The 105,671-nt window shown below is 40.4% G+C and overlaps 3 protein-coding genes across 3 annotated transcripts; 1 reads left to right on the forward strand and 2 right to left on the reverse strand.

Moving 5' to 3' along the window:
• Window positions 1-2,147: 2,147 nt before the first annotated feature.
• On the forward strand, window positions 2,148-4,090 carry LOC110498583 (antimicrobial peptide NK-lysin). Its single transcript, XM_021575236.3, has 5 exons — window positions 2,148-2,361; window positions 2,530-2,609; window positions 3,073-3,156; window positions 3,259-3,416; window positions 3,598-4,090. The coding sequence occupies exons 1-5, from the start codon at window positions 2,313-2,315 to the stop codon at window positions 3,626-3,628; spliced, it is 402 nt and encodes a 133-aa protein (XP_021430911.3). The 5' UTR covers window positions 2,148-2,312; the 3' UTR covers window positions 3,629-4,090.
• Window positions 4,091-37,877: 33,787 nt separating this feature from the next.
• LOC110498135 (antimicrobial peptide NK-lysin) lies at window positions 37,878-56,523 on the reverse strand. The gene is made up of 4 exons (XM_036955107.2): window positions 56,226-56,523; window positions 48,929-49,026; window positions 44,733-44,819; window positions 37,878-38,444 (listed from the first exon to the last, which is right to left on the reverse strand). Exons 1-4 carry the CDS (start codon window positions 56,263-56,265, stop codon window positions 38,283-38,285), a joined length of 387 nt encoding a protein of 128 aa, XP_036811002.1. The 5' UTR covers window positions 56,266-56,523; the 3' UTR covers window positions 37,878-38,282.
• A 19,493-nt stretch (window positions 56,524-76,016) lies between these two features.
• Window positions 76,017-84,302, reverse strand: LOC110498134 (saposin-C). The gene is made up of 4 exons (XM_021574736.3): window positions 83,724-84,302; window positions 82,222-82,322; window positions 78,353-78,439; window positions 76,017-76,372 (listed from the first exon to the last, which is right to left on the reverse strand). Exons 1-4 carry the CDS (start codon window positions 83,761-83,763, stop codon window positions 76,211-76,213), a joined length of 390 nt encoding a protein of 129 aa, XP_021430411.3. The 5' UTR covers window positions 83,764-84,302; the 3' UTR covers window positions 76,017-76,210.
• Window positions 84,303-105,671: the final 21,369 nt, after the last annotated feature.

Here is a 105,671-nt window from a genome sequence, read left to right on the forward strand (position 1 = left end):
AGTCTCCCTCCTGTCCGGAGCTGCCAGAGTCTCCCTCCTGTCCGGAGCTGCCAGAGTCTCCCTCCTGTCCGGAGCTGCCAGAGTCTCCCTCCTGTCCGGAGCTGCCAGAGTCCGCCTCCAAATCACTATGTCCAGAGATGCTTACCCGCATACACTCCAATCACGTTGGAGGTGACGCATGCTACCGCCAGGCTCGTGAAACATTATACTGGCCAAACATGCAAGCAGAAATTAAAGACTTTGGCAGCAACTGTACCACATGCAAAAAGTACGCTCATGAACAGCAAAAGGAAACCATGATGTGTCACGAACTGCCCACAAGGGCCTGGCAAATCGTCAGCATGGACTTATTCAGCCACAGACAAAAGGACTATCTTCTCATCGTTGATCACTACTCTGACTTTTGGGAAATTGAACTGCTCCCTGACTTGTCTGCAGAGACAGTCATAAAGCGCTGCAAGGCACAGTTTGCAAGGCAAGGTCAGCTTGACAAGGTAATCACGGACAATGGCCCACAATTCACTGCACAGTTCAAGCGTTTCGCCGCAGAATGGGAGTTTGACCACGTGACCTCCTCTCCAAGACACTCAAAAGCAAATGGCAAGGCAGAATCAGCTGTCAAGATTGCAAAAAACCTGTTAAGCAGGGCCTTGCATGACAGCAACGACCCATGGAAAGCGATCTTACAGTGTAGGAACACACCCACCGAAAACATGGACAGCAGCCCAGCACAACGCCTTCTGTCCAGACGTCTGAAGACTACCATCCCCGTAGCTAACAAACTACTTGAGCCCTGCATCATGGTTGGCGTCACGGACAAACTGCGTCACAGAAAGCAGCTTGCTAAGTGCTTCTACGACCGGACTGCTCGAGACCTACCAGAGCTGGAGATGGGTGAAACGATAAGGATGAAATCGCTGCCGGGGGACCACACAGGACTTTGGAGGCTGAGCACATGCCTACAGAGAGTTGCACCACGTTCTTACCTGGTGGATGTTGGTGGCTCCCTCTATCGTCGCAATCGGATGATCTGCGCGTAGCAGAGCAGACAAACCAGAACACGCCATACACTCACCTAGATGAGCTGGATCAAAGTCCAGGCCTAAGGGTAAGGGGCTCAGAATTGAGACATGAGCCAACTGAAAGTGAGGCTTCTACCCCACCAAGCTCTCCAGCTCGTGGCCCTAATCCTACCCCTGTCAGAGACAATACTTACTCACGGGTTGGTCGTTTGTGCAAGCCACCGGACAGGCTTACTGTAAGCAAGAGACTGTTAACTTGCCCTCGGTTAATTAAAATATGTATTTTTCTTAAATAATAAAATGTCATCTTCCTTTTAAAATGTTAACTGAAGTAAAAAGAAAATGTCATGCTTTTTCTATTGTTATGACCTGACTGTTAAGAACTTAATGTTATGCCTTTATGTTTGCACTTTCTATTGAAAAGGATGATGTTACAGAGTCTAGTTGATAGGTATTCGACTTGCCGGACTGTTCCCCGACTCCATATGTGGGGATTTGTACAATGCACAAACAAGGCTATTGAACTTGACATTGGTGTCCGCCTTTATTCCTTTATCCAACATATCATACTGAAACATTAACCACAAACACTGATATAACATTTGTTTTGTCCCTGATGTTATCCTGAGCTCTCCAATATCTCAGATGCATTTCAGACACTTCAAAACTGTTATAAAATGGGTTTCTCTAGCAGTAGGGGCAAAAACTTCATCAAATAATTGTTATATATATACCTACAGGTGTCCTAAAATGCAAATTAAAATAGCTAAATGGTCCATGTTTTTATTATCTTAAAAGAACTCCATATGTTAGCTTAGTAAATATAGTCCTAAATGTATCACTTGTAAGCTAGCTGAACAAGTTTTAATCCATATGTCAGTGTGGTGCTGGAAACATACACTGATTATACAAAAAATTAAGAACACCTGCTCTTTCCAACACAGAACACATTTCTTAATCGGTAATTGACTAACTAATATTAAATTACAATGAAAATCAGACTGTGTAGAGATGGAAAAAGGTGATTATGAAGATTACTCCTCATCAGTATGTAATGTAGGTCTAAACCACAAGAAAATGTTAAGTACTTCCACGTGATATCCTGTTGACTTGTAAGGTTTGTGTCTTGTGGTTAATGTGAGATGTACTATCAATAGATCGTAGGTGGGGTTTGTACAGGGAGCTGTGGATAGAGGGGCTTCTATATAAAAAGGGGCTTGTCTGATTCCTAAGGCACTTTACCAGACCCCAACACGACTTTTACTCTTCACATCTCTACCAGCACAAATCATGAAGACATCTCTGGTCCTCCTTGCCCTCAGTCTGCTGGCTTGTTCAGGTGAGATTCTATTTATTAACTCAAGTAGTAACTACTGTATATTCAGCACATACATTGGGATAGGGTGCAAGGGGAACTGTGGGTGGGAGGCCTAAGTTCACCTTTGGTTTCAGAACCATACAAGTGAAGTACCCATCACTTGAGTGACGTATAAGTTTTTCTTCACAGTTTGGGAAATGCATGGGCAATGCCACGAGGTTGACCTTGATGACCAGGAAGTAGTGGAAGCACAGCCGGAGAAGCGCGTGGTAATATTATGCTATGGTCAAAATGTTATGAACTAGCAGAAAGTGTAGACATTTCTGCAACTTCCTATTAGAATACTCAACCTGCTATTGTGTAACAGAACTTAACCATAGATGTAAATATAACTAAAAACATACATTGACTGAAGAAACTATTGTCCAACCTGACATTACATATTCACATGTACTTACACCATAACACTGAATACATCACACCAAAATTTAATTCAATAATAATTTGGGGGGGTGCTTATATTTGTTTTGTTGCACAAATGTGTGTAATGGACATGTCTTTATTTTAGCATATCCCAACTCCCCCTGAGACACCAACAGGGAGAGGGGCCACGGCCATGGTCGCCATTGTACAGAGCCCCTGAAGCAATTATGTTTCAGTCCCTTGCTCAGGGCACAGCGACCGATTATTACAAAAAAATATATATATATTGTCTGTTTGTGCTTTCCAAAGGAGCAACAGCTACAGGGAACCTGCTGGGTGTGTGAGTGGGCACTGAACAAAGTGAAGAAATCCATCTCCTCTTCCTCTAGCCCGGTAGCTACCATAGCATTACAATTGATAAGTGTCCTTTCATGAAATTGCACTACTAACTATTTACTGTGATATTTCCCTGAAAATGTAAACTTTCATCAATAGGAGGAGATAAAGCAGAAGCTATTGTCCATTTGCGATAAAATCCCTTTCGTAAAATCTATGTGTAAACGCCTGGTGAAAAAACACTTGTGGGTGCTGATTGAGGAGCTTAGCACAAGCGATGACGTGAGGACCATCTGTGTTAACATTAAGGCCTGCAAGTGAGTACAAGAAACCTTTCAACATACTCTTTAGTCACTCTTCAGATAACTAAAGAGTATAACGATGATCACTTGTGCTTGATAATTTAAACACTATTGAATAGAATGTATTCATTGATATGAAAATATGTGGTTATGTATTCCGATCTTCCACTCATGTAATCTTTTTGTGCATCTTTAGACCAAAGGAAGTTTTGGACCTGAGCTACTGACCAAGCAGCCAGTATCCAGATTCCAAAGTGAGAAGATGGATGTTCAGGTGTCAAGACAATGCTATGCTGCCAGCCTCTTGCTCTTTCTTTTTCAAACTAGTCACAACACAAACATATAAATGGATGATGAAGTTATTGGAATGAATAGGTTCTGAAATAATGTTTGGGAACATGTATTATAATTAAGCAATAAGGCCAGAGGGGGTGTGGTATATGGCCAATTTACCATGGCTATGGGCTGTTCTTATTCACACGTATTCATATACCATGGCTTTCAGCCAAACAACATCCAGGGCTCAAATGATCCGGTTTATAATAGTGTAGGAATCAGTCTAAAACTGCAGTACATTTTGTATCATCTACAAATGTAAATCTTTTACTATTTTAGTCCAAAATGTTGAACATTTTTAATGTTTGTTTGAACTTTTTGTCTGGGCAAAAAATAAACCTCAATTGATAGTACAACTACAACTCTTATTTGACACCTCTGACATTACTCTAGAAATGTAGCTAATTAGAGCTTTTACTGATTAACATATCATGATAAAGCATTTAATTACAATGTCTAGGAACTCATGTTGGCACACTACCTTTTTTTATTTGATTCTCAGTTTTCCGTAAAAACAATCTTCATTGTTTGGTACATGGCTAGAAGTAACTTATACAACAAATAACTGTCCAGTGTTTTCAGATTTCTATGAAATAAGACTTACAATTAATAACAATATGAGTGAAATAGTTTTCCTTCCAAAAATGTTTTATTAAGTATGTTAATTAAAAAGCAGCTTTTCTGTGAAGGGTGTGGGCGTACCCCAACAACAGAATGGTGTGGGCGTATACTGGTCATTACACATTTTAATGCGAGTAGACCACTGATTGGCCAGCTCATCCTCCTCAGGGAGATGATATCATGTTTTATGAGGAAATAGCAAGCGTTTTTTGAAAGGTCTGTTTGAGATACAAGTTTGAGACTGGGTTTTTGAAGAGTTTTTTTTCTCCAAATATGAGTATGGGTTGAGACAACAACATTATTTGAGTATGAGTTAACCTCTCCCGGATCAGTGTCCCCCCCACGAGATGGTTGAGCTAACATTGGCTAATGTGATTAGCATGAGGGTGTAAGTAACAAGAACATTTCCCAGAACATAGAGATATCTGATATGGGCAAAAAGCTTAAATTCTTGATATTGGCAAAAAGCTTAAATTCTTGTTAATGCTGAAGGCCAGCATCCCAGAGTCGCCTCTTCAGTGTTGACATTGAGACTGGTGTTTTGCAGGTACTATTTAATGAAGCTGCCAGTTGAGGACTTGTGAGGTGTCTGTTACTCAAACTTGACACTCTAATGTACCTGTCCTTTTGCTCAGTCGTGCACCGGGGCCTCCCACTCCTCTTTCTATTCTGGTTAGAGCCAGTTTGCGCTGTTCTATGAAGGGAGTAGTACACAGCGTTGTACGAGATCTTCAGTTTCATGGCAATTTCTCGCATGGAATAGCCTTAATTTCTCAGAACAATAATAGTCTGATGAGTTTCAGAAGAAAGGTCTTTGTTTCTGGCCATTTTGAGCCTGTAATCAAACCCACAAATGCTGATGCTCCCGATACTCAACTATTCTAAATGAATGGCGATAGAGCAAATATATATACACTACTGTTCAAACGTTTCTCAAAAATGTCTCTCATTGATGCAAGGGCAAGGCTCAGAGTGACCAGAGTTTTTTAATAAAGTTAATTGTGGAGAAGGTTGATTCACAGCAGTATGTGGAGCCAGTATGTGTATAGTGCCAGTATCTTGAGAACAGGGACATCAGCTGCAGGCACCATCTTTCCCCAGAAAGTAACAGGGTCACAATCACCAGCCTGCTCCTTCAAATACACAATTTTTGCAGCTCAATCAACTCCATTTCATCTACCCATCTGAAGATCTGACAACTTTGTCACATTTGTGACCAATAAGGGGTTCTGGATGAGCAGCAGCAGTTCTCTGCCAACAGTGAAGTCATCAAAGCGTGCCTTGAATTGGCACATTTCAAACTGTCCTTTTGTGAGGCGTAGGCGGGAACTAGTTCAGTTGGAATTGACCCCAACCCTGCTGTATATTCAATGTGTCACATTTAGTTTTACTGATGTTTATATCTGGTACATGTGGATACATCATCTCACTCACACACCTTTTGTGAGGCCTTTAATCAGCTTAATTTCCAGAAAAAATGCATCTGCCACAATATACTTCTGTTGCTGTAAGGACATTAACTATTCTACTGTGTAGTTAATGTTTTTACACCCCATTTCAGTGCTGCTCATGGCTCCTTCACCGCTCTGCCGGACAGTCGGCTCTTTCATACAGAGAACTCAGAGCGTCTGAACCCCACCGGAGGGCGGTATTTATCCACCAGGAGATTGCAGCAGCACCTCACCTCACACTGAGGCTCTCTAATGGCACAGAGCGGCTCCCAAAACGCCACAGACACAGAGGGACAGAGGCCTCCATCGTCTTTTGGGTACTAGTTGAATTACAACATTGGGAATGAGATTAATATAATTGGTTTAAAATCAAACCAATTCTCAATGACTCAACACTTTCAGACTATAACAGAATCTGTGAGAAAGTACTAAGACAAGAGAAGCAGGTCTGGATGTGTTTTACTCCTTGTTGAAGTAATAAACAAATCAAATCAAAATTTATTGGTCACATACACATGGATAGCACCTGTTATTGCGAGTGTAGCAAAATGCTTGTGCTTCTAGTTTTGCAATAATATCTAACAAGTAATCTAACAATTCCACAAAAACTACCTAATACACACAAATCTATGGAAAGGGATGGAATAAGAACATATACATACAAATATATCGATGAGCGATGACCGAGCGGCAAAGGCAACATGCAATAGATGGCATAAAATACAGTATATACATATGAGATGAGTAATGCAAGATATGTAAACATTATTAAAGTGACATTATTAAAGTGACTAGTGATCCATTTATTAAAGTGGCCAATGATTTCAGTCCGCATGTAGGTAGCAGCCTCTCTGTGTTAGTGATGTCTGTTTAACAGTCTGATGACCTTGAGATAGAAGCTGTTTTTCAGTCTCTCGGCCCCAGCTTTGATACACTTGTACTGACCTCGCCTTCAGGATGGTAGCGGGGTGAACAGGCAGTGGCTGTTGTCCATGATGATCTTTTTGGCCTTCCTGTGACATCGGGTGCTGTCGGTGTCCTGGAGGGCAGGTAGTTTGCCCCCTGTGATGCGTTGTGCAGACCGCACCACCCTCAGGAGAGCCTTGCATTTGTGGGCGGTGCAGTTGTTGTACCAGGCGGTGATACAGCCCAACAGGATGCTCACAATTGTGCATCTGTAAAAGTTTGTGAGAGTTTTAGGTGTCAAGCTAAATTTCTTCAGCCTCTTGCTGTTGCGCCATCTTCACCACACTGTCTGTGTGGGTGGACCATTTCAGTTTGTCCGTGATGTGTAAGCCGAGGAACTTTCCACCTTCTCCACTGCTGTCCCGTCGATGTGGATAGGGGCGTGCTTCCTCTGCTGTTTCCTGAAGTCCACAATCATCTCCTTTGTTTTATTGACATTGAGTGAGAAGTTGTTAACCTGACACCTTTCTCCGAGTGCCCTCAACTCCCAGTAGGCTGTCTCGTCATTGTTGGTAATCAAGAACACTACTGTTGTGTCGTCTGCAAACTTGATGATTGAGTTGGAGGAGTGCATGGCCACGCAGTCATGGGTGAACAAAGAGTACAGGAGGGGTCTGAGCATGCACCCTTGTGGGGCCCGAGTGTTGAGGATCAGCAAAGTAGAGATGTTGTTTCCTACCTTCCCCACCTGGGGGCGGCCCGTCAGGAAGTCCAGGATTCAATTGCACAGGGCCGGGTTGAGACCCAGGGCCTCAAGCTTGATGATGAGCTTAATGATGAGCTTGGAGGGTACTATGGTGTTGAATACTGAGCTGTAGTCAATGAACAGCATTCTTACATAGGTAATCCTCTTGTCCAGATGGGATAGGGCAGTGTGCAGTGAGCAGTGTGATGGCGATTGCATCGTCTGTAGACCTATTGGGGGCTGTATGCAAATGGAAGTGGGTCTAGGGTGGCAGGTAAGGTGCAGGTGATATGATCCTTGACTAGTCTCTCAAAGCACTTCATGATGACTGAAGTGAGTGCTACAGGGCGATAATCATTTAGTTCAGTTACCTTTGTCTTCTTGGGTACAGGAACAATAATGGTGGCCATCTTGAAGCATGTGGGGACAGCAGACTGGGAAAGGGAGAGATTGAATATGTCCATAAACACACAAGCCAGCTGTTCTGCGCATGCTCTGAGGATGCGGCTATGGATGCCGTCTGGGCCTGCAGCCTTGCGAGGGTTAATCACGTCAGCTGCAGCGAAGGAGAGTCTGCAGGTTTTGGTAGTGGGCCATGTCAGTGGCACTGTATTGTCCTCAAAGCGAGCAAAGAAGTTGATTAGTCTGTCTGGGAGCAAGACATCCTGGTCCTCGACGGGGCTGGTTTTCTTTTTGTAATCCGTGATTGACTGTAGACCCTGCCACATACCTCTTGTGTCTGAGCCGTTGAATTGCGACTCTACTTTGTCTCTATACTGACGCTTAGCTTGTTTGATTTCTCTTGCGGAGGGAATAGCTACACTGTTTGTATTTGGTCATGTTTCCGGTCACCTTGCCCTGGTTAAAAGCAGTGATTCGCACTTTCAGTTTTGCCCAAATGCTGCCATCAATCCACAATTTCTGGTTTGGGAATGTTTTAATAGTTGCTGTGGGTACGACATCGCCGATGCACTTGCTAATGAACTCGCTTACCGAATCAGCGTATTCATCTATGTTGTTGTTTGACGCAATGCGGAACATATCCCAGTCCACGTGATCGAAGCAATCTTGAAGCAGATTGTTCGGACCAGCGTTGAACAGACCTCAGCGGGGGGGGGGGGCTTCCTGTTTTAGTTTCTGTCTATAGGCAGGGAGCAACAAAATGGAGTCGTGGTCAGCTTTTCCGAAAGGAGGACGGGGGAGGGCCTTATATGCGTCGCGGAAGTTAGAATAACAATGATCCAGGGTTTTACCAGCCCTGGTAGCACAATCGATATGCTGATAGAATTTAGGGAGTCTTGTTTTCAGATTAGCCTTGTAAAAATCTCCAGATACAATGAATGCAGCCTCAGGATATGTGGTTTCCAGTTTCCAGTGTCAAATAAAGTTAATTCAGGGCCATCGATGTGTCTGCTTGGGGGGGAATATATGCGGCTGTGATTATAATCGAAGAGAATTCTCTTGGTAGATAATGAGGTCGACATTTGATTGTGAGGAATTATAAATCAGGTGAAAAGAAGGACTTGAGTTCCTATATGTTGTTATGATCACACCACGTCTCGTTAATTATAAAGCATACCACCCCGCTCCTCTTCTTACCAGAAAGATGCTTGTTTCTGTCGACGCGATGCTTGAAGAAACCAGCTGGCTGTACCGACTCCCACAGCGTGTCTCGAGTGAGCCATGTTTCCGTGAAGCAAAGAACATTACAGTCTCTTATGTCTCTCTGGAATGCTACCCTTGCTCGGATTTCATCAACCTTGTTGTCAAGAGACTGGACATTGGCGAGTAGTATGCTCCGGAGCGGTGCGCAATGTTCCCGTCTCCGGAGCCTGTCCAGAAGACCGCTTCGTCTGCCTCTTTTACGTACTCATTGTTTTGGTTCGCCGGCTGGGATCCGATCCATTGTCCTGGGTGGTGGGCAAAACAGAGGATCCACTTCGGGAAAGTCGTATTCCTGGTCGTAATGATGGTGAGTTGACGTTGCTCTTATATTCAGTAGTTCCTCCCGACTGTATGTAATTAAACCTAAGATTACCTGGGGTACCAATGTAAGATATAACACGTTAAAAAAACATAATACTGCATAGTTTCCTAGGAACGCAAAGCGAGGCCGCCATCTCTGTCGGCACCAGATCATATGTCGTTAATCATGAAGCATACAACCACGCCCTTCTTCTTCCCAGAGAGATGTTTATTTCTGTCTCCGCGACGCATAAAGAATCCCAGTGACTGTACCAACTCGGACAACAAATCCAGAGAGAGCCATGTTTCATTGAAACAGAGTATGTTACAATCGCTGATGTCTCTCTGGAAAGCAACCCTTGCCCTAATTTCATCTACCTTGTTATCTAGAGACTGGAAATTGGCGAGTAATATACTCGAAAGAGGTGGGTGGTGTGCACACCTCCGAAGTCTGACCAGGAGGACGCTCGGTATACCTCTTCTGCGACGTTGTTGTTTTGGGTCGGCCTCTGGAATCAGATCAAATGCCCTGGGTGGTGGTGTGAACAAAGGATCAGTTTCGGGAAAGTCGTATTACTGGGTGTAATGTTGGTAAGTTGACGTCGCTCTGATATCCAATAGTTCTTCCTGGCGGTATGTAATAACACTTAAAATTTTCTGTGCTAACAATGTAAGAAATAGTACATTAAAAAACAAAATACGGCATAGTTTCCTAAGGACTAGAAGCGAGGCTACCCTCCCTGTCGGCACCATCTTGCCTACGTTTCCCAGCAGCCCCACTCCATAGGAACTGCCACCTGTCAGGAAACAATCTCTTCTGTTCCTGAAGCGAGAGAGGCTGCGGCACCCCTACTTTTCACAATTTCACAGTATTATTCCAAATCATAGTGTGGAAATATATTTAAAATATAGAAAAATCAAGATTTTAACTGCACTGGGCTTCAAACTAATTAACATAATAAAATAATCCCTATTCAAATCTGTCTGTTTAAGCTAGAGATATACTTGTTTTGTTGTATAGCCTTTGTTGTATAGTTTTGCGACTGCACTTGAAGTTCTTAACATTTTCCGGATTGACTGACCTTCATGTCTTAAAGCAATGATGGACTTTCATTTCTCTTTGGTTATTAGAGCTGTTCTTGGTGTTTTACCAGCTAGGGCTAACTTCTGTATACCACCCCTAATCTTGTCAAACACAACTGATTGGCTCAAATGCATTAAGAAGGAAAGAAATTCCACAAATTAACTTTTAACAAGGCACACCTGTTAATTGAAATCCATTCCAGGTAACTACCTCATGATGATGGTTGAGAGAATGCCAAGAGTGTGCAAAAATGTCATCAAGGCAAATGGTGGTTACTTCGCAAAATATCATATCATATATATATATATATATATATATATATATATATATATATATATATATATATATATATATATTGTATTCATTTGACAATAAATTAGATGATGTACGATTACAAATACCCTACCAACATAACATAAAAAACTGTAATATCTTGTGTTTCACCGAATCGCGGTTGAATGACGACATGGAAAACATTAAACTGGCGGGAAATACCCTGTACCAACTAGATAGAACGGCACACTTTGGTAAGACAAGGGAGGATGTCTGTGTGTATTTGTAAACAACAGCTGGTGCATGAAATCTAAGGAAGTCTCTAGATTTTGCTCGCCTGAAGTAGAGTATCTCATGATAAGCTGCAGACCTCATTCCTTTGCCAAGAGAGTTTTTATCTATTTTTTTGTGGCTGTTTATTTACCACCACAGACGGATGCTGGCACTAAGACCTTACTCGGTCAGCTATATGAGGAAATAAGCAAATAGGAAACCGCTCACCCAGAGGTGGCGCTCCTAGTGGCTGGGGACTTTAATGCAGGGGAAACTTAAATCAGTTTTACCTCATTTCTATCAGCATTTTAAATGCGCAACACTCCATTTGACAAATCTGACCATAATTATATCCTCCTGATTCCTGCTTACATGAAAAAATTAAAACAGGAAGCACCAGTGACTCGGTCTATAAAAAAGTGATCAGATGAAGGAGATGCTAAACTACAGGACTGTTTTGCTAGCACAGACTGGAATATGTTCCGGGATTCTTCCGATGGCATTGAGGAGTACACCACATCAGTCACTGGCTTTATCAATAGTGTATCGAGGATGTCGTCCCCACACTGACTGTACATACATGCTAGAGGTTGACCGATTATGATTTTTCAACGCCGATACCGATACTGATTATTGGAGGACCAAAAAAAGCCGATACCGATTAATCGGTCAATTTTTTTTGTTATTTGTAATAATGACAATTACAACAACTGAATTAACACTTATTTTAACATAATATAATACATCAATAAAAATCAATTTAGCCTCAAATAAATAATGAAACATGTTCAATTTGGTTTAAATAATGCAAAAACAAAGTGTTGGAGAAGAAAGTAAAAGTGCAATATGTGCCATATAAAAAAGCTAACGTTTAGCTAGCTAGCTAAAGTTCCTTGCTCAGAACATGAGAACATATGAAAGCTGGTGGTTCTGTTTGACATGAGACTTCAATATTCCAAGGTAAGAGGTTTTAGGTTGTAGTTAGTATTTATAGGACTATTTATCTCTATACCCTATTCCATATTCCTTTGACTATTGGATGTTCTTACAGGCACTTTAGTATTGCCAGTGTAACAGTATAGCTTCCATCCCTCTCCTCGCTCCTACCTGGGCTCGAACGAGGAACACATCGACAACAGCCATCCTCGAAGCAGCGTTACCCATGCAGAGCAAGGGGAACAACTACTCCAAGTCTCAGAGCGAGCAATGACAGTCTTTTTCCGCGAATGCGCACCGCATTGATTATATGTAACACAGGACACGCTAGATAAACTAGTAATATCATCAACTATGTGTAGTTAACTAGTGATTATGATTGATTGATTGTTTTTTATAAGAAGTTTAATGCTAGCTAGCAACTTACCTTGGCTTCTTACTGCATTCACGTAACAGGTAGGCTCCTCGTGGAGTGCAATGAGAGGCAGGTGGTTAGAGCGTTGGACTAGTTAACTGTAAGGTTGCAATATTGAATCCCCGAGCTGTCGTTCTGCCCCTGAACAAGGCAGTTAACCCACCATTCCTAGGCCGTCATTGAAAATAAGAACGTGTTCTTAACTGACTTGCCTAGTCAGGTGTAAAAAAAATATATTAAAAAAACAAAGAAGAAATCGGCCAAATCGGTGTCCAAAAATACCGATTTCCGACCATAGCGCCACAGTCAAATAATATTACTTATTGCTTAGCCTTTTGTTAATCCACCTGTCGTCTCAGATTTTGAAATGATGCTTTACAGCGAAAGCAATCCAAGCGTTTGTGTAAGTTTATCGATAGCATAGAAAAACATTATGCACTAAGCATTAAGTAGCTAGGTCACGAAAACTTTAGAGTGTTTTCTATCCTAAGCTGTCAAATATATGCATATTCTAGCATCTGGTCCTGAGAAAAGGGCCGTTAACTTTGGGAATGTTATTTTTCCAAACATAAAAATAGTGCCCCCTAGCTTCAAGAGGTTATTAAGCACATTTTTATCCTGGACTTATTTAAGCTTGCCATAACAAAGGGGTTAAATACATATTGACTCAAGACATTTCAGATTTTCATTTTTAGATGGGGTATTGATTCATCCAGTATTGTGTGTAGGCCAGAGATAAAAAGCTCAATTTATTTAATTTTAAATTCAGGATGTAACACAACAAAATGTGGAAAAAGTCAAAGGGTGTGAATACTTTCTGAAGGCATTGTATGATACTGAAAGTCTCTGTGCTATGTCCCTGTATGGGCTTGTAGGGGCACATGATTCAGTACCCTCTGTTCAGTGATGGTCACAGCCCCGCCACACTTTCTGCAGTAGCCTGACAGGCAGCAGTGGGTGTGCAGGACAGGCCAGGCTAGGTGTTTGTGGTTGGAAAATGGTCTGACATATGAGGCTGTCTTTTACACAAAATCTTGTCTCTCCCCCGCCCCCGCCCTCGTAGTGTCTGGAGAAGTTGGACTGGAGTGTGAACCCGCTGGGTGACGGACCCTGTCCTGGCTGCTGTCAGCCTGCCCCCTAATGGCCAGCTTCCCCCTGCTGGCCTGCATCTTCAAACCCTGCTGCTTGTAGCCACACAGCCTCCTACGGGCCAGCGCCTTTGCAGGAATACAGCAACACCGCCTCTTACTGGCCAGCACACTGGCAGGTAAACAGGTTCATTGATACACTTTTTACATTGATATGACACATATTATTAGCATTAGAACATTTATATAAATGGTGAAATGGATACATTGCTATCTGTTTGTTAGGTGGTTCTTGAAATGTGATCTAAGAATCAGCCATATCATCGTCCTACAGGAACGGGGCACCTAAAGTTGGTGAATCTGTCCCATAATGCCCTGTGCTCTATGGGCTTTGAGCTGTTCCTGAAGACTCTGCCTCTCCAATGTCTCACTCAACTCGATCTGTTTGCCATCCGCTGTGGAACCGCTGACCACCCTCCTTCAAAACATCTGACGTTAGTACTCCTTTCCCAGATGAACACACACACACACACACACACACACACACACACACACACACACACACACACGTACAACTGCACAAATACAAATGCACACACACACACACACACAAATTAAAATAAAATAATATTCTATTGTGTACTTTCACATGAATTTAACATTGTTTGTCTAAATAACTGCATAAACTTTCACAGTCTCATCAGTAAATATTTACTTAGTTGAGGAAATTTGTCCAGGAAGGGACATGATAAAGACTGCAAATACAATAAATAAATCAGTAAAATGATAAAGAAGCTTTCAAGAGAATTTGTCGAAACAATTGGTTGGGTTTCTGGTAATGGAACTTTTGTTTCTCTGTAAAGTGTTTGTTATCTGTGGTCTGCTAACCAGTAAACCTAAACCACGTGTCTGAGGCAGGCACCTCATGTTGAAAAGGAAGTATGTCATCCACTTATCTGCTGCACAACTTTGCCTTTGGTATTCAAGCTAAGAAGCAGGTGCTGATATAGTAGTTAGGATACATTGGTTGTATATTAAAGTGTGTACACCATTTGACTTAATGGAGAGCTATGGCAAGATGGTCTTCAATAGAGGAACAGATGTAGTGATGGTAAGTAGGATTCATGTCAACTAGTAATGTTTAAGCTGGAGACTGAACTCAACACTGACATAATGGGTGATAGACATAGTACTAACTGCCTGGTCAATGGCATACCATGATATCTGGGATTTGATTGGTCCCTTGCTGGAAATGGAAAAGGAGTCACAGAGAACATGGTTCTGATTGGTTCTTTGTGTGTTCCACAGGATGACTGCTCCCTGACCCACCTGAGTCTTGCAGGAAATCAACTGATGGACGGCAGAGTGGCCACCCTCGCCAGGTGTGTGTTTGTGGTTTATCTCAATGTATATCACCCATGTCCTTCTATATTTAGCTGCCTGGGTCTTTTCCAAGTGTCTGCCCTGTACACTACCTCTGGATCATGTGACCTGACTGTCCAGTACTGAGATCTGTAAGTTCAGTGTGTCCTGCTGTCCAGGTGTTGGCCTATCTGTCTCTCCGTGGTGTATGTGGACCTGTCAGGGAAACAGGCAGGGACCTCAGCGGGACTCCACAGCCTCCTCTCCACCCAGCGACCTTTGACTTATCCGAACCTCCATGCAACCTCCCAACATTTGCTGACTGACTGACTGAAGAAATGGTCAAGCTGAGAAATGATTAAATCGCTTTGATCTGTCATGTTCCCCCCAGTTTCTTCCCACAGCCACTGTATCTCTGACACAACACTGGGGGTGGAGCGTCATGAGTCTTGCAAGTGAAACAATGTTCACACCCAACTGGTTGTGAGTTTTAAAGAAACACAGCTTCACACTTTGGTTTCCTGACAGGCCTTCTTCTCACTGTTTAATATTTCTACAAAGGAGGGTGTTGGGTGAGCTTCAAGATACTGTGGTAAAGTTCCTAGTCGCACATCAGTGTTATCACCTTAATGTTTCACTATATCACTCAGAGATTGGGCCAAGCCAATTATGGTTAGGATAACTAATTTCATCACCATTTATTGTAATTTCCAATTTCTAAAAAGCAATTACTAAATGGTTTCTGTTAGTGCAACTTGTGGATGGTGCTACTGTGACCTTGTTAACTATTTAAGCATACCCATTGTGCTGCTAACCACACTATTACACTATTACGGTTGGGGACATTTTTTTTAAACATGCACAAACCTTTTCACAGTTTGAATCATGATGCATGCGTTCATACTGAAATACTTTATAGAGAGTGCAGCATGAGCAAATCATTGGACACGTAGTCTCTTCCCACAGCTGCTGTGTCTAACCTTTTAGTGTGAGGCAAGCCAGACTAAGACATGCATGTGGTTATACTCAAGTCTAGCTAGAATCCTCTCAGAAGCAGATATATAAACATTACACTACATAAACCTATGTATGTTTAATTTGAGTCTTCCTAAAACTGCAACCCTTCCCAGTTGGCTTTACAGCATTTTGGTATTTTATTTGACTAGTAGACCTGTATTCTTTTAGGAACTCAGTCATGGTCCTACTGTTGTATAAGGCAGTTGTTGTGAAATTGTTAGATTACTTGTTAGATATTACTGCACGGTCGGAACTAGAATCACAAGCATTTCGCTACACTCGTATTAACATCTGCTAACCATGTGTATGTGACCAATAAGATTTGATTTGATTTGTTGAGAGTTAGAAAAGTGGAATTCACAAGGTGTATCTTTTGGTGACAGGTTGCAGATTGATCTCAGGCATTTATATTATGTTATATTAATATTATGCATTATGTAGATATATCTACTTCAGTGTGTCTTTGTGGGTGCGGTTATACAGTTCATTTGGAAAGTATTCAGACCGCTTCACTTTCTCCACATTTTTACGTTACAGCCTTATTCTAAATTGAATAAGTCGTTTTTTGTCCTCATCAATCTACACACAGTACCCCATAATAACAAAGAAAAAACAGGTTTTAGGATTTTTTTTTTGCAAATGCATAAAAAAATTAATAAAAATAAATGTCAAATTTGCATAAGTATTCAGCTTCTTTGGCAGCGATTACAGCCTTGAGTCTTGGGTATGCCTATACGAGCTCGGCACACCTGTATTTGGGGAGTTTCTCCTATTATTCTCTGCAGATCCTCTCAAGCTCTTTTAGGTTGGTTGGGGAGCATCGCTGCACAGCTTTTTTCAGGTCTCTCCAGAGATGTTCAATCGGGTTCAAGTCTGGGGTCTGGCTGGGCCACTCAAGGACATTCAGAGACTTGTCCCGAAGCCACTCCTGCATTGTGTTGACTGTGTGCTTAGGGTTGTTGTCCTGTTGGAAAGTGAAACGTTCACCCCATTCTGAGGTCCTGAGCACTCTGGAGCAGGTTTTCATCAAGGATCTCTGTACTTTGCTACATTCATCTTTCCCTCGATCCTGACCAGTCTCCCAGTCCCTGCCGCTGATAAACATCCCCACAGCATGATGCTGCCATCAGCATGCTTCACCGTAGGGATGGTGCCAGGTTTCCTCCAGATGTGACGCTTGACATTCAGGCCAAAGTATTCAATCTTGGTTTCATCAGACCAGAAAATCATGTTTCTCATGTTCTGAGAGTCCTTTAGGTATTTTTTTGTCAAACTCCAAGCGGGCTGTTGTGTGCTTTTTACTGAGTAGTGGGTTCTGTCTGGCTACTCTACAATAAAGGCCTGATTTGTGAAGTTCTTGGTCACCTCCCTGACCAATGCCCTTATCCCCCGATTGCTCAGTTTGGCTGGGTAACCAGCTCTAGGAAGAGTCTTGGTGGTTCCTCGACACAATCCTGTCTCGGGGCTCTACAGACAATTCCTTTGACCTCATGGCTTGAGTTTTGCTCTGACATGTACTGTCAACTTTTGGACCTTATATAGACAGGTGTTTGCCTTTCTAAATCATGTCCAATCAATGTAATTTACCACAGGTGGACTCCAATCAAGTTGTAGAGACATCTCAAGGATGATCAATGGAATCCAGATGCACCTGAGCTCAATTTTGAGTCTCATAGCAAAGGGTCTGAATAATTATGTATGGTATTTCTGTTTTTTTTTTTTAGTTAAAAAAATTAAACATTTTTCGCTTTGTCATTGTGTGTAGATTGATGAGGGGAAAACAATTATTTAATCAATTTTAGGATAAGTCTGTAACTTTCACGCCTTGACCTTAAAGATGCTTTTTATGTCTCTGTTTTGGTTTGGTCAGGGCGTGAGTTGCGGTGGGAATTTTATGTTTTGTGTTCTATGTTTTCTATTTCTTTGTGTTTGGCCGGGTATGGTTCTCAATCAGGGACAGCTGTCTATCATTGTCTCTCATTGGGAACCATACTTAGGTACGCGTGTGCCGGGCTAGAGTGGGCATTCAGCCTGGAAGAGTGGTGCCAAGGCTACGCACCAGATCTCCAGTGCTCCCCCACATCCCGTTCTGTCCTATGCCTCCTCCACGGACCAGGCCTCCAGTAGGTCTCCCCAGCCTAGTGAGTCCTGTGCCAGATTCTCCCTCCTGTAAGGAGCTGCCAGAGTCTCCCTCCTGTCCGGAGCTGCCAGAGTCCCCCTCCTTTCCGGAGCTGCCAGAGTCCCCCTCCAAATCACTACGTCCAGAGATGCTTACCCGCATACACTCCAGTCACGTTGGAGGTGACGCATGCTACCGCCAGGCTCGTGAAACATTATACTGGCCAAACATGCAAGCAGAAATTAAAGACTTTGTCAGCAACTGTACCACATGCAACAAGTACGCTCATGAACAGCAAAAGGAAACCATGATGTGTCACGAACTGCCCACAAGGGCCTGGCAAATCATCAGCATGGACTTAGTCCTTTTGTCTGTGGCTGAATATCTTCTCATCGTTGATCACTACTCTGACGTTTGGGAAATTGAACTGCTCCCTGACTTGTCTGCAGAGACAGTCATAAAGCGCTGCAAGGCGCAGTTAGCAAGGCAAGGTCAGCCTGACAAGGTAATCACGGACAATGACCCAAAATTCACTGCACAGTTCAAGCGTTTCGCCGCAGAATGGAAGTTTGACCACGTGACCTCCTCTCCAAGACACCCAAAAGCAAATGGCAAGGCAGAATCAGCTTTCAAGATTGCAAAAAACCTGTTAAGCAGGGCCTTGCACGACAGCAACGACCCATGGAAAGCGATCTTACAGTGGAGGAACACACCCACCGAAAACATGGACAGCAGCCCAGCACAACGCCTTCTGTCCAGACGTCTGAAGACTGCATCATGGTTGGCGTCACGGACAAACTGCGTCACAGAAAGCATCTTGCTAAGTGCTTCTACGACCGGACTGCTCGAGACCTACCAGAGCAGAAGATGGGTGAAACGATAAGGATGAAACCGCTGCCGGGAGACCACACAGGACTTTGGAGACTGGGCACATGCCTGCAGAGAGTTGCACCACGTTCTTACCTGGTGGATGTTGTTGGCTCCCTCTATCGTCGCAATCGGATGATCTGCGCGTAGCAGAGCAGACAAACCAGAACACGCCATACACTCACCTAGATGAGCTGGATCACAGTCCAGGCCTCAAGGTAAGGGGCTCAGAATTGAGACATGAGCCAACTGAAGGTGAGGCTTCTACCCCACCAAGCTCTGCAGCTCGTGGCCCTAATCCTACCCCTGTCAGAGCCAATACTTACTCACGGGTTGGTCGTTTGTGCAAGCCACCGGACAGGCTTACTGTAAGCAAGAGACTGTTAACTTGCCCTCGGTTAATTAAAATATATATTTTTCTTAAATAATAAAATATAATTTTAAAAGGAAGATGACAACTGAAGTAAAAAGAAAATGTCATGCTTTTTCTGTTGTTATGACCTGACTGTTAAGAACTTAATGTTATGCCTTTATGTTTGCACTTTCATACCTTAAGGGAACATTTCGGCATTTCGTGTATGATCAGTGAGAAAGTCCATATTGCAAATGTACGGTCCCTTACCGGACGTCCGAAATCGTTTGTAAAATTTGCGGTCGGCGTCGGGCCGTGCGGTAGGGCCGGACCTACCGGGAAGTCATCGAATTAACTTTGTCGGACGTTCGGTTTCCGTTTTTAAAAAAAAACAAGTTTCGGACCGTTTTTCCGCCGTCCCGGACACTCCCACCAGATGGCATACGGAATCATATGGCAATTTCGCAAAACATCACGAATCGCGACGGGGCCTTATCTCAAAAACTGAAAATATTTCGAAGCCGAAACTTGGCGAGCGTAGGTTTGGCGTAAGGGGCAGTTGGCCCCGAACGGGATGGCGTCTAGGCCTCGACGGTTTTTGAGTTACGGCCATTTTTCTGGGATTAAAGGCTTAAAATGGAAGTAGAGAAATTATTTTTCCACTTCAGGTCAAAGCCAAGGAGCCTCCGGTGTCAATAAAAAAAGAACCAGCCATTTATCTATCGTCATTTAAGAGAAACGGAACAATGACAAATTGGTGATGGTCACAAATAGGCGTTTTTTTTTTTTCAACGGTTACAGATCCAGTTGCAGGGTGTTCATACAAATCTTTTTAAAGTGTGTTGCGGAGCTCTGCGACATTTCTGTGATTTTCTATGATTTTCTGAAATAACACAATAACCGACCATTAGAATAGTAGGCCGAAAATGAAGCCTGCCCCACAATGTCATTTGCTTTTGAGTGACAGTGAGAGAACCATTAGGGTGAGAAGAAAAATTTCACCACATGAATGTTCCTAAGGTCCTCCCGATCTCAACAAGCCTAACCTTGACCGTGTGGCATTAACCCTTAACAGTAAAACAGTGTTTTTTGATCTCACAGATTACAGTGTCATCTCTCCCCATAGGAATACATTGCCTGCACCCCTAATTTCAACCTGAGGCCTATGTGGGTTATGAATGCCGTATGAACCTGTCTTCGGTACCAGTCCATCAGGCCACTATGAGGTCTACCTGTGTCGATTCTAAGCTTCCTGGACCAACCGGAAGTGGTTAAAATGCCCCTAAAAGTGTTTACCCATACACTGCATGCAGTTTGATAGACATAGTGCATTCAACCCTGTGTAGATCAGTCAATTCTTAACGTAAGGACTTAAAACTCAGGATTCTGTAACAGCATACCCCAATGAGGATATGTGTTGATTTATAACTTCCTGTGCCAACCGGAAGTGCCATAATTGGTGTCTCAGGGGCTGTTTCGAAGGGTTAAAAAATTCAGATCTGTCCAAAACTTCATATATGTGATTAGGCAACCCCCATGAACTGTAAATCAGTCATTTTTCCCAAAAAAAATCAAAGGAAAAAAAAATCGCACTAAAACACAACTTGGATGGAGGGACGTATTGGGGTGCGTAGAGACAGACAGTGGCTGCAATAGTTAGCTTTGTTGGAGCTAAAAAAGAACGGTCGGACCTAGAGTTCCAAAACTTTAGAAACCTGTTCTAGACCTCCGGGCCATGGTGCGTGGCGAGTTACGTGGCTCTAGACGGTTCTCGGACCGAGAAACAGCCTCGTACATTTGCAATAACTTCAATTCATTTTTGCATCACGAAAATGACGACGTTTAGAAAAGTCTCAGAGACGCAAGGCTAGGTGCGTTGAAACCGGCTCGGCCCATAGAGACGGACCCCAACGTTTCTGTCCGATAGCTCGTTCAAGGACCCCGTAGCAAGGCATGGAAATAAGTGGATTTTCAGCACCAATTAGGGTTTTTCTCGGACACCAAATGACCTATCGAGCCGAAACTCGGGATTCGGGGTCGCCTCACATAGGACTTCACATAATGTCCGAACTGGACCCGCAGCTAGAACGTAACTATGTGTTTTACCTTTTTATTATGTTTTAAACTAGAGGCGTTGTGAATTATGGGACTGCTCTGACATATATGATAGTTGGCATCTAAATGAGTAGGAAAAAGTGGGTTTGGTGTCAATTGATATGCATTTGGTGTCATAATGACATCTAATTGACTGATGGACACTGACTTGCTAGTTGACTTTTGTACATTTGCAATATGTTTAAACGGAGAGGGACCATCACCAAAATGGCATTCTGAAATCAACACAAAAAATGGCATCACCATAGTCTCCAGACTGTGCCGAGTTCAAGGAGACGCCCCGCTTGACCGTAGCTCGTTCTGAGTGCAGCAAACTTGAAAAAAAGAAGGCCCAAAATGAAGCCTGCACCACAATGTCATTTGATTTTGGGTGGCAGTGAGAGAACCGTTAGGGTGAGAAGCACAATTCCACCACATGAATGTTGCTAAGGTCCTCCCGATCTGAACAAGCCTAACCTTGACCGTGTGGCATTAACCCTTCACAGTAAAACAGGGTTTTTTGATCTCACAGATTACAGTGACATCTCTCCCCATAGGAATACATAGCCTGCACCACAAAATTCAACCTGAAGCCTATATGGGTTATGAATGCCGTATGAACCTGTCTTCGGTACCAGTCCATCAGGCCACTATGAGGTCTACCTGTGTCGAATCTAAGCTTCCTGGAGCAACCGGAAGTGGTTAAAATGCCCCTAAAAGTGTTTACCCATACACTGCCTGCAGTTTGATAGACATAGTGCATTCAACCCTGTGTAGATCAGTCAATTCTTAACGTAAAGACTTAAAACTCGGGATTCTGTAAGTGGCTATGTAAATCAAGACATGTGTTTACTTATAGCTTCCTGTGCCAACCGGAAGTGCCTTTAATTGGGTCACACTCTCTGTTTCGAAGGGTTAAAAAAGTCACATCTCTCCAAAACTTCATATGTGTGACTAGGTAACCCTTCTGAACTGTAAATCAGTCATTAATCCCAACAGATGTCAAAGAAAAGCTCCCTCACACACACACAGGAAGGATGGAGTGATAAAGTGCGGTGCTTAAAGACACAGAGAGCAGGAAATGGCATTACCATAATCCCTAGGCCGTACCGAGTTCAGCGAGATATCCCGCTTGACCGTAGCTCGCTCGGTCTAGGCGCAGCGACCATTAGAATAGTAGGCCCAAAATGAAGCCTGCACCACAATGTAATTTGCTTTTGGGTGACAGTGAGAGAACCGTTAGAGTGAGAAGAAAAATTCCACCACATGAATGTTCCTAAGGTCCTCCCGATCTGAACAAGCCTAACCTTGACCGTGTGGCATTAACCCTTAACAGTAAAACAGTGTTTTTTGATCTCACAGATTACAGTGTCATCTCTCCCCATAGGAATACATTGCCTGCACCCCTAATTTCAACCTGAGGCCTATGTGGGTTATGAATGCCGTATGAACCTGTCTTCGGTACCAGTCCATCAGGCCACTATGAGGTCTACCTGTGTCGATTCTAAGCTTCCTGGACCAACCGGAAGTGGTTAAAATGCCCCTAAAAGTGTTTACCCATACACTGCATGCAGTTTGATAGACATAGTGCATTCAACCCTGTGTAGATCAGTCAATTCTTAACGTAAGGACTTAAAACTCAGGATTCTGTAACAGCATACCCCAATGAGGATATGTGTTGATTTATAACTTCCTGTGCCAACCGGAAGTGCCATAATTGGTGTCTCAGGGGCTGTTCGAAGGGTTAAAAAAGTCTGATCTTTCCAAAACTTCATATGTGTGATTAGGCAACCCCCATGAACTGTAAATCAGTCATTTTTCCCAAAAAAATTCTAAGGAAAAAAAAATCACACTAAAACACAACTTGGAAGGAGGGACGTATTGGGGTGCGTAGAGACAGACAGTGGCTGCAATAGTTAGCTTTGTTGGAGCTAAAAAAGAACCGTCGGACCTAGAGTTCCGAAACTTTAGAAACCTGTTCTAGACCTCCCGTCGATGGTGCGTGGTGAGTTACGTGGCTCTAGAAGGTTCTCGGACCGAGAAACAGCCTCGTACATTTGCAATAACTTCAATTCATTTTTGCATCACGAAAATGACGACATTTAGAAATGTCCCAGAATCGCAAGACTAGGTGCATTGCGAACGCCTCGGCCCATATAGACAGACCCCAACGTTTCTGTCCGATAGCTCATTCAAGGACCCCGTAGCAAGTCATGGAAAATAGTGGCTTTTCAGCACCAATTAGGGTTTTTCTCGGACACCAAATGACCTATCGAGCCGAAACTTGGGATTCGGGGTCGCCTCAGCTAGGCCAACACATAACATAAGAAATGGACCCGCAGCTAGAACGTAACTACGTGTTTTATGGTTTTTTTATGGTTTGAACCGAAGGCGTTGTGAATTTTGGGCCAGCTCTGAAGTATGTAATAGTTGGCTACTAAACGAGTTGGAAAAAGTGGGTTTGGTGTCAGTTTGTATCAGTTTGGTGGTCAGAATGATATCTAATTCACTGATGGACTCTTGTCCACTTGACTCTTGTACATTTGCAATATGATTCTATAGTGAAAAAACATCACCAAAAGCGACATTCTGAAATCAACCCAAACGAGCGATTGAGATGACCCAGAATCACTGCAAAGCCATCCCGAGTTCATCGGGCCAGTCAATTTCACATTCCTGCAGGATTTTTATAGCATGACAAATTCGTGATGGTACCTGCCCATTAAAACATATTGCAAATGCACAGTGACTTTGAAAAAGTAAGGAAACAAAAAAAAATACATCTAAAAAATTTTGAGCATGACAAATTCGTGATGGTACCTGCCCATTGAAACATATTGCAAATGCACAGTGACTTTGAAAAAGTAAGGAAACATAAACAAAAAAACATCAACAAATGTTTTGGTTAACCAATTGCATATTTTAGATCACAAGATGACAAAGGTATAGTTTGAGCAAAGTAAAGCTTGAATTTTGAGCATGACAAATTCGTGATGGTACCTGCCCATTAAAACATATTGCAAATGCACAGTGACTTTGAAAAAGTAAGAAACAAAAAAAAATACATCTAAAAATTTTTGAGCATGACAAATTCGTGATGGTACCTGCCCATTGAAACATATTGCGAATGCACAGTGACTTTGAAAAAGTAAGGAAACATAAACAAAAAAACATCAACACATTTTTTGGGTAACCAGTTGCATGTTTTAGATCACAAGATGACAAAGGTATAGTTTGAGCAAAGTAAAGCTTGAATTTTGAGCATGACAAATTCGTGATGGTACCTGCCCATTAAAACATATTGCAAATGCACAGTGACTTTGAAAAAGTAAGGAAACAAAAAAAAATACATCTAAAAAATTTTGAGCATGACAAATTCGTGATGGTACCTGCCCATTGAAACATATTGCAAATGCACAGTGACTTTGAAAAAGTAAGGAAACATAAACAAATTCGTGATGGTACCTGCCCATTAAAACATATTGCAAATGCACAGTGACTTTGAAAAAGTAAGGAAACAAAAAAAAATACATCTAAAAAATTTTGAGCATGACAAATTCGTGATGGTACCTGCCCATTGAAACATATTGCAAATGCACAGTGACTTTGAAAAAGTAAGGAAACATAAACAAAAAAACATCAAAAAACATTTTGGGTAACCAGCTGCATATTTTAGATCACAAGCTTGAATTTTGAGCATGACAAATTCGTGATGGTACCTGCCCATTAAAACATATTGCAAATGCACAGTGACTTTGAAAAAGTAAGGAAACAAAAAAAAATACATCTAAAAAATTTTGAGCATGACAAATTTGTGATGGTACCAGCCCATTGAAACATATTGCAAATGCACAGTGACTTTGAAAAAGTAAGGAAACATAAACAAATTCGTGATGGTACCTGCCCATTAAAACATATTGCAAATGCACAGTGACTTTGAAAAAGTAAGGAAACAAAAAAATATATATCTAAAAATTTTTGAGCATGACAAATTCGTGATGGTACCTGCCCATTGAAACATATTGCAAATGCACAGTGACTTTGAAAAAGTAAGGAAACAAAAAAAAATACATCTAAAAATTTTTGAGCATGACAAATTCGTGATGGTACCTGCCCATTGAAACATATTGCAAATGCACAGTGACTTTGAAAAAGTAAGGAAACATAAACAACAAAAACATCCCAAAAAATGTTGGGTAACCAGCTGCATATTTTAGATCACAAGCTTGAATTTTGAGCATGACAAATTCGTGATGGTACCTGCCCATTGAAACATATTGCAAATGCACAGTGACTTTGAAAAAGTAAGGAAACATAAACAAAAAAACATCAACACATTTTTTGGGTAACCAGTTGCATATTTTAGATCACAAGATAACAAAGGTATAGTTTGAGCAAAGTAAAGCTTGAATTTTGAGCATGACAAATTCGTGATGGTACCTGCCCATTAAAACATATTGCAAATGCACAGTGACTTTGAAAAAGTAAGGAAACATAAACAAAAAAACATCCCAATTTTTTGGGGGGGGGTTACCAGTTGCATATTTTAGATCACCAGGTGCACATTTCAGGTCACCAGGTGCACATTTCAGATCACCAGGTGCACGGAGGAAAATATTTACTTTTGACTTTGACTTTTGACTTCCTATGACATCATATTGCAAATGGAGAAAACATATGCCTTATGCACAAGTAAAACAAAAAGAAATATGATAATACAAGTTGACAAAGGTATAGTTTGAGCAAAGTAAAGTTTGAATTTTGAGCATGACAAATTCGTGATGGTACCTGCCCATTGAAACATATTGCAAATGCACAGTGACTTTGAAAAAGTAAGGAAACATAAACAAAAAAACATCCCAAAAAATGTTGGGTAACCAGCTGCATATTTTAGATCACAAGCTTGAATTTTGAGCATGACAAATTCGTGATGGTACCTGCCTATTAAAACATATTGCAAATGCACAGTGACTTTGAAAAAGTAAGAAACCAAAAAAAATACATCTAAAATTTTTTGAGCATGACAAATTCGTGATGGTACCTGCCCATTGAAACATATTGCAAATGCACAGTGACTTTGAAAAAGTAAGGAAACATAAACAAAAAAACATCCAAAAACATTTTGGGTAACCAGCTGCATATTTTAGATCACAAGCTTGAATTTTGAGCATGACAAATTCGTGATGGTACCTGCCCATTAAAACATATTGCAAATGCACAGTGACTTTGAAAAAGTAAGGAAACAAAAAAAAATACATCTAAAAAATTTTGAGCATGACAAATTTGTGATGGTACCAGCCCATTGAAACATATTGCAAATGCACAGTGACTTTGAAAAAGTAAGGAAACATAAACAAATTCGTGATGGTACCTGCCCATTAAAACATATTGCAAATGCACAGTGACTTTGAAAAAGTAAGGAAACAAAAAAATATATATCTAAAAATTTTTGAGCATGACAAATTCGTGATGGTACCTGCCCATTGAAACATATTGCAAATGCACAGTGACTTTGAAAAAGTAAGGAAACAAAAAAAAAATATATCTAAAAATTTTTGAGCATGACAAATTCGTGATGGTACCTGCCCATTGAAACATATTGCAAATGCACAGTGACTTTGAAAAAGTAAGGAAACATAAACAAAAAAACATCCCAAAAAATGTTGGGTAACCAGCTGCATATTTTAGATCACAAGCTTGAATTTTGAGCATGACAAATTCGTGATGGTACCTGCCCATTGAAACATATTGCAAATGCACAGTGACTTTGAAAAAGTAAGGAAACATAAACAAAAAAACATCAACACATTTTTTGGGTAACCAGTTGCATATTTTAGATCACAAGATAACAAAGGTATAGTTTGAGCAAAGTAAAGCTTGAATTTTGAGCATGACAAATTCGTGATGGTACCTGCCCATTAAAACATATTGCAAATGCACAGTGACTTTGAAAAAGTAAGGAAACATAAACAAAAAAACATCCCAAAAATTTTTTTGGGGGTTACCAGTTGCATATTTTAGATCACCAGGTGCACATTTCAGGTCACCAGGTGCACATTTCAGATCACCAGGTGCACGGAGGAAAATATTTACTTTTGACTTTGACTTTTGACTTCCTATGACATCATATTGCAAATGGAGAAAACATATGCCTTATGCACAAGTAAAACAAAAAGAAATATGATAATACAAGTTGACAAAGGTATAGTTTGAGCAAAGTAAAGTTTGAATTTTGAGCATGACAAATTCGTGATGGTACCTGCCCATTGAAACATATTGCAAATGCACAGTGACTTTGAAAAAGTAAGGAAACATAAACAAAAAAACATCCCAAAAAATGTTGGGTAACCAGCTGCATATTTTAGATCACAAGCTTGAATTTTGAGCATGACAAATTCGTGATGGTACCTGCCCATTGAAACATATTGCAAATGCACAGTGACTTTGAAAAAGTAAGGAAACATAAACAAAAAAACATCAACACATTTTTTGGGTAACCAGTTGCATATTTTAGATCACAAGATGACAAAGGTATAGTTTGAGCAAAGTAAAGCTTGAATTTTGAGCATGACAAATTCGTGATGGTACCTGCCCATTAAAACATATTGCAAATGCACAGTGACTTTGAAAAAGTAAGAAACAAAAAAAAATACATCTAAAAAATTTTGAGCATGACAAATTCGTGATGGTACCTGCCCATTAAAACATATTGCAAATGCACAGTGACTTTGAAAAAGTAAGGAAACATAAACAAAAAAACATCCCAATTTTTTTTGGGGGGGGTTACCAGTTGCATATTTTAGATCACCAGGTGCACATTTCAGGTCACCAGGTGCACATTTCAGATCACCAGGTGCACGGAGGAAAATATTTACTTTTGACTTTGACTTTTGACTTCCTATGACATCATATTGCAAATGGAGAAAACATATGCCTTATGCACAAGTAAAACAAAAATAAATATGATAATACAAGTTGACAAAGGTATAGTTTGAGCAAAGTAAAGTTTGAATTTTGAGCATGACAAATTCGTGATGGTACCTGCCCATTGAAACATATTGCAAATGCACAGTGACTTTGAAAAAGTAAGGAAACATAAACAAAAAAACATCCCAAAAAATGTTGGGTAACCAGCTGCATATTTTAGATCACAAGCTTGAATTTTGAGCATGACAAATTCGTGATGGTACCTGCCCATTGAAACATATTGCAAATGCACAGTGACTTTGAAAAAGTAAGGAAACATAAACAAAAAAACATCAACAATTTTTTTGGGTAACCAGTTGCATATTTTAGATCACAAGATGACAAAGGTATAGTTTGAGCAAAGTAAAGCTTGAATTTTGAGCATGACAAATTCGTGATGGTACCTGCCCATTAAAACATATTGCAAATGCACAGTGACTTTGAAAAAGTAAGAAACCCAAAAAAATACATCAAAAAATTTTTGAGCATGACAAATTCGTGATGGTACCTGCCCATTGAAACATATTGCAAATGCACAGTGACTTTGAAAAAGTAAGGAAACATAAACAAAAAAACATCAACACATTTTTTGGGTAACCAGTTGCATATTTTAGATCACAAGATAACAAAGGTATAGTTTGAGCAAAGTAAAGCTTGAATTTTGAGCATGACAAATTCGTGATGGTACCTGCCCATTAAAACATATTGCAAATGCACAGTGACTTTGAAAAAGTAAGGAAACATAAACAAAAAAACATCCCAAAAAATGTTGGGTAACCAGCTGCATATTTTAGATCACAAGCTTGAATTTTGAGCATGACAAATTCGTGATGGTACCTGCCCATTGAAACATATTGCAAATGCACAGTGACTTTGAAAAAGTAAGGAAACATAAACAAAAAAACATCAACACATTTTTTGGGTAACCAGTTGCATATTTTAGATCACAAGATAACAAAGGTATAGTTTGAGCAAAGTAAAGCTTGAATTTTGAGCATGACAAATTCGTGATGGTACCTGCCCATTAAAACATATTGCAAATGCACAGTGACTTTGAAAAAGTAAGGAAACATAAACAAAAAAACATCCCAAAATTTTTTTTGGGGGTTACCAGTTGCATATTTTAGATCACCAGGTGCACATTTCAGGTCACCAGGTGCACATTTCAGATCACCAGGTGCACGGAGGAAAATATTTACTTTTGACTTTGACTTTTGACTTCCTATGACATCATATTGCAAATGGAGAAAACATATGCCTTATGCACAAGTAAAACAAAAAGAAATATGATAATACAAGTTGACAAAGGTATAGTTTGAGCAAAGTAAAGTTTGAATTTTGAGCATGACAAATTCGTGATGGTACCTGCCCATTGAAACATATTGCAAATGCACAGTGACTTTGAAAAAGTAAGGAAACATAAACAAAAAAACATCCCAAAAAATGTTGGGTAACCAGCTGCATATTTTAGATCACAAGCTTGAATTTTGAGCATGACAAATTCGTGATGGTACCTGCCCATTGAAACATATTGCAAATGCACAGTGACTTTGAAAAAGTAAGGAAACATAAACAAAAAAACATCAACAAATTTTTTGGGTAACCAGTTGCATATTTTAGATCACAAGATGACAAAGGTATAGTTTGAGCAAAGTAAAGCTTGAATTTTGAGCATGACAAATTCGTGATGGTACCTGCCCATTAAAACATATTGCAAATGCACAGTGACTTTGAAAAAGTAAGAAACAAAAAAAAATACATCTAAAAAATTTTGAGCATGACAAATTCGTGATGGTACCTGCCCATTGAAACATATTGCAAATGCACAGTGACTTTGAAAAAGTAAGGAAACATAAACAAAAAAACATCAACACATTTTTTGGGTAACCAGTTGCATATTTTAGATCACAAGATAACAAAGGTATAGTTTGAGCAAAGTAAAGCTTGAATTTTGAGCATGACAAATTCGTGATGGTACCTGCCCATTAAAACATATTGCAAATGCACAGTGACTTTGAAAAAGTAAGGAAACATAAACAAAAAAACATCCCAATTTTTTGGGGGGGGGTTACCAGTTGCATATTTTAGATCACCAGGTGCACATTTCAGGTCACCAGGTGCACATTTCAGATCACCAGGTGCACGGAGGAAAATATTTACTTTTGACTTTGACTTTTGACTTCCTATGACATCATATTGCAAATGGAGAAAACATATGCCTTATGCACAAGTAAAACAAAAAGAAATATGATAATACAAGTTGACAAAGGTATAGTTTGAGCAAAGTAAAGTTTGAATTTTGAGCATGACAAATTCGTGATGGTACCTGCCCATTGAAACATATTGCAAATGCACAGTGACTTTGAAAAAGTAAGGAAACATAAACAAAAAAACATCCCAAAAAATGTTGGGTAACCAGCTGCATATTTTAGATCACAAGCTTGAATTTTGAGCATGACAAATTCGTGATGGTACCTGCCCATTGAAACATATTGCAAATGCACAGTGACTTTGAAAAAGTAAGGAAACATAAACAAAAAAACATCAACAATTTTTTTGGGTAACCAGTTGCATATTTTAGATCACAAGATGACAAAGGTATAGTTTGAGCAAAGTAAAGCTTGAATTTTGAGCATGACAAATTCGTGATGGTACCTGCCCATTAAAACATATTGCAAATGCACAGTGACTTTGAAAAAGTAAGAAACCAAAAAAAATACATCAAAAAAATTTTGAGCATGACAAATTCGTGATGGTACCTGCCCATTGAAACATATTGCAAATGCACAGTGACTTTGAAAAAGTAAGGAAACATAAACAAAAAAACATCAACACATTTTTTGGGTAACCAGTTGCATATTTTAGATCACAAGATAACAAAGGTATAGTTTGAGCAAAGTAAAGCTTGAATTTTGAGCATGACAAATTCGTGATGGTACCTGCCCATTAAAACATATTGCAAATGCACAGTGACTTTGAAAAAGTAAGGAAACATAAACAAAAAAACATCCCAAAATTTTTTTGGGGGGTTACCAGTTGCATATTTTAGATCACCAGGTGCACATTTCAGGTCAGCAGGTGCACATTTCAGATCACCAGGTGCACGGAGGAAAATATTTACTTTTGACTTTGACTTTTGACTTCCTATGACATCATATTGCAAATGGAGAAAACATATGCCTTATGCACAAGTAAAACAAAAAGAAATATGATAATACAAGTTGACAAAGGTATAGTTTGAGCAAAGTAAAGTTTGAATTTTGAGCATGACAAATTCGTGATGGTACCTGCCCATTAAAACATATTGCAAATGCACAGTGACTTTGAAAAAGTAAGGAAACATAAACAAAAAAACATCCCAAACATTTTTTTTGGGGTTACCAGTTGCATATTTTAGATCACCAGGTGCACATTTCAGGTCACCAGGTGCACATTTCAGATCACCAGGTGCACGGAGGAAAATATTTACTTTTGACTTTGACTTTTGACTTCCTATGACATCATATTGCAAATGGAGAAAACATATGCCTTATGCACAAGTAAAACAAAAAGAAATATGTAATACAAGTTGACAAAGGTATAGTTTGAGCAAAGTAAAGTTTGAATTTTGAGCATGACAAATTCGTGATGGTACCTGCCCATTAAAACATATTGCAAATGCACAGTGACTTTGAAAAAGTAAGGAAACATAAACAAAAAAAATCAAAAAAATGTTGTTGCACATTTTAGATCATCAGTTGCACGGAGGAAAATCGTTACTTTTGACTTTGACTTTTGACTTCCTATGACATCATATTGCAAATGGAGAAAACATATGCCTTATGCACAAGTAAAACAAAAAGAAATATGATAATACAAGTTGACAAAGGTATAGTTTGAGCAAAGTAAAGTTTGAATTTTGAGCATGACAAATTCGTGATGGTACCTGCCCATTGAAACATATTGCAAATGCACAGTGACTTTGAAAAAGTAAGGAAACATAAACAAAAAAACATCCCAAAAAATGTTGGGTAACCAGCTGCATATTTTAGATCACAAGCTTGAATTTTGAGCATGACAAATTCGTGATGGTACCTGCCCATTGAAACATATTGCAAATGCACAGTGACTTTGAAAAAGTAAGGAAACATAAACAAAAAAACATCAACAATTTTTTTGGGTAACCAGTTGCATATTTTAGATCACAAGATGACAAAGGTATAGTTTGAGCAAAGTAAAGCTTGAATTTTGAGCATGACAAATTCGTGATGGTACCTGCCCATTAAAACATATTGCAAATGCACAGTGACTTTGAAAAAGTAAGAAACCAAAAAAAATACATCAAAAAAATTTTGAGCATGACAAATTCGTGATGGTACCTGCCCATTGAAACATATTGCAAATGCACAGTGACTTTGAAAAAGTAAGGAAACATAAACAAAAAAACATCAACACATTTTTTGGGTAACCAGTTGCATATTTTAGATCACAAGATAACAAAGGTATAGTTTGAGCAAAGTAAAGCTTGAATTTTGAGCATGACAAATTCGTGATGGTACCTGCCCATTAAAACATATTGCAAATGCACAGTGACTTTGAAAAAGTAAGGAAACATAAACAAAAAAACATCCCAAAATTTTTTTGGGGGGTTACCAGTTGCATATTTTAGATCACCAGGTGCACATTTCAGGTCAGCAGGTGCACATTTCAGATCACCAGGTGCACGGAGGAAAATATTTACTTTTGACTTTGACTTTTGACTTCCTATGACATCATATTGCAAATGGAGAAAACATATGCCTTATGCACAAGTAAAACAAAAAGAAATATGATAATACAAGTTGACAAAGGTATAGTTTGAGCAAAGTAAAGTTTGAATTTTGAGCATGACAAATTCGTGATGGTACCTGCCCATTAAAACATATTGCAAATGCACAGTGACTTTGAAAAAGTAAGGAAACATAAACAAAAAAACATCCCAAACATTTTTTTTGGGGTTACCAGTTGCATATTTTAGATCACCAGGTGCACATTTCAGGTCACCAGGTGCACATTTCAGATCACCAGGTGCACGGAGGAAAATATTTACTTTTGACTTTGACTTTTGACTTCCTATGACATCATATTGCAAATGGAGAAAACATATGCCTTATGCACAAGTAAAACAAAAAGAAATATGTAATACAAGTTGACAAAGGTATAGTTTGAGCAAAGTAAAGTTTGAATTTTGAGCATGACAAATTCGTGATGGTACCTGCCCATTAAAACATATTGCAAATGCACAGTGACTTTGAAAAAGTAAGGAAACATAAACAAAAAAAATCAAAAAAATGTTGTTGCACATTTTAGATCATCAGTTGCACGGAGGAAAATCGTTACTTTTGACTTTGACTTTTGACTTCCTATGACATCATATTGCAAATGGAGAAAACATATGCCTTATGCACAAGTAAAAAAAATATGATAATAAAGTATGACTAAAGTATGTTGATAAAGTTCTTATACATGTGTTATTGACACAAAAATCGAAAGAATTTTGAAAAAAGGTCCAGAAAGCACTTTTTTAAGGATGTATGAAGTTTTTTACCAAATTTTGACATTTTTGACTTTTGACTTTTGACTTCCTATGAAATCATATTCCAAATGGAGAAAACATCTGCCTTATGCACAAGTAAAAAAAATATATATATATGATAATAAAGTATGACTAAGGTATGTTGATAAAGTTCTTATACATGTGTAATTGACACAAAAATCGAAAGAATTTTGAAAAACGGTCCAGAAAGCACTTTTTTAAGGATGTGTGAAGTTTTTTACCAAATTTTGACATTTTTGACTTTTGACTTTTGACTTCCTATGAAATCATATTGCAAATGGACAAAACATATGCCTTATGCCATGTACTTAAAAAATATATATATATGATGACAAAAGTATACTCATACAGTTCTTACACATGTGTAATTGATAAAAACTCGAAAGAATTTCGAAAAAAGGTCCAGAAAGCACTTTTTTAAGGGTTTTTAAGTTTTTTTTTAAAAAATTCTTTTTTCAAATTTTGGCTTTTGGATGTTGACTTGGGTGCCATTTGCAATATGAAAAGCCCCGGTGGAACGCACACGCCCCCTATTGGAATTTTGAAGTGTTACAATTGGCAATTGCCATATGGCATTTGCAATATACTTTGCATGAATCAACGCCAAATTGGGTGGTATTGGCCATCGTGTATATGGTTTGTCCAATGCCAATATTCCGCCATTTGTTTTTGTCCAAATCAGGGGGGTATTCCCTATTCGACTTGCCGGACTGTTCCCCGACTCCATATGTGGGGATTTGTACAATGCAAAAACAAGGCTATTGAACTTGACATTGGTGTCCGCCTTTATTCCTTTATCCAACATATCATACTGAAACATTAACCACAAACACTGATATAACATTTGTTTTGTCCCTGATGTTATCCTGAGCTCTCCAATATCTCAGATGCATTTCAGACACTTCAAAACTGTTATAAAATGGGTTTCTCTAGCAGTAGGGGCAAAATCTTCATCAAATAATTGTTATATATATACCTACAGGTGTCCTAAAATGCAAATTAAAATAGCTAAATGGTCCATGTTTTTATTATCTTAAAACAACTCCATATGTTAGCTTAGTAAATATAGTCCTAAATGTATCACTTGTAAGCTAGCTGAACAAGTTTTAATCCATATGTCAGTGTGGTGTATTCTGCTGGAAACATACACTGATTATACAAAAAATTAAGAACACCTGCTCTTTCCAACACAGAACACATTTCTTAATCGGTAATTAACTAACTAATATTAAATTACAATGAAAATCAGACTGTGTCGAGATGGAAAAAGGTGATTATGAAGATTACTCCTCATCAGTATGTAATGTAGGTCTAAACCACAAGAAAATGTTAAGTACTTCCACGTAATATCCTGTTGACTTGTAAGGTTTGTGTCTTGTGGTTAATGTGAGATGTACTATCAATAGATCGTAGGTGGGGTTTGTACAGGGAGCTGTGGTAGACATTTCTGCAACTTCCTATTAGAATACTCAACCTGCTAATGAGTAACAGTAACTGAACAATCGTTATCGGCTTTTTTGGTCCTCCAATAATCGGTATTGGCGTTGAAAAATCATGATCGGTCGACCTCTATTGGAAACCCTTATGTCCGTTACCCAAATTGCAATTCCTATAGCTTCCACTAGATGTCAACAGTCTTTATTCAAGGTTTCAGGCTTCTTTTTTGAAAAAATGAATAAGTATTTGGAGTTTCTGTTGGGAGAGCACATGGACCAAATCAGTCTTTCAGTGCGCGAGGGAGAAGGCGCGTGCTTACGAATTTTCCTCTCCTATAGAACATAGTACTTTCCGTGTGAAATATTATAGTTTATTTACATTTTAGACTACCTGAGGATTGATTGGAAACGTTGTTTTACTTGTTTGGATCAAGTTTACCGGTAGCTTTTTGGACTCCTTTGTCTACATGTTGAATGAGTGGATTAGTGAAATAAATGGCGCCAACTAAACAGACCTTTTGGGATATAAAGAAGGATTTTTTTGAACAAAACGACCATTCATGTTGTAGCTGGGACCCTTGGGATTGCAAACAGAGGAAGATGTTCAAAGGTAAATGATTTATTTTATCGTTATTTGTGATTTTGTGAAGCCTGTCCTTGTTGAAAAAATATGTTGATGTGGGGCGCTGTCCTCAGATAATCGCATGGTATGCTTTCGCTTTCAATCCCGCTAGCGGGACACCCAGCCCCAAGATTTAAGTATCAAAAGTATAAATCATTTCAAATTCCTTATATTAAGCAAACCAGACTGCACAATTTTTAAAATATTTTTTTATATTGACGGATAGCCAGGGGCACAGTCCAACACTCAGACATAATTTACAAATGAAGCATTTGTGTTTAGTGAGTTTGCCAGATCAGATGCAGTAGGGATGACCAGAGATGTTCTCTTGTAAAGTGTGTGAATTGGACAATTTTCCTGTTAAAATGTAACGAGTACTTTTGGGTGTCAGGGAAAATGTATATGGAGTAAAAAGTACATTTATTTTCTTTTGGATGTAGTGAAGTAAAAGTTGCCAAAAATATAATTAAGAAAGTAAAGTACAGATCCCCCCCCCCAAAAAAATATTTAAGTAGTACTTTACACCACTGCTTTGCAGTAATTCGACCATGAAGGCCTGATTTACACAGTCTCCTCTGAACAGTTGATGTTAAAATGTGTCTGTTACTTGAACTCTGAAGCATTTATTTGGGATGTAATTTCTAAGGCTTGTAACTCTAATGAACTTATCCTCTGCAGCAGAGGTAACTCTGGGTCTTCCTTTCTTCTGGCGGTCCTCATGAGAGCCAGTTTCATTTAGAAGGCAAAAATCATATTTAATCTTCTCACAAATAGTTTCATATTAAATCATATATGTTCCACAAAATGTAGCTGTAAATCTGATAATTTGGACGTATACATTTGTAGAGTTACCGTTATTTGGTTATACCGTCCTTAATAAGATCACAAAACAACAACTGATTTGACATGATTGTTCTTTAAGTCCCTCCCGACCCTCATTATTTACGTAAGAAATATTTGTTTAATGTCTAACCTTTTGATGTTACAGTACTGCAAAACCTCTCTCTGTTGTAACAAAGGGATTTTTAACTTCCATTTCTGCAGAGTGGGAGAGAGAGTTCCTGCAAGGTTTTTACTGCCTCCATAAAACTGGCTGACTCCCCCAGGAGAAGGGGGGTCTTGAAACCTTTGGTTTGCCAGAACCTTTGATCTCCAACCAGCAGGGTGAGTCATGACAAGACCTATTTAGTTACATTTCATTGGGCCTATTTAGTTGCTATCTATATGCCTTACATTTTACCTCACAAAAGAAGGTCCACATATTTACCTGCACAAACCAGAAGAAGACCAATACTGATGATAAGAGAGGTGGTCCTCATATTCTCCTCAGTCACAAGATACTGAATGTTTTGGGCCAGTGTTGTCGCAAAATACATTTTAGACATGGACCACTTACACCCTTGAAATCATTAGCACAACCCTTTCTCGTTAGCAGTTATCACGACTAACATTGTGTACTACAGCGTGACTTGTGTTTACATTTATAGTGGTACTCTGAAAGCAGTGAAAATACCTTTGTCAGTTGAGGGGGGAATTCGATCTGTATTGCGGAAGATCTGCGTTAAAATGCAGGGTGGGGCCGGCAGCGTAGCCTAGTGGTTAGAGCGTTGGACTAGTAACCTAAAGGTTGCAAGATCAAATTTCCAAGCTGACAAGGTATACATCTGTCATTCTCCCCCTGAACAAGGCAGTTAACCCACTGTTCCTAGGCCATCATTGAAAATAAGAATTTGTTCTTAACTGACTTGCCTAGTTATATAAAGGTAAAAATGAATGTCATTTCGCCTTTAAATTTAATTCGAGCTATAACTTGGATCTTCCACGATACAATCAAATTGAGCCCTAATTCACAGGATGATTTTTCCAATGTAAAATATCCAAAAGGGAGAGACCAAGCCCCTCATTCTAGAATGCATTCCAGGGAGATAGTATACATTAATAGCAAGGGTTTTATAGTGAAATGAAGGAGACTGTTTTGAATAACCTTCAGTATTTAATTAAATAAAAATTGCAGTTGTAATCAATCAATCAATCAAATATATTTATGAAGCCTGTTTTACACCACCCGATGTCACAAAGTGCTATACAGAAACCCAGCCAAAAACCCCAAACAGCAAGCAATGCAGATATAGAAGCATGGTGACTAGGAAAAACTCTCTAGAAAGGCAGGAACCTGGGAAGAAACCTAGAGAGGAACCAGGCTCTGATGGGTGGCCAGTCCTCTGTCTCTTCTGTCTGGATGGAATGTCAGTCTTTAGCAATGTTAAGTGACTTTAAAGACTGCCATTCCATCCATGAAAATAATGTAAAGCTAAGCTATGACAGCGTGTTCATCTGAAAGAAACGTGTGCCCAGGGCAATCATGGGTAAATGGTATTTTATTTGCATAGCTTCAATTTCTTACAGGCATCCTTTGCGTCCTCATCATTGACAAGTTCGTCAATCAGTTTTTCTTTGTATTTATTGACAAGCTTCTTGCAGATGGCTTTGAGCATCCCCATGCTGCCACAAATAGAGTCCAGTTTAGCAGATATGTTATCCTGCAAGTAAAAATATAGAGAGATAGATCACTTACAGAATATGTTTTTTTTTGTGTCATTGGTGACACAAATGAATTTGCTTACATAACATTGTGAGAATTGCAGAGATATAGCAGTATGAAGGGGTTTCTCAATCATTTCAATATGAACCTGACTAGGATTTATTATGGCTATAAAATACTGTATATTTATGAGACTGTTGTGGTTACACTGTTAGCTTCACATTTTCAGAGTAATAACTCAACGGACACTATGACAGCTCAAACCAAGTTTATTCTTCCCAGAGGGTCAATACAATTGCATTAGACAAAGACATGTTTAAAATAGTTGTGGTATACAGTATGTACCCGACTTTGGGTGGAGTCTCCCTCCTTCTCGCTAAACATTTGCATCTTTATTGAATCTAAGATGGCGCTGCAGTTGGACGTGTGTATCTGTCTTTGTCTTATCCCGTGTCTTATCCCATGTAAATAGCCAGTCTTTTTCGTATATATCTTAATTTCACTTTCTATCTACAAATAAAATATAGTTTCCTGCATCACGCCTCGCCCAGTGTGGTACGTATCTGCTATTTTTATACCTCATAGCTAGAACTTCCATCAGGAGCTAGCCAGCTAACTAGCTACTAGTCTTTGTTAGCCACGGCTAGCGGTCCTCGCCTTTTTTCCCCGTCATCAGCCAGTCTTAGCTCGGACAATACCTGCCTGTCTGCACAGCGCAATATCAACCCAGAGCATATCGGACTGCTTCTCTACATCATATCATCGGATTCCTGCCGCTCTGGATCATTACACCGGATCATTACTCCGGATCATTGCAGCTTGCTAGCTGCTAATGAGTGGCTACTGTTAGCTAACACCTCTGTCCCGAAGCAAGCACCAGCTAGCCTTGAGCTAGCCTCAAGCTAGGCTGTCATTGAAAATAAGAATTTGTTCTTAACTTACTTGCCTAGTTAAATTAAGGTAATAAAATATATATATATATATACCAGCTAATGCTAGGGCTACAATACCTCCTTTGCTAATTTGCCTGAACCCTTTATTGTCAACATGGAGCCCAGTCAATCCATCACGACTGGACTGCCGACATGATCGTCCGATGTGGTCTCAACAAGCTATTATGTTACGATGATGCCGAAAAACCATTTACTAGCGCCAGCCTGCTAGTTTTTCTAAATGCTGTGTCCAGTGCTCGCCTAGCGTAGTAGTGACTACCGAACAGCACCTTGACTCACCTATTGCTGCTCTTTTGACCCTATGACCACTCGGGTACACAGCTGATGCACCCGGGACTGTTTCAATAACACGGTACCTACTTTTGTTTCACTGTCGGCCCCAGCCTCGAACCCAGGTCCTGCATGTACCTAACTTACCCACTCTGCCCATTCATCTCCATTTACCCGTTGTTGCCTTAGCTCTCCTGATCAACACCTGTGATTTCTTCATGCCTCTCTCTAATGTCAATAATCCTTGTCTACTGCTGTCTTAGCTAGTTTTTACTGTTTTATTTCATTGTAGAGACCACAGTCCCGCTCAAAATGCCTTAGATAGCTATTTCGTCCCACCCCACAGTGTCATGTACTGTCATGTTGTGTCTTGTCTCTGTCCTTTCCCTTCACCCTGTCTCCCTCTGCTGGTCGTTGTTAGGTTACCTTTTCTCCCCCTCTTTCCCCCAGCTGTGCCTTGTCTCCTCCTAACCACCTCGTCACCCCTTTTCCCACCTGTTCCCTTTTTCCCTCTGATTAGGTCCCTATATCTCTCTCTGTTTCTGCTCCTGTCTTTGTCGGATTCTTGTTTGTTGTGTTTCATGCCTGAACCAGACTGTCGTCATGTTTGCTGTAACCTTGTCTTGTCCTGTCGGAATCTGCCGGTCCGTCTGAGCCTACCTATGTTTGGTAATTAAAGAAGCTCTGTTTAAGTTAATTCGCTTTTGGGTCCTCATTCACGCACCGTAACACACAGACATGTGGAGACCTCACATGCTTTAACTTGTCCCACCAGAGACGAAACCTCTCTCATCGTCACTCAACACCTAGGTTTACCACCACTGTACTCACATCCTACCATACTCTTGTCTGTACATTATGCCTTGAATCTATTCTACCATGCCCAGAAATCTGCTCCTTTTATTCTCTGTTCTCAACACACTAGATGACCAGTTCTTATAGCCTGTAGCCATACTGGCCTAGTAGTTAGAGCGTTGGACTAGTAACTGGAAGGTTGCAAGTTCAAATCCCTGAGCTGACAAGGTACAAATCTGCCCCTGAATAGGCAGTTAACCCACTGTTCCTAGGCTGTAATTGAAAATAAGAATTTGTTCTTAACTGACTTGCCTAGTTAAATAAAGCTACGCTTATCCTACTGTTCCTCTGATGATGTAGAGGTTAATTCAGGCCCTGTAGCCCAAAATTCAACTCCCATTCCCAGGTGCTATCATTTGTTGACTTCTGTAACCGTAAAAGCCTTGGTTTCATGCATGTTAACATCAGAAGCCTCCTCCCTAAATTTGTTTTATTCACTGCTTTAGCAGTGTCTGAATCCTGGCTTAGGAAGGCCACCAAAAATCAGAAATGTCCATCCCCAACTACAAAAATGTTTGCCAAGATAGAACTTCCACAGGGGGTGGAGTTAGCCTGCAGAGTTCTGTCATGCTATCCCGGTCTATGCCCAAACAGTTTGAGCTTCTACTTTTAAAAATCCACCTTTCCAGAAACAACTCTCTCACCGTTCTTTCTCCGTTGCCGCTTGTTATAGACCACCTTCCGCCCCCAGCTGTGCCCTGGACGCCATATGGAATTGATTGCCACACATCTATCTTCAGAGCTCGTACTGTTAGGTGACCTAACTGAGACATGCTTAACACCCCAGCCGTCCTACAATATAAACTAGATGCCCTGAATCTCACACAAATTATCATGAAGCCTACCAGGTACAACCCTAAATCCGTAAACACGGGCACCCTCATAGATATCATCCTGACCAACATGCCCTCTAAATACACCTCTGCTGTCTTCAGCCAGGATCTCAGCGTTCACTGTCTCATTGCCTGCGTCCGTAATGGATCCGCGGTCAAACGACCACCCCTCATCATTGTCAAACGCTACCTAAAACAATTTCAGCAAGCAGGCCTTTCTAATCGACCTAGCCCGGGTATCTTGGAAGGATATTGACCTCATTCCGTCAGTAGTGGATGCCTGGTTATTCTTTAAAAGTGCTTTCCTCACCATCTTAAACAAGCATGCCCCATTTAAAAAAATAGAACAAAGAGCAGATATAGAAGCCCTTGGTTCACTCCAGATCTGACTGGCCTTGACCAGCACAAAAACATCCTGTGGCGTACGGCAATAGCATCAAATAGCCCCCGTGATATGCAACTTTTCAGGGAAATAGGAACCAATAGGCAGTTAGACAGGCAGTTAGGACAGCAAAGGCTAGCTTTTTCAAACAGAAATGTGCATCCTATAGCACAAACTCCAACAAGTTCTGGGACACTGTAAAGTCCATGGAGAATAAGAGCACCTCCTCCCAGCTGCCCACTGCACTGGGGCTAGGAAACACTGTCACCACCGATAAATCCACGATAATTGAGAATTTCAATAAGCATTTTTCTACGGCTGGCCATGCTTTCCACCTGGCTACCCCTACCCCGGTCAACAGCCCTGCACCCCCCCACAGCAACTTGCCCAAGCCTCCCCCATTTGTCCTTCACCCAAATCCAGATAGCTGGTGTTATGAAAGCTGACAAAATCTGGACCCCTACAAATCAGCCGGCCTAGACAATCTGGATCCTCTCTTTCTAAAATGATCCACTGTAATTGTTGCAACCCCTATTACTAGCCTGTTCAACCTCTCTTTAGTTTTGTCTGAGATCCCTAAATACTGAAAAGCTGCCGTAGTCATCCCCCTCTTCAAAGGCGGTGACACTCTAGACCCAAACTGTTATAGACCTATATCTATCCTACCCTGCCTTTCTAAAGTCTTCGAAAGCCAAGTTAACAAACAGATTCCAGACCATTTCGAATCCCACCGTACCTTCTCCGCTATGCCATCTGGTTTCCGAGCTGGTCATGGGTGCACCTCAGCCACTCTCAAGGTCCTAAACGATATCATAACCGCCATTGATAAAACACAATACTTTGCAGCCGTATTCATCGGACTGGCCAAGGCTTTCTACTCTGTCAATCACCGCATTCTTATCGGCAGACTCAACAGCCTTGGTTTCTCAAATGACTGCTTGCCTGGTTCACAAACTACTTCTCAGAGTTCAGTGTGTCAAATCGGAGAGCCTGTTGTCCGGACCTCTGGCAGTCTATGGGGGTGCTACAGGGTTCAATTCTCGGGCCGACTCTTTTCTCTGTATACATCAATGATGTCGCTGCTGGTGATTCTCTGATCCACCTCAACACCATTCTGTATACTTCTGGCCATTATTTTGACACTGTGTTAACAAACCTCCAGACGAGCTTCAATGCTATACAACACTCCTTCCATGGCCTCCAACCGCTCTTAAATGCAATTAAAACTAAATGCATGCTCTTCAACCGACCGCTGCCCTCACCAGCCCGCCCTTCTAGCGTCACTACTCTGGACACCTACAAATACCTAGGTGTCTGGTTCGACTGTAAGCTCTCCTTCCAGACTCACATTAAGCATCTCCAATCCAAAATTAAATCTAGAATTGGCTTTCTATTTCGCAACAAAGCATCCTTCTCTCATGCTGCCCAACATACCATCGTAAAACAAACTATCCTACCGATCCTTGACTTTAGCGATGTCCTTTACAAAATAGCCTCCGTGTCAGGCCCTGGCCTTAGTATTCTGTGTTTTCTTTATTATGTTGGTTAGGCCAGGGTGTGGCATGGGTGATTTATGTATCTTGTTTTGTCTATGGGGTTGTGTTCAGTTGAGTGTTCTAGGTAAGTCTATGGTTGCCTGGAGTGGTTCTCAATCAGAGGCAGGTGTTTATTGTTGTCTCTGATTGGGAACCATATTTAGGCAGCCATATTCTTTAGGTATTTTGTGGGTGATTGTTCCTGTCTCTGTGTTTTGCACCAGTTAGGACTGTTTCGGTTTTTCCACGGTTTCTTATTTTGTATAGTGTTCACGTTTTCATCTTTCATTTTAGATGTTTATAAATAACCACACTGCATTTTGGTCCTCTTCTCCTTCACAGAAAGAAAATCGTTACACTCCGACACACTACTCAGCAAATTGGATGTAGTCTATCACAGTGCATTCCGTTTTGTCACCAAAGCCCCATATACTACCCACCACTGCGACATGTATGCTCTAGGTATAGCCACGCCTTATCTCATCTCACTGGTCACCATAGCAGCACCCACCCGTAGCACACGTACCAGCAGGTATATTTCACTGGTTACCCACAAAGCAATCTCCTCTTTGGCCGCCTTTCCTTCCAGTTCTCTGCTGCCAATGACTGAAACTAATTGCAAAAATCACTGAAGCTGGAGACTTATATCTCTCTCACTAACTTTAAGCATCAGCTGTCAGAGCAGCTTACCGATCATTGTACCTTTTCATAGCCTATCTGTAAATAGCCCACCCAACTACCTCATCCCCATATATTTGTTTTGCGCCTTTACACCCCAGTATTTCTACTTGCACATCTATCACTCCAGTGTTTAATTGCTAAATTGTAATTATTTCGCCACTAAAGCCTGTTTATTGCCTTACCTCCCTAATCTTATTACATTTGCCCACACTGTATATAGACTTTTCTATTTTGTTATTGACTGTAAGTTTGTTTATCCCATGTGTAACTCTGTGTTATTTGTGTCGCACTGCTTTGTTATATCTTGGCCAGGTAGCAGTTGTAAATGAGAACTTGTTCTCAACTGGCCTACCTGGTTAAATAAAGGTGAATATTGCTAGGCAGGAAACTAAGTGATACGGGCAATAAACTTTTTTTTCTCTTAACGTGACCAGACATACCTCAACCCCCTTCATCACTAATCCATGGCTATCTCCCCTCTCCCCTCACGTGATCGTTTTCCCTGCACTCAGCACATTTCAAGCTTAATTGCACACACCATATACCTTCCTCCTACAGATAACCATTAACTTCTGGCGTAGACCCTCTAAATCTAAGCACTCAATAGTTCAATATGATACCTGAAAATTAACCCTATCCCAAGTTTAGAAGTTAGCACCCAGAATACATCAACACTACAACTAAAAAGTGTATTTGCATTATATTTATTAAAGAGTGTAAAGCTAACGTGAGTTTGTTCTGTGACTGTAAAATGGAAGGTGAGCAATCTGTCATTACCTTGTTATTATCACCATCCAGCTGGGCCTTGACCTTGTTGATGATGCGCTTACACGCAAAGCAGGTACCTGGAAGGACAGCTTTGATCTGAGGGAGAGGGAGACATTTTAGGTTACAAAAATTATCAGGTATTTACTTAAATATGACATGGTAAAATGGTATTGCCAAATAATGACATTAACCTAGATTCATGTTTCTTTCTTGCTTTGGGATTAATTAAAACAATCACCACTGGGCTTAGTCTGTTTCTGCTCTCTTCACATGTTTGTCATGACAATGGGTGACAAGGAGTTGGGATGGTAGCACAAACAGACTGGCACTGGTGCTATCATTTTTTCATGCATCCTCATGCAAACCCCAATTTCTTTAGGCTTCCCAGCTAGCACATACCGTTCTGAGAACCATGTGTCTTAGAGCTTGGTGAGAGCCTATAACCTATGGTTATTTTGCAAACAAACTTCCCGCAACTTTCTGGGAAAGTTGCTTCCCACAGACGTCAAATCGATGTCTATTCCACATTGGTTCAGCGTAATTTCATTTGAAATGACATGGATACATCGTTGATTCAAAATGTGTGTGCCCAGTGGGTTGGCTTTGGAACATTCTCAGCACATTTAAGGAACTTCACATAAAACAATTTTATAAAATTACTTTAATATAAGCTTTCCTAAAAGTTCAAACATGGTTACATTTACATTTTGGTAATGTTCTCTGAACGTTCTCAACTGTTTTGACATCGGGAATGTTCTCAAATAGTTCAGTGAATGTTAAGAAACACCGTACTTCTATGGGAATTTCATCACTTTAGCATAATGTTTCCTCATGGTTCTATTTAAAGTCATGTTCTCAAATTGTTCCATGAATGTTCAGAAGCAACGTTGTTCTGTGGGAATTTCTGTACTTAAGCATTAAGTTGTTTTCATGGTTCTGTTCATTCATGTTCTCAAATCTTTCTGAGAAAGTTAAAACCTTTCTGGCGTAGGCGTTCCGCTAGCGACCCACCTCGACAACATCCGGTTAAATTGCAGAGCGCCAAATTCAAAATACAGAAATAGTCATAATAAAAAATACAAGTGTTATACATCGGTTTAAAGATTAACATCTTGTTAAAACTTATTCGGGATAGGGGGCAGCATTTCAACTTTTGGATAAATAGCATGCCCAAATTCAACTTCCTGCTACTCATCACCAGAATATAAGATACACTCACACATATTATTAGTAGATATGGATAGAAAACACTCTGAAGTTTCTAAAACGGTTTGAATTATGTATGTGAGTATAACAGAACTTATGTAGCAGGCAAAACCCCGAGGACAAACCATTCAGTTTTTTTTTAGGTCACTGTCTATTCAACAAATTTTCATTGGGAAATTGGATTTCTAAGGGACTTGTTTGCAGTACCTACTTGTTTGCAGTTTCCAAAGACTGTCACCAGTCTTTGGAAATTAGTTGAGGTTATTCCTTTGTGTAATGAAGAAGTACGGCCATCTTGAATCAGTGTAATCATGTGTACTGTTTGAGAGTTGCGCAAGACTAGAAAGCCTGCTTGAGTTTGTTGTCGTCCTGTATTGAAAACAGATAGACCCGTCTTCAATTTGATCGATTATTAACGTTTAAAAATACCTAAAGTTGTATTACAAAAGTAGTTTGAAATGTTTTGGCAAAGTTTACAGGTAACTTTTGAGATATTTTGTAGTGACGTTGCGCAAATTGGAAGCATTTTTTTCTGGATCAATCGTGCCAAATAAATGGACATTTTGGATATAAATGGATGGAATTAATCGAACAAAATGACCATTTGTGATGTTTATGGGACAAATGGAGTGCCAACAAAAGAAGCTTGTCAAAGGTAAGGAATGATTTACATTTTATTTCTGCGTTTTGTGTTGCGCCTGCAGGGTTGAAATATGCTACTCTCTCTTTTACTGTTGTGCTATCATCAGATAATAGCATCTTATGCTTTTGCCGAAAAGCCTTTTTGAAATCTGACATTGGCTGGATTCACAACGAGTGTAGCTTTAATTTGGTATCTTACATGTGTGATTTAATGAAAGTTAGATTTTTAGATAATTTTATTTGAATTTGTCGCTCTGCATTTTACCTGAAAATTGGCGAAGTGGGACACAAGCGTCCCCCCTATCCCAGAGAGGTTTTTAATCCAGCCGCATTGTCAGATTTCAAAAAAGCTTTACGGCAAAAGCATAACATGCGATTATCTGCGGACAGCTCTAAAATTAATCACTTACCTTTGAAGATCTTCATATGGTTGCAGTCACAAGAGTCCCAGCTACACTATAATGTTTGTTTTGTTCGATAAAGTCCCTCTTTGTATCCCAAAAACTCAGTTTTGTTGGCGCGTTTTGTTCATTAATCCACACGCTCCAAGGCAGTCAACATGCAGACGAATTCATCCTAATAGTACCGGTAAAGTTCGTCGAAACATGTCAAACAATGTTTACAATTAATCCTCAGGTTGTCAATTGTCTAAATAATCAATAATATTTAAACCGGACAATAGCGTATTCAATAGAAAGGAAAGACAACGAAGGGTGCGTAATCGGTCACGAGCGCAAACCAGCTCTGAATTCTTCCTCAGTCCACTGACAAAAAGGTCTCATTCTTCTTCATTTTTCAGAAGACAAGCCTGAAACAAGGTCTAAAGACTGTTGACATCTAGTGGAAGCCATAGGAACTGCAATCTGGATCCTAACCCATTAGATACTGTATAGGCATTCAATTGAAAATACCCACATAAAAAAAATTGATTGAAAATTGAAAAAATTGAAAAAACTGATTAACAGGCAGTTTACTTAGGGCACGCTTCTCATCCAGATGTCGAAATACTGCCCCAAGCCATAAGAAGTTTGAAGTATGTTCACTGGGGACAAATTCCCTGCCATCCAGGACCTCTATATCAGGAGGTGTCAGAGAAAGGCCCTAAAAATTGTGAAAGACTGCAGCCACCCAAGTCATAAACTATTCTCTATGCTACCCCACGGCAAGCAGTACCGGAGTGCCAAGTCTTTGTCCAAAAGGCACCTAAACAGCTTCTACCCTCGGGCAATAAGACTGCTGAACAGTTAATCAAATGGCTAACCGCACAATTTAAATGTAACCCCTTTGTTATTTGTTTCTTGATCAAAATTGACTTCCTTGCACACTCACTAGACTCAATCTACACACTCACACATACTACACTGACACTCCAACACACTCATACGCTCACACACACACACCACATACATATTGACGACACTCACACATAGACACACTCCCACATACACTGCTGCTATTCTGTTTATGATATATCTTGATTGCCTAGACACTTTTACCCCTACCCACATGTACATACTAAATTTCCTCAACTGCCTCGTACCCCTGCACATTGACTTGGTACTGGTGCTCCTTGTAAATAGCCTCATTATTGTTTTTATTGAGTTACAATTTCTTTTTTTATTTAGCAAATATGTGTGTTACTTTTTTAACTCTACACTGTTGAGAGTGGGGATGTAAGTAAGCATTTCACTGTAAAGTTGTGTTGGCCGTGCCCACTAATTGACCACACCTGATCTTAATGAGTGCTTGTTTCCTTTGAAATGGCATGCTAGTTTCATTCTGGTGGCTCAGTGGACTAATTCTGTGTTACAATACAAAATACATGTTTTTGCATAATTAATGAATAAGGAATTGCCATGTGTCCTATCTGTGCTTGGAGTTCAAAGAAATAAGCTAGCAGTGTTATTAAAAGTCTTATTGAAACATTTAGTGGAAGTTATTCAAAAACCTCAAAATAACCTATAATTTCCCTTCTCAAAGCATTAATAGGAACCAAAATAAAACGTTCTCAGAACCTCTCTGCAACAGACAAAATGTTCCTTTCTGTTCTCAGAATGTAAAACAAAAGAGTCCAGTTTTACTGGTCAGAAAAAAATATATCTTCTTTCCCACAGCCAATGTTAAACCAAAAACATACGTTCCCACACCTTCCAAGGAACCAAATGTGCTAGCTGGGTATTGTGTTGGGCAGTGTTTCTCAACTAGAGTCCATGAGTATCCCCAACAGTACAAATTATTTGGTAGACCCGGACAAGCATACCAGATTCAACTTATTAACTAGTTATCAAACTGAATCAGGTGTTTTTGTCCGGGGCAGTACTCACTAATACAATACAATGAAAAGCCTCCAACACTACCTCGGCATGGTTGTCATCTCTGTCCATTAGGTAGTCCCCCCACATGTCCTCCTCTTTCAGATTCCCCCCACCTTGAGACTTGAAGGACTGAGCAAAGGCTACAAAAAAAAGATTCTATTAGCATTGTCATTTTATGACAGAAACGGTAACACCTTTCCAATAGGTAAATGGTCAATCCATTTGGATTCAATCACTTTTTGACAGCACCCCTTTCAATTTGAATGATTCCGTCCATATATGGCCATTGTAGGAGTGCTACAGAATGCCAAGATATTAAAGAGAGAAAAGTGTTCAATGTTTACATATTTTGCATAACCCACCATACTATGAGACATCCATGTCTTCATCACTGGGAAATATTCAATGGTTGAGATTAATATAATTTAAGAGCTTACAAATGGGGTTGTCAAATATTTTATAATTTCTGGGGGGGGGGGGGGGAAGGTTTAAAATAAAAAGTTTATATTTTTTACCTTTAAAGAAAATCAATGATCTAAAAACGTGAACATTTCTATTTTTTTCCTGTTGACAGATGTTGTAGTTTAGACCCTATTCTACATCATCATCTAAGTTGTGTTGTGCCCGCCATCGGTTGAGACACAACATGCTCTTGAAGACAGGGTGGATATCATGTTTTGGCTGATAAATGTACTAACATGTGAATCTAATGGTTGGAGGTCCACACATCAGAGAATGTTGACTTGAATGGGAATATCTGTTGTTAAAGATTATATTGTCAATCCTCCATAGGAAACCTATTGAAATCATAAAAGATACCGGAATAGACATGACCATTTAAGTTGACATTTGGCAGCGGGTGGGTCATCTTTGTGGGAGTAATTAGAAGTAAAAATTACTATTAATTTAAAATGTAAATGGTTTACCATCTAAGTTGCAGTGGTCTTGAAGGGATAGGTACCATCTATTCATTATTTTTTCTATGATTTGAAATGACATGCATGTTGTCTCAACCGATGGCAGAAACAACACAAAAAGCTCAGATTTGAAATAGGGTTTAAGCTTCAAAATAATCGGAGTTGAAGCGTTTTTAGATGCATTCTTTTTTTTAAATAAAATAAAACGTGAAGTAAGGGGGTGGATCAGCTTTAACATTGCAGATTGTTGCTTCCATCAATGTAATCGTCTGCATAATTTTCAATCTCCCATATATTTTTGGGGTAAATATATATATATATATATCTATATACATTTGAAGTCTGAAGTTTACATACACTTAGGTTGGAGTCATTAAAACTCGTTTTTCAACCACTCCATACATTTCTTGTTAACAAAGTATAGTTTAGGAAAGTCGGTTAGGACATCTACTTTGTGCATGACGCAATTAATTGTTCCACCAATTGTGTACAGACAGATTATTTCACTTATAATTCACTGTATCACAATTCCAGTGGGTCAGAAGTTTACATACACTAAGTTGAATGTGCCTTTTAAACAGCTTGGAAAATTCCAGAAAATTATATCATGGCTTCAGAAGCTTCTGATAGGCTAATTGACTTCATTTGAGTCAATTGGAGGTGTACCTGTGGATGTATTTCAAGGCCAACCTTCAAACTCAGTGCCTCTTTGCTTGACATCATGGGAAAATTAAAATAAATTAGCCAAGACCTCAAAAAAGGAAATTGTAGACCTCCACACGTCTGATTCATCCTTGGGAGCAATTACCAAATGCCTGAAGGTACCACATTCATCTGTACAACCAATAGTACGCAAGTATAAACACCATGGGACGACGCAGCTGTCACACCGCTCAGGAAGGAAACGCCTTTTGTCTCCTAGAGATGAACGTACTTTGGTGCGAAAAGTGCAAATCAATCCCAGAACAACAGCAAAGGACCTTGTGAAGATGCTGGAGGAAACAGTTACAAAAGCATCTATATCCACAGTAAAACTAGTCCAATATCGACATAACCTGAAAGGCACCATAAAAAAGCCAGACTACGGTTTGCAACTGCACATGGGGACAAAGATCGTACTTTTTGGAGAAATGTCCCCTGGTCTGATGAAATAAAAATAGAACTGTTTGGCCATAATGACCATTGTTATGTTTGAAGGAAAAAGGGGGATGCTTGCAAGCTGATGAACACCATCCCAACCGTGAAGCACAGGGGTGGCAGCATCATGTTGTGGGGGGGCTTTGCTGCAGGAGGGCCTGTTGCACTTCTCAAAATAGATGGCATAATGAGGTAGGAAAATTATGTGGCTATATTGACGCAACATTTCAAGACATCGGTCAGGAAGTTAAAGCTTGGTCACAAATGGGTCTTCCTAATGGACAATGACCCCAAGCATTTTTCCAAAGTTGTAGCAAAATGAAGTTAAGGACAACAAAGTCAAGGTATTGGAGTGGCCATCACAAAGCCCTGACCTCAATCCCATAAAATGTGTGGGAAGAACTGAAAAGTGTGTGCGAGCAAGGAGGCCTAACAAACTGACCTCGGTTACACAAGCTCTGTCAGGAGGAATGGGCCAAAATTCACCCAACTTATTGTGGGAAGATTGTGGAAGGATACCCAAAATGTTTGACCCAAGTTAAAAAATTGTTATTGTGAAAAACTGAGTTTAAATATATTTGGCGGAAGTTTACATACACCTTAACCAAATACTTTTAAACTCAGTTTTTCACAATTCCTGACATTTAATCCTAGTAAAATTTCCCTGGATTTCTATTTGACATATATATTGTCAATTGTGCTGTGATGCTTCACAAAAGTACTGAACCTTTCTATTCTCATAGATTCTATAGTTTGTAAATTAAAGATTAAAAAAATGATTATGATAAAATTATTATTATTTTTTTGGTCGATTGACTATGACATTTAAAATCACCCAGTATTGCTATCTGCAGCATTAGTACTAGGTAAATGTTGCTATTCTTCAATTCTTCAGCCATTCCTGGACCTGTGACCAAAAACAAACTACATATGGACAGTAACATTATAAATTGTATAATGCCTCTGCTTTCCTTGCAGCAATATCTTCAGAGCTGGGAAGATTGTATCCCCCATGTATATAACATTCTATTGGTTGCAAGAATTTTGTATAGACATTTTAATTTAACATTTTGAAGTTTTGAATCCGGCGTTGTTTTGCGTTTCAGTTCATAAACCATGTGCCATTGTATCAGTACATCGAAAAATCTCTTCCTAACTATTTTGCAACTTATATGGCACAGCTGTCACTTTTTTGGTCCTTCAATGAAATTTATATCTATTTTGATTTATCACAATTTTCTTTAACCATTTTTTGGTATTTAAGGACCAAGTTTCTTACTTTTTCCTCCTACATTGTTGTGATAATGCTGCAATTAGTTGGTTGTAATTTCAGGTAGAGAATACATTTCCGTATGTCTATGTTAGCTACATGTGTGACAACTCCACCAGTCCTATTTATGATCTAATTTACAAATATTTTTTTTTATTATTAAAAACTTTGTTTTTTTAATCAATTAGTATATTTCAGTTTAACCACAATGTTTGTTGTATTATTTGTTCTGTCTTTTCAGGTGGATTAAAATGAATTTGCAACCAAATTTCGAAGGCTTGTTTAAAAAATAACAAGATTTTGGAGATGATTTCGTTTTCAAATAAACAAAAGTGAGCAGTTGTAATCTGAATAAAGAACATTTTCTTTAATTTAACTAGGCAAGTCAGTTAAGAACAAATTCTTCTTTACAATGACGGCCAAGGAACAGTGGGTTAACTGCCTTGTTCAGGGGCAGAACAACAGATTTTTATCTTGTCAGCTCAGGGATTTGATCGAGCAACTTTTCAGTTACTGGCCCAAAGCTCTAAACACTAAGCTACCTGCCACCCCAACACGGGGTCAGACATTCTTACTAATTTACTAGAGAACCATTTTGGATTTAAGTATAACTTTTGTATGACTGATGCTTTTAGTGACAGGGCTAATGCTTTCATGCTAAATCATTTCTGCCCTCCGAATTCATGTTCGTTAAATAAATCGGACCTTATATTTATTTATATTTATTTATTTATTCTTCATATAATTTAGAAAGCAAGTCAATAGGTGTAGGCAAAACCATAAGCAAATAGTGTGATATGACTAAATAATTAATCAGGGTGATTTTTCCACCGGTATTTTCCTTTCCATGGTAGCAAGATCTTACTGATTTTTGCTAACTTTATATAAAAGTGTATTGGATTGAGATCATTTCTTTATTTTGGGAGAAATATACTGAGTATGTCCATATCCCCGTCAGACCATTTTATTGGAAAACTACACGGTAATGTAAAAGTTTAATTTAATTTCTAATAATTTCTCATAATTTCTCATAATTTGTTTTTAATCCAGAGAGTTTAGAAAAAGTATCTAGATCCTCTGAGGCTGTGCAGGGATTCAAATGGTGGTTTTGAAAGAAAACATGAATTATCAGCGTACAATGACACCTTTTTTTTAAACCACGGATTTCTAATCCCTTTAATATTATTGTTGGATCTAATTTTAACACCTAATATTTCAATGGCAATCATAAATATATATGCCGATAATGGATAACCTTGTTTTACTCCAGTAAAACAAGTTTAAAACTTTCAAACTTTCTTAGATGTAGTCATTATTTACTATTTCACAGCTAGGGTGACTATATATAATGTTAACACATTTTATAAGAGATTCTCCAAAATTGAAATATTCCAGGCATTTATATATAAACTCCAGTCGTACTTTTCAGAAACACCTATGAAAACCAGGCCTGTTTTCCCCGATAATTTCATAGTATTCTATTGTTTCCAGTACTTGTCTTATTTTATCTCCAATGTATCGTCATTGTAAAAAACCTGTGTGATTAGGATGAATAATATCTGACAATACCTTTTTAATTCTATGCACCAAGCATTCAGCTAGAATTTTTGCATCACAACACTGAAGTGTAAGAGGCCTCCAATTGTTTAAATGGACTGGATCTTTATATATACCACTTGGATCCTGTTTCAGTAATAATGAAATTAGACCTTTTTGATTGTCTGATAATCTACCGTTTATATAGGAGTGGTTAAAACATGCTACTAATGGTCCTCTGAGTATATATATTTTTTAAAATTGCTATACTTCCATCCAGCCCTGGAGTTTTCCCGGACTTAAAAGGCTTTAATTGCATCAAGAAGTTCCTCCTCTGTAATTTGGCCTTCACAGGAGTCTTTCTGTTTAGATGTTAATTTGACATATTAACAGGTTAAAAATCCATCCAATTAGCTTCACTTAGTGGAGATGGAGGAGACAAACGAAAACCTATTCTTAAAGTACTTTACTTCCTATTTCAAAACATTGTTCGGTGAATTGTGCGTGACTCCATCATTTGTCACAAGTTTCAATAAAAAAATGTTGTTTGCATTTCTATGTTGAAGATTGAAAAATAATTTGGTGCATTTTTCCGGTATTCCATCCATTTCGCTTTATTTTTATACTATATTACACTGGATCTTTCTTGAATAAGTTCCTCCATTTCTTTTTGTTTTTTCCTCTAACGTATTCTGTCTCTCTATGGTACAGTTTTATTGCTATTTAACTGTACTGTTAGTCCTTCAGTTTCCTTTGTTAATACGGACTCTTTTGACCAAAATTGCTTTTGTTTAATAGATGATTGCATGGCCTCTAAAGGTACATTTAAAAGTGCCCCATACAATAAGGGAATCTGCTGCACCTATGGTATATCGGAAAAAGTCCGTTATAAATGATTCTGTCCTAGTTTAAAACAAGTAGGCTTTGATTCAATTTCTAATATCCTCGCCACATGGAAATTCTGTAAGAGTTTTATATATATGCCATTATGTGATTATCCGACCGCATTCTGTCCCCTATCAACACTTTTTAAAGTTTTGGTGCCAGAGAGAATGACATAAGAAAGTAATCAAGACGACTAGCTTGATTAAGCCTCCGCCATGTATATCTCTCTAGGTCATATATCCATATCCACTAATTCCAATATATCCATGACATTCATGATTTCCTGAAGTGCCTGAGGGTGATAGTTTGTACTGTGATTTCCTTTACGGTCCATAGAGGTATTCAAAACCGTATTAAAAGCTCCCACCATAATAATAAGAGTCTAGTGTTGCTTGTAGAGTTGATACATTCTTATATATATTCAAAGAAGCTTGGATCATCATTATTTGGACCATATGGGTTAATAAGCCATATTTGTTTATTGTCCAATAACATATTTAAAATAATCCATCTATCTTGATGATGTGTTTGGACAATTAGCACAATTAGATCAAAATTACTATTAATTAATATCACCACCCCTTTTGAATTTCTTTGCCCATGGGAAAAATATATCCCCCCCCCCCCCCCCAGTCCTTTTTCCACAAAACTTCATCTAAAATTGTTGAATGAGTTTCCTGTAAACAATAGATATTATATTCCTTCTCTTTAGCCAGGTAAACACTGAGTCTTTTCTTATTATCTTTCTTATGATCTGCCATATAAACATTACAATTATAACTGGCTATACTTATTTCACCAATTACCATAATGAAACACAAGTTTCTATTCTATTTATCATAATATAAGGTTTGTAAACGTACCATTAAAATATAACATGATGATTGAATGTCTAAAGCTGATGATATTTGATATTTGCATTGCTACTGAGTAAACCTCCAATTGGTCCCCACTATTCCACCCACTAAAAGCCCTCCTCATCCCGAGTTGGGTTGTCATCCCAATGCCCGGCAGACCGCCAAAAGGCGGTCTGCCGGGCAGATCCCATGGACCCGAGAGACTGGGACCCATCCTTCGCAAAGAGCACCCAGTGTCACCCACAAAACAGAAGCAGATACTGTCAAATGCATTTCCATCGCCCTTACCTCGATTTGTATTATATATTATATGTATTATATAATATATGTATTATATATAGCCATTCAAAAATATATACTTTAAAAATCCTGTTTATCTTATTTTGGGCAGAAATGGGGAGATTTGATTAAAAATTGTCATGTTAACAGTTTTCAAAATGACAATTCTTTATAAAAGAAAAATATTCAAGACATAATAAAATACTGTAGATTGACAACACTTGTAAGCATTTAAATGATGTCAAATTCGACTGTTTATCTTTTCCAGTGATGAAGACATGGATGTCTCATGGTATGGTGGGGTATGCAAAATTATTCAACTTTGAGCACCTTTTGTCTCCTGAATGTTAATCAGGTCCAAAATGTTACTTTCTGACCAGTTCTTCCATGGGCAAACATGTATTGAATTAAAATGGACTTACCCTAAAGCTGGATTTCAATATGACCCATATATTTACCTGCACAAACCAGCAGAAGACCGATATTGATGACCCTCATCTTCTTCTCAGTCAAAAGGTAGAAATGGATAATAAAGCAACTGTTGTAAGCCAGTGTAGTTAGCTTGGTCCTGGTTGGAGAGCACAGAACGTCTGCTCTTTTCTACCCATTGCCTCTGGCTTGATTGGTTGCCGTTGTGGAGGGGAAGGCGCGTGGTTGGCAAGGTTGAGGGATTGGATCTGAGCCCGGGTGGGGGGGCAATATTGTCGTTTAAGGTATTTTATAAATGGGCATTGAAACACTATCATTCTTCAAAGCGAAGATCAGAAAGCTGACTTCCTTTTTCACTAGCTGTACCACAAATACAGATAACTGCCCAAATAAAGGAAACACCAACAGTGTCTTAATTGGGTGTTGGGCATCCACGAGCCAGAACAGCTTCAATTCAACCTTGGCATAGATTCTACAAGTTTCTGAAACATCACTGGAGGGATGCAACTCCTTTCTTCCACAATAATTCCATAATTTGGTGTCATGTTGATGGTGGTGGAAAACGCTGTCTCAGGCACCACTCCAGAATCACCCATAAGTGTTCAATTGGGTTGAGATCTGGTGACTGAGATGACCATGGCATATGGTTTACATTATTTTCATGCTCATCAAACCATTCAGTGACCACTTGTGCCCTGTGGATAGGGGCATTGACATCCTATGGGGGCGTAACCATGTTAGCTTAAAAAATGGCCTGCCCAGCATTGTTATACATGACCCTAAGCATGAAGGGATGTTAGTTGCTTAATTAACTCAGGAACCATGTGTGGAAGCACCTGCTTTCAATATACTTGTATCTATCCCTCATCTACTCAAGTGTTTCCATTATTTTGGCAGTTATATGTAAATGCTACATCCTGACTTGTGGCAACTCAGTGTGCGACCTAAAACTTTCACAACCTAGAGCCAACACATTTTCTAAATGTGTACACAATTGACAAGCTCATTTACATTTTATATGATAGAAGTGCTCTCCTAACCATGCAATTGTATGACATTGAAATTAAGTGGAATGCTGCAGGGATTTGAATCTGATTTCACCTGACAACAACGCCTCTCCCTATCTGTAGTCTGCTGATAATGAGAGTGAACTTTAAAATGTATCAGCTATGTAGTAACAGGTTTAATGACCAAATAAATGCAGTAAAGCCAAATGTAAAAGGTTGCTGTTTGTGTGAGACTCGATTTAAATGTTTGTGCACTGCCTTCGGAATGTATTCAGACTCATTTTTTACACATTTGGTACCTTAAAGCCTTATTCTAAAATATTTTGTTTTTATCCTCAGCAATCTACACACAATACCCCATAATGACAAGGGCCTTGGTCAGGGAGGTGACCAAGTACCCGATGGTCACTCTGACAGAGCTCTTCCTCTTTGGAGATGGGAGAAACTTCTAGAAGGACAACCATCTCTGCAGCGCTCCACCAATCAGCCCTTTATGGTAGAGTGGCCAGACGGAAGCCACTCCTCAGTAAAAGGCACATGACAGCCCGCTTGTAGTTTGACAAAAGTCACCTAAAGACTCTCAGACCTTGAGAAACAAGATTCTCTGGTCTGATGAAACCAAGTTTAAACTCTTCGGTTTAAATGCCAATAGTCACGCCTGGCATCATCCGTACGGTGAAGCATGGTGGTGGCATGTTTTTTAGCGGCAGGTACTGGGAGACTAGTCAGGATCGAGGAAAAGATGAATGGAGCAAAGTACAGAGAGATCCTTGATGAAAACCTGCTCCAGAGCTCTCAATCAAATGTTTTTCTAAAGCCCTTTTTACATCAGCAGATGTCACAAAGTGCTATACAGAAACCCAGCCTACAATCCCAAACAGAAAGCAATGCAAATGTAGAAGCACGGTGGCTCAAGACCTCAGACTGGGGAAAGCTTCACCTTCCAATAGGACATTGACCCTAACACAGCCAAGACAACGCATGAGTGGCTTCGGGACATGTTTCTGAATGTCCTTGTGTGGCCCAGCCAGAGCCCGGACTTAAACCTGATCGAACATCGCTGGAGAGACCTGAAAATAGCTGTGCAGCAACACTCCCCATCCAACCTGACAGAGCTTGAGAAGAACTGCAGAGAAGAATGGGAGAAACCAAATACAGGTGTGCCAAGCTTGTAGCGTTACTCACTGCCAAAGGTGCTTAAACTAAGTTATGAGTAAAGGGTCTGAATACTTATGTAAATGTGTTATGCAATATTTTTTTAAATTATAAATTAGCTAAAAAAATATGCTTTGTAATTATGGGGTATAGTGTGTAGATTGATGAGGAAAAAAACTATTAAATCAATTTTAGAATAAGGCTGTAACCTAACAAAATGTGGGAAAAGTCCAGGGGTCTGAATACTTTACGAAGGCACTGTATATCTGCTTCTGAGAGGATTATAGCTAGACTAGAGCATAATCACATGCTTGTCTTAGTCTGGCTTGCCTCAAACTGATAAGACACAGCAGCCGTGGAAAGACAATATGTGACCACTGATATGTACTTGTTACACTCTCTGTAAAGTATTTCAGTTTTCATGCATACTACAGTACAGATTTCAAACTGTGAAAAAGTTTGTGTATTTTTGTACCACTGTCCTCAACCGTAATAGTGTGGTTAGCAGCACTTCACACACATGGGTATGCTTAAATAGTTAACAAGGTCGCAGTAGCATCATCCACAAGTTGCACTAACAGAAACCAGTTAGTAATTGCTTTTTATACATCTGAAATTACAATAACAGGTGATGAAATTAGTTATCCTAACCATAATCGCCTTGGCCCAATCTCTGCGTGATATAGTGATGAACTGAGGTGACAACACTGTGTGACTAGGACCTTTCCCACAGTATCCTGAAGACCACCCAACACCCTTCTTTGTGGAAATGTTACAGTGAGAAGAAGGCCCTCAGTGGGTTAACAAACAGGAAACTACAGTGTGAAGCTGTGTGTCTTTACAAACTCACACCAAGTTGGGGGTGTAACATCGTTTCACTTGCAAGACTTATGGCACTCCACCCCCAGAGTTGTGTCGGGGATACAGTGGCTGTGGGAAGAGACTAGGTGGGAACATGACAGAACTAAGCGATTTAATAATTTCTCAGTTTGACCATTTCTTCAGTCAGTCAGCAAATGTTGGGAGATTGATGGAAAAAAGCACCGTGGCAATAAGCAGTCCAAAAATAATGATAATTATGTTCAATTTATTTATGTTTTCCATTTAATACTTACAAAACATAGACACAATACAAATACAGACACAGTTCACATGTTTAAAGGCATACACCCCCTTGTAATATGTATAGCTACATAATGCATACAACATATTGGTGCTGAGATCTCTCTGCAGCCTGTGTCACCAAAAGATGTCCCAAATATGAGGACCAAGGAGGGTAGATCATCTCAAGTATATGTAACCGATGTGAAATGGCTAGCTAGCGGTGGTGCGCGCTAATAGCGTTTCAATCGGTGACATCACTCGCTCTGAGGACTTGAAGGAATTGTTCCCCTTGATCTGCAAGGGCCGTGGCTTTTGTAACGCGATGGGTAACGATGCTTCGTGGGTGACTGTTGTTGATGTGTGCAGAGGGTCCCTGGTTCGAGCCCGGGTCGGGCGAAGGGACGGAAGCTATACTGTTACATGTACACACTGGATTCCAAGCGACACCAGTCTTTAGCGGTGTGAGAACTGAGTTCTCCTCACAGTTAGAGGGCAGTAGCGAGCAGGCATATATTGATAAAAGCCACCTTGTCCTTGAGAGAGATTTACACGGTTATCAAAATGTCACGCCACGAATCACAGCCCTTATTTTAAGTGTTTCTAAAATGAATGGTGGAAAAACGATTGGAACCTTTTCCCTTTTTGCCCGCTAGGTTTTACGAGTATTTTGAATCCTCCACTGTGGGGCTCTATTGCTGGAATAATTGTCTTGATCCAAGCCCATGCATGCTTCCTATTATTATGTATTCTAGTTTATTTGTTTACAGCAGATAGTTTATTTTGATTGTACAAATGCGTCAAATGCGTGTGTGGGGGAGGGGGGGACATTCTATAAATAATGGGTCCAATGTGTGACATTGGCATCAACATTTCCAAATGGTTTGAAAAAAACGTAAATTGGATTTTCATACAGTTCCACATGTATACTTAGAAGAATAATCTCCACCCGGCACAGCCAGAAGAGGACTGGCCACCCCACATAGCCTGGTTCCTCTCTAGGTTTCTTCCTAGGTGTTGGCCTTTCTAGGGAGTTTTTCCTAGCCACCGTGCTTCTACACCTGCATTGCTTGCTGTTTGGGGTTTTAGGCTGGGTTTCTGTACAGCACTTTGAGATATCAGCTGATGTACGAAGGGCTACATAAATACATTTGATTTGATTTGATTTAAAAGTGAATATATGCAAATTACCCATTACTCAACATGTAGGTCTACCCACCTATAGGCCTAGGACTATACATCCATTAAGCAGGGCTCATACAGACATTTGCAAGTCAAATACAAGGACTTTCAGGTACTTTTTCAGGCACTTAATTGTAGGACCTCAATGTTATAATATTGTATCCTTTATATAATTTTAAGCATAGGGCCTAATATAGAACCCCCCACCTAAACTAAAAGCATGCAAAAAGTGTCACAAGTAGGTCATTAGCACTTTAAGAGTAATGCATTTTTTAAGCTTTGATATTAAAATTATTATTACATAATAAAATATGAGAATAATGTGGATATTGCCTGACTAAATATATTGGATGCACGCATGGAGGTTCAGACACATAATGCCACGAATAGTGGTACCGTTAATCTCACCATTTGAATCTCACCATTGCTGTATTTATAACGAGAAAGTAAACTAAATTCAGATTTTTAAAAATGTAATGGAAGGATTTGTATGGAAAGACATTGAAGGTAACATTAGATGTTGTCGGCTAAGTAACCGCACTTGGTTTTATCTCAACAGAGTAGCGCAACACCCTTCAATTAAAGCAGTAGACTACGTGAATTACTCAGCTCCACATTCAAGTTCAAGTAGGCTACTTCAAGCCCCTTGTATTGTTTAAATTTGCAGATCTAACATGGAAAACAAATCTATTCATCATGTTCTTTCATTACAAGATGACATTGGGAATAAGCCACTAGGGTTATGTAATTTGTTGTCATGACATCCAGAATAATGCATTAGGAATAAGGTTGGGTGTGCGCAATAATATATTCTACGCAATTGTGCACACTAGACTCGGTGTCCAACCCGAGGCACAAAAACATATGAAAACATTAACTCGTTATCGTTATGCTTTCTCTGTTAAATGTAACGAGACCCTACTGTAAATCTAGCAGACAACAACAGATGATCAACATCCATTCGCTAGGGATATTAGATCCAAGGTGGCTCCAGACTCTTTACAGGTGTAATGAATGAGACATCAAAACATTCTGGACATTCCTGGCAAACACATTTTTTTCCAGTACTGCATGTAATCCGGGTAGCCATTTGATTAACCATTCAGCAGTCTTATGGCTTGAGGGTAGAAACTGTTCAGGAGCCTTTGGTCCCAGACTTGGCTCTCCAGTACCACTTACCATTCAGTAGCAAAGTGAACAGTCTATGACTTGGGTGGCTGGAGTCTTTGACAATTTTTAGAGCCTTACTCTGACACTGCCTGGTATAGAGGTCCTGGATGGCAGGGAGCTTGGCCCAGTGATGTACTGGGCCACACGCACTACCCTCTGTAGCGCCTTGCGGTTGGGTGCCAAGTAGTTTCCGTACCAAGCAGTGATGCAGCCATTCAAGAGGCTTTCAATGGGGCAGTTTGGCACTTTTTGAGGATCTAAGGGCCCATGCCAAATATTTTCAGCCTCCTGAGGGGGAAGAGGCGTTGTCGTGCCCTCTTCACGTATGTGTTGGTGTGTTTTGTCCGTGATAGGTAAATCATGGTCCAAATCACTTAGTAAGTAAATCATGTGCATTTTCATCAGTAGTTTACCTTTGAACAGTGTGTGAATAAACATACCAACCAATGCGCTCTGAGTGATAGGAATAGGCTTTACAGGCAATTAAAGCGTACTTCTAGGTTGTTCCGATCACAAGTAAATCCATTTACGAGTATCAAGCGTGATAAAATGGATCCGATCACGAATAGGAGTATGACCAGATCGCCACAGCCCGTGGCGTATTCTTACCAAACATTCCTCACTAACCAGAATGAATACATACAACAAAGATTCAACAATAAATGCCTTCTTGGTGAAATCTGAGCTGAAAAAAACATTTCAGTCTATTCCGGTAAAATATCTAGAGCCTATGTGCAAGTTGTAATCTTATTTGGCACATTTCAAACTGTCCTTTTGTGAGGCGCAGGCGGGAACCAGTTCTGTATGATAGCAGGTGGTGTGGACGATAAACCAGGTGGGTCCTCCATTGTCATTTAAAATCTCCAGTTAGGGAATATTTAGTCTTCCCAGTAGTTTACAACGGTGATGGACAGAGAGTTGTGGATACATTTTTTACATTATGTCTCCACTGCTCAACAAGAATAGCCAATGCAGCTGCCAACACCTTAAACATGTTGACAGATTTACACTAAAATCACCTGTGTTCATACCACCGGAGCAAGACTGAAACACAAAGAAACAACAACACAACTTTGTCTCCTTCTGCATTCAAGGATACGTGCGCATTCTCGCAGGATTGTGAAGAGGAGGTTTCAGCACGTGCTCAAGCTATGTTATGAACTTCCCTCTCACCCGTTTCAGCAAACAGGTAGTTAGTACCTGCGCTATATAAGCAATCCATAGATCAAGTTATCAAGGAATGGCCGATGTACCCTATGTTGTGCTTACTACAGATGTATGGACCTCCAGGGCGACAGAGAGCTACTTAATTAACATACTTCTTCTGCCCAGTGTAGGCCTACAACACAAGAAGACTAGAACAGTGCAAAATGGTGTATATAATGAATGTGGGTGTAAAGCGTAGCCTAGTGGTTAGAGCGTTGGACTAGTAACCGGAAGGTTGCGAGTTCAAACCCCCGAGCTGACAAGGTACAAATCTGTCGTTCTGCCCCTGAACAGGCAGTTAACCCACTGTTCCCAGGCCGTCATTGAAAATAAGAATTTGTTCTTAACTGACTTGCCTGGTTAAATAAAGGTAAAAAAAAAAAATATCAGGGTTGGGGTCAAATCCATTTAATTCCAGTCAATTCAGAAAGTTAACCAAGTTCAAAATTCTCCACAGTGTAAAGCATTGCAGATAATTTCAATTTCAGTGTACTTCCTGAATTGACTGGAATTTAAATGGAATTGACCCCAACCCTGCTGTATATTCAATGTGTCACATTTAGTTTAACTGATGTTTATACCAAGTATATGTGGAGTCATCTCACTCACACACGCCTTTAATCATCTTAATTTCCAGAAAATAATGCATCTCCCACAATATACTTCTGTTGCTGTAAGAACATTAACTATTCTACTGTGTAGTTAATGTTAATGCTCCCATGCCTTTCGAGGCTCTGCAGGACAGTCAGTTATTTTATTCAGAGAACTCAGAGCCTCTGATCCCCACTGGAGGGCACTATCTATCCACCAACGGCCAGCCCAGAACCAGGAGCCCCCAGGAGATTGCAGTATCACCGCACCCCACACGGAGGCACTCTAATGGCACAGCGCGGCCCCCACAACGCCACAGACACAGAGGGACAGAGGACTCCATCCTCTTTGGGGTTGTAGGAATGAGATGAATATAATTGGTTTCAAATCAAACCAATTATAAATGACACAACACTTTCAGACTAATGTAATCTGTCAGGATGTACTAAGACAAGAGCAGCAGGTCTGGAGGTGTTTTATTCCTTGTTGAATTCATAAACAGTCAGTTGTTGTGAGACAGTTTTAGAAGTGAGGCACTGTACCTATTGACAAATAATCTATCTGTCTGCTCTGTCTCTGTCTCTCTGTTTGTCTTCCTCAGGATGAAAGCAGCTCCTCTGACCACAGTGACTTGGATAGCTCTGTCAGCCCTCTGCCGGCTGTCTGCCCACGCCTACCTGCAGCCCCCAATCCACAGAGTGTATCCACAGTCAGGAAACAAGCTCTTCTCTTCCTGAAACCAGTAATGCTGTGGCGCCCTCTGTCTTCGGCAAGGAGGAGTACAACAGTGCCAAGGCCGGTCTCACTCAACTAAGACTGAGATGGTTAGCAGAGGTGTGTAGCAGCTGCACTGATGACACACACATACACACAGCCGTCCCTGTAATTCCCTATAGAACCCATATGGAAGCTAACAACAAGAGCCCAAGAAGTTCCTCCCTTTAATTTCCTTCTCTTATCATTTTGCTGAGTGACTTAAGTCTCCGTTTTGCTTGCCATGTAGTGTCCTTGGGAGTCTTGAATGTCACTTGAAAATTAGTCACTAATGTTTAATGTAACTATGAACTATAAGGGGCATTATTAGCCAGTGGAACCACAACCTTTGTTTTTTCTCTCTCGTTCTGCAGTGTCGTTGTCCTCCAGTAGGGGTTTCTCTCTGAGGAAGACTGACGACGACCCCCGACCTTCCATGCCGCCCCAGAACCACCACAGCACTCAGCAGGTCAGATAGATCGACTGAGAGCTGACCTGGGTTCAAATACTATTTAAAAATGTTCAATACTTTGAGCATTTCCTTTAGCCTGCCTGCAGTTCCAGGTGTGCAGGGTTGGGATAGTATGAAGCCGTTTTTATCTCTATATCAAATCATTTCTGGTTAACAATTAAGTACCTTACCTGTGATTGTTTTACATTAAAATGGTCAAAAAGAAACAAAAATAGCTTCTTAGCAAAGAGCAATTTCTTAATCAATAATTTTTCTAGGACTGTCTGGGAGTGGTCTGAGGAGGGGAAAATGTAAAACTACCTGTTATTGGCCGTGATGTGTGGAACTCTCTTTCTTATTGGTCTATTAACTAATTTACCGCCTGATGACGTCACCATCCAGATCAAAACTCCCACACAAGATAGCTTGAAATTTCAGGCAGTCTATTCAAACAGCTCTTAAACTAAAAGGGCGTTATAATAATTTTCACAATTTCACAGTATTATTCCAACCACATAGTGTGGAAATATATATAAAACAGAGGAAAATAAAGATTTTGACTGCACTGGGCGTCAAATTAATTAACATAATAAAAATATCCCTATCAAAATCCATCTGTTTAAGCTAGATATATATATATTTTTTGTATAGCCTCAGTCCACCTCATCCGCCTGTCGGCCTTCCGTATCTGCGGTGAAAAGTGGCAGGGATACAGCACTATTTGTCAGACCAGGAGACATCCTGAAAATCGATTTTTGTCACAAACGTCTGGTTTGGCCTACTAACTAACATGCCTCTTCATGGAAAGATGAGAGTGCCACGAAAACGATGGTGTTTTCCGTTTTGGTCTACGACCCCGACAAACCCCACCGGACTCTTCTGAAGTAGGTACCGTCGATGTGCCAACTTTTGTCTGTAGTGTCCGAACCATTTGTGCTAAAAAATCATATGGTATTTGGTGACACCATTTTGCCATGTCATATTTAAGTAAATACCTGATCATTTTTGTAACCTAAAATGTCTCCCTCTCCCTCAGATCAAAGCTGTCCTTCCAGGTACCTGCTCTGTGTGTAAGTTCATCATCAAAAATATCAAGACCAAGCTGAATGGTGATAAGAGCAAGGTAATGATGATAGATTGCTCACCTTCCCTTTTACAATCACAGAATAATCTCACGTTAGGTTTTACACTCTCTAATAAATATCATACAAATATTAACTTTGTAGTTTTAACACACCAATCTCATCACTGTGCAGTACATTATAGTAATAATAAAGCCTAGTCAGCGTCATATTGAAATGATTGAGAAACCACTTTATACAGCAACAGTTGAAGTCGGAAGTTTACATACACTTAGGTTGGAGTCATTAAACCTCGCTATTCAACCACTCCACAAATGTCTTGTTAACAAACTATAGTTTTGGCAAGTCGGTTAGGACATCTACTTTGTGCATGACACAAGTCATTTTTCCACCAATTGTGTACAGACAGATTATTTCACTTATAATTCACTGTATCACAATTCCAGTGGGTCAGACATTTACAGTACATACACTAAGTTGACTGTGCCTTTAAACAGCTTGGGAAATTCCAGAAAATGATGTCATGGCTTTAGAAGCTTCTGAAAGGCAAATTGACATAATTTGAGTCAATTGGAGGTGTACCTGTGGATGTATTTCAAGGCCTACCTTCAAACTCAGTGCCTCTTTGCCAAGACCTGAGAAAAAATTGTAGATCTCCACAAGTCTGGTTCATCCTTGGCAACAATTTCCAAACGCCTGAATGTACCACGTTCATCTGTACAAACAATAGTACACAAGAATAAACAGCATGGGACCACACAGCCCTCATACCGCTCGGGAAGGAGATGCGTTCTGTCCCCTAGAGATGAACGTACTTTGGTGCAAAAAGTGCAAATCAATCCCAGAACAACAGCAAAGGACCTTGTGAAGATGCTGGAGGAAACGGGTACAAAGCATCTATATCCACAGTAAAACGAGTCCTATATTGACATAACCTGAAAGGCCGCTCAGCAAGGAAGAAGCCACTGCGCCAAAACTGCCATAAAAAAGTCAGACTATGGTTTGCACCTGCACATGGGGACAAAGTTTGTACTTTTTGGAGAAATGTCCTCTGGTCTGATGAAACAAAAATAGAACTGTTTGGCCATAATGACCATTGTTATGTTTGGAGGAAAAAGGGGGAGACTTGCATGCCGAAGAACACCATCCCAACCGTGAAGCACGGGGGTGGCAGCAACATGTTGTGGGGTGCTTTGCTGCAGGAGGGACTGGTGCACTTCACAAAATAGATGACATAATGAGGATGGAAAATGATGTGGATATATTGAAGCAACATCGCAAGACCTCAGTCAGGAAGTTAAAGCTTGGTCACAAATTGGTCTTCCAAATGAACAATGACCCCAAACATAAGTCCTGAGTTGTGGCAAAATGGCTTAAGGACAACAAAGTCAAAGTATTGGAGTGGCCATCACAAAGCCCTGACATCAATCCTATAGAAAATGTGTGGGCAGAACTGAAAAAGCGTGTGCGAGCAAGGAGGCCTACAAACCTGACTCAGTTACACCAGCTGTGTCAGGAGGAATGGGCCTAAATTCACCCAACTTATTGTGGGTAGCTTGTGGAAGGCTACCCGAAATGTTTGACCTAAGTTAAACAATTTATAGGCAATTCTACCAAATACTAATTGAGTGTATGTAAACATCTGACCCACTGGGAATGTGATGAAAGAAATAAAAGCTGAAATAAATCATTCTCACTATTATTCTGACATTTCACATTCTTAAAATAAAGTGGTTATCCTAACTGACCTAAGACAGGGAATTTTTACTTGGATTAAATGTCAGGAATTGTGAAAAACTGAGTTTAAATGTAGTCGGCTAAGGTGCATGTCAACTTCTGACTTCATCTGTATATTACTCTGACATAATTTCCATGAAGGTGAGGATTTATTGGAAGTTTTGAATATAACATACAGTACCAGTCATGGTAAATAATAGTGACGATATCAAAACTATGAAATAACACATGTAGTAAACAAAAAAGTGTTTACAAATTAAAATTCTAAATCAAATAGACAAATGATCCATGGTATGACCATCTTAAAACAATTCCATATGTTAGCTTGGACTTTTAGTGGCTCTAAGTTTCTGTTTTGTTTGCCATGTAATGTCCCTGTGTCTTGAATGGCATTTGACTAATGTACTAACTGATGGAGACTGATCAATACAAAGTTCTGTCCTCCTATTATTTTTGGTTGAAGTTTGGTTTAACAGTATAAAGCAACCAGAATGGAGAAAGCATATTAAAACCACTTAGAATATATTTGTTACCATCCTATACCCATAATGCATATTTAGAACTTTTATTATAAAAAAAAAATCAAACTGTCAAAATTGAATAAAGTACCATGATATTATAATTTTGTCCATATCACCCAGCTTTACAGAGAGAGCAGCAGGTCATAGAGCCCCACAGTAGCCGACGCGATGACCCCCGACCTTCCACACCACCCCAGACCCACCACAGCACTCAGCAGGTCAGATAGATCGACTGAGAGCCGATCTGGGTTCAAATACTATTTCAAATCTTTCAAATACGTTGAGCATTTGCTTTAGTCAGCCTGGAGTGCCAGATGGGCTGGATTTGTACTTTTGGTGCCTTGAGCCATTTTGTATTTTGCATCACTGGATATGTAGTGTATGTGAATGACTGGGAGTTACTGGTTTCTAACATAGAAATATAATTACTAGACTGGTTCACCCATCACAGGTCATTGACTTGAATGGGGGTTTCTGTTCTAGTAGCTCTGTTTCTATGGTTTCTAAAATACATTCCTCTGCCTCTCAACTTGAGGTCCCACACCAGATAGTGGCTGCACCAATGCCTATGTCAATGCCTGCAATCAGAATGCGGGTCAGGGTTCAGGATAACGTGTGTTTGATCCCAGTACCACATACAGTGGGGAGAACAAGTATTTGACACAGTGCCGATTTTGCAGGTTTTCCTACTTACAAAGCATGTAGAGATCTGTAATTTTTAGCATAGGTACACTTCAACTGTGAGAGACGGAATCTAAAACAAAAATCCAGAAACTCACATTGTATGACTTTTAAGTAATTAATTAGCATTTTATTGCATGACATAAGTATTTGATCACCTATCAACCAGTAAGAATTCCGGCTCTCACAGACATGTTAGTTTTTCTTTAAGAATCCCTCCTGTTCTCCACTCATTACCTGTATTAACTGCACATCAGCTGTGGAACCGCTGACCACCCTCCTTCAAAACATCTGACGTTAGAACTCCTTTCCCAGGTAAACAAACACACACACACACACACACACACACACACACACACACACACACACACACACACACACACACACACACACACACACACACACACACACACACACACACACACACACACACAAATTCAAATAAAGTTATTATATAATGTACTTTCACTTTAAGCATTGTTTGTCCAAAGAAATGCATAAACTATCACAGAATCTACAGTAAGTATTTACTTAGTAGAGGAAATTTGTCCAGGAAAGTACACGATAAAGACAGCAAATCTAAGAAATGGATCAGTAAATTATGAGGAGCTTTTAATATAATTTGTTGAAACAATTGGTTGCGTTTCTGGTCTGAGGCAGGCGCCTTGCAAGTTGAGAAAACATTTCACAGTTTGAAAAAGAAGTTTGTCATCCGCTTATCTGCTGCACAGCTTTGCCTTTGGTATTCAAGCTAAGAAATGTGTTGATATGGTAATTAGGATACAATGGTTGTATCGTAATTGTATATTTGACTTAATGGGGAGCTATGGCAAGATGATATTTAGAGGAGCAAATGTAGTTGTCACACCCTGATCTGTTTCACCTGTCTTTGTGATTGTCTCCATTATCCCCTGTGTGTTTGTCTGTTGCCAGTTCGTCTTGTTTGTCAAGTCAACCAATGTTTTTTGTCTCATGTCCTGCTTTTCCCATCTCTTTTTCTCGCCCTCCTGGTTTTGACCCTTGCCTGTCCTGACTCTGAGCCCTCCTGCCTGACCACTCCACTTGCGGTCCACCCTGCTTGCCGTCCTGTACCTTTGCCCCACCTCTGAATTATTGACCTCTGCCTGCCCTGACCCTGAGCCTGCCTGCCTGCCGTCCAGTACCTTTGCCCCTCCTCTGGTTTACTGACCCCTGCCTGCCTTGACCTGTCTATTGCCTGCCCCTGTTGGATTATTAAACCATTGTTAATTCGGCATTGTCTGCATCTGGGTCTTACCTTCATACCTGATAGTAGTGATGGCTCCTCTGTAAGTAAAATTCATGTCAACTAGTAATGTTTAAACTGAGAACTCAACACTGACATATTGGGTGATAGTACTATGTCTAACTGCCTGGTTAAGGGCATACCATGAGATCTGGGATTTGATTGGTCCCTTGCTGAAAATGGAAAAGGAGTCACAGAGAACATGGTTCTGATTGGTTATTTGTGTGTTCCACAGGATGACTGCTCCCTGACCCACCTGAATCTGGCGGGAAATGGACTGATGGACAGCAGCATTTCCACCCTCGCCAGGTGTGTGTGGTTTCTCTCAACGTACACTGCTGTTCAAAAGTTTGGAGTCACTTAGAAAAGTCCATTAAAATAACATCAAATTGATCAGAAATACAGTGTAAATGACTGTTGTAGCTGGAAACGGCCTGATTTAAAAAAAAAAAAAGGGATATATACATAGTTGAACAGAGGCGCATTATCAGCAACCATCACTCCTGTGTTCCAATGGCATGTCGTGTTAGCTAATCCAAGTTTATAATTTTAAAAGGCTAATTGATCATTAGAAAACCCTCTTGCAATTAGGTTAGCAATTCTGAAAACTATTGTCTGATTAAAGAAGGAATAAAACTGGCCTTCTTTAGACTAGTTGAGTACCTGGAGCATCAGCATTTGTGGGTTCGATTACAGGCTCAAAATGGCCAGAAACAAAGAACTTTGTTCTTGTTCTGAGAAATGAAGACTATTCCATGCGTGAAATTGCCAAGAAACTGAAGATCTCGTACAACGCTGTGTACTACTCCCTTCACAGAACAGTGCAAACTGGCTCTAACCAGAATAGAAAGAAGAGTGGGAGGCCCCAGTGAACAACTGAGCAAGAGAACAAGTACATTTGTGTCTAGTTTGAGAAACAGACATGTCCTCAACTGGCAGCTTCATTAAATAGTACCCGCAAAACACCAGTCTCAATGTCAACAATGAATAGGCGACTCCGGGATGTTGGCCTTCTAGGCAGAGTTCCTCTGTCCAGTGTCTGTGTTCTTTTGCCCATCTTAATCTTCTATTTTCATTGGCCAGTCTGAGATATGGCTTTTTCTTTGCAACTCTGCCTAGAAGGACAATGTCCCGGAGTCGCCTCTTTACTGTTGACTTTGTATTTAGCTAGTTGAGCTGCCTGGGTTTTTTCCAAGTGTCTGCCCTGTATATTACCTCTAGTTCATGTGACCTGACTGTCCAGTACTGAGATCTGTATGTTCTGTGTGTCCTGTTGTCCAGGTGTCTGCCTCTCTGTCCCTCCATGGTGTCTGTGGACCTGGCATGGAACCCAGCGGTGACCTCAACGGGACTCCACAGCATCCTCTCCAACCGGCGACCTTTGACCTATCTCAACCTCCAAGGTACAGTAGGCACATAGTAAGTAGTCTGTTGGTTCTCAGTCTGATTCTGTCGCTTTCTTAGTCCTAATTTGTTACCTCTCTCTCTCTTTATTCAGGTTGTCAGGTAGCCGGACCCTGGGACAGCTCTAGTTTGGACGACTTGTCAGACCAGGTCCAGGACCTGTGGCTGTGCTCCCAGGTGCTCAACAAACTGGACTGCAAGGCGCTGCAGCAGATCTGGGGCCAGAGGAGGCCCGGGGGCTGCTTCCTCTCCAGGGATGCCAAGTGCCTGCTCACTACTGCCCCTTTACTGTGAGGAAGACTCCTTGAGTTTTCACACCTTTAAAGACTGGTGTCGCTTCGATTCCAATGTGTACACTTGAGATGATTTACACTCCTTGGTCCTCATATTTGAGGCATCTTTTGGTGACACAGGCTGCAGAGGGATCTCGGCACCAATATTTTGAATGCATTATGTAGGTATAATTATTACAGGGTGTGTGTGGGAACTCTTTCAAGACTGTTGGAAAAGTTTTCCTCAAGAAGCTGGTTGAGAGAATGTCAAGAGTGAAAAGCTGTCATCAAGGCAAAGGGTAGCTAGCTACCTTGAAGAACCTCAAATATACCATTTGTTTAACACTGTTTTGGTTACTACATGATTCCATATGTGTTATTTCATAGTTTTGATGTCTTCACTATTATTCTACAATGTAGAAAATAGTTTTAAAAAATTAAGAAAAACCATTGAATGAGTAGGTGTGTCCAAACTTTTGACTGGTACTGTACGTGTAAATTGAGTCTGTATTTGTATTTTGTCTAAGTTTTGTGAGTATTCAATGGAAAACACAAATATCAAGTGAACATAATCATCATTATTTAACTCTATTTGCCATGGTGCTTTTTTCCATGCAACCCCCCCAACAGTTGCTGACTGACTGAAGAAATGGTCAAGCTGAGAAATTATTAAATTGCTGCATTCTGTCAAGTTCCCCCTAGTCTCTTCCCACAGCCGCTGTATCTCCAACACCAACACTGGAGCGTCATGAGTCTTGCAAATGAAACCGTTTTCACACCCAACTTGGTGTGAGTTTCTAAAGACACACAGCTTCACACTGTGGTTTCATTCCTTTTTAGTTAACCCACTGACTGGCCTTCTTCTCACTGTTTAATGTTTCTACAGAGGAGGGTTTTGGGTGAGCGTCAAGATACTGTGGGAAAGTGCCTAGTCACACATCAGTGTTGTCACCTCAGTGTATCACTATATCACTCAGAGATTGGGCCAAAGCGATTATGGTTAGGATAACTAATTTCATCACCTGTTATTGTAATTTCCAATTTCTAAAAAGCAAATACTAAATGGTTTCTGTTAGTTCAACTTGTGGATGGTGCTACTGCCACCTTGATAACTATTTAAGCATACCTATGTGTGTAAAGGGCTGCTAACCACTTATGGTTGGGACATTTTTGAAAACATGCACAAACCTTTTCACAGTTTGAAATATGTAGTATGCATGCATACTGAAATACTTTCTAGAAAGTGCAGCAAGTACATATTAGTGGTCACAGTGTCTTCCGACAGCTGCTGTGTCTTACCTATTAGTTTGAGGGAAAAAAGACTATGGCATGCATGTGGTTATGTTCTAGTCTAGCTAGAATCCTCTCAGAAGAAGATATATAAAAATTACACTATATAAACCTATGTTTTTTTTATTTGAGTCTCCCAAAAATTGCAACCCTTCCCATTTGGCTTTACAGCATTTTATTTAACCAGTAGACCTGTATTTTTTTTAGGAACTCAGTTGTGACTTATTGTTGAGAGTTATTCAAGTAGAATACACAAGGTGTATCTTTTGATGACAGGCTGCAGATGGATCTCAGGCATTTATATTATGTTATATTAATATTATGCATTATGTAGATACAGTGGGGCAAAAAAGTATTTAGTCAGCCACCAATTGTGCAAGTTCTCCCACTTAAAAAGATGAGAGAGGCCTGTAATTTTCATCATAGGTACACTTCAACTATGACAGACAAAATGAGAAGAAAAAAAAATCCAGAAAATCACATTGTAGGATTTTTAATGAATTTATTTGCAAATTATGGTGGAAAATAAGTATTTGGTCAATAACAAAAGTTTATCTCAATACTTTGTTATATACCCTTTGTTGGCAATGACAGAGGTCAAACATTTTCTGTAAGTCTTCACAAGGTTTTCACACACTGTTGCTTGTATTTTGGCCCATTCCTCCATGCAGATCTCCTCTAGAGCAGTGATGTTTTGTGGCTGTTGCTGGGCAACACAGACTTTCAACTCCCTCCAAAGATTTTCTATGGGGTTGAAATCTGGAGACTGGCTAGGCCACTCCAGGACCTTGAAATGCTTCTTACGAAGCCACTCCTTCGTTGCCCGGGCGGTGTGTTTGGGATCATTGACATGCTGAAAGACCCAGCCACGTTTCATCTTCAATGCCGTTGCTGATGGAAGGAGGTTTTCACTCAAAATCTCATGATACATGGCCCCATGCATTCTTTCCTTTACACGGATCAGTCGTCCTGGTCCCTTTGCAGAAAAACAGCCCCAAAGCATGATGTTTCCACCCCCATGTTTCACAGTAGGTATGGTGTTATTTGGATGCAACTCAGCATTATTTGTCCTCCAAACACGACAAGTTGAGTTTTTACCAAAAAGTTATATTTTGGTTTCATCTGACCATATGACATTCTCCCAATCTTCTTCTGGATCATCCAAATGCTCCTGGACATGTACTGGCTTAAGCAGGGGGACACGTCTGGCACTGCAGGATTTGAGTCCCTGGCGGCGTAGTGTGTTACTGATGGTAGGCTTTGTTACTTTGGTCCCAGCTCTCTGCAGGTCATTCACTAGGCCCCGTGTGGTTCTGGGATTTTTGCTCACCATTCTTGTGATCATTTTGACCCCACGGGGTGAGATCTTGCGTGGAGCCCCAGATCGAGGGAGATTATCAGTGGTCTTGTATGTCTTCCATTTCCTAATAATTGCTCCCACAGTTGATTTCTTCAAACCAAGCTGCTTACCTATTGCAGATTCAGTATTCTCAGCCTGGTGCAGGTCTACAATTTTGTTTCTGGTGTTCTTTGACAGCTCTTTGGTCTTGGCCATAGTGGAGTTTGGAGTGTGACTGTTTGAGGTTGTGGACAGGAGTCTTTTATACTGATAACAAGTTCAAACAGGTGCCATTAATACAGGTAACGAGTGGAGGACAGAGGAGCCTCTTAAAGAAGAAGTTACAGGTCTGTGAGAGCCAGAAATCTTGCTTGTTTGTAGGTGACCAAATACTTATTTTCCACCATCATTTGCAAATAAATTCATTAAAAATCCTACAATGTGATTTTCTGGATTTTTTTTCTCATTTTGTCTGTCATAGTTGAAGTGTACCTATGATGAAAATTACAGGCCTCTCTCATCTTTTTAAGTGGGAGAACTTGCACAATTGGTGGCTGACTAAATACTTTTTTGCCCCACTGTAAGCACTGAAGTCAGTCGGTTGCTTCACTCGCCTGTCATCTCTAGTTGGCAGTTTTTGCTCGTTTTTTTAATACTAGTTGTTCCTGCCGACGCCCAGCACCTGGATCTAAATGCACTGCTGTGCACAGGGTTTCTCTTTCTTTTTTGTCTCCAACTCTCCCTTGGTATGGTTGTCATCTCTGTCTATGATGTAGTCCCCCCACGTGTTGTCCTACTCTTTCAGATACCCCCAACCTTGAAGATTAAAGAATTGAGCAAAGGCTAGCCAAAAAACAAACAATCTAATTAGCGTTTGACATTTTTTTCACATACAGTTAATGTTACATCAGCTAATTCCATTAGACCTATTTAGTTACATTACATTAGGCCTATTTAGTTACACTTCATTAGGCCTATTTAGTTACCAAGTATATGCCTTACATTTTACCTCAAAAAAGACTGGGCACATATTTACCTGCACAAACCAGCAGAAGACTAATACTGATTATGGGAGAACTGGACCTCAGTCACAAGATACTGAATGTTTTAGGCCAGCGTTGTTGCAAACTACATGTTATGCATATACTACTAACACCCTTGAAATCATTAGTAGTTACCACAACCCTTTCTCGTTAGCAGTTACCGCTACTAATGTTATGTACTACAGTGTTACTTGCGGTTACATTTGTAGTGATATTCTGATAGCACTGAATATACCATTTGTCAGTTGAGGGCTAGATTCAATCCGTATCGCGGAAGTATTGAGGGAGATCCATGTTAAAATGTGAAGGTAATTTCTGATTGAGCCGACATATGCATAGTTTATTGATAAATGCAGTCTCCACGGACGCGGGAACATTGCCTTTAAATTTCAATCGAGCTATAACTTGAATCTTCCACAATACAAATTGATCCCTATTTCACAGGTTGATTTTTCCAATGTAAAGTGTCCAAAAGGGAGACACCAAGACCCTTTTTCTCGACTGCATTCCAGTGAGATAGTATACATAAATAGCAAGGGTTTTATTGTGAAACTAAGGAGACCGTTTTGAATCAGTTTCAGTATTTAATTCAATAAAAAATTGCAGTAGCAATGCAAGTGACTTTAAAGACTGCCATTCCATCCAGACAGTTGTGCATGAAAATAATGTAAAGCTAAGCTATGACAGTGTGTTCATCTGAAAAAAAAACAGACAGAACATGTATGCTCAGACCTGAGCCCAGGGCAGTCATGGGTAAATGGTATCTCATTTGCATAGCTTCAATTTTTTACAGGCATTTACTGCATCCACATCACTGGCAAGTGCATCAATCAGTTGTTCTTTGTATTTATTGACCAGTTTGTTGCAGACACCTTTCAGCTTCCACAAGCTGCGACAAATAGAGTCCAGTATAGCAGTGATGTTATCCTGCAAGCAAAAATATAGAGCTATATCACAAACAGAATGCGTTAGTTTGTGTCACTGGTGACACAAATGAACTTGCTTACATAACATTGTGAGAATTGCAGAGAAATACAGTTGAAGTCGGAAGACTACATACACCTTAGCCTATATTTTAACTCCGTTTTTCATAATTCCTGACATTTAATCCTAGTTAATTCCCTGTCTTAGGTCAGTTAGGATCAACACTTTATTTTAAGAATGTGAAATGTCAGAATAATAGTAGAGAGAATTATTTATTTCAGCTTTTATTTCTTTTATCACATTCCCAGTGGGTCAGAAGTTTACATACACTCAATTAGTATTTGGTAGAATTGCCTATAAATTGTTTAACTTAGGTCAAACATTTTGGGTAGCCTTCCACAAGCTACCCACAATAAGTTGGGTGAATTTTGGCCCATTCCTCCTGACACAGCTGGTGTAACTCAGTCAGGTTTGTAGGCCTCCTTGCTCGCACACGCTTTTTCAGTTCTGCCCACACATGCTTTTTCAGTTCTGCCCACACATGCTTTTTCAGTTCTACCCACACATTTTCTATAGTATTGAGGTCAGGGCTTTGTGATGGCCACTCCAATACCTTGACTTTGTTGTCCTTAAGCCATTTTGCCACAACTCAGGACTTATGCTTGGGGTCATTGTTCATTTGGAAGACCAATTTGTGACCAAGCTTTAACTTCCTGACTGAGGTCTTGAGATGTTGCTTCAATATATCCACATAATTTTCCATCCTCATTATGTCATCTATTTTGTGAAGTGCACCAGTCCCTCCTGCAGCAAAGCACCCCCACAACATGTTGCTGCCACCCCCGTGCTTCACGGTTGGGATGGTGTTCTTCGGCATGCAAGTCTCCCCCTTTTTCCTCCAAACATAACAATGGTCATTATGGCCAAACAGTTATATTTTTGTTTCATCAGAGAGAGGACATTTCTCCAAAAAGTACAATCGTTGTCCCCATGTGCAGTTGCAAACCGTAGTCTGGCTTTTTTATGGCGGTTTTGGAGCAGTGGCTTCTTCCTTGCTGAGCGGCATTTCAGGTTATGTCAATATAGGACTTGTTTTACTTTGGCTATAAATACTTTTGTACCCGTTTCCTCTAGCATCTTCACAAGGTCCTTTGCTGTTGTTCTGGGATTGATTTGCACTTTTTGCACCAAAGTACGTTTATCTCTAGGAGACAGAACGCATCTCCTTCCTGAGCGGTACGATGGCTGCATGGTCCCATGGTGTTTATACTTGCATACTATTGTTTGTACAGATGAACGTTGTACCTTCAGGCGTTTGGAAATTGCTCCCAGGGATAAACCAGACTTCTGGAGGTCTACAATATTTTTCTGAGGTCTTGGCTGATTTCCCCATGATGTCAAGCAAAGAGACTCTGAGTTTGAAAGTAGGCTTGAAATACATCCACAGGTACACCTTCAATTGACTCAAATGATGTCAATTACCCCATCAGAAGCTTCTAAAGCCATGACATCATTTTCTAGACTTTTCCAAGCTGTTACATGGCACAGTTAACTTAGTGTATGTACATTTCTGACCCACTGAAATTGTTATACAGTGAATTATAAGTGAAATAATCTGTCTGTAAACAATTGTTGGAAAAATGACTTGTGTCATGCACAAAGTAGATGTCCTAACCGACATGACAAAACTATAGTTTGTTAACAAAACATTTGTGGAGTGGTTGAAAAGCTAGTTTTAATGACTCCATCCTAAGTGCATGTCAACTTCCGACTTCAACTGTTGCTGTATAAAGTGGTTTCTCAATCATTTCAATATGACGCTGACTAGGCTTTATTATTACTATAATGTACTGCACAGTGATGAGATTGGTGTGTTAAAACTACAAAGTTAATATTTGTATGATATTTATTAGAGAGTGTAAAACCTAACGTGAGATTATTCTGTGATTGTAAAAGGGAAGGTGAGCAATCTATCATCATTACCTTGCTCTTATCACCATTCAGCTTGGTCTTGATATTTTTGATGATGAACTTACACAAAAAGCAGGTACCTGGAAGGACAGCTTTGATCTGAGGGAGAGGGAGACATTTTAGGCAACAAAAATGACCAGGTATTTACTTAAATATGACATGGCAAAATGGTATCACCAAATAACGGCATAAACCTTGATGTACGTTTCTTTCTTTCTTTGGGATTAATTAAAACAAGCATCGCAAGTCTTAGTCTGTTTCTTCTCTCTTGACATGTTTGGCATGACAATGGGTTACAAGGAGTTGGGATTTTTTTCATCTTTATGTTACCACATGCAAACCGCAATTTCTTTAGGCTACCGATCTAGCACATACCATTCTGAAAACCATATATTTCATAGAGCTTGGTGAGAGTGTTATTGTCTGGTGGTTATTTTGCAAACAACCTTCCCACAACTTTCTGGGAAAGGTGCAGGATATTTGCTTCCCACAGACGTCAAATTGATGTCTATTCCACGTTGGTTCAAAGTGATTTCATTGAAATGACATGGCTACAACATTAATTCAATCAGTGTGTGCCCAGTGGTTTGGCTTTGGAACATTCTCAGCACAACCTCGAGTGTAGGGGGCAGTATTTAGATGTTTGGATGAAAAACGTACCCAAATTAAACTGCCTATTTCTCAGGCCCAGAATCTAGAATATGCATATAATTGTCAGATTAGGATAGAAAACACTCTAAAGTTTCCAAAACTGTCAAAAAATATTGTCTGTGAGTATAACAGAACTGATATTGCAGGCGAAAACCTGAGGAAAATCCAACCCGGAAGTGGCTTCTATTTTGAAAGTTATGCTATGTTCCATAGCCAGCCTTCGCTCCATTTAAAGGAATATCAACCAGATTCCCTTTCCTATGGCTTCCGCATGGTGTGAACAGCCTTTAGACATAGTTTCAGGCTTTTATTTTGAAAAATGAGTGAGAAAGATCACATCGCGTCATTGTATGGCTGGGTGCCAGCAGTGTTATGTATGCGCAACAGCTTGGAGCAGCCATTTTCTCTCTCTCTCCTATTGACGAAGCTACAGTCCCGGTTGATATTTTATCGATTATATATTGTAAAAACAACCTGAGGATTGATTATAAAAAACTTTTGAAATGTTTCTACGAACATTACGCATACTATTTAGATTTTTTGTCTGCGATGTCGTGACCGCTCGAGCCTGTGGATTTCTGGACATAACGCGCCAACCAAATGGAGGTATTTTGGATATAAAAATAAACTTTATGGAACAAAAGGAGCATTTATTGTGTAACTGGGAGTCTCGTGAGTGCAAACATTCGAAGATCATCAAAGGTAAGCGATTTAATGTATTGCTTTTCTGACTTCCGTGACCAATCTACTTGGCTGCTAGCTGTTTGTAATATTTTGTCTACTGAGAGAGATGTCCTTACATAAACGCTTGGTATGCTTTCGCCGAAAAGCTTTATTGAAATCTGACACGCCAGGTGGATTAACAACAAGCTAAGCTGTGCTTTGCTATATTGCACTTGTGATATCACGAAAATTTAATATTTTTTGTAATTTCATTTGAATTTGGCGCTCTGCAATTCAGCGGTGGTTGACGAAAATGATCCTGCTAACGGGATGGGTGCATCAAGAAGTTTAAGGAACTTCTCAAAAAAATCATTTTCTTGGCATTTCGTTACTTTATCATACGGTTTCCTAAAAGTTCAAACATGGTTATATTTACATTTTGGTAATGTTCTAGGAACGTTCTCCAACTGGTTTGACATCATGAATGTTCTGAAATAGTTCTGAGAAAGTTAAGAAACGGTTCCTCTGTGGCAATTTCATTTCTTCAGCATAACATTTCCTAAAGTTGTTTTCATGGGTCTATTTAGTCATGTTCTTAAATATTTCGGAGAATGTTTAGAAAACCATTAAAAAAAATCTACTTTACTAACATTCAGAGAACGTTTCTAAGAAGTCTATCACAGTGCCATCCGTTTTGTCACTAAAGCACCTTATACCACCCACCACTGCGACTTGTATGCTCTAGTCGGCTGGCCCTCGCTACATATTCGTCGCCAGACCCACTGGCTCCAGGTCATCTACAAGTCCATGCTAGGTAAAGCTCCGCCTTATCTCAGCTCACTGGTCACGATGGCAACACCCATCCGTAGCACGCGCTCCAGCAGGTGTATCTCACTGATCATCCCTAAAGCCAACACCTCATTTGGCCGCCTTTCGTTCCAGTACTCTGCTGCCTGTGACTGGAACGAATTGCAAAAATTGCTGAAGTTGGAGACTTTTATCTCCCTCACCAACTTCAAACATCAGCTATCTGAGCAGCTAACCGATCGCTGCAGCTGTACATAGTCTATTGGTAAATAGCCCACCCATTTTCACCTACCTCATCCCCATACTGTTTTTATTTATTTACTTTTCTGCTCTTTTGCACACCAATATCTCTACCTGTACATGACCATCTGATCATTTATCACTCCAGTGTTAATCTGCAAAATTGTAATTATTCGCCTACCTCATGCCTTTTGCACACATTGTATATAGACTCCCCCTTTGTTTTCTACTGTGTTATTGACTTGTTAATTGTTTACTCCATGTGTAACTCTGTGTTGTCTGCTCATACTGCTATGCTTTATCTTGGCCAGGTCGCAGTTGCAAATGAGAACTTGTTCTCAACTAGCCTACCTGGTTAAATAAAGGTGAAATAAAAAAATAAAATAAAATAAAAAAGAATGTTATTTAATAAAAACATACATGCCGTGCTCAGCATGAACAAAACTCTCTCTATCCTCTGTCTTGTTATGCATGTTCACTGAGGCCAAACTCCCTGCCATCCAGGACCTCTTTACCAGGCGGTGTCAGAAGAAGGCCCTAAAAATTGTGAAAGACTGCAGCAATCCAAGTCATAAACTATTCATTATGCTACCCCACTGCAAGCAGTACCGTAGTGCCAAGTCTTTGTCCAAAAGGCACCTAAACAGCTTCTACCCTCAGGCAATAAGACTGCTGAACAGTCTTAATCAAATGGCTACAAGGACAATTTAAATTGAACCCCTTTGTTATTTTGTTATTTATCCAAATTGACTCCCTTGCACTGGCTCTATGCACACTCACTAGACTCAATCTACACACTCACACATACTACACTGACACTCCAACACACTCATACGCTCACACACACACACACACACACACACATGCATATTGACGACACTCACACATAGACACACTCCCACATACACTGCTGCTACTCTGTTCATTAAATATCCTGATTGCCTAGTCACGTTTACCCCTACCCACATGCTATATTACCTCAACTACCCCGTACCCCTGCACATTGACTTGGTTCTGGTACTTAGTACCTTGTAACTAGCCTCGTTATTGTTTTTGTTGAGTTACAATTTCATTTTGTATTCAGCAAATATCTGTTACTTTTGAACTCTGCACTGTTGGGAATGGGCTTGTAAGTAAACATTTCACTGTAAAGTATTCGGCACATGTGACGAAAATAAACATTCACAGAACAGACAATGTTCTGTTTTACTGGTCAGGAAAAATATGGCTTCTTTCCTACATCCAATGTTAAACCAAAAACATACGTTCCCACACCTTCCAACATAACAAATGTGCTAGCTGGGTATTGTGTAGGGCAGTGTTTCACAACTACAGTCCTTGAGTATCCCCAATAGTACAAATTATTTTGTAGACCTGGACAAGCATACCTGATTCAACTGAACTAGTCTTCAAGCCCTCAGTGAGTTGAATCAGGTGTTTTTGTCCGGGCCTACAAATAAAATGTTTGCTGTTGTTAAGGTACTCACTAATACAATACAATGAAAAGTCCCCCACAGTACCTCGGCATGGTTGTCATCTCTGTCCATTAGGTAGTTCCCCCACATGTCCTCATCCTCTCTCAGACTCACCCCACCTTGAGACTTGAAGGACTGAGCAAAGGCTACCCCCCCCCCCCCACACACACACACACACACACACAAAAAAGACTATTAGCATTGTCATTTTAATATATTTTTGCAAAGCAGGGAATTATTTACAACAGCTAAATGGTCACTCCATTGGGATTCAATCACTTTTTGACAGCACCACTTTTTGATTTGAACAATTCCATATTTGTCCATTGTAGAATTGCTCAGGAAGTGACCTTTTAGACCTGAATGCCCAAACATTAAAGAGATAAAGGTGCTCAAAGTTCTCCCATTTTACATCCCCCTCCGTACCACGAGACATCCATGTCTTCATCACTGGGAAATATTCAATGGTTGAGATTATCATAATTTAAAAGCTTACAAACAGGGCAGTCAAATATTTTATCATTTCTGGGGATAAATATATATATACATATATATATATTATATTTTAATATGAATGATCTAAAACGCATAAACATGTTCACAGACCCTATTTGACATAATCTATAGTATTTGTGTTGTGCCCACCATCGGTTGAGATACATCATGCTCTTGTGGATACAGTGGATATCATGTTTTGTCTGATAAATGCACTAAAATATGAATCAAATTGAAATGTTCAAATGGTACCACAAAGATGGTTGGAGGTCCACACATCAGAGAATGTTGACTTGAATGGGAATATCTGTTGTTATAAATTATACTGTCAATCCTCCATAGGAAACCTATTGAAATCATAAAAGATACCAGAATAGACATGACCATATAAATTGAAATTAGGCGGCGGGTGGACCGGTGGTCATCTTTATGGTAGGAATTAGAAGTAAAAATTTCAATTCAATTAAAATGTCAATGGTTTACCTTCTAAATTGCAGTGGTCTGAAGGGATAGATCCATTCTATGAATTACTTTCTATGATTGAAAGGACACCTATACTATATTCAGAAGCATGTTGTGTCTCAACCGATGGTGGTCACAACACAAATAGCTCAGATAATAGAAAGGGTCTAAGCTACAACATATGTCAACATGAAAACAATCGGAGTTTAAGCGTTTTTAGATAATTGACGTTAACGGATTTCAAAATGACAATTCTTTATAAAAAAAATAATATTCAAGACATAATAAAATACTGTAGTTTGACAACACTTTGTAAGCTTTTGAATTATATCAAACTCAACTGTTTATCTTTTCCAGTGATGAAGACATGGATGTCTCATGGTATGGTGGGGTATGCAAAATAGGTCAACTTTGAGCACCTTTGTCTCCTGAATATTTTGGCACTCGGGGCCAAAATGTTACTTTCTAAACACTTCTTCCATGGGCAAACATATATTGAATTAAAATGGATTTACCCTAAATCTGGATTTTGATATGTAATTTTCCTGACTTTTCACCCATATTTCACAAAAGAAGACCCATATATTTACCTGCACAAACCAGCAGAAGAACGATATTAATGACCCTCATCTTCTTCTCAGTCAAAATGTAGAATGGATAATAAAGCAACTGTTGTAAGACAGTGTAGTTAACTTGGTCCTGGTTGGATAGCACAGAACGTCTGCTCTTTTTTACCCATTGCCTCTGGCTTGATTGGTTGCCATTGTGGAGGGGAAGGAGCGTGGTTGGCAAGGTTGAGGGATTGGATCTGAGCCCGGGTGGGGGGGGCAATATTGTCGTTTAAGGTATTTTATAAATGGGCATTGAAACACTATCATTTTTCAAAGCAAAGATCAGAATGCTGACTTCCTTTTTCACTAGCTGTACCACAAATACAGATAACTGCCCAAATAAAGGAAACACCAACATCCGCGAGCCAGAACAGCTTCAATTCACCTTGGCATAGATTCTACAAGTTTCTGAAACTCCACTGGAGGGATGCAACTCCTTTCTTCCACAATAATTCCATCATTTGGTGTCATGTTGATGGTGGTGGAAAACGCTGTCTCAGGCACCACTCCAGAATCACCCATAAGTGTTCAATTGGGTTGAGATCTGGTGACTGAGATGACCATGGCATATGGTTTACATTATTTTCATGCTCATCAAACCATTCAGTGACGACTCGTGCCCTGTGGATAAGGGCATTGTCATCCTATGGGGGCGTAGCCGTGTTAGCCAAAATATTGGCCTGCCCAGCATTGTTATTCATGACCCTAAGCATGATGGGATGTTAATTTCTTAATTAACTCAGGAACCATGTGTGGAAGCACCTACTTTCATATAATTGTGTCTATCCCTCATTTAGTCAAGTGTTTCCATTATTTTGGCAGTTACCTGTAAATGCAACATCCTGACTTGTGGCAACTCAGTGTGCGGCCTAAAACGTTCACAACCTAGAGCCAACACATTTTCTAAATGTGTACACAATTGTCAAGCCCATTTACATTTTATATGATATAAGTGCTCTCCTAACCATGCTAATGCATGCCATTGAAATTAAATTGAAATCTGCAGGGATTTTAATCTGAAATTAGCTGACCACAATGCCTCTCCCCAATGTTTCAACATTTAATGTCACGTATACAAGTACAACAGTGAAATGCCTTTTTTGCTACTGTAGCTTAACCGCAACAATGCAGTAGTCAATAACAATGTAATACTAAAAATAACAAGGTAGAACAAAAACACACAAGATATAAAAATAAGAAATAAGAAGAACACGATAAAGTAAGTATACAGAGTCAGTTCTAGTACCATAATTATAATGTGCAGGGAAACTGGAGTGACAGAGAGAGTGAAAATATGTATTGGGGTAAGGTGACTAGGCATCAAGTTATATAATAAACAGAGCAGCAGCAGCATATATGATGATTGTATGTGACTGGGTGTAAGTGTGTGTAGAGTCAGTATAAATGTATATGCATAATATGTGTGTGTGAGCAAATGATGGAGTGTGTGTGTGTGTAGGGCCTTGTGAGTGTGCATAGAGACAGTGCAAAAATGTGAATAAAATACAAAGGTCAACTCAGTCTGTGTATCCACTTTGTTAGCTATTTAGTTAGCTATTTAGCAGTCTTATGGCATGGGGATAGAAGCTGTTCAGGAGCCTGTTGGTGTCAGACTTGATGCACCGGGACCAATTCCCATGCGGAAGCAGAGAGAACAGTCTATGGCTTGGGTGGTGATATAGAGGTCCTGGATGGCAGGGAACTCGGGCCTCAGTGATGTACTGGGCTGTCCACACATGCGATCGAGGGTGGTGCTGTTGCAATACCAAGCAGTGATGCACCAGTCAAGATGCTCTCAATGGTACAGCTGTAGAACTTTTTGCGGATTTGATGGCACATGCCAAACATTTTCAACGTCCTGAGGGGTAAGAGGCGCCTTCTTCTTTCGCGCCTTCTTCACGACTGTGTGTGTGTGTGTGTGTGTGTGTGTGTGTGTGTGTGTGTGTGTGTGTGTGTGTGTGTGTGTGTGTGGACCATTTTTAAGTTCTTAGTGATTTGGACACAGAGGAACTTGAAACTCTCTACCCACTCCCCTACAGGCCCGTCGATGTGGAGGGGGCATGAGGGTAGTGTGGAGTGCTATTGACATTGTGACCTACTTTTTGTGTGTCTACCAGTGGAGGCTGCATGCTGAGGGGAGGACAGCTAATAGTAATGGCTGGAATGAGGTCAATGAAATGGTATCAACCTACTGGAAACCACATGATTGATACCATTCCATTGACTCCATTTCATCCATTATTATGAGCCGTTCTCCAATCAGCAGCCTCCACTGGTATGTACTGACATGTATACAGTGCCTTGCGAAAGTATTCGGCCCCCTTGAACTTTGCGACCTTTTGCCACATTTCAGGCTTCAAACATAAAGATATAAAACTGTATTTTTTTGTGAAGAATCAACAACAAGTGGGACACAATCATGAAGTGGAACGACATTTATTGGATATTTCAAACTTTTTTAACAAATCAAAAACTGAAAAATTGGGCGTGCAAAATGATTCAGCCCCCTTAAGTTAATACTTTGTAGCGCCACCTTTTGCTGCGATTACAGCTGTAAGTCGCTTGGGGTATGTCTCTATCAGTTTTGCACATCGAGAGACTGACATTTTTTCCCATTCCTCCTTGCAAAACAGCTCGAGCTCAGTGAGGTTGGATGGAGAGCATTTGTGAACAGCAGTTTTCAGTTCTTTCCACAGATTCTCGATTGGATTCAGGTCTGGACTTTGACTTGGCCATTCTAACACCTGGATATGTTTATTTTTGAACCATTCCATTGTAGATTTTGCTTTATGTTTTGGATCATTGTCTTGTTGGAAGACAAATCTCCGTCCCAGTCTCAGGTCTTTTGCAGACTCCATCAGGTTTTCTTCCAGAATGGTCCTGTATTTGGCTCCATCCATCTTCCCATCAATTTTAACCATCTTCCCTGTCCCTGCTGAAGAAAAGCAGGCCCAAACCATGATGCTGCCACCACCATGTTTGACAGTGGGGATGGTGTGTTCAGCTGTGTTGCTTTTACGCCAAACATAACGTTTTGCATTGTTGCCAAAAAGTTCAATTTTGGTTTCATCTGACCAGAGCACCTTCTTCCACATGTTTGGTGTGTCTCCCAGGTGGCTTGTGGCAAACTTTAAACGACACTTTTTATGGATATCTTTAAGAAATGGCTTTCTTCTTGCCACTCTTCCATAAAGGCCAGATTTGTGCAATATACGACTGATTGTTGTCCTATGGACAGAGTCTCCCTCCTCAGCTGTAGATCTCTGCAGTTCATCCAGAGTGATCATGGGCCTCTTGGCTGCATCTCTGATCAGTCTTCTCCTTGTATGAGCTGAAAGTTTAGAGGGACGGCCAGGTCTTGGTAGATTTGCAGTGGTCTGATACTCCTTCCATTTCAATATTATCGCTTGCACAGTGCTCCTTGGGAAGTTTAAAGCTTGGGAAATCTTTTTGTATCCAAATCCGGCTTTAAACTTCTTCACAACAGTATCTCGGACCTGCCTGGTGTGTTCCTTGTTCTTCATGATGCTCTCTGCGCTTTTAACGGACCTCTGAGACTATCACAGTGCAGATGCATTTATACGGAGACTTGATTACACACAGGTGGATTGTATTTATCATCATTAGTCATTTAGGTCAACATTGGATCATTCAGAGATCCTCACTGAACTTCTGGAGAGAGTTTGCAGCACTGAAAGTAAAGGGGCTGAATAATTTTGCACGCCCAATTTTTCAGTTTTTGATTTGTTAAAAAAGTTTGAAATATCCAATAAATGTCGTTCCACTTCATGATTGTGTCCCACTTGTTGTTGATTCTTCACAAAAAAATACAGTTTTATATCTTTATGTTTGAAGCCTGAAATGTGGCAAAAGGTCGCAAAGTTCAAGGGGGCCGAATACTTTCGCAAGGCACTGTATGTAATAGTGATGCACGGGTTGACTCATAACCTGCAGTCCCGTGGTTATATCTGAGGGGCAAACGGGTTTAGAGTAATTAAATATTTTGAGGCTGAAGGGTGGCTGGCTGGCGGGCGGGTTGAATAAAGAGAAACAATACCTCAAAAAAATCCATAAATGAATAGTTCTTGTGGAATTTATATAGGCTACGTTGAGGTTTTTCTTTCATTATTTAGGTGATCTGGTATTGTGCATAAGCCTAAACTTTAGGGCTTAAGTGTATGCACGCCTACACATCCAATCACCAAATAATGCTTTTGGGAACAGGCAGAAAACCAAATAATGCTTTTGGGATCGGGAAGAAAAAGTTAACCTCAATCCACAGAGGCAAAAAGGACATTGTCGAAGTTTAATTCAATAAGACAAAAGCTGTGAAAAGAGAGTTGAAAATAAAGAGGAGGAAGGGACAGAAAAGAAAAAACAGAGTCATGTTTGGAAAAGATTTGGTGAAGTGGTTAAAGAGGATGGATGATAGCAGTGCCGGCTATGTTGACTTCTTTCTTTCTGCATCTTGAGAGAATGCAATGCTCAGATGCAATCTGAAGAGGTGCTGTCTTCATCATATTATTTCAACTACATAAAATGTGCATCGAAGCCAAAATCAAATCTTATCAGAAACATGATGGATGTTTTCACAGCTTTCTTTTTCCTTACAACCTGTCAAATTTAGTTTGTACACATTTGCACAGAATTGTTATTATTTTTTTGCGTTATTGTAATTTCTCCTCATTCATAAAACGTCTTTGATCCGCGAAAGATGACAGAGAACTTTACCGATGTCAACTAGATTGAAGCATTCATTCTATCGCTCTATTACATTATTCTGTTGAGCAACGGTTTGTTTAGTTTTCTAGGGCAACATACAGTCTAATGGCTACATGTATAGCCAAGTTGACTAACAAACAGCCCACCAAAATGTTGGTAATTATAAGCAGAAACATATCTAAATCAGGAAAAAATGTCAACATTTTTTTATCTGCAGTATTAGACTGTAGCTCATAGCAAATGTTCTATATTTGCAGGTTAGGGTTGGGTGCGGGCCTCAGATTTTCATCTTATCACATATAGTTGGGCGGTTGCAGATGGGTTATTGGCTATTGCAGGCGGGTGAGGGTGAAGAAACAGCTGACCTTCACATCACTAATGTGTAACTGCTAGATGCACACACACACATATACACACACACACACTCACACACTACATGTTCATGTTTTAAATGTATGTAAATCGTAAAGTATTTTGTCTTTAACGTTTTTTTCATTATGTGTCAGACCCCAGTAAGACTAACTAATAAAATCAAACTCATTCATTCATTACAGTAGGGAACTACAGTCACCAGAAAACTGCCAGCCAAAATCATAGGCGAAATTCTCAAATGGGCTCGGGGGACATGTTCAGACGCTTGAATTGTTGCAACTTACCGTATAATTCCTTTAGTCTGCACCTTTGTGGCTCCAAATAACCAAGAAGTGAAGGACTGTCACCAAAAACCAGTCAGACAAAACAAACATCCATGTTCATTGTAGCTACATGTTCCGTTCCCATCTTCCATAATCACCTGCCAGTTTCCCTGATGGCAGCACAACTCAACTGCCCCATAAAGTGTCCGTAGAGTGACCATTAGACTTGCCACCATGCTGACTGAATACGTTTGTAGGGACAACAGTTTTGAAAACATTTATAATTTAATCGCTCTCACATGCCAATAGAGAACCAATAGTGTGCTACCTTTTTGTAGCATTTCTGACAACGCTAATATCTTTTTAAGCTGTAGCTCAGAGATCTAACATCAGTTCAAGAAATGCACAACTGCTGCTTCACCAGGCTACCCAAGTTATGAGAAGTACAGTTGAAGTCGGAAGTTTACATACACTTAGGTTGGAGTCATTAAAACTTGTTTTTCAACCACATAGAAAATGTGTGGGCAGAACTGAAAAAGCGTGTGCGAGCAAGGAGGCCTACAAACCTGACTCAGTTACACCAGTTCTGTCAAGAAGAATGGGCCAAAATTCACCCAACTTATTGTGGGAAGCTTGTGGAAGGCTACCCGAAACGTTTGACCCAAGTTAAACAATTTAAAGGCAATGATACCAAACACTAATTGAGTGTATGTAAACTTCTGACCCACTGGGAATGTGATGAAAGAAATCAAAGCTGAAAGAAATCTTTCTCTCTACTATTATTCTGACATTTCACATTCTTAAAATAAAGTGGTGATCCTGACGGACCTAAGACAGGGAATTTTTACTAGGATGAAATGTATTTGGCTAAGGTGTATGTACACTTCAGACTTTAACTGTATATGAGAACAAACCTAGGCTAGTTGTGCACCGACTCCGTCTCCTGTGGTTGGAATCGAAAATAATCAACTCTTGCTCGACTCCGACTCCTGTGGCTGGAGTTGAAGGAGTCGACTCTTGCTCGACTCCCAAAATACGCTGAAACGGATTCGGAAGACTAGGACTGCAATACGCCAAGATGGCGTGGCAGTGAAGACGTTGTTTGTTGTTCTCACGTGTAAATTCTGTTTTGTTCTGTCATTTTTTGTATATATATACAGTATATATATTTTCAATCTCTTTTTCCATTTTAAATTAAATATAGCTTCCGGCAACCCGCCTCACCTAATGTGATAAGGATCTGCTATTTTTAGACCCTATAGCCAGAACCTCCATCAGAAGCTAGCCATCAGAGGCTAACCAGCTAATTAGCTACTAGTTACTTAGTCATTGTTAGCCACTGCTAGTGGCTTTTACCCTTAGCACAGACCTCAGCCGCTTTTAGCATTGATAATACTTGCATACCGGACTGTTTTTCTCCACTACAACACCGGATTCCTGACGTAAGCCCTGGACCATTACTCCTGATCATCGCAGCTAGCTAGCTGCTACCGAGTGGCCCAGCCACGAAGCTAGCCTTGGAGCCAGACCATCTCCCGGCCTGCTCAGTGGACCCTATGTTCACTCGGCTACTCAGCTGATGCTTCCCAGACTCTTCACATAGACGACTAGAATCCACTACACCACCAGAATCTTGCCATAAGCTCTGGACCTTTGCATCGGATCATCGCCGCTAGCTAGCTGCTCCTCACTTTTATCTCTCTCTAATGTCAATATGCCTTGTATACTGTTGTTTAAGATAGTTATCATTGTTTTAATTTAATGCGGAGCCCTGAGTCCCACTCAACATGCCTCTGATACCTCTTTTGTCCCACCTCGCACACGTGCGGTGACCGCACCCAGCATAACTAGTGCATCCAGAGATGCAACCGCTCTTACTGTCACTCAATGCCAAGGTTTCCTCCACTGTACCCACACCCTACCATACCTCTGTCTGTCCATTATGCCCTGAATCCTACCATCTACTCCTTTTATTCTCTGTCCCCAACGCACTAGATGACCAGTTTTGGTTGGCTTTAGCCGTACCCTCATCCTACTCCTCCTCTGTTCCTCGGGTGATGTAGAGGTTAACCCAGGACCTGTGTGTCCCCAGGCACTCTCATTTGTTGACCTCTGTAACTGTAAAAGCCTTGGTTTCATGCATGTTTACATCAGAAGCCTCCTTCCTAAGTTTTACTCACTGCTTTAGCACATTCCGCCAACCCTGATGTCCTTGCCGTATCTGAATCCTGGCTTAGGAAGGCCACCAAAAATTCTGAGATTTCCATCCCCAACTACAACATTTTCTGTCAAGATAGAACTGCTGAAGGGGGAGGAATTGCAATCCACTGCAGAGATAGCCTGCAAAGTTATGTCATACTTTTCAGGTCTATGCACAAACAGTTTGAGATTCTAATTTCAAAAATGAATCTCTCCAGAAATAAGTTTCTCACTCTTGCCGCCTGTTATAGACCCCCTCAGCTCCCAGCTGTGCCCTGGACACCATATGTGAATTGATTGACCCCCATCTATCTTCAGAGTTCGTTCTGTTAGGTGACCTAAGCTGGGATATGCTTAAAACATCGGCAGTCCTACAATCTAAGCTAGATGCCCTCGATCTCACACAAATTATAAATGAACCCACCAGGTACAACCCTAAATCCGTAAACATGGTCACCCTCATAGATATTATCCTCACCAGCTTGCCCTCCAAATATATCTCTGCTTTTTTCAATCAAGATCTCAGCGATCACTTCCTCATTGCCTGCATCCGCTCTGGGTCCGCAGTCAAACGACTACCCCTCATCACTGTCAAACGCTCCCTAAAACACTTCTGCGAGCATGCCTTTCTAATCGACATGGCCCGGGTACCCTGGAAGAATATTGAACTCATCCCATCAGTAGAGGATGCCTGGTCGTTCTTTAAAGTAATTTCCTCACCATCTTAAATAAGCATGCCCCTTTCAAAAAATGTAGAACTAAGAACAGATATAGCCCTTGGTTCACTCCAGATCTGACTGCCCTCGACCAGCACAAAAACATCCTGTGGCGGACTGCACTAGCATTGAATAGTCCCCGCGATACGCAACTTTTCAGGGAAGTCAGGAAACAATACAAGCAGTCAGTTAGGAAAGCAAAGGCTAGCTTTTTCAAACATAAATTTGCATCCTGTAGCTCTAACTCCAAAACGTTTTGGGACACTGTAAAGTCCATGGAGAATTAGAGCACCTCCTCCCAGCTGCCCACAGCACTGAGAATAGGAAACACTGTCACCACCGATAAATCCATGATAATCGAAAATGTCAATAAGCATTTCTCTATGGCTGGCCATGCTTTCATCTTGGCAACCCCAACCCCGGCCAACAGCTCCGCACCCCCCGCAGCTACTTGCCCAAGCCTCCCCAGCTTCTCCTTGACCCAAATCCATATAGCTGATGTTCTGACAGAGCTGCAAAACCTGGACATGTACAAATCAGCTGGGCGAGACAATCTGGACCCTCTCTTCATAAAATGATCCGCCGCCCTTGTTTCAACCCCTATTTACCAGTCTGTTCAATCTCTCTTTCTTATCATCCGAGATTCCTAAAGATTGTAAAGTTGCCGTGGTCATCCCCCTCTTCAAAGGAGGTGACAATCTAGACCCAAACTGTTACAGACCTATATCCATCCTGCCCTGCCTCTCTAAAGTCTTCGAAAGCCAAGTTAACAAACAGATCACTGACCATTTCGAATCCCACCGTACCTTCTCCGCTGTGCAATCCGGTTTCCGAGCTGGTCACGGGTGCACCTCAGCCAATCTCAAGGTACTAAACAATATCATAACCGCCATCAACAAAAGACAGTACTGTGCAGCTATCTTCATCGACCTGGCCAAGGCTTTCGACTCTGTCAATCACCGAATTCTTATCGGCAGACTCAACAGCCTTGGTTTCTCAAATGACTGCCTCGCCTGGTTCACCAACTACTTCTCAGATAGAGTTCAGTTTGTCAAATCAGAGAGCCTGTTGTCCGGACCTCTGGCAGTCTCTATGGGGGTACCACAGGGTTCAATTCTTGGGCTGACTCTTTTCTCTGTATATATCAACGATGACGCTCTTGCTGCGGGTGATTCCTTGATCCACCTCTTCACAGACAACACCATTCTGTATACATCTGGCCCTTCTTTGGACACTGTTGACAAACCTCCAAACGAGCTTCAATTCCATACAACACTCCTTCCATGGCCTCCAACTGTTCTTAAACATTAGTAAAACTAAATGCATGCTTTTCAACCAATTGCTGCCCGCACCCGCCCGCACTAGTATCACTACTCTGGACGGTTCTGACTTAGAATATGTGGACAACTACAAATACCTAGGTGTCTGGCAAGACTGTAAACTCTCCTTCCAGACTCATGTTAAACAACTCCAATCCAAAATTAAGTCTATATTAGGCTTCCTATTTCGCAACAAAGCCTCCTTCACTCACGCTGCCAAACATACCCTCGTAAAACTGACTATCCTACCGATCCTCGACTTCAGCAATGTCATTTACAAAATAGCCTCCAACACTCTACTCAGCAATCTGGATACAGTCTATCACAGTGCAATCGCTTTTGTCACCAAAGCCCCATATACCACCCACCACTGCGACCTGTATGCTCTCATCGGCTGGCCCTCGCTACGTATTCATTGCCAGACCCACTGGCTCCAGGTCATATATAAGTCTTTATTAGGTAAAGCTCCACCTTATCTCAGCTCACTGGTCACGATAACAACACCCACCCGCAGCACACTGGTCATCCCCAAAGCCAACACCTGCTTTGGCCGCCTTTCCTTCCAGTTCTCTGTTGCCAATGAGTGGAATGAATTGCAAAAATCGCTGAAGTTGGAGACTTATATGTCCCTCACTAACTTTAAACATCAGATATCTGAGCAGCTTACTGATCACTGCAGCTGTACACAGCCCATCTGTAAATAGCCCATCCAACTACCTACCTCATCCCCATATTGTTTTTATTTACTCTGTTGCTCTTTTGCACACCTGTATGTCTACTTGCACATCATCGTCTGGACATCTAACAATCCTGTGTTAATATGCTAAATTGTAATTACTTCGCTACCATGGCCTATTTATTGCCTACCTCCTTACGCCATTTGCACACACTGTATATAGACTCTTTATATTGTATTGACTGTACATTTGTTTATTCCATGTGTAACTCTGTGTTGTTGTTTGTGTCGCACTGCTTTGCTATATCTTGGCTAGGACACAGTTGTAAATGAGAACTTGTTCTCAACTGGCCGACCTGGTTAAATAAAGGTGTTCTCAACTGGCCGACCTGGTTAAATAAAGGTGTTCTCAACTGGCCTACCTGGTTAAATAAAGGTGTTCTCAACTGGCCTACTTGGTTAAATAAAGGTGTTCTCAACTGGCCTACCTGGTTAAATAAAGGTGTTCTCAACTGGCCTACCTGGTTAAATAAAGGTGAAATAGAAAAATAAAAAAATGTGCCTTCTAGAAGACTGGCATGATCATGATACCGCCCATTTGCTCATCAACTTAGCCTTTTAATATGGTGGTGTGTAGGAACTATAATATTTCTGCTGTCCGCAGCCTTGACGGTTCACCGGACGTGCTACCTGTCCCAGACCTGCTGTTTTCAACTCTCTAGAGACAGCAGGAGTGGTAGAGATACTCTTAATGATCAACTGACATTTACTCCTGAGGTGCTGACTTGCTGCACCCTCAACAACTACTGTGATTATTATTATTTGACCATATTGGTCATTTATGAACATTTGAACATCTTGGCCATGTTCTGTTATAATCTCAGCCATAAGAGGACTGGCCACCCCTCAGCCCGCAACAAAGCCTCCTTCACTCACGCCGCCAAACTTACCCTAGTAAAACTGACTATCCTACCGATCCTCGACTTCGGCGATGTCATCTACAAAATTGCTTCCAACACTCTACTCAGCAAACTGGATGCAGTTTATCACAGTGCCATCCGTTTTGTCACTAAAGCACCTTATACCACCCACCACTGCGACTTGTATGCTCTAGTCGGCTGGCCCTCGCTACATATTCGACGCCAGACCCACTGGCTCCAGGTCATCTACAAGTCCATGCTAGGTAAAGCTCCGCCTTATCTCAGTTCACTGGTTACGATGGCAACACCCATCCGTAGCACGCGCTCCAGCAGGTGTATCTCACTGATCATCCCTAAAGCCAACACCTCATTTGGCCGCCTTTCGTTCCAGTTCTCTGCTGCCTGTGACTGGAACGAATTGCAAAAATCGCTGAAGTTGGAGACTTTTATCTCCCTCACCAACTTCAAACATCTGCTATCTGAGCAGCTAACCGATTGCTGCAGCTGTACATAGTCTATTGGTAAATAGCCCACCCATTTTCACCTACCTCATCCCCATACTGTTTTTATTTATTTATTTTTCTGCTCTTTTGCACACCAATATCTCTACCTGTACATAACCATCTGATCATTTATCACTCCAGTGTTAATCTGCATAATTGTAATTATTTGCCTACCTTCTCATGCCTTTTGCACACAATGTATATAGACTCCCCTTTTTTCTACTGTGTTATTGACTTGTTAATTGTTTATTCCATGTGTAACTCTGTGTTGTCTGTTCACACTGCTATGCCTTATCTTGGCCAGGTCGCAGTTGCAAATGAGAACTTGTTCTCAACTAGCCTACCTGGTTAAATAAAGGTGAAATAAAAAAAAATAAAAAAAAGCCTGGTTCCTCTCTAGGTTTATTCCTAGGTTTTGGCCTTTCTAGGGAGTTTTTCCTAGCCACCGTGCTTCTACACCTGCATTGCTTGCTGTTTGGGGTTTTAGGCTGGGTTTCTGTACAGCACTTTGAGATATCAGCTGATGTACGAAGGGCTATATAAATACATTTGATTTGATTTGACATGGGATGATGCTGCGCACGCTACGCTGATAAGCCTGTTCTTTGCCATGTTATATTATAGCCCTATTCGGACAGGTAGGCTATTACTAGAGACAATGGTCTTGTAATTATTATCCTATGCATGTATGTTACTCCAGATGACAAACTGCCCCTTGTAATTCTTATTTAGACTTGAGATGCGTTTATGGATAAGAAAGTGCAGTTTAGCGGGGATGCCCTGTTTTGAGATCTATAGCCAAGAACAAGGCTTTCCAAACCTGTTTGCGGAAAGCTACCATCATGTAGGTTTTCACTCCAACCCTAATCTAGCGCATCTGATTCAATAATTAGATGGTTGACATGCTGAATCAAGTTAGTTACAACTGGGATTGGAGCAAAAACATACAGGAAGGTAGCTCTCCAGGAGTAGGGTCGGAGAGCCCTGACCTAGGACATCAACATCATTTAAATAAGCTATAAGCACAATACTTTATATTCCACATTTGGTCTCATTCAACTTATATTCATTGGCACTATGAAGATTAGCTTAAACATACTCATTCATAGCCCAATCTATATTTTAACATACTTTGGTGAATTTACGAGGTATTGCTAGACAAGACATTGCGAGATACAGATTACCAAGATATAGACCTGCCTGCCCCGATTAATCGTCTCTCTCTCCTTGGGGAAGCCAAACAAAGAAAAAAGCCATATTACAATCTATGTGTTGTGAGAAAAACGTTGTTTGCTCTATAAACTGTTCATGCCTGGCGACTGTGATGTATAGGCCTGAGGCTGAGACAATAAGAAGACACAGTGGCAGAATAAATTCAACCACACCTTTGTTTCATCACAAAAACAGAGCAACCTCTGGCTGGTGAAGTCCACAAAGCATATTGCATGTAACAAAACAGTTAAATGACCTACAGCATTGTCAAGCAGGTTAAAGTTTCTGACATTTTTGGACCTCTAAACAACTATTGATTTAGAACAATGCAAGTTGCAAAGAAAACAGGAGCTGCCTCCACTATTCCAACACCATTTCAACTTCAAAATGTCAACATCAACTCATATATGCTTAGTCTATTACAATGACAAAAAAAGATAACAAAAACATGTGTGTGAGTGAGTGCAAGTAAAAAACATGTTGACTCACCCTACTTGTAGAGAAACGCCAACGCCATCCTCCTCTCATGTTGACGCAACAGTCTATCACTCTGTCATACAGTACACGCTTTCATTTTTGTTGTCCTAGGCTACCTGGCTAAAATGCTTGCTCGTTAGCCTAACTTCCTTTCATGGGCAACATTAGTTAGTTAACATTTGCCTTCTATATTTAGCTACATATTCAACTTCCATCCTCTCAGTCCAGGGGCACAATGCATTCATTTATGGTTGGATCAGAATCGCCTTTATAATCATTGGCCAGTACTGAGAATTAAGTAAAACCAGAAGTCCATCGGATCCATGGCTAATTTAGGAAAGGGCCCATTTTAGCTAGACAGCTAGACACCGTAGGACAACACAACAAGAAGCACAACGAGTTTCTGTCAATAACATATGCTCTCTCGATGCGATTGGAGTGAAGCCAAATCCAAACTGTCTTCCCGTCATGCTTGTTTTTTGGTTTGCCAGGGCCATTCACAGTTGAGTTCACTCAGTTTAGCTCAACACTGGTTGTCCATAATTAAAACATAAATAAAAATATCAAAAGAGGCCAAATACTCGCTCGGTAATTACTAGCCACATTTCACTGTTAGACAGGACACAACTCAATCCGCTGAGAAAACAAATTACTAGCTAATGTTACATGTAAATAGCGCCTCGATTGTGCACTGACTGCAGTGTGCAAATGCATGCTTGGAAAAACCCACCAGCTTCTAACATCCATAATAAATTCCAGTATGCACCTTCTCCTGTCGTTTTTTACATTTTAATACACGTGATCAACAGTGCCAAAGAACAACTTTACCATGTGTTTGATATTTTTCAATAACTCCAGTGCATGGTTCTAGAGGAGGGGGCTTATGTCCCCCCAAACCAGAATTATTTAAATGTATAGGATTTATAACTAGCTTTAGGCTAGAAACAAGCTGTAAAAGGCACAAGAAAGACCCGGCTATAGCGCACATGGGGATATCTTTGTTTATTCTCTATGGCTGAGTTATACGACCTTCAAAAGCCAATGACGTAAAACTCTTACTTTGCTTTCAATGGGTATGGAGTCATATTTTACAATGTAAGACTGTCACAGCCAAATGAGTACCACAGTATGAGTTTTAATACCCATCAAACCTAGCGGTCAAACAGGGAAATGGTTCCAATCATTTTTCCACCATTCGTTTTTCACATAGGGGATTTTAGAAACACATAAAATAAGGACTGTGTTTCGTGTAGACTTACCCCAGCGTGATGTTTTGTTAACCATGTAAATCTCTCTAGGACAAGGTGACTTTTATCAACATTACTAGAAGACAAAACTGCTCAATCAATCAAGCCTGACGGTCTTGTAGGTATAAACGCAAAGCTTGCATTCATTTAATAATAAAAATGCTTGAAAGGGTATTGTAATAGGATAATGTCTTAGTGTGGCGTGTGAAGAATCCAATACTTTATCTTGAATGCAGCACAAATCACATTGTTGTGGGAGCACCTACTCTAAGATTATGAATTAGGCTGTTTGAGAAGGTTTGAATCGTAAGGAACGTGCCTACACATTATTTGAAATACAATAGACCAACATGGCTACTGAAATAGGTCAAAACTGTGTGCTGGAAAACCTTGGTAGAGCATGAGTGTAGTTGGCATTGTTGTGCTCATGTGAATTTCCTTTCTTTTTTGGCTTCAAACCAATGCCTACTTCTCACTTAAAACAGAGTTTTTTTAAATCATCTTAGCGATAACAGCTACAACCCATGTGACAGACGTACCCAGACACCCCTGGGTGTCATCCGTTTGTCCGCTTTTACAGAACATCCCTTCCACCGCTCTGAGATCCGAAGCTTGTTAACGTCTATCAAGGTGACAGGTGGCGGCTTCCCCGACCTGCGGCAACAAAAAATACTTTTGCAGATGGGTAGTGAAGATGGTGAGGTTTGGGAGAATAATTGGCTGGGAGGAGACAGACCTTGTCCTGGCATGGGACTGGGACATGACGAGCATGTGTCTCCACTGGGTTGACAAGAATTGAGTAGTCTCTGCTAATAGTATGACTTCCTAAAATGTGCCCAACTGTTGAACGTACTAGCCAGGAGGTCAGTGCCAGTCGTCACAACGGGCACTCTCAGACAGCTCATTGACATGAAGACTGTGAGGGGAATAAGTCAATAACATCAGTCGCCAATGTTCAATCAACCACTTAAACAGCTCTCTGGGGAACCTCAGTTAGGCTACAATCTTTTGAAGGTCCAATGCCGCCATTTTAATCTCAATATCAAATCATTTCTGGGTAACAATTAAGTACCTTACGGTGATTGTTTTAAATTAAAAAGGTCAAAAAATAAACAAAAATAGCTTCGTAGCATGGACATACTACTCAAGCTAAAATTTTTAGGACTGTCTGGGAATGGAGAAAACTGAAAACTAGCTGTTATTTGCACAGAGGTATGGAACTCTTTCTTAATGGTCTGTTAACTAATTTTCCGCCTGGTGATTTAGGCAGGCGAAATGTCATGGTCATTGTATGGAGGAGACCAAAGTGCAGCGTGGTAAGCGTACATACTTATTTAATTTAAGAAAGACCACTGAACAAACTATCACAACAACAAACCGTGACGCTAATTTGCGTCGTGCAGACAGGCAACTGAACATAGAATAAGATCCCCACAAACTACCCAAGGAATATGGCTACCTAAATATGGTCCCCAATCAGAGACAATGATAAACAGCTGCCTCTGATTGAGAACCAATCCAGGCAACCATAGACATATAAACACCTAGACTTACAAAAACCGCTAGACATACAAAAACCACTAGACAGTACAAAAACTAAACAAACCATCCTTGTCACACCCTGACCTAAGCAAAATAATAAAGAAAACAAAGACAACTAAGGTCAGGGCGTGACACGAAAACTTCATCCCACCAAAACAGGCAGGAATATCAAAGAGCTCATACACTAAATGGACATTTTCATAATTTTCACAATTTCAGAGTATTATTGCAACCACAGTCTGGAAATATATATAAAACACAGGAAAATCATGTATTTGACTGCACGTTAATATAAAAAAGAAATGTCCTCTCACTGTCAACTGCGTTTATTTTCAGCAAACTTAAGTGAAAATATTTGTATGAACATAACAAGATTCAACAACTGAGACATAAACTGAACAAGTTCCACAGACATGTGACTAATAGAAATGGAATAATATGTCCCTGAACAAAGGGGGGGGGGGGGTCAAAATCAAAACTAACAGTCAGTGTCTGGTGTGACCACCAGCTGCATTGAGTACTGCAGTGCATCTCCTCCTTGTGGACTGCACCAGATTTGCCAGTTCTTGCTGTGAGATGTTACCCCACTCTTCCACCAAGGCACCTGCAAGTTCCCGGACATTTCTGGGGTGAATGGCCCTTGCCCTCACCCTCTGATCCAACAGGTCCCAGACGTGTGCAATGGGATTGAGATCCGGGCTCTTCGCTGACCATGGCAGAACACTGACATTCCTGTCTTGCAGGAAATCACACACAGAATGAGCAGTTTGGCTGGTGGCATTGTCATGCTGGAGGGTCATGTCAGGATTAGCCTGCAGGAAGGGTACCACATGAGGGGGGAGGATGTCTTCCCTGTAACGCACAATGTTGAGATTGCCTGCAATGACAACAAGCTCAGTCTTATGATCTTGTGACACACCGCCCCAGACCATGATGGACCCCCCACCTTCAAATCGATCCCGCTCCAGAGAGTACAGGCCTCGGTGTAACGCTCATTCCTTCGATGATGAATGCAAATCCGACCATCACCCCTGGTGAGACAAAACTCGTCAGTGAAGAGCACTTTTTGCCAGTCCTGTCTGGTCCAGCGACGGTGGGTTTGTGCCCATAGGCGACATTGTTGCCGGTGATGTCTGGTGAGGACCTTACAAAAGGCCTACAAGCCCTCAGTCCAACCTCTCTCAGCCTATTGAGGACAGTCTGAGCACTGATGGAGGGATTGTGCATTCCTGGTGTAACTCGGGCAGATGTTGTTGCCATCCTGTACCTGTCCCGCATGTGTGATGTTCGGATGTACTGATCCTGTGCAGGTGTTGTTACATGTGGTCTGCCACTGCGAGGACGTTCAGCTGTCCGTCCTGTCTCCCTGTAGGGCTGTCTTAGACGTCTCACAGTACGGACATTGCAATTTATTGCCCTGGCCACATCTGCAGTCCTCATGCCTCCTTGCAGCATGCCTAAGGCACGTTCACGTTCACACAATTGTACATTCAATTTACAGTAAATGCTTTAGCTAGCTAGATTCTTTACATCCACTGTTTCACAAGATGACAGCCTGGTGTGCTGGTTTTCTCAGGAGTCCTTAAAACATTAAACAGCACAAATTACAATTTCATATTCATGTCATAACACTAGCTAGCTAGTCAGCTAACTTACTAAATAGCGATTTTCGTAAATTAACTTTATGACAAAAAAATATTCCGAATCGTGTCTCTACACTAACTAACATATTCCTCTCAATTGTAATTTTTTTGCTTGACTCATTATGACGTTATAATTATTTACATTTGCTTCCACCGTGATGTTGTGTTAGCCCTCTTTGCTGAAGAAAATCACCAGCGAAGGATGGCTTGCGCCAAATTCTTCATTGGAACCACTCGATAGGACCCAAATGCATAGTGAGTGCTCTAACTCCCCCTTGCGGTGGTCTGGAGCAATGAAGCCGTGTCGCTGGATACCTCTAAGTCCCGCGGTGTAAGCTCGCAACTTTTAAAGGAGGAACCACTGTATATACTGTATACTGTATCCTTCACTTATCCTTCATCTATTGCATCTTAGCCGCTATGTCACTGCTCATCCATATATTGTATACATATATATTCTCCTCTCATTTACTTTACTAGATTGTGTGTATTAGGTTTAGTTGTGGAATTTGTTAGATATTAGGTCTTGTTGTGGAATTGTTCGATATTACCTGTTAGATACTGCTGCACTGTCGGATCTAGAAGCATAAGCACTTAGCTACACTCACAATAACATCTGCTAACCATGTGTAAGTGACCAATAAAATTTGATTTGATTTGAGACGACCTTGTCTACCCATTGTATGGGTCAGGGATTTATTAATAGTTGTGTATAAATGCTGGGAGAAATTAATACAATTATTGTTTTGACAAATTTGTGACACCTGGCTATATGCCTGTGAGGAGTCTGTAGTTCATTAAAGTCATTGAGAGAGTCTTGCTGTAATATCGATAGAAAGGCTATTTTGAAGAGGCATATATCGTTGGGGTTATAATACTGACAAAACAAAGAGAATGGATCCTATGCTCTATGTCACTGAAGCAGACTCTTTTCTTCTTACTTCCTTAGGCAATCTAACTGACCATCTGGATATAGTCCAGGCCTTCCTAGCCGAGGCGAAGCAATGAAGCCGCCGAGTGGATTTTGCTGTGTCATTAATCACAGCTCACTTGTCCTGCTGTTTCTCTTTTGTTATTCTGTCAATTACTCTTTTTTTTCATGTTGACTACCCAAAGTGACAAACTGCCACTCTAGCCCATTTATAATGGCTTAAAGCTAGACTATTTTGTTTGGCACCTCTTTCTTCCCCATCCAACACACTCACACGCACACACACCCACTCACTCCATTGCACCACAAAGAGTGTATCTTGTGAGATGTGTGATATATGTCAAACGAACATCAGACCAAGTGCATGCAGTGTGAAATGACTGATGCTTACTCATCTATCTGAAACTGTTATTCCGCTATTCCTATTACTGATATCAACCTGTTGCATACAACAAGCCATTTAGCACTTTTGTTCATTCTGCAACACCCTAAATGCTAAATGTTGCCAATGCAATACAGGCTAATGTCAGCACAATACCAACAGAGGATGCTAGAGTGTTTGTGGCCTGTATCAGCACTGGTGTGGTGCACTGGCCTGTGTTATGACAAAGACAGAGAACAAGGGCACGTCTTTAGAACGGTTGCTGCAATTTACTGTCTTGCTGGTAAGCAACTCCAGAGTAGATTTGTCTTTGTGTTGTAGGTTATTGTCCTGCTGAAATGTGATTCCTTCCCCAGTCCCTGGTGTAAAGCAGACTGAAGCAGGTTTTCTTCTAGGATTTTGCCTGTGCTTAGCTCCATCCCGTTTATTTTCATCCTGAAAAACTCCCCAGTCTTTACCAATGTCAAGCATACCCATACCATGATGCAGCCATCACCATGCTTGAAAATAAGGAGGCAGTTACTCAGTGATGTGATGTATTTGCCCCAAACGTATACATTTAGGCCAAAAAGTGTATTCCTTTGATTGGTTTTGTTTTCTTCTTCAGTGCTACTTTAGTGCCTTGTTGCATACATATGCATATTTTGGAATATTTTTATTCTGTATATTTTTATTCTTATTTTCACTCTGTCATTGGTGACATCCCTAAGCAGTTTCCTTCATGTCCTGCAGCTCAGTTCAGAAGGACAACTGCATCTTTGATGTGTCTGGGTGGTTTATGACATCATCCACAGCATAATGATTAACTTGACCATGCATAGATATATTAAATGTCTGATTTGTTAATGTTAACCATCTACCAACCACTGCCCTTCTTCATGAGGCTTTCGAAAAGCTCCCTAGTCTTTGTAGTTTAATTTATGCTTAAAATTCAGTACTTGACTGAGGGACCTTACAGATGTTTTATGTATGGGGAACAGAGGAAGGGGTAGTCATTAAAAAAGAATGTCAACCTCTTATTTCACACAGTGAGTCCATATAACTTATGTGATTTGTTAAGCCACATTTTACTTCTGAACTAATTAAGGCTTGCCTAAACAAAGGGGGTGAATATTAATGCGACTATATTTTACTTATTTAATTTTAATTAATTTGTAAATATGTGTATCATTTTATTTTCACTTTGACATTATGGAGTATTCTGTATAGATCAAAAACATGTTTTACTTTAACGCAACACCATGTGAAAAAGAGGGTGCAGACTTTCTATAGGCTCTGTACTTTACACCAAAGTGATTAAAAAACTAACTGTAATGTTGTTAATACAGGCTAATATCAGGCCAATACCAACGGAGGGGTGCTAGAGTCTGGTGGTTGAGGCCTGTATCAGACCTGGTGGACTAGCCTGTGTCATGACAAACAGGGGAACAAGACAAGGGTGAGTATTTAAAACAGTCTCTGCTCCCTGCCAGGAGAATCTTTCAGCAGCCACTACACTTCTGAACAGCTGCCTAATGGGGCTAGTGAACCTAGGAGCCGCAGTAAAAACAAAATGACAGCTTGAAGATAATTAAAGTAGTACAGTTGAGCAAATTATGAGCCAATTAGCAACAGTTAATTAAGTAGTGGGTGGGAGAATCAAAGGGACGGCAGTCTGTGTAGGGCTTTATGAATAGTTTGTGAAAGATGTGTAAAAAGACATGGAAAACTGTATCACTCAGTGACTTGGTGACTATATTGCGTTTTGATGCTACAGGATGTTGCAGTATAATCATGAGAACACAATGCACAATGCTGTCAGTAGAGGGTGTTCTTCTGCATAAAATATGTGATCAGTCTAGATGGCCACATGGCATGTAGTTGTTAACAGTTCTACCGTGTGAGCTATTCAACATTTTATTACCAGAGATTTCAAAGGGAAATATATTTCAATTTTTATTGTGAAGGTAGAGCATCAGTATTTCCAGAAAATATCAACGTGATTCCCATATTATTTATATTTGTTATGAGGGAATGTGCATCCCTTTCTTTGTTCTCATGTAGAAAATGTGTATGGAGCTGCAGAAGGGGAAGTAGGTGAGGATGAGGGGGGAAGCAGCCTCTTCATCACGGTAGATGGGTCCTCATAAGATATTTTCTCTGATAGGGCAGCAGGCCCCAGGTTAACCAAGGCTTGTCTTAGCTAGTATTATATTGGAGGTCATACTGGTGGATACCATTTTTATGTCGCTATGTCCAGCATGAAGGAAGTTAAAGGTAGTTTCACAAGAAAATGTTAACTAGCATTAGCGCAATGACTGGAAGTCTATGGGTATCTGCACCAAAGCTAGTTAGTATAGGCTCGCGAGGGCCTCCCGGGTGGCGCAGTGGTTAAGGGCGCTGTACTGCAGTGCCAGCTGTGCCATCAGAGTCCCTGGGTTCGCGTCCAGGCTCTGTCGTAACCGGCCGCGACCGGGAGGTCCGTGGGGCGACGCACAATTGGCCTAGCGTCGTCCGGGTTAGGGAGGGCTTGGTCGGTAGGGATGTCCTTGTCTCATCGTGCACCAGCGACTCCTGTGGCGGGCCGGGCGCAGGGCGCGCTAGCCAAGGTTGCCAGGTGCACGGTGTAGCCGTGTAGCCGTCGGCTGGCTTCCGGGTTGGATGCGCGCTGTGTTAAGAAGCAGTGCGGCTGGTTGGGTTGCGTATCGGAGGACGCATGACTTTCAACCTTCGTCTCTCCCGAGCCCGTACGGGAGTTGTAGCGATGAGACAAGATAGTAGCTACTACAACAATTGGATACCACGAAATTGGGGAGAAAAAGGG

Source organism: Oncorhynchus mykiss, chromosome 19 (genome assembly GCF_057628025.1).
Source record: "Oncorhynchus mykiss isolate SJ-2025 chromosome 19, ASM5762802v1, whole genome shotgun sequence".
Lineage (NCBI taxonomy): Eukaryota > Metazoa > Chordata > Actinopteri > Salmoniformes > Salmonidae > Oncorhynchus > Oncorhynchus mykiss.

Coding starts and splice junctions, on each gene's coding strand:
- LOC110498135 (XM_036955107.2), bottom strand. CDS start 56,265: ATGAGGGTCATCAATATCGGTCTTCTGCTGGTTTGTGCAG. Junction 44,820..48,928: donor GAGATGACAACCATGCCGAG/GTAGTGTTGGAG, acceptor CCTCTCCCTCAG/ATCAAAGCTGTCCTTCCAGG. Junction 38,445..44,732: donor TGGATGGTGATAATAACAAG/GTAATGACAGAT, acceptor TTTTACTTGCAG/GATAACATATCTGCTAAACT.
- LOC110498583 (XM_021575236.3), top strand. CDS start 2,313: ATGAAGACATCTCTGGTCCTCCTTGCCCTCAGTCTGCTGGCTTGTTCA. Junction 2,610..3,072: donor CACAGCCGGAGAAGCGCGTG/GTAATATTATGC, acceptor TGCTTTCCAAAG/GAGCAACAGCTACAGGGAAC. Junction 3,157..3,258: donor TCTCCTCTTCCTCTAGCCCG/GTAGCTACCATA, acceptor TTTCATCAATAG/GAGGAGATAAAGCAGAAGCT.
- LOC110498134 (XM_021574736.3), bottom strand. CDS start 83,763: ATGAGGGTCATTAATATCGTTCTTCTGCTGGTTTGTGCAG. Junction 82,323..83,723: donor TCTTCTGCTGGTTTGTGCAG/GTAAATATATGG, acceptor GGGGGGGGGTAG/CCTTTGCTCAGTCCTTCAAG. Junction 76,373..78,352: donor TGAATGGTGATAAGAGCAAG/GTAATGATGATA, acceptor TTTTGCTTGCAG/GATAACATCACTGCTATACT.